The sequence below is a fragment of the Cetorhinus maximus genome, chromosome 7 (assembly GCF_964194155.1).
Source record: "Cetorhinus maximus chromosome 7, sCetMax3.hap1.1, whole genome shotgun sequence".
NCBI classification, from domain to species: Eukaryota; Metazoa; Chordata; class Chondrichthyes; order Lamniformes; family Cetorhinidae; genus Cetorhinus; species Cetorhinus maximus.
This window is the reverse complement of record NC_135885.1, coordinates 16,872,538-16,994,433: the sequence shown is the minus strand read 5'-3', so window position 1 is coordinate 16,994,433 and position 121,896 is coordinate 16,872,538. Positions and strand designations below refer to the sequence as shown.

At 44.0% G+C, this 121,896-nt stretch overlaps 1 protein-coding gene and 1 non-coding gene across 3 annotated transcripts; both read left to right on the top strand.

The window, feature by feature from the left end:
* The first annotated feature begins 3,922 nt into the window (after nt 1–3,922).
* On the top strand, nt 3,923–4,038 carry LOC144683130 (U5 spliceosomal RNA). The gene has a single exon (XR_013577179.1). It is a non-coding gene; the product is annotated as a U5 spliceosomal RNA (small nuclear RNA).
* Nucleotides 4,039–20,075: 16,037 nt separating this feature from the next.
* LOC144682617 (SH2 domain-containing protein 1A-like) lies at nt 20,076–82,209 on the top strand. 2 transcript variants are annotated; one of them, XM_078545116.1, is made up of 4 exons: nt 20,076–20,271; nt 26,437–26,497; nt 55,276–55,417; nt 81,847–82,209. In XM_078545116.1, the coding sequence occupies exons 1-4, from the start codon at nt 20,138–20,140 to the stop codon at nt 81,888–81,890; spliced, it is 381 nt and encodes a 126-aa protein (XP_078401242.1). In that variant the 5' UTR covers nt 20,076–20,137; the 3' UTR covers nt 81,891–82,209. The 2 variants fall into 2 exon arrangements, with proteins under 2 accessions (XP_078401242.1, XP_078401241.1); XM_078545115.1 differs by having other exon boundaries at nt 55,276–55,426.
* Nucleotides 82,210–121,896: the final 39,687 nt, after the last annotated feature.

Here is a 121,896-nt window from a genome sequence, read left to right as displayed (position 1 = left end):
TTTAGCCACCCCGCCTTAAAAATGTTCAAAGACTCTGCTTACACTTTTACAGGAAGAGAGTTCCAAAGACTCACGACCTTCAGAGAAAAAAAATTCACTTCATCTCCGTTTCAAATGGGTGACCCCTTATTTTTAAACCATCACCCCTGATTCTAGATTCTCCCACTAGAATTTATAATAAATGGTCTCTTTTGAATGACCTCAATAGAGCTATCATAAAAATACTTTTAAGGAGGCAATACCAGTATCATTATTAAACAGCAAGAGGGACAAACTGTAAATATGCATCAAAAGAAATTTCTTGCTTCAAACGAAGTGCTTCCTGAGAATGCAAAGACCCTAAAATATGCTCCACGCAATACATTTGAGAATGTGCTTGGTTGCTTTTTTCAAAAGTACTGCAGATTAAGTAAGAATCTTGGACCAGTAAAGTTTCCATAGCGGGATTAGCAAAAACATGCAAACTCCTCTATGGATCTTTCACATGTGTGGAATGCTCTAAGTAACATTATGGACGTTTGGGAATTACAGTGGTTGCTGCATTGGGTGTGAGAAGTGGAAAAAATATAAATCCATGAATACTACTTGGTTTCATTTTTCTTTTCCCATAAAGGGATCACTGTGATCCAAAACTTTAAGTTTGCGCTTTATCTTTGGTACAAACATTGCCTGGTATAGAATTGAGCTGTATCGTTTAGCAAGTTTCCAAATCTCGCTGATTTAGCTGATCCCAGCCAAGGTGGTTTTACTAGATGGGACAAATGCTTGGGATAAGAGTTTCAGCAGCAGATGGACTGAGGAAAAGGTGGAGACAGGCATTGGTTTGGATGTGGAGGTAGATGTGGTCTTTGTGAAGGAAAGAGGACCATAAAAATTAGTAAACTACCATTATCTAAACCAAAAGCAAAATACTACAGATGCTGGGCATTTGAAATAAAAAAAAGAAAATGCTGAAAATATTCAGTAGGTCTAGCAACATTTGTGGAGAGAGAAAAACAGAGTTGATGTGTCACATCTTGACCTTTCATCAGAAATGGAATAGAAACAGAAAATTCTGGAAATACTCAGCATGCCAACAGCATCCGTGGAGAGTGAAACAGAGTTTATGGGCAGAATTTTCCATGCCCACTGGTGGTGGGCGTGATAGGTGGCATGAATGGACAATATGGTGTGATCGGTTTCACGATGGTGGGAAGGCAGGTCGTGATTTGTTTCCCACCATCGGTCGTCGGGAACCTCATTGTAATACATCAGCATATCATTATCAGGCCATCCCACCAGACTCTTGCACCTCCATTGGATCGTCCATCCACGTCGGTGGGAAAGCACGCATAGAGGCGACGTACACTTGGCAACCTGCGCTTTGGGTGAACTGGAGGTGAGTGGACAGCAATGTTCTGCAGAGCTCACCAGGGTAAGCTGTTGCTTTGCAGGCTCTAGTGGCACTGGGGTGTCAGGTTTAAGTGCTGCCCTGCCTCGGTGGTGACTTTTGAGGGTGAGGGGGCAAGTGCCGCCCTGCCTCGAAGGCGGCTTGTGAGGGGGAGCCTTGCCGTTGAAGCAACTGGTGGCCGGGGGTGGGGGGTGGGGAGGGGGGGTGTGGCGTGGGGGGGTGTGGCGTGGAGGGCAATGGCAGCCCTGCCATTGAATATAACGCACAAGCATTCTGGGTGGGGGGGATAGGGTGGGCGAGGGAAGTGGCCACACATTTGAGAAAGCTGTAGAAAGTGACCATTCCTCTGCAACTGAGACAGTTCAGGCAGAGTCACATGGATATGATTGGGGTTGGGCTCCTATTTCCTCCCCACTCGAGCAATGCTAAGCCATCAAAGTGCTACCAAGTTCTCCAGAGCTCCCCCATGCCTTCCCCTCTTCCCCACCATGGTACAGACAGCACGTTAATGAGCACTTTAGTGGACTGCAGAGCAGTTGGACTGCACACGTTGTACAATCTCCTCACTAAAGCTGACCATGTGGCAGTCACTGCTGGAGGCGCTCACAGACCCTTGCAATCTCAGCATCCCAGTTTGGACCAGTCTCCCCCATGGTTCAAGCAAATATCCATGAGGCCACGGATGCCATTTTTGTGAGGGCACACAACTTTGTGTATTTTGCCCGGGACCAGGACGGCCAGGATGCAAGAGCGATTGGATTCGCCCAGATCTCGGATTTCCCGCAGGTGCAGGGTGTGATTGACTGCACTCATGTGCTGTTCAGATCTCCGTCGCATATACAGTGGACTACATCAGCTACAAGGGCTTCCATTTGCTGAATGTGCAGCTGGTGTGCAACCACCAGAAACACATCCTGCAGGTGAGCACCTACATCCTCAGTCGGCCACAGATCCCTGGAGTCTTCCAGGGCCCACAGAAGCTGCAGGGATGGCTCCTCGGGGACAGGCTGTGGTTGATGACACCTACGCGCCAGTCTCAGACTGCAGCAGAGCGAAGGTATGATGAAGCTCATGCAGCAGCTCACACCTTGGTGGAGCAGGCCATCGGAATGCTAAACATGAGGTTCCGGTGCCTGGACCGGTCTGGTGGAGCCCTGCAATACAGTCCATACAGGGTGTCAAGCATTGTCTCCGTCTGCTGTGCCCTTTACACCTGGCACGCCAACAGGGAGACAAGCTGGCTGAGGAGGAGATGGAGTTGCTGCACGTCTTCTCTGATGAGAAGGATGCCAATGGGGAGTGAGGCTGTGGAGGTACTCTGAGGCGACAATGATGGGGATGAGGCCCTCACACTGGCTAGATGAGGCAGGCACGCTCGGGAGGCCCTCATAGCTGCTAGATTTGTGGAGAGTGATGACGTGCAGTGAGGTGTCCCCGTAGATCCTTACATTGCATTTGTGAACGTTTGACTCCAGTCTGGCATATGTCAGTACCAATAACCTCGGTGAGAATGCTCCTGTCATGGAGACACGGTGGAGGCCCTAATAGTCAATCGATTGCAGAAGGATGATGAGGACATGCAGTGAGGACACTCCTTAAATCTTCACACAGGGTCTGAGAATGTCTGATTCCTGGCTGGTCGAGGGCAGTTCACTTGTGATTCATGATGAGGGCCATCTCAGAGACACAGCCATGAAACTTTAGAAGCATCTAATGCTGTGTCCGCCTTCAGCACCTCAGCCCTTCAGGAGCATGCACCACATCACTGGTTGCAGATGCTGGTGTGATGGGGGCCAGCCCCACCTTAAAGGGGAAACTCTGTGGTGCCTGCCTACTACATTCTGGCAGCAATGACAAGCACCACCGAGGTGCAGGTGTCAGTAATGTCTCCTGAGGGTGAGAGACATCAGTTTGGTCTGAATGCTGCACAGAGCACAGGGAAGAGGCCTTGGACTGAGACACCTGCCTTTTATTTTGTGCAGAAAGATTTCACATCTGAGTGACAAGAACACTGCTCATCAGAACAAGGAGCCATAGGCAGGGGGACATTCTTGGGAGTTTATTGACAATAGAGAACAGTATGTACAAGTGATTAACATCTGTGCCCAGGCTGTGCAACTAATTCTCTGGTTTTCATCCAGTGCGGAGAGGGGCCGGGAGAGAGGAGAACCTCCTTGTGAACCTGCTCCTGGGCATGGCCGAATTAGCTATTAACAGGCCCAGACAACGAGCGATCGAGGGGGTCGTCCAACCCGATTGTCTGCCCCTCTTCCGTGGCTACGTTCGCAGCCGGGTGTCCCTGGAGAGGGAGCACGCGGTGTCTGCCAGCACCATCGAGGCCCTCTGTGCTCAGTGAGCACCGCAGGGTCTGGGGTGCTTTATCAATCCCCTTAATCACATTTTGGTTTGACATTTGTAAATTTCCTGTAAGTTTTTTTTGTCTTTGGTTTCACAGTCTCCCTAATTTAGGGGCTGCGTTTATTTTGTCCCTGATTTTGTTAATTTAATTTATTTGGTTGACTCCAAGAGTTAATTCTCTGGTTTCTCTTCAGATCGTATAAACCTTTCGCCTTTTACTAAAGATTTCTGTGGAGAGGCGCATTCGGAGTTTGAATTAATTTTTTGTTGCCTTGCTCTGGTGGTAAAAAAATTCTCCTTAACTTCCCTAACCCTGCCGCTACATCTTGTTGCTCCCCGGACATCCACAGCGTAAGTGGAGGAAGCCTGCTGATTGTGTCTGTGATGACTTTGGCGGGCGTCCTCTGGAGGGCCAAGACTTGGAGGGCCCCGGCCTGCTTTCAGGGTCCTGCTGTGTGGCAGTGGCTCCCTCCTCGGTTTGTGGAGTTGGAGCTGCTGAGGTCACAGGAAGAGGGGAGTCGGATGGACTGAACACTCTCTGAGTCACCTGAATGGACGGGCCCGGAGTGTGCACCTCCTCCCTGTGGGTGCCCAGGGACCCCAGGCTGACTCCTTGAGGAGAAAGGGATAGCTGGAGTGAGATCGAGCTTCCCCACAACCCCCTCGCGTACACACTGTTGGAGGACAACTTTGGCGTCAGCGATGGAATTGAGCCCGCGCAACAGTGCAGGAGCGAAGTCCTGGACCCAGGTCTCCATGGAGGCCACCATCCTACCAGGGTTGATCTCAGGGCATTGGCATGTCGGTGCTATCGCCTCAGCCTGAAGGCAGACGGACTCCTCCATCATGTCTTGCAATCTGAGGAGTGCAGCGGACATCCCTTCCTGATGTTCCCAAGCTTGCCCTTGCAGCTCCAGCAACTGTGACATGACCGAGTCCAGAGGCTCGTCATCTGCCTCCAGCCTCCAGCAGTCCTCCAAGTGCTGAACACTTGGGAAGACCCTGTTGCCGTCTGCTGTGGATCAGAAAGTGCGATGTGCTCACCAGATTGTGATCCTGAGGCTACTCTAAAGCTAGGTCCCACCAAGGTGTGTGTCTTTGCGCTGCTGGAGGGTGTGGGTGAGCACTGTGAAGGGACTTCAGGGAGGGTGCCTCCAGGTTCCTCTTCAGAGGTTTCTTCGGGGCTTGATTGAAGGCCCTGGGCCATGTACTCTGTTGGCTGTTTGGCAGATGTGCCTGTGAAAGCAAGGGGTGATAATTAGTGCATGGCAGTAGCCTGTGAAAGAGAACACATCACTCACAGCATGGTCGCCTGAAGGATGTTGCACTGCTGGATCCTCACTTGGTAGAGCAGCACTGACCTCACCGTCAGCACAGGGCCAGTCCAGATCCCCACTGGCCAGCTGGATGGCTCTGTTTTCAAAGTCCATGAGGACCTTGATTTTGGGCATTCTGCCACCGGTCTGCGATCTTGTGTGCCAGCTTGTGCTGCATGGATAAAGATGGAGAAAGTGTAAGCAGGACATTTGCCAGGCCAGATGACAAGCATGCCTGGCCTGTGTGGGTGTTGAGTGGTGCTAGGGACAGGATGAAGACAATAATGTGAGTGTGAGAGTGAATGGTGATGTCCCTTGAACTGGCAGTGAGTGAGGGCCTTGTGAATGTGTGTTGGGTTTGTGAGTTGAGAGTGATGAAAAGGGTGACTTACACTGGCGGAACGGAGGAGATCATTCATCCTCTTGCAGCACTGGGTGGCTGTCCTCTTCTGAAAGGTGTTGGCGCTGACCACCACTGCTATCGCTTCCCAAGCTGCATTGGTCATATTGCTGCCCATCCTGCGGCCAGAGCGGGGGGTACAGGACAACTGGTAGGTCTCTCCGGCATCCAAAAGTCACTTGGGACCTGTCATTAAACCACGGGTTTGCAGTCATCTTCAGCGTCAGGCCCATGTCTTCTGTGCAGCAGTGGTGGTCTGGAAGCACTGAGATGTGTACTTGCGGCTTGACTTTAAACATGTCACCCGGCGTGATGCAGCGGCGGGGCAATGGTGGGCGGGTGAATGAGAGCCCGCCCGCCATTGGAAACAATGTGTTTCCCGGGAGTGCATAAATAATGAGGTGGTTTTGGGGTGATGTGGCGTGAAAACCTGCCATTGCGGCCAGCGGGTATTTTACCCACCCGCTACCACATTTAGTGCAAATTTGGGAAAATTCCACTCAATCTCTGGGATTTTCCAGTCCCAACTTTTGCTTTATCGCCAAAATTTCCGTCCCTCCTGTGACAGGTCCTGCCATGGGTGGGACCGGAAAATCCCAGTCGATGTTTCAGATACTGCCAGACCTGCTGAGTATTTCCAACATTTTCTGTTTTTTAGCAATTAACTGCATTCTGCTAATTGCCTGAAATAGCACTCAATATATAAGGAATCTGCCTTTGAAGCAGATAGGAAAACCATTAGTGAAGAATTAGCAATCAAAATCAATTAGCCAACAGAAGATGTCAATCAAATAATTTCTTTACACTGTCTTTAGTCATCATTCTTCACTCAGGTCAGTACATGCAGTTCTTGCGTAACTGAACAAATAATTAAAAATACACAACTTTGAAACATAATCACTAACCTGATCCACAAAATCAATTTCTTTTTAGTACTAACTGCAAGACAAATTTCCTGTATAGGCTTTTCCTCTGACAGGCATCAGCTGGGCTGAGTTGGTAAGACTCTTGTCTCCTGAGTCAAAAGGTTGTGGGTCCAAGGTCAACTCCAGAGACATGAGCACCAAGTCAGGGGAGTGCTATACTTCTGAATAAAACATTAAACCAAGGGCCCCATCTCTCCTTTCAGCTGGACATAAAAGATCCCATGGCCCTGTTTTGAAGGAGAGCAGGGGAGTACTCCATTGTATCCTGGCCAATTTTTATCTCTTAGTGAACATCAATTTGGCAGAAGAGGCACTGCAGCACTGCATAAACAGGATAAATTTTTATACCACTTTTCTATGGTGGTTGTGGAGGGAGGAAATATCGCCTCTGCATGTTGCATGTAACAAAATCATGAACCCAGTAGTAAAAAAAATCAGATGTAACACAAAGCAACAGAGTTCTTTTTACAATGCTTAATCATTGGCATACTTAGAAAGTAGAAATAATATACATTTACAAAGCTTCATCTGCATTCTCAGGACATCCCAAAGTCTTTCACAGCTAATTGAAATAAAAATAGGTTCTCACTATTCAAGTTAAAAAGAAAATCTCTAAATACCAGCACTAAGATAAACAAAAGGAAATGTTGGAAGCACACAGCGGGCCAGTCGGTATATAGAAGAGAAAGGGCAAGTTAATTTGCCAGGTGCGACCCTTTGCCTGATCAAGTTCAGAACAAGTTCCTTGTTCCTATGTTTCCTAAAATGCTGTTTACTCTTTGTGCAGCCTCTTCCACTAGAACAATGTTGCAGTTCTGATTGTCTCTGCGAAAATGCAATTCCATCATTGGAAATAAGAAGCATAATTGTAGTCATCCATTACAGGCAATATACCTCAAGGTAGAATGCTCTGCTGTTTTGAGTTGCTATGCCGTACGGTTTATTTGTATACCACATGGCTTTCAGGCAGTCACAATTTCACATTATGAAATATGTTTGCTAGTCTCGCTTCTGTTGTTATTTTATTTTATTTGTTGATTCACTATGTCCTTGAGCCCATTCTAACACTCAATGTAGAGCCATGGCTGATGATTTGTGACCTCAGTCCATCCACCTGCCTATTAGTTGTATCCCTGATTAACTTCAGTTAATAAAAATCTCTCAATCTCAGGATTTTAAAATAACAATGGTTCGAGCACCAGTTGCTACTAATGGAAAAGAGTTCAAAGCTCCTACCACCCTTTGAATGTAGAAGCGTTTCCTTACTTTACTCCAGAAAGGTCTGGCTCTAATTTTTAGACTATGCCTCCAGTCCTAAACTCCCCAACCAGCAGAATTTCTCTCTTTCTTTGTGTTACATCTGATATTTTTTACTACCGGGTTTATGATTTTGTTACACGTAGCACGCAGGGAAAATCTTTCTACCCTCCACATCCACCACAGAAAAATGACATAAACGTTTATGCAGTGCCCCTGTGCCTCTTCTGCTGAGGTTATGGCAGATGAGTCAGAGCATCCCAATGGAAATATATAAATGTAATGGAAGCTTCATTGTATAAATATTAGCTGTATCTACTCTAGGATCATTCTGCAAGTCAACGGTAAATCCAGGCTCCTTTTTTTATATTATCAACCATCTTGCTGAATAATCAAAACAAAATGTTGGAAAAACTCAGCAGGTCTGGTAGCCTCTGCGGAGAGAGAAACAGAATTAACGTTTTGAGTCCATATGACTCTTCAGGGATGAAGAAGAGTCATACGGATTTGAAACGCTAACTCTGTTTCTCTCTCCGCAGATACTGCCAGACCTGCTGAGTTTTTCCAACATTTTCTGTTTCTATTTCAGATTTTCAGCATCCACAATATTTTGCTTTCATTTTAGTGTCTTGTTAAGTACCTGTGCATTGCTCCCTTTACACTCATTATAAAGAACAGAAGTAAGTAGCTCAAATATTTCTCTATTCAGTTGCCTCTACTGTTTGTTGTAGGGTGCTGGCTACAGTTCGGTAGGTCTGACAAAGTCTTAGTAGTCATAACAAAAACAGAATTACCTGGAAAAACTCAGCAGGTCTGGCAGCATCGGCGGAGAAGAAAAGAGTTGATATTTCGAGTTCTCATGACCCTTCAGCAGAACTGAGTAAAGTTAGGAGAGGGGTGAAATATAAGCTCGTTTAAGTTTGGGGGGATGGGGGGGGCGATGGTGGGGTGGTTGTAGGGACAAGCAAGCAGTGATAGGAGCAGATAATCAAAAGATGTCACAGACAAAGGAACAAAGACGTGTAAAAGGTGGTGATATTATCGAAGAGAATGTGCTAATTAAGAATGGATGGCAGGACACTCAAGATACAGCTCTTTCCACCCCACCCCCCACTAGAGCTGTACCTTGAGTGTCCTGCCATCCATTCTTAATTAGCACATTCTCTTCGATAATATCACTACCTTTTACACGTCTTTGTTCCTTTTTCTGTGACATCATTTGATTATCTGCTCCTATCACTGCTTTCTTGTCCCTACAACGCCCCCCCACCCAACTTCACTCCACCCCCTCACCCCCCTCCACCTTAAACCAGCTTATATTTCACCCCTCTCCTAACTTTACTCAGTTCTGCTGAAGGGTCATGAGGACTCAAAATGTCAACTCTTTTCTTCTCCGCCGATGCTGCCAGACCTGCTGAGTTTTTCCAGGTAATTCTGTTTTTGTTTTGGATTTCCAGCATCCGCAGTAGTTTTTTGTTTTTATCTCTTAGTAGTCATATGTAGGTTAACTGTAAGTCCTTACTGACTCTTAGAACTATTTACAAATACGCAGTAAAGGTTGCAAGCTAGTTACTGTCTCCATGCTTGCTGGTACACAAGGCTCTGTCCAACACTAGACTGACCCTGGGTGTGGGTCATGTGCTGTCTTACATTACTGTGGGCAGTACTGTACTCAGTCCCACATTAACCCTATTATGTGCTAGACACTTATACTACATTACTCTTGCTCTCCATCTACCTTCTCTATTCCCTTAATATCTTGAAAACTCTGATCAAATCACCCTCAACCTTCTAAATTCCAGGGAATAAAATGATAGTTTATGTAAATATCCTTGTAATTTAACCCGTGAAGGAGGTTTTGAAACCCACTTGCCTACTTCAGCCAAACAATGTCATCATGTAGATGGGCATGTTGGAAGATTTAACTTCGGACATTAGAAAATGTAAATCTATGTTGGAACTCAGGTTCAAGGTGCTCCCATAGGAACAGAGCTAAAATAACTCCTGAATATTTGAAATATGTATTGCCACTATCCTATAGCAAGGACAATGAGCTATGCTTAGTGAGGCTACATGAGCAGTCCAGAGCCTGAATGGTGACAGAGGCAAGTTGGAAAAACTGTGTGCTTGATCTCAAATGCCTATTTCATTTTTGTGTCTAATATTTCAAGGCACCCAACGTGCTTTGGGGTGTCTCTCAAAGCTCTTCTAGCAATGTTTACTGGTTTAATTAAATGTTAAAGTCTAACCTCCTTCCCCACACCCCCCCCACCCCCCCCATGTCCCACCAACCACCCCCACCCCACCCCAGGGCACAATAGAAGTTATCAGCCAACCAAGTCTTTCTGGAGTTCATTCCTGTGCAAAGTGCAGTCTGATGTTATATTTGCCAAGGCAAGCATCTTCTTCACTTTTCTAGGGAAGGGAGACACCAACTGGAGAATGCACAGAACTTTTATCATCATAGATGCTTCCCAGGAGTCCAGAGCATTACTGGTGGAATCTATGTAGCTATCAGAACACGATATGTCAACCCGTAAGTGTATATCTATACAAAAATGTACCATTCCATGTAAATGTGCAGGTGGTTTCAGACCAGAGAAATACAGCTTTGATATTTTCATTATTGCATCTGCACTATTTGACTGAATTCTTGGAATACCTGGGCTATGCTTTGCAGCCATGTTGATGACCATCACCCCCTCTCCTACATTAGAAACCCTTACGCAGCCACAGAGTACAGATACATTATGGCCCATTCAACTATTTTTGTTTCTGTGGAGTGCATCTATCGGGACAATAAAGCACTGATTCCATTATTTAGATCTCACTCACCGATGGTCTCACATCTCATTTTTATTGGATGTAATCCTTTTGCTATTGCAACCTGGAACTTGAATGTTAAAGAGCTGCCCTTTTTTGCTGTTGTTGCTTATTTCAGTATTGCTCCCTCTACCTGTGGATGGGCAGGTATCACCATATGTGGGGTTTTTCTCTGCCTGCAAAAGCCCTTGTGGAGGCTACTTGCCAACCAGAAATTAGATGCTTTGTCTATGGCTACACAACTGGAGGGGTCCGCCTCAACATTGAAGAGGCCACAATCCTATATCTCACGGAGAGGTTACTGCAAAATGCTCGGGCAAAATCTGCATTTACAAACAGAAGTATATCTTCTCCTATAAAGTAAGGTTTTGACAAGCATTAAATGTCTTACAAGTATAATCACTCTTTAAAAACTGCTTTAAAATTTTAATGGACAACAGCTCCAATTGCACCAATTTTTGACTATATCAATATATCAAACATATGAACACGGAGCAGGAGTAGGTTATTCAGCCCCTCGTGCCTGTTCTGCCATTTAATAAGATCATGGCTGATCTGATAGTAACCTGAAATCTGCATCCCGCCTACACCTGATAACCTATCACCCCCTTGCTTACCAAGGATCTATCCACCTCTGCCTTAAAAATTTTCAAAGACTCTGCTCTCACTGCCTTTTCAGGAAGAGAGTTCCAAAGACTCACGACCCTCTGAGAGAAAAAAATTCGCCTCATCTCCGTTTTAAATGAGCGACGGCTTATTTTTAAACAGTGACCCCTAGTTCTAGATTCTCCCATGAGAGGAAACATCCTCTCCACATCCACCCTATCAAGTCCCCTCAGGATCAATCAATATTTCAATCAAGTTTCCTCTTACTCTTCTAAACTCCAGAGGACACAAGCATAATATATTCGACTCTGAACACTTCATGGATTGCCTCTTTTATCTTGAATGGAAACTCTGGCATAGAGTTTGCTAATTTTGCAGTAAAAATGTCTAACCAGAGTAGTTAGGTAGATTAAAGCAAAAAACTGCGGATGCTGGAAATCCAAAACAAAAACAAAAATACCTGGAAAAACTCAACAGGTCTGGCAGCATCTGCGGAGAGGAGCACAGTTAACGTTTCGAGTCCGAATGACCCTTCAACAGAACTAAGTAAAAATAGAAGAGAGGTGAAATATAAACTGGTTTAAGGGGGGTGGGACAAGTAGAGCTGGATAGAGGGCCAGTGATAGGTGGAGATAACCAAAAGATGTCACAGACAAAAGATGAAGAGGTGTTGAAGGTAGTGATATTATCTGAGGAATGTGCTAATTAAGGGTAGAAAGCAGGACAAGCAAGGTACAGATACCCTAGTGGGTATGGGGTGGGGTGAAGGAATCAAAAAAGGCTAAAAGGTAGAGATAACACAATGGATGGAACTACATTTAAAAATAATGGAAGTAGGTGGGAAAAGAAAAATCTATATAAATTATTGGACAAAAGATCGGAAAGGGGGTGGGGATGGAAGAGAGAGCTCATGATCTAAAATTGTTGAACTCAATATTCAGTCCAGAAGGCTGTAAAGTGCCTAGTCGGAAGATGAGGTGCTGTTCCTCCAGTTTGCGTTGAGCTTCACTGGAACAATGTAGCAAGCTAAGGACGGACATGTGGGCATGAGAGCAGGGTGGAGTGTTGAAATGGCAAGCGACAGGGAGGTCTGGGTAATGCTTGCGGACAGACCAAAGATGTTCTACAAAGCGGTCACCCAGTCTGCGTTTGGTCTCTCCAATGTAGAGGAAACCACATTGGGAGCAACGAATGCAGTAGACTAAATTGAGGAAAGTGCAAGTGAAATGCTGCTTCACTTGAAAGGAGTGTTTGGGCACTTGGACGGTGAGGAGAGGGGAAGTAAAGGGGCAGGTGTTGCACCTTCTGCGGTTGCATGGAAAGGTGCCGTGGGAGGGGGTTGAGGTGTACGGGTGATGGAGGAGTGGACCAGGGTGTCTCGGAGGGAACGATCCCTGCGGAATGCTGCCAGCGGGGGTGAAGGGAAGATGCGTTTGGTTGTGGCATCATGCTGCAGTAGGCGGAAATGGCGGAGGATGACCCTTTGAATGCGGAGGCTGGTGGGGTGATAAGTGAGGACAAGGGGGACCCTATCATGTTTCTGGGAGGGAGAAGAAGGTGTGAGGGCGGATGCGCGGGAGATGGGCCGGACACGGTTAAGGACTCTGTCAACCACCGTGGGTGGAAAACCTCTGTTAAGGAAGAAGGAGGACATGTCAGAGGAACTGTTTTTGAAAGTAGCATCATCAGAACAGATACGACGGAGGCAAAGGAACTGAGAGAATGGGATGGAGTCCTTACAGGAAGTGGGGTGTGAGGAGCTGTAGTCGAGGTAGCTGTGGGAGTCGGTAGGCTTGTAATGGATATTGGTGGACAGTCTATCACCAGAATTTGAGACAGAGAGGTCAAGGAAGAGAAGGGAAGTGTCAGAGATGGACCATGTGAAAATGATGGAGGGGTGGAAATTGGAAGCAAAATTAATAAATTTTTCCAGGTCCAGACGAGAGCATGAAGCAGCACCGAAGTAATCATCGATGTACCGGAGAAAGAATTGTGGGAGGGGGCCGGAGTAAGACTGGAACAAGGAATGTTCCATATACCCGAGGTTTTCCACCCACGGTGGTTGACAAGGCCCTCAACCATGTCCCACCCATCTCCCGCGCATCCGCCCTCACACCTTCTTCTCCCTCCCAGAAACATGATAGGGTCCCCCTTGTCCTCACTTATCACCCCACCAGCCTCTGCATTCAAAGGATCATTCTCCGCCATTTCCGCCTACTCCAGCATGATGCCACCACCAAACACATCTTCCCTTCACCCCCCCGGTGGCATTCCGCAGGGATTGTTCCCTCTGGGACACCCTGGTCCACTCCTCCATCACCCCCTACACCTCAACCCCCTCCCATGGCACCTTCCCATGCAACCGCAGAAGGTGCAACACCTGCCCCTTTACTTCCCCTCTCCTCACTGTCCAAGGGCCCAAACACTCCTTTCAAGTGAAGCAGCATTTCACTTGCACTTCCCTCAACTTAGTCTACTGCATTCGTTGCTCCCAATGCGGTTTCCTCTACATTGGAGAGACCAAACGCAGACTGGTGACTGCTTTGTAGAACACCTTCAGTCTGTCCGCAAGCATTACCCAGACCTCCCTGTCGCTTGCCATTTCAACACTCCACCCTGCTCTCATGCCCACATGTCCGACCTTGGCCTGCTGCATTGTTCCAGTGAAGCTCAACGCAAACTGGAGGAACAGCACCTCATCTTCCGACTAGGCACTTTACAGCCTTCTGGACTGAATATTGAGTTCAACAATTTTAGATCATGAACTCTCTCCTCCATCCCCACCCCCTTTCCGATTCCCCCCCCTTTTTTCCAATAATTTATATAGATTTTTCTTTTCCCACCTACTTCCATTATTTTTAAATGTATTTCCATCCATTGTGTTATCTCTACCTTTTAGCCTTTTTTGATTCCTTCACCCCCCACCCCACACCCACTAGGGCTATCTGTGCCTTGCTTGTCCTGCTTTCTACCCTTAATTAGCACATTCCTCAGATAATATCACTACCTTCAACACCTCTTCATCCTTTTGTCTGTGACATCTTTTGGTTACCTCCACCTATCGCTGGCCTTCTATCCAGCTCTACTTGTCCCACCCCCCCTTAAACCAGTTTATATTTCACCTCTCTTCTATTTTTACTTAGTTCTGTTGAAGGGTCATTCGGACTCGAAACATTAACTGTGCTCCTCTCCGCAGATGCTGCCAGACCTGCTGAGTTTTTCCAGGTATTTTTGTTTTTGTTTTAGTTAGGTAGATTGCTGCGTCGACAATGATCTACTCTCTTATCTTCTCAGAAATCCCAGATATTTTGTGATAAGTTCCATGGCTTTGTGCCACTTTAGACGATTGCGGCAGCCACGAATTGGTTATGCTGAGCACTAAGCTTAAATTGCTGATGCAGGTTCTCATCACTAAAACTCTGCGCCTGGAGACCTAAACTATAGAATTATCTTTAGAAAGCTAAACGAGTTCCTTTCATAGCACTCTATATCCTTGTATGTTATATTCTTCATCTTTTCTATGCTAATATAGCAGCTGTAGCATTAATTCATTAATTAGTGTTGGCACTTGTAATGTGTTGCCATTGATGTTTAATATTAAGAAGAGTTTAAGCCTGAAAGTTCCCTACTAGGCTCATTTTGGTATTCAGTACCATTACAGGAAAGCCAGCCTTTGCTTCTAAGGGCAGGGTTTTTTGCTCACTGTGCGGGCAGGTACGTGCCTGACACAGCCGAGCGTGAAATTGCGGACGATGACGTCGGGTGAGTGTCCCGATGTCATCGCGCACTTGTGCGATGTTTCGGTCGGTGGGCACGTGCGAGAATCGGCAGCGTGCCCGCCAACAATTCAGAGGCTTATTAAGGCCACTAATGTATTAATTAACTGCAATTTGTTGCTGCCTGTCCAACGTTACAGTTGGCGGGTGCACAAATCATCCAGGCGGCCTTTGCATTTTTCAGGAAACCTCATCCAAGGGCAGGATGAGGTTTCCGATATTAATTTAAAACAAAATAAACATTTTTGGACAGAGTTTTTATAATTTATATTTTCATGTGAGTGAATTTTTTTCTGCATTTTCAAAGCTTCATTTCATAATTTTAAATTCTTCAGCTCCCTGGGGCAGCTCTCTGCCATCAGGGAGCTTTGATTGTGCACCCCTCCCGTGTGCCCGTACAGACTTCAGCGCTCGCCCTCCTCCTGCTTCCCCCCCACCCCAGCAGTGCTGAGCCTTTCGGCGCGCCTTTCACACTGGCTAGCCGTTAATTGGTCAGCCAGCGTGAAATCGTGGTCGGGGGCCGGCCGCGGGTGGCGAGCCATTTCCCAGCCGCTCCTGGGTCCGCCCACCGCGCCCGCCCAACGACCTCAAAATCCTGTCCATAAGCTACTTTTACAAAGATGTTTCGAGCTCAAGGGCTCGATTAGCCATGTTAATTTCCACCTCCATCTATTACAGTAATTACAGCGCAATTATCTGTTATCGTCCTCTTGTGGCTGACAGCCTGTTCTCATTGGGGCAGGGCCATTTTGTATTGTACAGCTCGATTTTTGAGGTTGCATTAAATCTCGACGTTTTCGCCTAAATACTGTTGATATTGTGACCCAGTATTTGTATCAACTTGATGGTAAATACAGCCTATTGGTGTGGTGGCAATGTTGGAACGTTTTCATGCCTCTCATCAAAGGAAAGTGGTGAGTTTATGCAGCCCATACACACAAATATTGACCTCTACTTAGTCTATAGTATTACGGTCCAGTAACAGCGGAGACCGTGGTACCCACATACCAGACAACGAAGCAATGGTACTTAGGGAAGATTGAGAAAGTCGGTTCATTGGATCATTGGCGTCGGAACCTAATCTACACTTGATTCTAACTTTGTCCCCTTCCTGGTTAACAGTTTCACCTGGGAGAAGAGAATCATAAATAATCCTCACTGTGGATTCAGGGACACAGAAAGTGATAAAACTTTGCCAGACTCTGTTCAACAAAAGGTAAGCTTATTGTATCTGATGCTAGGGCAGATAGTAAATTATTGCCTTATGTCATGAAACAAGAGTTAGAGGATCAACGTTATTCGCTTTGATATGGCAGACTCTCTGCCTGCATTATGGATTCCAGGCCACCTTTTAGACCTGATAGGCTGATATCAAAATGCAGTCTGAGGACAGTCTTGAGGATTTGTATCAATATCTGATGGCCTTCTTTGAGGATAAGCTGTGGCTGAAAGGTGGGCTCGGTCATTATGGTCTACCTCTTGACGAGGATGAAGAGATGTCACCCTCACTGGAGAACATAGTGGTCCTATGTTGGCTACAACTCATTCATCCTAGCCTACCACATCTCGTGAAGCAGAGGTATGGGACTGAGCTCATATCATACACCCTGGCATCCACCAAGAGATCTCCCAAGCCTTGGATTCTCTGTTAGATGAGATTCATGCATCTACTGATGCCAAGGCTCTTTGCACTGCTATCTCCTCCTTCCAGAATTGCCCGACACTTTGGTCCTTGCCTAACATGAGATAGCCAGACCAGACAGAGAGAGAGAGAGAGATGGAGAGACCTCATAACTCCCTTCCTTCATGCACAGGACAGGTATCATGCCCATTACGTAAGCAGTTAGGTCGACCAGATAAACATTCCCTCTCCAAGTATAATTTTCTACTAGATCAAGAGCACCATTGAAGGCTAAAGTGTGTAAGATAATTGTTATCCTGGCTGACGATGATGTCATTGCAGACAGTGTTATTTAAATGAAGGGAATGGGGAGCCTGCTGATGTTTTGTTGGAATCAGCTGCACTCCATGTACGGATCTATCCGTCACCCTACTTAGACACCTTCTTTGAGCACCTTGCTATTCGGGTAACTATTGACTGTGGAGCCACTGACAACATGATCCGTGCTTCCACATCTATGAGACTCAGTGTCCCAGTCAAGAATACATCCCAATCTGCGCACCAGGATGATGTTTCATCACCATTACATGTTGTTGGTGAAACACTCTTCTCTCTGTCCGGGGGTCATCACAAGCTTGCCTTCGAAAGCCTGTCATGGAGAATCTAGATGTTGAGATACTTGCAGACAGTGCTTTCATAGAAACTAATGATGTGTCAATTCAACCAGCCAAATGCTTAGTGCTAGTAGTTGACTCCGCCACCTATGTTTATGGATCTCATGCTTCCTCCAGCACATGCAGGGTGAGATGAGACCATGTACTTCGTGCTCCCTCATGGTCAATGACAATCAGGACAGGGGGTTTTATTGAGATGATCCTACAGAATGATCTTGCAGACCTCACGACAATTTCAATTGACCCATACTCTCTTTCTTCAGGACTAAAGTGTACCAAGCCACCCAACATTTGGCCTCCACCATATATTTTGACCAACGTTGCTAACATCACTTGTGCATCTCTCCCGTGAACCACAAGTCCTAGCTCACAATGAGCATTTTTCTTGGATAAGACCTGCCTTCACTACCAGCAACCAAGGTTCTCAGCCTTCTTAGGGTGACATGACTCACCAAGCAATGCAAGCGCGACACCATCAGCTGGCTTGAGTCTGTTCTTGTGGACTCGAATCACACACTGCCTTAGCACTCACATTCTCTATTCCACACACTCCTTCAGGAGTATGATGACATCTTCGATCCAGCATTTCCAGGTTACAATAGCAAGGCTGGATTCTTCAAGATGAATGTCAACGTGGGGGCCTGTACAACCCCCACAACACACAGGTCGCCTTCCCCAGTATGCCAGACATAAACTGGTTGAATTGCAACAAACATTTGATGACCTTGAAGGCCTTGGAGTCTTTGCTCGACCTAAAGCTGTGGGGGGTCATTGTGGAGTACCCTAATCCATCATTTCTTGTGAAAAAGTCAAATGGGGTTTTGGACTTGTCACAGCGTTCGCCGATTTTGGGTGCTGCAGTAAGCTGCAACCTTCGCTTATGCCAGATATTGACTCAACTTTATGCAAGATTGTCCAGCGGAAACACATCATTGCAACAGATCTGACCAATGCCTTTTACCAGATTCCACTAGCGCGATCTTTAATGAGGTAGTGTGGAGTGGTCACACTCTACAAAGGCGGTGGTGTATACACGTGATCTGCCATGGGCATGCCTGCAAATTAAATTGTCCTTGAGAAATTGTCCTAGAGAGGAGCATAGTTGTCAAGCTTGTAGTCCTTTACTATGGTGGTAACAATCCTGAAGAACTTCTTCACAACTGGCAACATGTGCTACATGCTCTGTCAAGATGTGATGTCTGCCTGTCTGACTCTGAAGCACTCACATGCCCTAAATTACATCTATTCTGGGATGGATTTCATCCCAGGGCATATTGCAAGCTAGCCCACACCATGTGGCCACTCTCTACCAGCTCTGCACCAGGGAAGGTTTCTGGTAGGAGATCTTTCATCGGAGCCTACAAGGTGCTTTTGAGAGTCCTTCCTCAGCGTGCCTCATACACAACCCCCTTGGACGCTGATCTGTTGGGTGTCAGTCCAATGAAAGGATCAATTGGACAGATAGTCTCTGCACAAGCTTCCAAATGGCACAATCTGCCCTTTCATCTCCTGAAACCATTCCCCTTCCCTGTCCAGACAGTCAACTCTGGGTTATCACAGACTGTGCTGTTAAGACGCAGGGCAGTGCATCCACCCTGTATGTGACCCATGAAAACAGGCTCAAACTTGCTGCTTTTGTTTTAGTGCCAAACTGTGTAGTCGTCATGTCACCTGATTGCCTTGTGAAATTGAAACTCTGCCCATCGCAGCTTCTAGCAAGAATTTCAGCCCACATATTGTGCCGTCCAAACACCCCGGACAGCAAACCTTGGTGTGCAAGCCTCTGAGAAACCGAACAGGGGGGAAATTTCTGCCAGTCCCATATGGGGCAGCATTTTGCCCTGTCGGGCAGGCTTGGTGGGGGCGATCGAGGCCGGAAGGCGATTTCACACTGGCGGGCCAATTTTAAGGCTTGTGTACTCAGTGACCTTTTAAAAGAACCTCCAACTGGATTAACCAGTTGCAGACGCCACACTTTGTACAGGAATTGCGGTTCAGTGGATGTGTTATTTTAAAAAAAAATCTGGCTTGTGCCACTAGAGGTCCTCGCACTCTATCGCTGCCCACATTGGCTCGGTCTCAGCTCATCACCCCCTCAAGCAATAGGTGAATTCTTCAGGACAGAGATGCAGCAAACACAGAAAGGGTGCGACCCTGCATTATTTCCCAGGCATTTGTCGTTCACTTCTGGCCGAGGCACGCTGAAACCGGTCGGGGGCTCCCTACGCATAATAATAACTCCACTACAATAAAACGGCCAAACTATTTTAATCACATTTTTAATAATATTGCCAGACTTGAGGAGGTGGAGCAGAGGGGGTGGGGGGGAGTGTGGCTAATTCTAGCACAGGCAGGATGGACCGAATGGTTTCCTTCTTGTGCTGTAACTCTTTTGAGTCAAAACAATAAACTAAATTAACAATCACAAGGGAGAAATCAAGCACAGCCCCTAAGTCAGGTCAGCTGTAAAATCAAGGAAAAACTTTAAAGTAATCTTACAAACATCAAACTAAGATGTGATCTTGTGCTGTATCCATTCGCTGATTCTGTGACTTCATCATTGAATTCCATTATCCCAACTCGGCCACCTCAACAGGTCAGTTTCAGAACCCCAAACACTTTTTTTTAAAAGTTAGACGACAGTGCAGTAGGTGTAACAACCAAACAATTTGAAACATGTGCATTAAAACCAGGTGCAAATTTATCGACATCGATGTGTTTCCTGTCGAATAGTCTAGAGCAGCCGGATGTTTCAAATTGATTGTGAGAAGATTAAAAAAATAAAGTTATTTGGCCTCACACACAGAATAGGGAAGTGGCTGTACACGGTCTTGTTATCACTCAGGAAGTCAGGCGGGTTAGCAAAACACAACACACGCCAGAAGATTCAATTCTGCCATTCTCCCACTAACCTTCTGCATGCAGTGAAGCAAGGGCGAGAGAGCGAAAGGGGAGCACCCCTGCCACTCAGAGGCCCTTCAATAGAAATCATGAGGTTATCCTTCTATCACGGGAGGATCAGCCAGGCAGAGACCGAGTGTTTGTTGGCGTTGTCAGGCAAAGACGGCAGCTATTTGATCCGAGACAGCGAAACCATACCTGGGACCTATTGTCTGTGTGTGCTGTAAGTATGAAAACTGAGTAGCAAGTTGGTCGTTAAAGGTGGCGAGTTCAAGAATGGGCATAAATATTAATTGTCTCTCCAAATTCAACCGTGTTGACACAAGCGAGCCGGGAGGTTCAAAAGGACTGGGGTGGCGTTAACTCGGTCGTTTTGCATTGAGTTTTGACTCCCATGTATGAGAACGAAGTATCGAACAGATTGGGAAACGAGGCAGTGAAATATAGCTAGCCCGCTTGGAAGAAAAACGTTGCATTTATATAACGCCTTTCCCGACCCCCTAGATCGACCCCAAGCGCCTTGGAGCCAATGAAGTCTGGTCGGTGCAGTAATGCAAGAAACTGTTTCGATACTCTGTTTATTGTACTGGCGCTTCTGTGAGTAGTGGTCATCTGAGACCAGTCCTACCACATTGCGTGGATGAGCTGCCCTTGGAATCTACTTGTTTGCAAACAGTTACGGATCTGAGATTATGTGGATAGGCTGAATGAACCTGGTCGAGGTGTGCTCAGCACAATCAATTTCCAAAGTGTTATTGACTAAAGCGTACCATGTCACTCGCTCCCAACCTCATTAAATTAATCCCCTTGCATGCATCAAGTCTGTTAACCTATTAAAAACACGGCGGCGAACAGGAATCAGCATTAAGGGATCAGTTTCATTGTCCAAACTCGCAGCAGCTAATTTTAGGTGCTCGACTATAAAAGTTCAAGTGCAGCCCGCCTACTCCAGACGAAACAATTTGATTATTTCCTTCTCTGAGAGTGAATCGTTGCGTCTTTGTCTAATGTAATGCAAAAAATCAGCAGTGTTGGCTGTGTCAAAAGTACCTTTGTAAAATGCTTCCTTGCATCTACCCCGATAAATCAAAAATATATGGATATCATTTTGTGATCACTGGGTTATTCAGAAGTTACTCCAGGTTTGAGGTAGAGATTTGGATGGACTGTTAAACACTTAAATAGCGTATATTTTTCTATACCTTTCCGCAGGGAGAGTGTCCATTGAACCGTTACCGGATTTGTCAAATTATCTGTTTCTCTTGTTTAAAAAAAAAATACACCCAGAATCTTTCTTCCGTCCTGCCCAATTTTGATTTCCTTTTTCATTATTAATTTTACATTAGTTTACAAACCCCCTCGAGGGAAAGTTGGTAAAAACAAAATGTAAAACACAAATGTGACCCGGTCGAGCCAGCCTCCAGTTGGGTGGTGGGGGAAATAACGAAATGGACTTTTTAAAAAAAAAACAAAATCTATTTTAAAGTACAGTTAAGACGCGTGGATTATGCGAATGTGTTTTTTTGTTGTTGTTGGTCGAAATCGATTCCACACTTTCCCCCAGGGCAGAATAGAGGCAGGTTCAAAATAGAGCCCCTCCACACAAACCCCTCCAATAACCATTTAAATCGGCCCCATTTGGGTGTACACGAGTCAAAACATTTAATCCCTGCATCGATCATGCCTTCAAAAGGGGGAAAAAAAACACCGCTCGAGTATTCCGGGGCGAGTCAAGTCGTCCTGGTATACAGTATTTCCAGTGATATAATAATGTGCTACAATATACCGCGTCTCCAGGGAAGAGGGTGGGAAATTGGACCACGAGGTCGCTGAAGGCAAGCGGGGAAATTGCGTTAGCAAAAAGTAGCAATATTCTGCTTCCTCCGCCTTTGTGGGACCCTCCATGGCCACCGGGGGATAGAAGGTCCGGGGGAGGATTTGATAAGCATGGAAATGAGAAAACTGCCCTCTCTCACAGCCCAGCCCAGCCCGGCCCCGCACGGCGGGCGATCTTTCCGGGACCGTCAATACACAATTCCAAATATCTCCCAGCAAATGAAAACAACAATGCTTCAGACCGAGGTTGAAACTGAGGCGTAAAAAGGAAATTACCCAAACATTTATATATATATATATAAAGAAATAAACACAGTGGAGCTGCGAGGAATTCCACCAAATTCTTCACAGCAAACTGATCATTTTGCCCAGTGAAATTCTTCATGTGATCTGATCCAATCCTCATCTGTTTTTTAAAGCTTTGGTGTGAAATAGACACACGAAAATCCTTCATCTGAGAAGGTTTTTTTTTAAAAAAAAGAAAATTTGAAACAAGTCTCGATCTATATGTTCAAGTTGTGAACTTTAAGGAATTCACTCGGTTGCTTGGACTTATTTTTTTTTTAAAAACCGTGTCTACGGTAGTGGAAGCCGCCTTGAAATCCACAGCAAGTTGCTTCGATGAACGGGGTCTGAGCGGCGAGAGAACCTTTTTGCCTCCTCTCCTGCTCTCCTGCCTCCCAGTTTCATTAATCCACACCGTGGGGGCTGACCTTTTGAAAGCAGACAGTTCAGTTTTGCCCCGCGAGAAGATGGTTTATTATTAATGTTATTTTCATAACTTCGGAAGCGTGTAAAGTGTAAAGGTGACTGGGGAGGTGGGGAGAGGAGAGGAGGGGCGGCAGGAACCCGTTTGCAGAGGTGTCTTTCCAGCCTGTTGCTGTTGTCCTTTTTACTGTAAGGAGATTTTACACCAGTGTTCAAATCACCCCCGGGGCGAGGGAATGTGGGTCTGGAATCACCCGCTCCCCTCCCAGCCCCTTCTTTCGATCAGGGTTGTAATAATTGAATAGCCGCATTTAAAAACAACCCCGGCTCATTTACACCCAGTCTTCCTCACGGTTCCAAATCCACGGACGGCTCCACTTACCTGGATGCTGAATGATATTTTTAAAAAAATAATAATGCCTGGTCTCTGGAGCTCCCTGCGAGACCGAGAGGAACACGTTAGGAATAAACCCCGCAGATTTGTCTAAAAATATTACTTAATTTTAGTGGAAAATTTTACCCTTTGATGTTTATAGAACCTTGCACCAAACTCAGGTGGTATTTGAGGCGCTTTTTGATCTCGACCCATGAAGTGCTTTTTTTACAGACACACACACACATTCAGGATCTTCCTGTTAAACGGGAGTTAAGACACAAAACCCAAAACTGCTGCCCACAACTCTTCAGCGTGCACATCCAACCGAACCACATTAAAACACCAACTTTGAAACAGCAAGCGGAATTGGTGAGCAAGTTATTCACGATAATGCATTCAACATGTTTAATCCATCTTGGCTCGTGGTCTGCGCATTCCTCACCAAAGCTCCCTTTGTTGTCTTCATTTAAGGGGTTGAGTGAGACGGGCGATTGAGGTGGGGGCATTTTTAAAAATTCGTTGACGGGATGTGGGGAATCGCTGGCCAGGCCAGCATTTATTGCCCATCCCTAATGGCCCTTGTTCAGAGGGCGTTTTCAAGAGTCAACCACATTGGTCCTCTTTTATTAACGAAATATTTACACTTCACAGAATCACCCAGTGCAGAAGAGGCCCTTCGGCCCATCGAGTCTGCACGGACACGTGAGAAACACCTGACCTACCTAACTAATCCCATTTACCAGCACTTGGCCCATAGCCTTGAATGTTATGATGTGCCAAGTGCTCATCCAGGTACTTTTTAAAGGATGTGAGGCAACCCACTCCCACCCCCCTCCCAGGCAATACATTCCAGACCGTCACCGCCCTCTGGGTAAAAAAAGTGTTTCCTCACATCCCCCCTAAACTCCTGCCCCTCACCTTGAACCTACGCCCCCTTGTGACTGACCCTTCAACTAAGGGGAACAGCTGCTCCCTATACACCCTGTCCAATCCCCTCATAATCTTGTACACCTCGATCAGGTCGCCCCTCAGTCTTCTCTGCTCCAACGAAAACAACCCAAGTCTATCCAACCTCTCTTCATAACTTAAATGTTTCATCCCAGGCAACATCCTGGTGAATCTCCTCTGCACCCCCTCCAGTGCAATCACATCCTTCCTATAATGTGGCGTCCAGAACTGCACGCAGTACTCCAGCTGTGGCCTCACTAAAGACAGCGGATACAACCCCCCCTCCCCTCACCCCCCCCCCCAGATGTAATTCCTTCTGGGTGCCCAGCTCGTGAGTAAATATACCCAGGTGGCACAGAGGTCATGACCACGATGAACAGAGGCCCAGGTTAATTCGCTGAGGACACGGGTTCAAATTGCGCCATGGCAACTGGTGGAATGTCAACATTCAATCACAGTAATTAATTTTAAAATCAATTCATTAAAAAGAAAAGCAACCTACAACTGAAAGCGAGTCACAGTAATGGTGACTCTGTTCGATTGTTGTAAAAACCCATCTGGTTCACTCATGTTCTTAAGGGAAGGAAATCTGCCGCCCTTACCCGAGTCTGGCCTACACGTGACTCCAAACCCACAGCAATGTGGTTGACTCTTAACTGGCCTCATGGGCAACAAATGCTGGACGTGCCAGGGACATCCATATCCCATGAACTAATTTTTTAAAAAAAGGACCCAGAGATTCTTTGCCTCACCTGTTTGACTGGTCTGCTATTCCGAGCATGTTGTACAGGCGTGAGATTAACCAAAAGAGCAAATCTATTATTTTAAATTATTATTGGATAGCATGATGTCCTTTTTTGTAAAAAAAAAAGTTAGGACAAAAGTTAACAGGAATGTGCCACTGCTCTGTGATTTAGTTTGAGGTTTACACTGCCCATTCATAAATCAGTTTGGGCTATTCCCACCTCAGACAGAGTCAGTCCGATGGTTTGAATGTTTTACCTGTATTAATACTACTTTTTGAACAATTGTTTACAGCACCATTTGAAGATGAAGGTCAAAGGGCTGCTTGCTGAACCGTGGTTTACATTTAGTTGCCCTTTGTCAGTTTACCATTTTCCACAACTCGCTCACCAATTCTGCTTGCTGTTTCAAAATTGGTGTTTTAATGTGGTTCGGTTGGATGTGCACGCTCAGAGTTGTGGGCAGCGTTTCATTGTTTGGTCCTCAGTGCTACTCTGTGCATCTGCGGAACTGAGTAAAGAGCAAGTTGTTTAGAAATGAAAATGGAGACAAAGGCAAAACGAGGACCGAGCGAGGTGGAAACCACATCCATTTGCACTTTTTCAGATAGGGAGAGCTATTGCTCTTGCAGTCGTCACACAGGAACTGGTGCAAAGCAATTTCAACTTCAGTTCAACATAGCTGCTACTTGAGAAATTGAGAGCATGCCAGCCAAAAGAGGAATTTCCTACTAATAGCTTGCCGGAGCAAAAATGCTGGAAATACGAAACACTCTCACACATACTTGATGAGAATGGTGTAAAATGCACGACAGGTCCACATGGACAGCTGAAAGAGACTGACAGTGATTTCAGGTTGAAATTGGCCCAGATCTTCCAGTCTCTGGATTGTCAGAGACCGGACATACCCTCTAGATTGACGTTGGGAGGCCCTACACACTGACTCTGTGGGGATTGCTCAGGAAGTTTGAACTGCTTGTGTGCAATTCCCCTGCTTCCACTGGACCCTCCAGAAAAGTCTTGGACTCTGCGTCGGAGACTTTGGACATTCCCACTTACCTGAATAGTTAGCCAGGAAATGTGAGACAGAAAAATCCTAGTCTAATTCCTGACTAATACAGCTGACAGCCTCCCAGTCAATCACACCAACCTCCCCCCACCCTGATTTCCTCCCTCGATCCCCTATCTATCCTCGACCCAACCTGACTAGCCCCTGACCTGACAACCCCTCCCAATCTGACCCAACTATCCCACTCACCAACCCTACCCGGCTGCCACCCTACCCAGCTTCCATCCCAATCACCTATCATCCTACCCTCCTACCACCCTACCCAGCTGCCCTCCTATCCACTTACCCACTTACTTCACCCATCTGCCTACTTACACATTCACCCATTCAGTCATCCATTCACTCATTCGCTGAGAAGCTTGGCGATCTTTAAACACTTAACTGAATACGGCAGCTAGCACCATTAAAAGGGACCATGGTTTCTGCGCTGATTCTTTTTGCTACTCTCTGAGGATTCCTGCACCTAGGGAGTTCTTCTACATCATGCATTGGAAGTCAGAGCCTTTTCAATGTATCCAGGTAAGTGGGTAGTTTTCTGTCTAATCAACGGGGGTTCTGACCCTGATTGGAAGTTTTGGGCCAATAAATCTTGACTATATTGCCAAGGTTTTAAGACACATCGTGTCCCATTCTCCATTTTGAGTGGGTATTGGTTTTTAAACTGTTACTGGTTGGTTATTCAAAAACGTATTTTTTTTATATCTCCAGGAATCAAACATTTGTTCATACTTACCGGATTTTTGAAACTTCCGGAAATTGGTCAGTTAAGGTAAGGAATACAGCCCGTTTAATTAAACTATTGGCATGACACTTACACCCAGATCTGAGGGAGGTTGTCCATTCTACTGGCCCGACCTGTGGTAAAATAGGGAGATATTTACCCAGAAGGGCAGGTACCTCGGAATTAAATAACGGATGGAGAGAGTGGGCCGCTTGTGAGCTCCTAAGGTGAATGGGGAATGCCAGGAAACTATGACTTATGAAACTAATAATACTCTAAATCTCTTAAAAACCTCAACCAACTCAATAGCCCAGGCACATTATAGTGACAAGAAGTAACAAATTTCAAAAGAGGAACACAACATTAGGAACATAGAAACTAGGAACAGGAGTAGGCCATTTGGCCCTTCGAGCCTGCTCCGCCATTCATTATGATCATGGCTGATCATCCAACTCAATAGCTTGCTCCCGCTTTCTCCCCATACCCTTTGATCCCTTTCGCCCCAAGAGCTATATCTAACTCCTTCTTGAAAGCATACAATGTTTTGGTCTCAACTATTTTCTGTGGTAGCGAATGCCACAGGCTCACCACTCTCTGGGTGAAGAAATTTCTCCTTATCTCAGTCCTAAATGGTCTACCCCATATCCTCAGACTGTGACCCCTGGTTCTGGACTCCCCCACCATTGGGAACATCCTTCCTGCATCTACCCTGTCTAGTCCTGTTAGAATTTTATAGATTTCTATGAGATTCCCCCCTCATTCTTCTGAACTCCAGCGAATATAATCCTAATCGACTCAATCTCTCCTCATATGTCAGTCCTGCCATCCCAGGAATCAGTCTGGTAAACCTACGCTGCACTCCCTCTATAGCAAGTACATCTTTCCTCAGATAAGACCAAAACTGCACACAATAGTTGTGGTTTTACCAAGGCCCTGTAAAATTGCAGCAAGACATCCCTGTTCCTGTACTTGAATCGTCTGGCTATGAAGGCCAATGTACCATTTGCCTCCTTTACCGCCTGCTGCACCTGCATGCTTACCTTCAGCGACTGGTGTACAAGGACACCCAGGTCTTGTTGCACATTCCCCTCTCTCAATTTATAGCCATTCAGATAATAATCTGCCTTCCTGTTTTTGCTACCAAAATGGATAACCTCACATTTATCCACATTATACTGCATCTGCCATGCATTTGCCCACTCACTCAGCTTGTCCAAATCACACTGAAGCATCTCTGTGTCATCTGCAAATTTGGAGATATTACATTTAGTTCCCTCATTTAAATCATTAATATATATTGTGAATAGCTGGGGTCCCAGCACCGATCCCTGTGGTACCCCACTAGTCACTGCCTGCCATTCGGAAAAGGACCTGTTTATTCTTACTCTTTGTTTCTTGTCTGCCAACCAGTTTTCTATCCATCTCAATACACTACCCCCAATCCCATGCGCTTTAATTTTACACGCCAATCTCTTATGTGGGACTTTGTCGAAAGCCTTCTGAAAGTCCAAATAAACCACATCCACTGGCTCCCCCTCATCAACTCCACTAGTTACATCCTCAAAAAACTCCAGTAGATTTGTCAAGCATGATTTCTCTTTCATAAACCCATGCTGACTTTGTCCGATTCTGCCACTCTTTTCCACGTGCTCAGCTATTAAATCTTTTATAATGGACTCTAGAATTTTCCCCACTACCAATGTCAGGCTGACTGGTCTATAATTCTCTGTTTTCTCTCTGCCTCCTTTTTTTAAAAAAAAATTTTTTTTTAAGGGGCAAAAATGAAAACACCTTACAAAAAAAGGGTAAAGGTTGGTCTAGAGCAATGCAAGCTATTCAAATCTTGAAGTTACCAGTGGGATTAATTGATCCTGACATTTGGTTCAGAGTTTAAAGATGTTGTTAACATGATGCTCCTATTTGGTGCAATGTTACAATCGATTGAGCAAAGACACCAAGCATTCACTTTCATGCTCAGTTATTGTTTGCATCGTGGGCTTGTGGTACTCCACTTAACATAATCTGCACAGCCCATGAGCTATATATAACAACACAGAACAAGTACTCATTAGTACTGGTAGACTGTATTTAACATCAGTTTGACTCTATGTCCCCTTTTGCTTAATTTACAAATTATTGCTTTTTGCAAGCTTAGACTTTTGAGAGAATGGTTGTCCCAACAAGGTCAATGTACCGTGGTGGTTGTGAAAAACATATGAACATATGAATTAGGAGCAGGAGTAGGCCATTCAGCTCCTCGAGTCTGCTCCTCCATTCAATAAAATCAAGGCTGATCTGATGGTGGCCTCAACACTTACCCACCTACCCTCGAAACCCTATGACTCCCTTGTTAATCAAGAATCTATCTATGTCTGCCTTAAAAACATTCATTGATGCTGCATCTCCCACTCTTTGGGAAGAGAGTTCCACAGGCTCATGGCCCTCTGAGAGAAAAGTATTTCCTCACCTCTGTCTTAAATGGGAGACCCTTTATTCTTAAATTGTGTCCCCGAGTTCTGGTGTCTCCCACAAGGGGAAACATCCTTTCAGCATCCACTTTGTCAAGCCCCCTGAGGATCTTTGTTTCAATAAGATCACTTCTCATTTTCCTAAACTCTAATAGATACAGGCCCAAATTGTCCAACATTTCCTTATAAGAAACACCTTCATCCCAGGTGTAAGTTAAGTGAACCATCTCTGAACTGCTTCTAATGCAATTATGTCCTTTCTTAAATAAGGAGACCAAAACTGCACACTGTACTGTACATGTGGTCTCGCCAACGCCCTGTACAACTAACAAAACATCCCTACCTTTATATTCCATTCCCCCTGCAATAAACAACAACATTCCATTTGCCTTCCTAATCACATGCTGTACTGCACGTTAATTTATCATGATTCATGTACCAGGACACACAAATCCCTCTGTACCTCAGTTTTTTAAATTAAAAATATACTTAATTCATAAAATATCTGGAAGAACATTACAAAACATTTCAAAATCGCCATCACAAAAAGTACAATCAGCTTCAACTTTTACACATGGATCACGAGGTGTATCAATACAATCAATGAATATTACCATCATTTCAATATGGTCATTACAGACAATCAGACAATGGTATTGGAGTTATCAACATACATCATGTTACACTCTTGAGGTGCTTCAATACAATTATAATACAATTAGTATTCAATGCATACATTCATTTTCTGCAATTTCTCTTCATTTAAATAATATGCTGCTTTTCAATTCTTCTTGCCAAAGCGGACATGTTCATATTTTCCCACAATATACTCCATCTGGCAAATTTTTGCCCACTCTCTTAAATTTCTTTGCAGACCCCTTATGTTCTTTTCACACCTTACTTTCCTACCTATCTTTGTGTCATTAGCAAATTTAGCAACTATAATTTTGGTCCTTTCATCCAAATCATGGTTATAGGCTGTAAATAGTTGAAGCCCCAGCACGGATCCCTGTGGCACTCCACTCATCATACCTTGCCAATCTGAATATAATCCATTTATGCCTACGGTCTGTTTCCTGTTAGCTAACCAATCTTCTATCCATGCTAATATGTTACCCCCTACACCATGATCTCTTATTTTGTGTGGTAACCTTTGATGTGGCACCTTGTCAAACACCTTCCGGAAATCTAAGTACACCACATACAGGCCCCTCTTTATCCACGTTGCTTGCTACTTCTGCAAATAACTCTAATAAATTAGTCAAACATGTTTTCCCTTTCTCAAAACCATGTTGGCTCTACCTGATGCATTTTCTAACTGTCCAGTTATAACCTCCTTAGTAATAGATTCTAGCATTTTCCCTATTAACTGGCCTGTAGTTTCCTGCTTTATGTCTCCCTCCTTTCTTGAATAGAAAATACAAAATACATTCGCTGTTTTCTGATCTAATGGCACCTTTCCAGAATTTAGGGAATTTTGGAAAATCAAAACCAATGTATCTACTATCTCAGCAGCCACTTCTTTTAAGACCCTGGGATGAAGTCTTTCAGGAGCTGGGGATTTGTCAGCTTTTAGTTCTAATAATTTTCCCCGGTGATTGTAACTGTTTAAAGTTCCTCGCTCCCTTTCACCTGTTGACTTGCAATTATTTCTGGGATGTTTTATGTACCCTCCTACAAGAAGATATGCAAAATATCTGTTCAATTCATCCGCCATTTCCTTATTTTCCATTATTAATTCCCCCAACTCACTCTAGACCAGCGTTCGCTTGAGATACTGTTTTCTTTTTTAAATACCTGAAGAAACTCTTTCTATATATTTTTATATTTCTAGCTAGCTTTCTCTCGTGCTTTAATTTCTCCCTCCGTATTATTCTTTTAGTCATTCTTTGCTGTTTTTAATATTCTGTCCAATCTTCTGACCTGCCCCTAACCTTTACTGGATTGTATGCTTTTTCTTTCAATTTGATACTATTTAACTTCCTCAGTTAGCCATGGCTGGTGTGTCCTTCCCCTAAAGTCTTTCTTTCTCACTGAAATGTATCCTTGCTCAGTATTATGAAATATCTCCTTAAATGTCAGCCACTGCATCTCTATTGACCTATTCCCAGTTCACTTTAGCTAGCTCTATCTTCATACCCTGATAATTGCCTTTATTTAAGTTTAAAACAATAGTTTTAGACCCACTCTCTCTCCCTCAAATTGAATGTTAAAATTCAAACATGTTATAATCCTGCTACCTAGGGGCACCTTTATTATGAGGTCATTAATTAATCCTGTCATGTTCCACATTCCCAGATCTAGAATAGCCTGCTCTCTGGTTGGCTGCAGAACGTGCTGCTCTAAGAAACAATCCTGAAAACACTCTATGAACTCACCTTCCAGGCTACCCTTGCCAATCTGATTCATCCAATCTATATGTAGATTAAAATCACCCATGATTATCATTATACCTTTGTCACAAACTCCTATTATTTATTTCTGTATATCCTTTCCTACAGTGTGGTTACTGTTAGGGAGCCCACAAACTACTCCCACAAGTGACTTCCTACCTTTACTATTTCTTATCTTGATCCAAACTGATTCTACTTCTTGATCTTTAGAACTAAGGTCACCCTTCTCTAATGTACTAATGTCATCCTGAATCAACCGAGCTATCCCTGTACCTTTTCCTAGCTTCCTGTCCTTCTGAAATGTCATGTACCCTTGAATATTCAGGTCCAAGCCATTGTCAGCTTTTACTGTCTCCATAATCATGGCAGATGTCTCTTTCTTGGGGCTTTGTTTTGTGTACAGACACCAGACTGCACTTGCGGGTAGGTGGGGGGATTTTAATATTAGTTTACAGTTAAAACAAAAGTTGGCCACAAGTAACCTGTTGCAGGATGTTTATACTAGACTCTGAGGTTGACTGATATTAACAGGAAGAAAGCACTTTGTAGATCATTTCACCTCCCCTGCACCTTCCAAAGCAGTTCGTCGTTACTCGTACTTTTTAAGTGTAATTGTTGTTATGCAGGCCAAGGTCGCAGCCAACATGGCACAGCAAGATGCCACAGACACCAATGAAATAAATAGTCAGTTAATCTGTTCATCAGAAAAAAAACTTGGAATTTCATGTATGGACACCAAAACTAAAGCAGGATATTATTAACAGAAGGCATTAAGGGAAATGGGACAAAGGTTAAATATTTTAAATATAAAGGTTAAATATGGAGTTAGGTCCCAGATTAGTCATGATCTCTTTGAATGATGGAACATACTTGAGGGGCTAAATTCCTGTTCCTGTATTCCTATAATATACTCCAGTCCCTATCAGTCCTCTTGTGGTAAAATTTGAAAACAGCGCACGTGAACACTTTCCACATCCACCAATGAAAAATACTTGAATCTCGCAGGTATATAATACTCCAAATCCAAACTTCAGAACGACAGGCTTGTTACAGAGACAAAGCATGTTTTAAACAGAGAAAGACAGGCATTTCTTGCTGGCTTCTTCTGACATGGATACATAAGTTTACTTCTCAAAAGAGCAGTGGCCTTAAAGGGACAGGCCAATTTACAAACAGCGCCATTTAAGCGGCTAAATATCAGAACTGAACTTTGAATTACCTCAGAGCATCGCCATGGGAGATCAGCTAGTGTATATAAAATTCTAGCAGTACTGGTAGACTGTATTTAACATCAATTTGACTCTTATGTCCCCTTTTGCTTAATTTACAAGTTCCTGCTTTTTGAAAGCTTAGACTTTTGGGGGAAGGGTTGCCCCAACAAGTTGACATTGGTGGTTGTGGAAAGCTTATACTGTTTCCACAATTGCGGCAGATGTCTCTTCTGGGGGCTTTGTTTTGTGCACGGACACCCAACTGCACTCACCAGGGTCGGGCGTCATGGGGTGGGGGAGGGGGCAGCAGGGCAACTGTACTCAACATTTAACATCCTTCTGATGTCAGAAATTCTTCCCTTAATAACCTGGCCTCTGGCCAGGGACAGGAGCTGGAATTTACAAGCAACCACCAAACTATAGACGTTTTCTTCAACAGTGAGCCTTGAACTAACTGCAGGGCCTGCCTGTTTGAATTAATGAGTTGATGGCGACCTTTAAGAGATAGGGATGATTAAGCATAGCTCAAATTTAGGAGCTAAACATAGTAAGGTGCTGCAGATAACAGACATCTCCTCCACCCATGATTGTCACAACAGATCAGACCATGCCTTTTTATTTAGTAAATGATTTCAGTGGGGGAATAATTCATGTCTGGTCATATGAAAACCACAGTCAACCTCTCATGAAGTCAGACGGTCTTTAGAGATATTCAAATAGGGTCCAATCAATAGAATAACTTTGAGTTTGAGTTTTGAGTTGGAAATAAGTAAGATTTAAATTACCAGTGCTACCAGAAGCCTTAATACCAAAATAATTTCTAGTTCTGTCTCTTCTGTGGAGGTATTTGTTATTAAGTCTTTACATGTTTTTTTTATCAAAAGCAAATAAAATATCATAGGTCAGATTATTATCCCACTCCTGCTTTATCCCCACCCTGTTTTCCATTGGGTTTGGTGACCAGCGCAAGGAAACCACTCGATTCTGCAACGATTTGCTCTTCATCTGCTTTTAAATGGATATGACAGGATTCATAGATGAACAATAAAATATTCCATGAATGGATCTTGAAACACAAGGGATAACAATCTTTATTAAAAAAAAAAGAGTTTGGTAGCACTCTCAAGAAATGTGAATGCAGCTAAGTTGTAGTTGTTTTGTGTTATGGATGCCATAGTTCACAGGTACCAGAAAACTAACAGTTGGGATTCGGAGCATGATATGACAAAGTTGACAGTAGCCAACAGATTATTGGTTCACACACATAGCAGTCCAGTTAAATATAATGTACCAATCCCTGGCCTGTCAACCCTCCTAATGTTCATGATTAATTTTCGAACAACTTAAATCAACAACAGGGACTGAGTCAAATTCAACTTTTTTCAAAGGCCCAGAGCTCTTTTGTTGCTATCCTGCATTCTTTATTAAAAATAGAGAGTTGATGTACTGTTTAGATCACTGAGTTGCCTTGGGTAAGAAGTAGGATGCAGATGGCATTGCCTGTGGCTATGAAGGTGACCGTGGCCATAACGTTTATGCATCAATATCCTTCCAGGCTGGAACAGACAATATTTGCAAAAGCTTGCTGTCCCTTCTTGCACTTAGGCTCTATATTCCAAGACAGCAGAATACATTCCATTTTCTCTTGCCAGAGAGAAGCAGGCAGAGCAAGCACACAACTTTGCAAGGATTGCAGGCTTCTCCATGCTGCAGGGTGTCACTGACAGCATGCATTGTCATGTTGCGGGTGGTGCATGTCGACTCTGAGATGTACTGCAACTAAAAGAGATTCCACTGCCTCAACGTGTAGCTGGTATGTGGCCATATGCATAGCATTATGCAAGTTGGTGCCTGGTATCCTGGAATCAATCATGATGCTTTCATTCTGTGGTAGTCCATGGTGCCATCTGCATTTGAACAGCTATGGCAAGCCGTGACAGAGGCTGGCTACTGGATGGCAAGGGCTATTTGGTGACGACATGGCTGATGAGTCTTGTGTGTAACCCATGCACATGTAGGCGGTGTGCACACAAAAAAGCCATGCTACCAAACAAAATGTGATTGAACAGACTGTTGGGAGTCCTGAAGCAACCATTCTGCTGCCTGGGGGTGCCCTGCAGTACTCTGAAGAGCAGCTGCCAAGATTCATGGAGGTCTGCTGCATGTTGCACAACCTTAACATCATGAGGGCACTGCCCTTACACCAGCTATGCAGCAATATACTGCGGAGCAGGAGGAGGGGCAAGAAGAAGAGGAGGAAAAGGGGAGGTGGCAAAACTGATGCCCCTTTCTGGCCAGGCTACCTGTGAATGGTTCACCCCAAAGTAATACCAGTAAAGAGAACCCCAATTCCCCATTCACCAACAGTCCCATACTTTACCTTCCCTCTGTTAGTGGCCATTACAATCCTCATGGCCAAATGCAAAAATAAAAGCAATTACAAAATAAACATTCCATACTAAATTTATGAATCAAACCATGTCATATTGCAGATGAACATCAAATAATCAGGCTTGTGCATTCCCTTGGTGTTTGTCTTCTGTGTGCCTTTGCCTGTCCCAGTGCTCCTCTGAGGTGCTACCCAAATGGTTGCAGCAGGATTGGTGGAAGACTGCTGACTTTTGGTTGACCCTGCAGGCTGTCTTTGAACAGCACTGGGCTTGGGCGCCCTGGCTTTGGGCTGCACCATTATGACATGTGCAGTATTAGCCTGGGCTGGCTGGATGACCAGCAACAGCAACTGGCAGAGTGGCAGTGATGGGAGCAGGAATGCTGTCATCCTGATAGAGGACACCAAGTGTGTCCATGGAGCCACTGCCATTCCCCAGGATTGGTGCCCAAGCAATCCTAGTAATCGGTTGGAGCACAGGTTGCTGGACAGATGTGACATCCTGCAAGCCCATTTGAACATTGATATCTGCAGCCGTGATGGCAGCAGTCCGAACTTGTGTGGCAGCAAGCTGTCCTTGTATTGCAGAAGCCTGAGCTTTTCGTTACAGCAGCCAGACATTGGGTGGTTTCTGCTTGTGCTGCAATGGAAACTGAGACATTGACCATTGAACACTATATCATGCCTGGGTTGTGCTAATGGAATTGCCAACCACTCCCCTACTGGAAAAGACGGGTTCCAAGCCCTGTGCAAAGTCGGCGCCAGCCTTCTCCATGTTCCTTAACATTGCATGTGGCTTTCTGGCAGGCCTGCCAATGCACCAAGCATTTCAGTGGGCACATTTCTTCTGGATGCCACACCATCAAAGTGTTCATCTGAGTCCTCTGCAGCAGAACCCATGTTCAAAACCTTGCCCTCTTGGGAACAGACATCTCTGCTATCTTGGTGCTGTGGCCCGGTTGCAGGTCACTTGTACCCAGTGTCTCGCTTCTAAGTTATACTCTAAATTATGTGCAGTGCCAGGATCTGACCTGGTAGCTTCGAGTCTGAGAGCAAGTGATGGTGTTTCTTCTTCATCACTGTCTTCCTGTTCTTCCACCTCTTTCTCTTCCACCTGTGTGGCCAGGTGGCAGTTCTTGGGTATCAGAAAAGAGAAGGGCACAAGGGTAGGATTGTGATCTGGTGGAAAGTACACCACCTGCAACTTGTAAATCAGCAGAGAATGTGGGATGAGGGGGAAGTGGAATGGAGAGGAGGATTAGGTGTGAAAATGCTATCATCTTCTATTGTTTCAGCCCTGACTCTGAGCCACAGCCTCAGCAACAGCGGCTTCAATATTGGCTAGCACCATTCTCCTCCATGGGGTTAAGGACATGCAACTGCACTTGTCCCGGCTGGTTAGCACCTGCTGCCTTCAGTTGTGTGTCCCTTGTGCTGCAGCAGAGAGGGAAGTGCTTTAGTGAGTGTGGTGCATTTGGGTGAAGTGGCTGCCATGGTTGAATAGCTGACAGTGTGTGCAAGCTGAGAGATGTGCAAGCTGAGAGATGTGGGCATGAGGCTTGCAGCAGTGCTACTTGTGTAAGCATGGGGCAAAACTATGAATGTTGGGTCTGAGTCATGGTGGATCGATGATGGTGTTGGTAGGTGGGTGATGGGTGGATGTGGTGAATTGAGCAATGTGTGAGTCTAATGACGCAGTTGGTGGAATATAGGATTTGGAGACACATTCTCTGATCTTGACCACTCGCGTAAGATCATCGAATTTTTTAACCCCCTGCATCCAGGTTCTTATGGCTGAATCCCTGGCATTGACTACCGTACTACTTGGTCCTGCTGCCTTCGCATAATTGTCTGGAGGGCCTCCTGGGCCCTGTGGATAAATCACATCTCTCCTCCTATTCACTTCCTCCAAGATGCCCAGTGCATTATTTGAGAACCTTGGGCATGCTGTCTCCCCTCTTGCTCCATTGTTCACTCTTCTTCCTGTTGCGACGCCCTACCCAGCCGTCCAGCACCTGCTGCAGAATGCACCTCCCCTCTAGGAAGTGCAGGCCGGCATTACGTGGTTCAGGTTAACCTTAAGTGGTTCTAGCCTCACAGAAACTTGGACCCCTGCTGAGGTGTGCAGCCACTCAACAGTGCTGCCTGCACGCAGAGTCAGGCGAATCAGCAGTAAGCACAAGCTTGCTGTGCATCAGAAGGATTGAGCACAGGCTAATACCACATCATAATCTCTGCATCCATTTTCGGCTATTGAGTTTTTCCCCCTTTTATATCGTGTTAAAAAACATCTGGTTAAGTATTAAAAGCAAAAACAGAATTGCCTGGAAAAACTCAGCAGGTCTGGCAGCATCGGTGGAGAAGAAAAGAGTTGACGTTTCGAGTCCAACATGACCCTTCAACAGAACTGAAGTATAGTTAGGAGAGGGGTGAAATATAAGCTGGTTTAAGGTGGGGGGTGGGGAGAGAGAAGTTGAGGGTGGGGTGGTTGTGGGGACAAGCAAGCAGTGATAGGAGCAGATAATCAAAAGATGTCACAGACAAAAGGATCAAAGAGGTGTTGAAGGTGGTGATATTATCTAAGAAAAGTGCTAATTAAGAATGGATGGCAGGACACTCAAGGTACAGCTCTAGTGGGGGTGGGGTGGAAAGACTGACAGGGTATTGGTTGTAGATTAAAAAATAATGGAAATAGGTGGGAAAAGAAGAATCTATATAAATTATTGAAAAAAAAAACAAACAAAAGGGAGGGGGAAGAAACGGGGGTGGGGGTGGTGGGGAGGGGGAGTTTAAGATCTAAAGTTGTTGAATTCAATATTCAGCCCGGAAGGCTGTAAAGTGCCTAGTCAGAAGATGAGGTGCTGTTCCTCCAGTTTGCGTTGGGCTTCACTGGAACAATATAGCACGCCAAGGACAGACATGTGGGCAAGAGAGCAGGGTGGTGTGTTAAAATGGCAAGCGACAGGGAGGTTTGGGTCTTTCTTGTGGACAGACCGTGCAAAGCGGTTTTTATCTCTGTAAGTATCAAAAGCACTCACTTCCGTCTCCCTGCACTCACTGCAGGGAGATTGCAAGTGACACAGGGGGCGTCAAGAAAGTTTTCAGCAGAGGAAACAAGCTGAAAAACTGCACTCTCTTTGTCTTCCGTCTCTCAACCCCCATCAGCATAACTTCACATTACATACAGATACCTTGCATCGAATTCTAGAAATAAAAATAAATTAAAATTACCTTGACTACTCCCTATTGGATCAATACAATGATTTACTGTCATATTGTAATATTTAACCTTTGGTTTGTGTTATGACCAGGGGAGAAGGAGTGAGCTGGCTCCTCGCTATTCAACCTCTTCAGTTGGTCACAACAAAGGATTATGTTTCCTTTTCACGAGGATATGCCTTTTTCAAAGCAGAATGCATTTAACTAGTTATGCATTGAGCCAATCAAAGGAGGTTTTCTTGAGTTAAATAAAGAAGATTTATTAATTACTAAACCTGATGAAAAAAAAAATAAATACGTGACATCACACACGCACAGGGATCAGAAATGAGGGGAGTTAAAGTCCAATAAAAAAAGTTGAAAGAATATACAGTTAAATGTCCTTTGATTTTCCTTGAGATGTAGACTTTGAATGTTGTGGCCAATTTAGGTCAGCTGGTTCCTTGGATACAGTCAGATGTAGAAGATGCTACAATCATTGAGATTTCGTTTTGCTCTTAGTTTTCTGATAGTTGATTTCTTGAACTGGTGCCGCACACCTTTTCCCAAAAGTGAGAGACAGGGCGAGAGTGCAGTTTTTCAGCTTGTTTCCTCTGCTGAAAACTTTCTTGACCCTCCCTGTGTCACTTGCAATCTCCCTGCAGTGGCTGCAGGCTGATCTGTTATACTTCACCCATTGTGTATTTCTAAGGGGTTTTAGTGGGTCTATCTGTGGTGGCCATTGTTTTAATATCCAGTACTTTTCATTTTAATGTCTCTTTCTTAGACGGTGATGAGGTTTGATGGATCCGAAGGTTTGTTTGTTTTTCACCTTCACCTCGGAAGGTGGCCTTGCATTTTAAGTAGTTTGTTCCGTCTCATTTTAAATTGCAAAATTTCCAGTCAGTTGAAAGTTTCAAAACCATTTTTTCAAAATTAAAGAGGTATAGCCTCATGACATTTGCATAATTTGGTGAAAGCCATTAAATGCTTAATTACCACAGATCGATTGCAGAGAACCCAATGCAGTGAAACCTCATAAAGCCACACTGATTCATATCAAAAATACTAAGCATCAGAAATGTAAAAGCTTGTTTCTAGTGAGAAACAGATACAATCACACATTCATTTCTTGATCAGATTTGCATTTCTGTTGTATTTTTTGAAAAATAAATTTACAAACGTTTTAATAATAACCTTGCACTTTGTAAATTGAAGAAATGCTTCAGTAATACATATTGTTTCAATTAATTATCTGTACAACCCTAACTCCCCTTCAGCTGTGATCAACTTTTAACAAACAAAAACCTATTCTATTAAAGCTGAAAGGGCCTTTAAACAACAGGTTAAGGATTCTAGCATAAAAGCAAAAAACTGCAGATGCTGGAAATCCAAAACAAAAACAAAAATACCTGGAAAAACTCTGCAGGTCTGGCAGCATCTGCGGAGAGGAGCACAGTTAACGTTTCGAGTCCGAATGACCCTTCAACAGAACAGTTCTGTTGAAGGGTCATTTGGACTCGAAACGTTAACTGTGCTCCTCTGCGCAGATGCTGCCAGACCTGCAGAGTTTTTCCAGGTATTTTTGTTTTTGTTTTAGGTTAAGGATTCTGTTAAGCTGTGAACAGAAACGGATGTGGTAAGTGTTATTGATGTCCCTCATGGCTTCATTTCAAGGCCAAAGCATTCCAAATGGCATCATGTTAAATTCTTTCCATTGTGTTGCTCAAAGGGACTCCAAAACAAATTCAGTTCTTCAAAGAAATCATCTTATTTCAAAGAAATCCCCTCCTGTTTATATTACATAGTCTAGCTGATTCGCCCAGTGCTCAGCTCTTCAGGATTCTGTTCCCCTCTGAATCACAACTGTTCTCAAGACCACGCCTCCCAAATTGCAAGTAGATATCTCAAAAAAAATATTTTATGTCTTCCCAAATTCAACCTGCCAAAATGCGACAACAGGCATAACATTTTTCTTGGAAAAGGTTTCTAAATGTGGACGTGGTGTATATGGATTTTCAAAAGGCATTTGATACAGTGCCACACAACAGACTTGTGAGCAAAAATTCTAGGGGCAGGATCTTCCGGTCGGCGAGCGGGTGGAACTCCCGACGTCACCCCGCGACATTTCCATTTTCAGGTCGGCGGGGGCGCAGCAGAGTCAGCTGCATGCCCCACCAACCCGTCAACAGCCTGTTGAGGCCATTGAAAAAGTAATTAAGGTTGTTAATGGACCTGACCGTCCAACCTTGAGGTTGGCGGGCAGGTCGGGAGCCCTGGCGGGCTTCGGAAAAAGCATGAAACCTCATCCACGGGTGAGATGAGGTTTCATGAGGGTATTTAAATCTTTTAAGAAAGGCTTCAATAAAACTTATGGACACGTCCCAACTCATGTGATAGTGTCACATGAGGGGACGTGGCAGGGAAAATTTTTAAACATATTCAATAAAAGTTTTAAATCGGAGCTGATCTCCCTGAGGTAGCACTTTACTGAGCTCGCATTGTATTCAACTATAGGCATTTCCAGTACTTGAAGAACAAGTCACAGTGTACTATACCCGAACCACTTTATCATCCCTTACAAGATATGAAGAGGGACTGGTAGGGAGGGATTGGGAGGAAGTGTTTCTGCTGGTTGGGGGGTCTGGGACTTGGAGACATGGTCTAAAATGTAGAGCCAGACGTTTCGGGAATGAATTTAGGAAACGCTTCTACGCACAAAGGGTGGTAGAGGTTTGGAACTCTCTTCTGCAAACAGCAATTCGTACTAGATCCAGTATGAATTTTAATTGATATTAATAATTGATATTCATTTTTAATTGATATTAATAGATTTTTATGAATCAAAGATATTGAGGGATGTGGGGCAAAGGTTGGTATGTGGAGTTTGGTCGCAGATCAGCCTTGATCACATTGAATGTTGGAACAGGCTTGAAGGGCTAAATGGCCTACTCCTGTTCCTGTAGATTGTGATTTCATTCACCCACCTTTGCCCTATATACCCCCTGATAAGTTTGCATAACAAAAATCTGTCTGAAGCTGTTACTTTTTCTGAGTTTTTGCAAATCCTTAAAGTGCTATTGCCACCTTGCTGCTCAGTATGGGTACTGCCCCCTTCTTGGCAGCATTGAATCTGATCTCAAAGCTGCAACGTCAGGTAGAAGATGCAGCTAGGGAGAGCAGTAGGAACTGCACCAAGGTCACAAGATCACTCCTGTGAATTGAAGATAAGGGGAGGGTTTGGAGAAGGAGGTTGTCACTGTTCATTTGGATAACATGTGTGTCATTTTAAATGTGCCTGATAAAAGGGATGCCCATAGGCCCCATTTTAACTCTTGGCTGGTTTGAGGCAGTTGAGTAACTGTGTGAGTTAGAGAAGCAGTCTGTGCTCGCATGCAGCAACATTCAGGCATTGGCTGAAAAGTGGAAAGTAACATTTGCACCACACAAGTGCCAGACAATGAGCATCTTCAACAACAGAGAATCTAACCATCTGATGTTCAATGACATTATCATTGCTAAATCCCCCATTATCAACATCCTGGGGTTTTAATTAACCAAATCAACTCTAATTAACTAAAAACCTAACGGGATCCGCCACATAAATTCTATGGCTACAAGAACAGGCCAGAATTTGGAGATTCTACAGTGAGCAACTTTCCTCTCGCTGAAAATTAGATATTAATACACTTAGAAAAGTTGTAGAATCATTGAATAGGACGGCACAGGAGGAGAATAGTCAGCCTACCGAATCTGTGCCAATTCTTTGAAAGAGCAATCCATTTCATCCCACTTCCCCTCTGTTTTTCCATATACCTGCAACATTTTCTCCTTCAAGTATTTAACCAATTCCCTTTGAACATGTATCCACCGCCCTATCACGCAGTGCATTTCAAATCATAACCACTCGTCATGTAAAATGGTCTTTCCTCATGTTGCCCCTGGTTCTTTCACCAATCACCTTAAATCTGTTTTCTCTGGTTACCGACCCCTCAGACATTAGCAATAGTTTCTATTTATTTACTCTATCAAATCCCTTCATAATTTTAAACATCTGTATCAAATATTCTCTCAGCATTCTATGCTCGAGGGAGAACAACACTAGTTTCCCCAGTCTATCCATGTAACTATAATCTCGCATCCCTGGAACCATTTTAGTAAATCACTTCTGTACCCTCTCCCAAGTCTTCACATCCTTCCGGAAGTGTGATGTCCAGAATTGGACACGATGCTCAAACTGGAGATGAGCTAGTGCTTTATATAAGATTAGCATAACTTCCTGCTTTTTTTAACCCTTTGCGGGTAAAATTCAGATCTATTGTGACTATTATATGATGGTTTGAGCTCGAGTACAGCAAGGCCTGATCTCATCCAAGTTGCCATTCTTCATGTGCCGGACTAGAGTGCAAGGGTCTACTGACTAAGTAAGGAAATGCTAGGGGGTAGTTTTTACCCGACTTGCCTAGCAGAAACCATGGTGTGGAGAGCAGAGGATTGAGGACAGTATCTTACTAGCTGTGGGCTGGTGACTTTGGTGGTGGGTTGGGGGAACATTTTGAACATGGCACATTGGGTCAACCGCCCAACATGTTCGGTCACTGGGAAATCTTGCTGGAGGCTGGTGAGCAATGGAGGTGGCTGCCTGCCCGGTGATAGCGGATAGCCACTTAGTGGCAATTAACTGGCCGCTTGGAGTGGCTACTCGGAGCTTACCAGCAGTGGATGGGCCCCACCCCGAGGGCAAAGCTCAGCAGGCTCCTAGACGCAGCGTCACAAAGGCATGCTGGGAAGCCAGCAAAGCCTGCGTTCCTCATTTCCCCACCGTCCCCCCTGCCCCCCAGCCCAGAGCTGCATCTGTCATAAGTCTACAGCTGAGGCCACAGGGCATCCCGTGAGGACCTGGCAGCCGTGGCCACAAATACTTTTAAAGTTTTCCGACATCTTCACATATGCAGATCGGGTCATGATGATGTCATCAGGACCTGGCTGCAATTTCCATTAGGCAGAATGGAAGGACACAGTGACTCCCGTCACCATGGGGGACAAACTGGGTTGGAATAGGCCCATACTGGTATAATTTTTAACTTCATTTCCTTTGTGGGATTTGGGAGTTTTTCTCCTGACTCAGCAAGGGAAATTTAGGCACCCCCCCCCACCCCCCTCAACTAACATAGACTTTCCCTCACCCAACCCCTGCCATTCCTGTTCAGAAGATCCTCCCTGCAGTGGGCTTGGTAATGGGGCGGGGGGAGGGATGAAATAGTGGGGAGTCAGGTAAGAATGGCTCTCTGACGCATTCCCATCATTGGGAAGTTGCCCAGAGGTGGGCCGGGTTGCCAATTGTCTGCCAGCTGAATGGAGGCTGGCAGCCAACTTACATCATGATGGCTCCAATTAGTGGCGATTTGGAGGGCCCGTTGGCATTTTGCAGTGGCGGAGTGCTCCTCTCCCCTCCCCCCTCCCCCCACCATACTGCTTTGAGGAAAATAACTCCCCTAGTCTGGCTCTTGGCAAGTGCGGGCTCAGGATTTTCATTTGGTCCTGGCCTTAGGGTCCTGAAGCCCACGCAAAATTCCAGCCCTGAGTGTCAGCAGGTTTTTCTTAAGCATGGAGGACATCACGCCTAAAGCCAGCAGCGATCATTGCTAGATCAGGAAACCCGGCCGAATTTCACACCCGGCCCTGTCTTCCCTTGTCCAGGTGAAATGACCCACAGTGTCCTACACTGTTAACAACAACACCATGCAGGAGCTTAACATCTTTATCTAATAATCACGAGTGTTAGAGGTACTTGCACACAGCAATAGCCCTCACTTTCCAATGGTTGTTCTTACAGTTGTGGTATAAATTGAAAGATGGCCAGAGATCTTGCCTTCGTGAGCGAGAGTTGACATTAAATGATCTGCATGCCAGTGAAAGGGGGGTGGGGGTGGGGGTGGGGGTGGGGCGTTCACCATTCCTCCAGACAGAGCGCACATTCTGAGCAGCTGCTTCAGAGCATCAAGAGTCTTTGACCCAGATGGCTCAGCTATCACTCTTTTAAGGCACATAATAACAGAATTGCACCTGTTTTCCATCAGCTATGCACTTGTACTATGAAACAGATGACAGCTTTCATTACCATGCATGAGAAAGAGCTGATGTTTTCTCAAATAGTAACGCAGGTTTATACCCCAGGTGTGACATGGTGAGTAATGGGTCACTTGCAAAGATTTATTAATGTCACGGGGCTACTTTCATGCATATGATGTGGTGCTGGCCCTACCTAATGTGTTGTCCCTATTTATGCCACTGCAGACAATCATCCTTAACCCTTACTGCCAGCTGAGGTCAGGGAAGCCATATGCTGGGGGCATTTTGTTCTTATCCTTCTTGGTGCTCAATAGCTTTGTTATGTTTTTGTTTTATCAGTTGAGTTTAATTTTTAAGGCATGTAATCCAAGTGATTTATGTTTCATACAGAAAACTATGAGTCTGGCACCTGGCTTTTGCATTAGCATTAAAAAGACAATCCTCTCGCAGCAATTCAGTTCCATTGGTATCAGTAATCCCTGCACTCCACCCACTTTGTAACTATTCCAAATGTGGGAGAACTTTAAGGTTGTTGGCCAAAGAACCTGGGGCATCATTAGGAAAAGCGTTTATGTGCAGTGAGCTGTTATGATCTGGAATGCACTGCCCGAGAGGTTGGTGGAAGCAGTTCCAAGAATAACTTTCAAAAGGGGATTAGAGAAGTATTTGAAGTTGAAAAATTTGTGGGAATATGGGGAAAGAGTAGAAGGGAGGGAGTAAGTGGATAGTTCTTTCATACAGCCAGGACAATAGGTCGAGTGGTGTTCTTTTGTGATGCATCTTTCTATGATTCTAACAACCTGATCCCATCTTCACCTGACTTGTACATGAGCACAGTCTCCAAGCAGAGACAAGGTGATGTGTTAGCTGTGGTTCCGTTGGTAGCACCCTTTCCTCTGAGTTTGCAGGTTCAAATCCTGCTCCAGAGACTTGAGCTCAAAAACCTAGGCCGACACTTCAGTGCAGTACTGAGCGAGTGCTGCATTGTTGGAGGAGCCGTCTTTTTGATGAGGCATTAAATTGAAGTCCCCACTGCTTTCTAAGGCATATGCTAAAGATCCCATGGCACTATTTCCAAGAAGAACAGGGGAGTTCTCCCTGATGCCCTGACTAATATTTATCCTTCAGTCAATAGCACAAAAAACATGATCTGGTCATTATCACATTGCTGTTTGAATGAGTTTTCTGTGTGCAAATTGCTGCTGCATTTCCTTCATTGCAACAGCCACTACAAGTCAAAAGTACTTCATTAGCCCTTCAAAGCTTGTAAAGGACACAATACCAATGCAAGTGTTTCTTCCACAATTATAAACCTCTTCCCATTAACCCAGCTGCGTCCAGTTAATTCTTTCCAGAGCCTATAGGGATTCTAGCGCCTGGTTTGTCTGGCTCAGTAATGTGATGTTGTGCGTAAGGCTAATTAGCTGAGACTCTCTGGGGATCTTTTTTTGGTGGCAGCGGCGAGGATGGGCGGTGCAGATGGTGTGACTATTTCCAACAAGAGAAGGATGACCACATAAAAAAATGGCTAACTAAGAATCTAAGTCTTATTGGGCATTGTGAACAACATGGAATTTTAGTCCTGATTGTATTCATAATTAAGTTTCTGCATTTTGATATCTATGCCCAGGGAGCTGACAGCCACTTTAAATTTAATCTCCGTCAGGATTTTGCCCAAAACACAACCTGCTGCAGCAAGCTTTTTGTATTCAATTGAATAGTTAGGACATCCTTGCCGTGCAAAAACATTTCATTTGCAGAGTTTCCTTAGTGTTAGATGTTCTTCAGCTAAGAACTAATGGGACAATAGCTTCTTATACTTGCTGAATGGCCCATTCAGAGTGAAGAAGGTGACAATCTGGGCTGAATTTTATGTGGCCCAATAGAGTGGGCTGGGAGGCATGGGGAACCGAAAAATCAGGAGAGAGGGCAGGGAGAGTTCCGCCAGTGCTGGGGAAGGTAGAGGACAGATGACCCTCCCAGCCAGTGACTAATTGTCTCACTTAAGGGGGAGGCAGTGGTTTAGCGGTATTGTTACTAGACTAGTAATCCAGAGACCTAGGGTAATTCCCTGGAGATCTGGGTTCAAATCCCACCACAGCAGATGGTGAAATTTGAATTCAATAAAGAATCTGGAATTAAAAGTCTAATGACCATGAAATCATTGTTGGTTGTCATAAAAACCCATCTGGTTCACTAATGTCCTTTAGGGAAGGAAATCTGTCATCCTTACCTGGTCTGGCCTACGTGTGACTCCAAGCCCACAGCAATATGGTTGAATGCTCTCACTCCATTCTCATGGGCAATTGAAATGGATGAAATTGAAAAAAATGAGGTCCTCTTTCTGCTGCTGCTAGCAATATGTGGGGGAAACCAACTGGTGAACCCTCGCATTTCCCTCTGGGCCCCCTGCCTGCAGCAACAGCCCCTTGTCCTTACCAACAGCCACCTCCCCCTCCTCACTAGAGCCTGTCTGACTGGTCCTGATGATCCTGACCTCCCCACCTCCTTTACCTTATTCTGAGAGGGTATATATGCTGCTTTTCCTGACCACTGCTCCCAGTGGTACTGCTGAGACTAAGGGCTGCTTTCCCTTAAATTGGCCAGCAGCTGTTGGAGTTGGGACCTTGGGATCTTAAAGGGAGCAGCTCATTTGCCTCTAGATTACCATAGAATCCCTAAATGGTCGAGACAGGGGATGTCCCCTGCCTTCTGGGCTGTTGACAGGGCTACCGTTGCCCCGGCAAAATCAAGCATGTCGAATCGGTATTCAGCATTTATGAAATGGTTACTGCAGATTCTTTCTGCATGTTCTCTGCATGTGTAGGAAGGAAAATGAAATGCATGTGTTTACATATTGCTTTTCACCCAGGTTCTCCCAAAGCACTTTATAGTCAATGGAGTACTTTTGAAATGTGGTCATTGTTGAAATGCACAAAATTTGGCAGCCAATTTATACACAGCAATAAGATAAATAGCTAGATCATCTGTTTTTAGGTGTTGGCAAAGGGTTAAATGTTGGCCAGGACTCTGGGAGAACATCGCTGCTCTTCTTCAAGTAGTGCCTTGGAATATTCTGCGTCCACCTGAAAGAGCATTAAGGGGTCTTGGTTTAACATCTCATTTGAAAAATGGCACCTTCAGCAGTGCCGCACTCTCCCAGCACTGCATGGGAGTGTCAGCCTAGATTATGTGCTCAAGTCTCAGGAGTGAGACTTAAGTCCAGAATCCCCTGACTCAGTGTTACAACAGAACCAAGGCTGACACCGTAGCAACTTTATTTCCTTTGATTATCTTTGTTCCTGGGAAACTTGAAACAGTTCCCCAGTTCTTCTGGGACCATCAAAAGGGAAGCAGAAGATGTCATAAGCAATTAGACAATGAATCAATGTAAAGTCATTGCTAAGGAACTATATCTACAGTTCAGCTTTTTTGACAGGCTTCATGCAGGATTGAGACTTATTATTTTTCTCTAAAAAAGGAATGGATTTCCGCTACAGGTCTGTATTGGTGTGGGTTAGGCAAACTCCAGTTGAAGGGTGTTCCAATTTCTGAGGTTGGCTCACTCGCATAACATCAGGGGCAGATTTAACATTTCTTTTATTCAATCACGGGATGTGGGCGTCACTGGCTAGGCCAACATGTATTGCCCATCCCTAATTGCCCTTGAGAAGATGGTGGTGAGCTGCCTTCTTGAACCGCTGCAGTCCATGTCGTGTAGGTACACCTACAGTACTGTTGGGGAGGGAGCTCCAGGATTTTCACCCAGTGACAGTGAAGGAACGGCGATATATTTCCAAGTCAGGATGGTGAGTGGCTTGGAGGGGAACTTCCAGGTGGTGGTGTTCCCATGTGTCTGCTGCCCTTGTCCTTCTAGATGGTAGTGGTCGCAGGTTTGGAAGGTGATGTCTAAGGAGCCTTGGTGAGTTCCTGCAGTGCATCTGCTACCACTGTGTGCCAGTGGTGGAGGGAGTGAATGTTTGTGGATGGGGTGCCAATCAAGTGGGTTGCTTTGTCCTGGATGGTGTCCAGCTTCTTGAGTGTTGTTGGAATTGTACTAGTCCAGGCAAGTGGAGAATATTCTGTCACACTCCTGACTTGTGCCTTGCAGATGTTGGACAGACTTTGGGGAGTCAGGAGGTGAGGTACTCGCCGTAGAATTCCTAGCCCCTGTCCTGCGCTTGTACCCACAGTATTTATACGGCTAGTCCAGTTCACTTTCTGGTCAATGATAACCTCCAGGATGTTGGTACTTGGGGATTTAGCAATGGTAATGCCAGTGAATGTCAAGGGGCGATTGCTAGATTCTCTCTTGTTGGAAATGGTCATTGTCTGGAACTTATGTGGCGCGAATGTTACTTGCCATGTGTCAGCCCAAGCCTGGATATTGTCCAGATTTTGCTGCATTTGGGCATTGACTGCTTCCGTATCTGAGGAGTCACGAATGGTGTCGAACATTGTGTAATTATCAGCAAACATCCCCACTTCTGATCTTATGTTGGAAGGAAGGTCATTGATGAAACAGCTGAAGATGGTGGGCCTAGGATACTACCCTGAGGAACTCCTGCACTGATGTCCTGGAACTGAGATGATTGATAGCCATGTTCCTTTGTGTGAGGTATGACTCCAACCAGTGAAGAGTTTTATCCTGATTCCCATTGACTCCAGTTTTGTCAGGGCTTCGTGATGCCACACTCGGTCAAATTCTGCCTTGATGTCAAGGGCAATCACTCTCACCTCACCTCTGGAGTTCAGCTCTTTTGCCCATATTTGAACCAAGAGTGTCAGGAGGTGAGTGGCCCTTGGAGAACCCAAACTGAACGTTAGTGAGCAGGTTATCAGTAAGCAAGAATGGCTTGATAGCACTGTTGATGACTCCTTCCATTACTTTACTGATGATCGGGAGTAGGCTGATGGGGCGGTAATTGCCTGTGTTGGATTTTTCCTGCTGTTTGTGTGCAGGACATTACTGGGCAATTTTTCTCTGTTGGCTAGATGCCAATGTTATAGCTGTACTGGAACAGCTTGGCTAGGGGTGTGGCAAGTTCTGGAGCAGAAGTCTTCAGTACTATAGCCGGAATATTGTCAGGGCCCATAGCCTTTGCAGTATCCAGTGCCTTCAGCCATTTCTTGATATCAAATGGAGTGACCGAATTGGCTGTGATGCTGGGGTCACCCAGAGGAGGCCGAGATGGATCGCCCACTCGACACTTCTGGCTGAAGATTCTTGCAAATGCTTCAGCCTTATCTCTTGCACTAATGTGCTGGACTCCCCTATCATTGAAGATGGGGATATTTTTGGAGCCTCCTCCTCCAGTGAGCTGTTTAATTGTCCACCACCATTCATGACTGGATGTGGCAGGACTGCAGAGCTTAGATTTGATCTGTTGGCTGTGGAACCACTTGGCTCTGTCTATCACTAGCTGCTTGTGCTTTTTGGCATGCCAGTAGTCCTGTGTTGCAGCTTCACCATTGAGGTTGATACCTCAATTTTAGATGCGCCTGGTGCTGTTCCTGACATGCCCTCCTGCACCCTTCATTGAACCAGGGTTGATCCCTGGCTTGATGGTAATGGTAGAGTTGGGAATATGTCAGGCCATGATGTTACAGATTGTAGTTGAGTACAGTTCTGCTGTTGCTGTTGGCCCACAGTGCCTCATGATTGCCCAGTCTTGAGTTGCTAGATCTGTCCGAAATCTATCCCATTTAGCACAGTGGTAGTGGCACACAACTGAGTAAAGGGAACACACTATTGGCAGGAGCAGTACATTATGTAAAACTAACATTTAAACAGAAAAGAAGATTAAAGGTGACTGTGGTAGTATAAGGGTATATGTGGGACTGAGTACAGTACTGTTCATACAGCGATGTAAGAGAGTGACTGCCCCTGACATCAAGGCCGCATTTGACCAAGTGAGGCATCAAGGAGCCCCAGCAAACCTGGAGTCGATGGGAATCAGGGGGAAAACTCTCCAGTGGTTGGAGTCATACCTAGCAGAAAGAAAGATGGTTGTGGCTGTTGGAGGTCAGTCATCTCAGCTCCAGGATATCACTGCAGGAGTTCCTCTGGGTAGTGTCCTCGGCCCAACCATCTTCAGTTGCTTCATCAATGACCTTCCTTCCAATCATAAGGTCGGAATTGAGGACCTTGGGAACACCGCTATCTGGAAGTTCCCCTCCAAGCCACTCACCATCCTGACTTAGAAATATATCGCCGTTCCTTCACTGTCGCTGGGTCAAAATCCTGGAACTCCCTTCCTAACAGCACTGTGGGTGTACCTACCCCACATGGGCTGCAGTGATTCAAGAAGGAAACTCACCATCACCACCTCAAGGGAAACTAGGGATGGGGAATAACTGCTGGCCCAGCCAGTGAAGCCCACATCCTGTGAATGATTAAAGAAAAAAATAACATGACCTGTACCTAGGGGTCAGTCTAGTGTTGGACTGAGCCATGTGTACAAGCAAGCATGGAGACAGCTCCTAGTTTGAAGCCTTCACTGTGTAACTCTTTTAGAGTTAAAACAATTAACTAAATTAACAAAAGCAAGGGATAAATCAAGCACAGCCCCTAAGTCAGGTCAGCTGTAAAACCAAGGACAAAGTTTAAAGGAAACTTACAAACATCAAACCAAAATGTGATTAAAGGGGTCGATAAAATGCCCCAGTTCCCGCGGTGCCCACCGGGGCCTTCACTGTGTAACTCTTTTAGAGTCAACCAATTGCCTTCACTGTGTACATGTACATAGTTTTTATAGTTACTAAATACATACAGTTAACTTACTTAAGACTAATTAAGGTTTCGTTAAGACCGAAGAGTGGTATCCAGCACCCTACAACAACTGCTATCTTAGGGAAGAATAAAACCTGGGAAGGTTCAGAATTTCTTGCGGAGAGAACGGGCCAACAAAGAATTGAAATATTGCAGGTTTGATGTATTTATTGGCAGAATTTTGTTTGGCGGTGGTGGCTCTGATGGTGGGCCAGAAAGCCGAATGGAGGGCCACCAGCTCTTCAATCTCAGCAGCGCCACTGAGAGCGGTGGTCACTGCTGGAACTGTGTCCAGCCTGGAGAAGCAGCATGGATGCTGCCCTAGGACCTGGGGAAGTGGGGTAGGGGTTGCTGGGGCCAGTCAGGCAGGCCCCAGCGAGTGGGGCGGGTGGGGGGATGTGGGGGTTTGTGATGGGGGATGGGCATGAGGGAGAGGCATTTCTGCAGGTGTGGCCTTTGCCACTGAGGCCCCATTGTGGGCCACAGAGTGCCTGATCAGGAGGGCCCCTTCCACTGCAAGCCCAGAGGGAGGTTGCCATATTTCACTGGGTGGTCTCCTCATGTGGCAGAGGGCCCATAAGTGGCCCTAAATTGGTGACTTAAGGGCTTCAATTGGCCTCTGGGTGGGAGGGTCGTTCTCTGGGACTGATAACATTTTGGGGCATTGAGAAGGTGAAGGACACTCCTACACCCCCTTCTTCCTCGTCTTCCCTTCCAATCCTCTGGTGCCATCATCTTATAACTCATTCCCGAGGACCCCCACTAAATTCCGTCCCATCTGTGTCCTTTAAACCAGCCAATTCCACAGTCTGTTCCCTAACAACCCTTGAATATCCATTTAACGGTGTTTTTTTAGAGACAATAGTGCATGGGAATTGCTAGTATTTGATAAATAGTTACCCTCCTGGAAATAATGCCTGGAATGCCTGGAACATCACAAGATGCTTCACAGGAGCATTATCAAAAAGAAAAACTTAGACACTGGGCCACATAAGGAGATATTAGGATAAATATCCAAAAGCTTGGTCAAAGTGGTATGTTTTAAGGAGAAGAGAGAGTGGAGGTTGAGGGAGGTAATTCCAGAGTTTAAGGCATAAGAACTTGAAGGCATGCAACCTGGAGAGACAGTGGTGTCGTGGTACTGTCACTGGACGAGTAATCCAGGGAACAGCGGTAGCTAATGGAATTTAAATTCATTTCATTAAAAACAAAATCTGGAATTGAGAGCTGGTTTCATTCATGTGATGCCCATCCCTAATTGCCCTTGTTTAGAGGGCATTTACGAGTCAACCACATTGCTATTAGCCTGGAGTCACATGTAGGCCTGACCAGGTAAAGACAGCAGATTTCCTCCCCTAAAGGGCATAAGTGAATGACAGGGCTTTTTACAACCATCAGCAGTAGTTCCGTGGTCATCATCAGACTTTTAATTCCAGATTTTTATTGCATTCAAATTTCACCGTCTGCTGCGGTAGGATTTGAACCGTGGTGCCCAGGGCTTTACCCTAGGGCCTGTGGAATACTTGCCCAGTGACAATACCGCTACACCACCACCTGATGTAAAAGCCCATCTGGTTCACTAATGCCCTTTAGGGAAGGAAATCTGCCGTCCTTACCTGGGCTGGCCTACATGTGACTCCAGACCCACAGCAATGACTCTTATCTGCTTTCAAAGGGAAATTCAGAATGGGCAACAAATGCTGGCCTTGCCAGCGATGCCCACATCTCATGAGTGAATAATTAAAAAACAATGGTGGGGAAATGAAAATCGGGGACGTGTAAGAGGTACGAATTGGAGGAATGTAGGAATCTTGAAGGCTTGTAAGTGCACGGAAAGTCAGGTTCAGAGAAGCAGACATAAATGATGACATCTAGAGCAACTGGTTCCACAGGAGAGTTAAATTCCTTTTCAATAATACAGTCCCAGTAAAAATCTTTGCAATAGTTTTCCTGTTTTGAATTGAAAGGGAGTAAGTCATTAAAGTGGCTGGAATATCATCTGAAAGTAAATAGCAGATTGTGTTCTGGCACAATGCATTTATGTCACTTTCTGACTGGAAGGCATTGGTAAGTCACCCAATACAGTTTAGAGCACAGTCTTTTAAACATCGCAATATACTGGGCATTACTCATTTTTAATTGTACAATTAATATTACCTACATGGGATTCTCAGACTTATTGACATTGAATAAAGAATTTTTGGTTATGAATGTCACCAGCAAGTCTGGCATTTTTGGCCCATCACTAGTTATGCTTGAGAAGGTTGTGGTGGGTCTTCTTGAACCACTGCAGTACTGAAGATATTTTCACAGTGCGGTTAGATAGAGTGTTTCAGGATTTTGACTCAGATCATGAAGGAACAGTGACATGTGTCTAAGTTGGGATGGTGTGTGACTTGGAAGGGAACTTGGAGGCTATGATGTTCCCATGCACCTACTGCCTCTTGCCTTTTTAGGTGGTGGAAGTCGTAGACTTACCATGACTCCTTAAACAGCACCTTCCAAATCCTTGACTGCTACTATCTAGAAGGACAAGGGCAGAAGGACATGGGAACACCACCACCTGGAAGTTACCCTCCAAGCCACTCTCACCATTCTGACTTGGAAATATATCACTGTTCCTTCACTGTCGCTGGGTCTACGGAGCAGTTTGAGAGCTGCTGGACTCTGTTTAATTAACAGCCAACCTGGTGAGCTTGCAATTCTGACTGGCTTATACTGCAATATCCTTAACAAAACTGGAGTCAATCGGAATCAAGGAGAAAACTCTCCACTGGTTGGAGTCATACTTAGCACAAAGGAAGATGGTTGTGGTGTTTGGAGGTCAATCATTTCATCTCCAGGACATCACTGCAGGAGTTCCTCATGGTAGTGTCCTAGGCCCAACCATCTTCAGCTGCTTCATCAATGACCTTCCTTCCATCATAAGGTCAGAAGTGGGGATGTTCGCTGATGATTGCACAATGTTCAGGACCATTTGCAACTCCTCAGATACTGAAGCATTCCATGTCCAAATGCAGCAAGGTCTGGAAAATATGCAGGCTTGGTCTGACAAGTGGCAAGTAACATTCATGCCACACAAGTGCCAAGCAATGACCATCTCCAAAAAGAGGGAACCTAGCCATCGCCCCTTGACATTAAATGGCTTTACCATTGCTAAACCCGCACTATCAACTGGAGGTTACCATTGATAAGAAACTGAACTGGACTAGCCATATAAATACTATAACTACAAGAGCAGGTCAGAGGCTGAGAATCCTGTGATGAGTAACTCACCTCCTGACTCCCCAAAGCTTGTCCACCATCTACAAGGCACAAGTCAGGAGTGTGATGGACTCCACTTGCCTGGGCGAGTGCCGCTCCAACAACACTCAAGAAGCTTGACATCATCCAGGACAACACAGCCTGCTTGATTGGCACCACATCCACAAATATTCACTCCCTCCACCACCAAAACACAATGGCAGCAGTGTGTACCATCTACAAGATGCACTACGGGAACTTACCATAGCTCCTTAAACAGCACCTTCCAAATCCTTGACCACTATTATCTAGAAGGACAAGGGCAGCAGACACATGGGAACACCACCACCTGGAAGTTCCCCTCCAAGCCACTCACCATCCTGACTTGGAAGTATATCGGCGTTCCTTCACTGTTGCTGGGTCAAAATCCAGGAACTCCCTCCCTAACAGCACTGTGGATGTACCTATAGCGGTTCAAGAAGGTAGCTCACCACCATCTTCTCAAAGGCAATTAGGAATTGATAGGCACTGGAGGGTGCAGAGGAGATTTACCAGGATGCTGCCTCGGCTGGAGGGTCTGAGCTACGAGGAATGATTGGATAGGCTGGGGTAGTTTTCCTTGGAGTAGTGAAGGTTGAGAAGGGACCTGATAGAGGTGTATAAGATAATGAGGTGCATAGATAGAGTGGATAGGAAGGCACTTTTTCCATTAGTAGAGGTAAAAGGTAGAAGGCTAAGAGGGGAGTTGAGAAATTTTTTCACCCAGTGGGTGGTGGGAGTCAGAAACTCACTGCCTGAAAGGGTGTTTCAGTCAGAAACACTCAAAACATTTAGGAAGTATTTAGACAGTCACTTGCGTTGCCATAGCCTCCAGGGCTATGGGCCAAGCACTGGAAAATGGGATTAGTGCAGTCAGATCTTTGTTGACCAGCACGGACATGATGGGATGAATGGCCTCCTTCTGTGCTGTAAAAGTCTGAGACAATGAAAGCCGGGGTTGCAAGCAATGCCCACATCCCATGAATGAATAAACAGACTCGATAACCTAATTTATTTTAATTTTATTCTTTCACACAACAGACATCGAAAGGAGTTCTACCTCGATTTTTCAGCAGCATAGAAAAACTTATTTTAACTTATGAGGAACCAGGCCAAGGTACCGTTGCACCATTACTGCATCCAGTGGAATATAGAACATACAAAACCCGAAATCAGAATGAAGGTGAGAAAGGTAAAATGTGTATGTGTCAATATAATTTATTCTATTATCTAGAGGTAGGTACATTATTTGTTTTGATGAACCAGTGGCTTTCAGGTTTAAGAAGGTCGTGGAAAAACTAACATTTATTTGATATTTCTGTCATATTTCTGAAACTCTTTTGTTTTTGCATAGAAAGGGTCAAACATATTAATGACCTGAATTTTTAGACTATGCTCCCTAACTCTATCCTCCCTATGATTCCTCAACTAATGGAATTTTTTTATCTCTACCTGTTCCACTTAACATCTTAAATTTCGATTAAGAGGTTCAGGGGCAACCGATTGCGCCTCTGCAGCCCAAGAATAGTTAGTGTCAAACTCTGGATGTTTGAGCACAGGTTCTCAGCTTTGGGACAATGTTTTCCGGCAGCTGTTACTCGAAATCTTAGCTTCCTCATCAGATGAACATCCACCCTTAGTTTGACGGAAGGGCCTAGTCAAGATAGTTTGCAGTGTGCCAGCCACTTTGATGTTCTAGATTTCCAAGTTCAAGGCATGTGTATAGGCAGCTGCTTAGTCCAAGTCACCATCCAAGAGGCTTATAGGCAAAGATTTGTGCCCACTGTGAGGCTGATTCCACCTCCCTGAGATTACTGGAGGCAGGAACACTCCTTCCCTGCAGCCGCTTCTCCTTTTTACCGCAAATTCACCTCACAGTGTCGTCCTGGATGTTGCATATGGACCAGCAGAAGCCCTTCTGTCACATGCCTGGAAATTCTAAACCATGAAGGGGAATGGATTTGGACGCAGTTTACTATGCCATATTGGGGCTTTGTTGGTATAGCTGCTGAACCTGCGAAGGGGCAGTTATGCACCCAATGACTTGCAGTACTTATCATTCTCCAAAGTCTTCAGACTTTTAAAACCTAAGCTTTTTGCCATTGACCTGGAATCCTTGATTTATCTCCTTGTCTCTCCTACACTTTTTAAATCTTAATGGTGATGAGTCTAGCTACACCCGTGTTTATGCCCTGAGTCTATCTGGAGTTCGATGCTAAAATGGAAAAGAACTTCATTCTGATCACTGATATTTTACACTTTAATGAGCACAAGAATAAAATGTTCAAAAGGGAGCAAAAAAAACTAATGGCCATAAAAGAATGTCAGACTGTGTAATGGCATATTGCAATTTTCTTTTATTTGATATAAGCCTTTAGGACACAAATGAGGCTGTTATGCTCATGATGGATCTGTTGGAACACACTCACTGCCTTTACAACGTGCTCATTAATATAATTGTACAGTCTCTTTCTGTGACTTTTGACCACTGTAAGGGCAAAAGTGGGTGCAGGAACAGAGAGACCTGGGGATTCACATGTGCAAATCTTTGAAGATGGCAGGACAAGTTGTAAAGAAAGGATACAAGATCCTGGGCTTTATAAATAAAGGCGTATAGCTCAAAATCAAGGAAGTTATGATGAATGCTCATAAATTGCTGGTTAGCCTTCAGCTAGAGTGTTATGTCCAATTCTGGGCAGCACATTTCAGGAAAGATGTCAAGGCCTTCGAGACGGTGCAGAAGAGATTTACCAAAATGGTACTTGGGATGAGGGACTTCAGTCATGTAGGGAGACGGGGGAAGTTGGTATCGTTATTCTTGAAGTAGAGAAGATTAAGGGGAAATTTAATAGCAATGTTCAAAATTATGAGGTGTTTTGATAGAGTTGATGGGGATAAACGGTTTCCACTGGCAGGAGGGTCAGTAACCAGATATTTAAGTTAATTGACAAAGAATCTAGGGTGGAAATGAGGAAAAGTTTTATGACACAGTGAGTTCTTCTGATCTGGAATGCACTGCCTGCAGCAGTGGTGGAAGCAGATTTGATACCCTTCCGAATCTTAAAGACCTTTCAAGTCACCTCTCCACCCTCTCTAGAGAAAAGAATTTAAGCCTGTTAAATCTTTACCAGTAGATATAACTTCTCTTTGTGTTATGTAATTATCCTCTACTGGCTGCAGTTGCGTAAATCAAAAACATAAGTGCTGCTCCATCTCCAGCTCATTCTTAACACAGTGGTGTCACTATTAACTTTGTTTGTTTAAACTTGTACCTCGGTTAGGTACAAATACATTGTTAAGGTGAAGTGAATTGTTGTTAGTACATGCTGGGTGCAGGTGGGAATCAGGATTCAAGTTGGTGATTGGGTGGTTGTGGTCACACAGGGGCAGCACAAGCATTGCTTATAAAAGGCAAACTTCAGGAGCTATTTTAACCCTTCCCACCTGGTGGAAACTGGGCAGGTGTGTGGTTAAAATAATTTGTGGGACTCAGCCTGCTGAAGCTCCCCTTGCACCTAAGGGTGCAGTTTTACTTTGATTTGAAACAGCTCATGGGTATGCATCACTGCAAACGTAGCAGGGTACCTCGGCTGTTAGATCCCCAGTGGTTCAAGGAGGCGGCTCACCACCAACTCCTGAAGAGTTATTAGGGATGGGCAACAAATGCTGTCCTGGCCAGCAACGCTCACATCCCATGACCCAATAAAAAAAACCTGGCCGGACAGTATATTGGTGTGAGACCTCCCCAAAAGGCTAACTCGCAATACTGAAATGCAACTCTGGTCTGTTTAGAATCCTTATTTTAAGGATTCCCTGGACCCTCTGGGAACTTTTCACATCATGGCACAGAATCTTTCTAATGTTACAAGAGAACAATGTCTCTTCTTATAAATATCAAGGGATATGGGCATAGTGCAGGAAAATGGTGTTGAAGTAGAAGATCAACCATGATCTCATTGAATGGTGAAGCATGCTTGAAGGGCTGAATGGCCTACTCCTCCACTCATGTTCTTCGTAACATCAAAACTGAGGAGAAGGGGAACTTGGTGAAAGCAGACATGCACAGAGCTCTGTCACAGTACACCTCAGGGTCCGTTAAACTGAGGTTTGTGTGTAGTTTAACAGAGGTTTGACAGTTGCGTTTTGTAACCAGTTACTGGCATTAAACTGGCAGCTGTGGTATGCATGCATCTTAAACTGTGAAAAGAATGTGGCTCTCTGCTCCTTTACTGCAGTACAGAGGGATCTGGGTGTCCTTGTACGTGAATCTCAAAAAGTCAGCATGTAGGTACAGCAAATAATTGGGAAGGTCAACAGAATGTTGGCTGCTTTTTCAAGGGAAATGGAGTATAAAAGTAAGGAAGTCTTGTTACAACTGTACAGGGCATTGGTGAGACCACACAAGAGTACTGTGTGTAGTTTTGGTCCCCTTAGTTAAGGAAAGCCATACTTGCATTGGAAGCAGTTCAGAGGCTATTTTCTGGGGTGAGGTGTTTATCTTATGAGGAAAGGTTGAGCAAGTTGGATCAATACTCATTGGAGTTTAGAAGAATGAGAGGTGATCTTATTGAAACATATAAGATTCTGAGGGAGGTTTGACAGGGTAGATGCTGAGAGGATATTTTCCCTCATGGGAGAATCTAGAACTAGGGAACACGGTTTCAAAATAAGGGTCTCCCATTTAAGATGGAGATGAGGAGGAATTTCTTGTCTCACTCAGTCGTTAGTGTTCGGAAATCTCTTCCCCAGAGAGCAGTGAAGGCTGGGTCATTGAGTTTAACCATGGCTGAGTTAGACAGACTTTTGATGGACAAGGGAGCAGAGGATTAGGGGGCAGATGCTGGCAGGAAAGTGTAGGTAAACCCAAAGCAGATCAGCCATGATCTTGTTGAATGGCGGAGCAGGCTTGAGGGGCCAAATGGCCTCCTGCTATTCCTACTTCTTATGCTCTTATGTTCTTAAAAGGCAGTAGAGTCATCTAAGGTGTAGGTCAGGCGAATAGGTAAAATACATGCGAGCGAAAGAAACAAGGGTATGCTGAAAGGGTTAGATGAAGTAGAGAGGAGGTTTATGTGGAAGATAAATACTTGCATAGTTGGGCCTAATGGCCTATTGCTATGCTGTGAATTCTATATAATGTACTTGCTCCCAAGATATTGCTGTTGCCTAATATTCAAAGGCCGTCCCTCAATTAAAGGGATACTGTCTTCATGAAATTTTGCAAATAACGATTTGACGTGGAGAAGTAAAAGATTCAGAAGAGCTAAAGGTCATTGCTGTCGCAATAGTGTCTTAAGCAGGAGTGCATAGGTGGGTGAAAGCTATGATCCACATTTGAATATCTATTAAATGCTCACTCTGAGAGCTCTCATATGTAGGATGTGCACTTGACCGAGGTTTTGGAGGCCGGTAGGCGCCCATCAGGGCCAGGGAGAGAAATCATGGGCTCAGCTGCTTCTGTTTCCAGACCCACAGATCACATTACGTAACAATTTTAAATTATTGAATTTAAATAAGTTCGACAAGTCTGTTTGTTCTGAAATTTCAATTTCTTTGCACGCAAGGCCAATTTTATTAAAATTGAATATGCTATGTTAAACTATATATCTATATATAATATATACGGCAATGATTGAACAATCAGCTCATTAAAACACACCACACCATATTCATTTTCATGAACTGTCCAAAAGCCTTTCCGGAAATCATTTGAACAGCTAAATCTTTCACTTTATATCCTCGAACACAAAGCAGTGAATTTTTTTTGTTTATTCTTTCATGGGATGTAGGTGTCGCTGGCTAGGCCAGCATTTGTTGCCCATCCCTAATTGCCCTTGAGAAGGTGGTGGTGAGCTGCCTTCTTGAATTGCAGCAGTCCAGGTAGGTACACTCACAGTGCTGTTCGGGAGTTCCAGGATTTTGACCCAGTGACAGTGAAAGAATGGCAATATAGTTCCAAGTCAGGATGGTGAGTGACTGGGAGGTGAACTTGCAGGTGGTGGTGTTTCCATGCATCTGCTGACCTTGTTCTTCTAAATGGTAGACGTTGCGGATTTGGAAGGTGCCGTTAAAGGAGCTCTCATGGTTTACTGCAGTGCATCTTGTAGATGGTACACACTGCTGCCACTGCGTGCTGGTGGTGGAGGGAGTGAATGTTTATAATGGTGGATGGGGTGCCAGACTATCAGGCTGTTTTGTCCTGGATGGTGTCAAGCTTCTTGAGTGTTGTTGGAGCTACACTCATCCAGGCAAGCGAAGAGTATTCTGCCACACTTATGATTTGTGCTTTGTAGAGGGTGGACAGGCTTTGGGGAGTCACGGGGTAAGTCACTCACCACAGAATTCCCAGCTTCTGACCTGCTTTTGCAGCTAAAGTATTTATATAGCTGGTCCAGTTCAGTTTCTGGTCAATGGCAACTCCTGGGATGTTGATAGTGGGGGAATCCATCTGTCATTTGTAAGATTTAACCTTTGTAATTTGGAGTCAAGAACCATCCTCCCACACAAAGAGAGCCATGGACCATGGAATCTAAAAGGTGGATGGAATAGTACACAGGAGGCCATTTGACCCATCGAGGCTGGGCAGGCTCTTTCAAAGAGCAAACTAAAAGCAAAATACTGTGGATGCTGAAAATCTGCATTAAAAACAAAAAATGCTGGAAAAACTCAAGTCTGAAGAAGAGTCATATGGACTCAAAACGTTAACTCTGTTTCTCTCTCCACAGATGCTGCCAGACCTGCTGAGTTTTTCCAGCATTTTCTCTTTTTGAAATAGGAATCCAGTTATTCCCATTCTTTCCACAATATCCCTGTAAACCCTTTCTCCTTCCAAATACTAATCCAATTCCCTTTTGAAAGCTTTTTTTGAACCTGTTTTCATCACCTTATCCAGCATAGCATTCCAACCTCTCAGTGCAAAAGGGGAGCTTTTCCTTGTGAAGCCTCTGTTCTTTTGTCAATCACCTTAAATTTGTGTGTTCTGGTTCTTGACCCTTCAGCCATTGGACACAGCTTCTCTTTAGTTTCTCTCTCTAAACCCTTATGATTTTGAATATATTTATCAAATCTCCTCTTAGCCTTTTCTTCTCTAAAGAGCTTCTATAGCTGTAATCCCTCATCCCTGGAACCATTCTAGTACATCTCTACTATCGCTTCTCCAAAATCTTCACATCCTTCCTGAAGCGTAGTGCCCAGAATTGAATACACTGCTCCAGGTGGGGTGAACTGGTGTTTTATAGAGATTTGGAATAACGCCCTGACTTTTGCACTCTGTTCACTCTCACTAAACTGCCGACTACCTAGCTTCCTTTCTTGGTCCCTGCTCCCATGCTAGCTGAAGTGGTTTATTTAATTTGCTATTCTCAAGTACTGTCCCTTCCACATTCAAAGCCCCTCTCCTAAAGAAAACAACTCTCAGTCCCTTTGTCCTCGCAAACAACCACTCTATCACCAACATCCCTTTCCTCTGAACATGTTGTAGCCTCCAGTGTCCAACCTTCCTGCAAGTCTGTTTTTGAATCTTTGCAATCCGGATTCTATCACTGTCACAGCATTGAAACAGCACCCAGCCAAGTCGCTATGACATCCTCTGTCTCTGTGAATGTGGTGCATTATCTAGCCTTGATCTTCCTGCAGCTTTTGACCTGGTCCTACCTTTCCATCCTTTCTCTAATCCTTTTTGCTGTCATCCAGCTGAGATTCCCCTCATTTGGTCCAAGTCTTAACTGTTTGGTCCTAGCCAGAGATTCTCCAAAAATGGCTTCTCTACCCACCCCTGTTCATGCTAGCTGCCACATGTATGTTGATTGAGCTCACCCAGCTCTACCAAATCTCACTACACCTCCACTGCTTCTATATTGCCAGCCTCCTCAACAGAGATCCAGTCTTAAATGAGCTGTAATATCCTCCAGGCAGACGTGTTAAAACAGCTCCATTCTTTCTCGCTCCCTATTCACCGTCTCAAGCTGAACCAAATTGCAATGTGTCCTATTCAACCCTGAGCTGAGCTTTCCAACGCAAAGTGCCTAATTGATACCACATTGGATAAATTACACATTTATGAATGTTCTGACTGACTATACCACAGATTCGAAGGGAAATGCAGTGCACTTATATTCATTCAGCAATGGCCTGGGTTCCACTGCTTGGGTTCTATAAAACGGTCCCGTAGGACAAACCATCCCCATGTACAAAAGAACAGCAGCAATCACCCGAGGATCTAGTTATTGGCCTCCCTTTAAAAAAAAGAGTTGTTCTTATTTACTTTTTGGGAACTGTTCCAGTGAGGGCTTTCAAAGTTGTAGGTTTCGAATTAAAGTCCAGACGATCACAGTCAACGGTTACTAAGAAAGTTGGGTGTTCAGAATCACTTAAAATGCACTGTACAGTGTTGTCCAATTGATATAAAATAAAACCCCTATCGCCTCAAAATGTAATTGAAATTTCTTGGAATGCGCTGTACGAATGTAACAAGTTGCATTTTATCGGTCTAAATAGGTGACGAATTTGAGAGGGAAATAGGGAATCAAATATGATCCCTTTTATAAATTCCAGAATCTGCACGCTTGGATTCTTGGTGCGCACGAAACAGTTGAAGTCCAAAGGAACTAATCAAGTTTACAGACTTGCGCTAACATCTCGCCTCCCCGGTGTATCCAGCGCTTTAACACCTCCGCCCGCCGCGCGCATGTCCGTCCCCGCTCGCGCCAGCCCAACCAATCCTGTGCGGGCGTTGGCTTGATGGACAGAGCCGTGGACCAATGAAAAGCCGAAACCTCACGTCAATCAAGTACAGCTCCCCGCCCCCCTCTCCTCGCGCCCACTTCTCACTGGCAGAGGAATTAAGAGTTCGCTTTGGAACCATTGACGGACGATGCACAGCATCGACTTTTTATATGGAAAAGGAGCACTTGAGGCAGGGCTCCCCCTCCCTCCTCCCCCTCAAGCGCCCGGGCCCTGGTGTTTAGCATCTCGTCCACACCCTGATCTCCTGGGCCATGGTGCCCACAGAATCACATTCTGGGAAGGGTCAGTGCCTTCAGCATAGAAAGGAAAATAAATTATGAACAACAGGGCTATGTAATTTCCCCCACCTATTAAACCATCAGCACACTCAAATGTCAAGCTTATCACACCACCTATTGCCATTAATCTTCATATTATTACCTGATAACAGGAAGTTTGTGTTCATTATTGGCTTTTTGGGTCTTTTTCTCCTTTTTTTGATCTTTTAATTTCCATATTTTCGATTACATGTAGGTGAGCATGCAATCTCTATGTCAAGAGTATTTATATATTGGCCTGCTTACGGTTCTGCAATTGAAGTTGTTTTCAAATTATATGTTGATGGTGTATTTAAGCTCTCACAGTTTTAAACTGGGCAAACAACTAATAGGAGAAAAGGTTTTTGGTAAAATTGCAGATACGTCAAGTGGTGCTCATGGCTTTGGTGTGCTGTGACAGCTCAGTAAATGGGATGGAAGATAATCCATTTAAATCGATGATCATCTCTTGGCCTCACGGGCAGCTCCACGTATCTATCTCTTGGCCCCATTAGATGTTTTCCTCATCTTCAACAAAATCAACAACTCTTTGCTAGATTATGGTGGTGCAGGTGTTTCAGCTCAGTAATATTCTGCCCAAGTGTCCAGATCCTTGATTTGAGCATCCAAGGTTAATACCTACTCCAATTGCGGATGGCCTGAGATTGATTCTGGCCTCACTTAATGTTCACGATGTACTTTCCAATCGTCACCACTTGACAATGGTCAAGAATGGGATCATTGATTGATTTTTCTTCTCTCCCCTCCCTATACCAGGAGACCAAAGGTAGCATCTTCTCTTGGTGAAATCAGATACCTCAGCAATGGGAGCTGGGGGGGTGGGTTCTTCAAGTCTATATGGCTTTGTACCCCACAGTTGGAACAATTACCCACTCAGCCATGAGGAGATCGTGTAATTATTTTTAAAGATTAAGAGGGTGAAATTGGCCTTGTACAGTAATGAAAATTGGACAACTGCAAATCGACAGTCTGTTTCGGGAGACTGTAGAAAGAGCTACAGATTTGCCGTCACCCAAAATGCTTTAACATTCAAGACCCATTTCGCCCCCTTAATCTTTAAAGTGTAGCTGCATAAGGTTCAAAGGGGAATTAGATATGTAGTTGACGGAAAAAAATTGCAGGGCTGCAGTGAAAGGGCAGGGTAGCAGGAACAGCTGGATTACTCTTGTAGAGAGGCAGCACAGACTCGATGGGCTGAATGTCATCCTTCCATGCAACCATACCATGGATTCTATGATGCATGCTCTCCCCATTGTCTAGTGAATTTTGGGCATTCTGCACTGCAAGTGGGAAAAAACCCCTGGCTTTTTCTCTCATAGCTGATTGAAATAATAAACAACATTTTAAGGAACTGGTAATAATTTACACTGAAAATACTCCCCCCTATAGTTTCACTCCAATTAGAATGAAACACTCTAAATTATGATCATATGCTTTGTTTTCCTTTCAAATGAGTCATTCTGAATTTTTGACTCATTGTGAGATTATAAGCTTACTTATCAAAATTGTAAATATGGAACTGTGGAAATTAATCTGCGCTATGGGTGGCCCTTTGGATACAGTAAGCAAAGTAGGGGTTTTCTGGTGTAGGGTGTCTTAGGTCCGAGGTTATTTACTGGAAAATGGGTATATGCCATTGATTTCCCCAGTCAGCAAGGTCCTGATGTATGTTATACAACAGTGAAAGGAAGCAATAGACAAGGGCCAGGCACTTTCCCTGCCATTCCCTTACCCCCCCCGCCCCCCACACCCCAATTCGTTCTCCCCCTCCCTTCAATAAAAACAGGGAACATTAGCTACCAAAACATCCTAGGCTGGCCCCGTAGGTCGTGACAGCGGACCTGGAAGTGGACACGATGGGCCGAATGGCCTCCTTCTGTGCTGTAAACATCTAACATCTAACCCTTAGCAGCCTGGTGCACTTTTCATTGTAAATTGCGAGCATGATATAGGCCTACCAACCAATCCCAAACTGTGTCCCTCTCTCAGCAGCTGCCACAAGCTAAGGTCTGTGTGACTCTATCCTCTAATTTTTCCTTCCTCTTCCATAGGGAAGAACGAGAAAAGCTGGAAATGAGAAACAAGAATAGCAAATGCTTGCCAATATTTTTGGTGGAAACCAGTTGTGACCAGCTACATCCAAGGCATTAATCTGCCTTTTCACTTTGTGATGCTGTTTTTCCAGCATTGCCTGTATTTCAAACAGATTTGTGATTGAGATGGTAGTTGTCTGTTGAATTTTAATTGTGGCCTGGCACAGATGCACCTGATCATAGCAGGATCTGTAGCATTCTTTTTTGTGCCCGGTCTGTGATGTGTCATGACCAAGCATGACATTGGCATGGCAAGAATAAAAGCCTTCACAAAGCATAAATCACAGAGTGACTTTCAAAGACCTTTCAGAGGCCAAAAGGCACTGTTGTAAGCTGCACCTGCAACACTGGAGGGTAAATAGTTGCACTGCAGGCCTAAGAAATGATTCAGAGTTTCATTATTGTGAAATTATACTGCCACAGTAAAAGAACACAAAATTACCTTTCATCTAATTACTGCCTGATGGTAATGAGGATGCTTCACTGCAACTTTAGAAAAAAACACTTTGATGAGGTGATGAAGGATTTCCTGTCTGCCATTTGCTTTAGCACTTACATTCATGTAATTCCCAAAAGTAAATAAATTAAATGCTTGGTAAAATATTGCATGTTTTGATGTGAAAGATGCTAGTATTCAGGAATGAAAGGCATTTCCGCCTCTGTCACTCAAAAAAAATGTCAGCCCAAATACAATTCTTTCAGTAAAATTATTAACAGGAATGATTTTATCTCTTGATATCAAGGAGCCTTAGGTCAGTGAACCAAGGCCCATGGTTGAAGGCAGCTTAAAGCCACTTTTATGTTATCTCTAAAATGTATCTTGGCTGTACTGCACCAGCGAGGAAGAGGGACAACTTATGATGAGATATTTATATGATGAGAAATTAAGCCTCCTGGTGCAGGCTGTGACAGAGGACCTGGAAGTGGATGGAACTCCCACTCGCAGCAGGAATGGCTGGCCAGTCAATGTGTGATGCCAGCCAATAAAATATACTTAGGCACAGGGCTCGCCAATTATATGGAAGGGTGGGCAGGAAGTTGATGAACCCGCTATCAGTTGATGGGGTTGGAGGTCCAGGCACCATTTTCAAGTGGCACCCAGACATGAACTCAGTGCCTAGAGCAGCATTGGTCTGATAGCTGCTGATTGGCACCCCAGTAGCATCGTCTTACCCTTCCTCTCTGCCACTGACCCAGGGTTGGAGTTGGGGTCACAATCTGGTGAAAACATCACAGATGCACTAGAGCAGCTGATGAAGGCTGTGACAGCCGAGAGCCCTGACAGTCAGAGGACTGTTGGAGGCCAGGTCCATGCTGAGCCCCAGGCTGAAGACAGGCCCCTGGCAGCAGCCAGCAGAAACCTACTGAGGACACAGAGGCAAGTAGGGGAAAATCTGGCGGAGCTGCCAGAGGCTATGCGCAGCTTTGTGCAGAGAGTAGAGGAGTGCATCCAGTCCATGTGTTCTGCCATGTCTCAGGTGGGTGAGGTTGGCAACTGCCATGGAGAACTAGGCTCAGCAGTCCAGTCAGTGGCTACGAGATATGTGATCAAACCTGCTTACCCCCTTTCTGGCCTTGGGCTCTATACAGGGTTGGTCAGGCGAGGGGGCATGAGGTGCTTGGACCTCCCTGCAGGTGCCACTTCTCCTCTGGTCATCAGGGGGATGCCAATCCCAATGCCAGCCACTAAGGGGCTTTCTCTCAGGGTGTACTGAGGATGAGCAGCTGCTCCTCAACCCTTCTGCCAGTGACCCAGTAGCTACAGCCGAAGAGGATGCACTTGCATGCCGGGGCCCTCCAGGCCTCAGGCAACCAGAGGACGGCCATCAAGGTTATTCCAGGCAATGAGGCATTGCAGTCGGCAGCTTGCCTCCACCTCAGTTGAAAATATTGGAGTCGCACCACATCATAGTGACCATAAGCATAAAGGTGGCATGGGGGTTACAATGTTAGATTGCAGTATATGTTAGTGAATGATTTAAAAAGTCTTGTTCACTTTATTCATGTGTGGTGGGTAGTTTTGCTGGGGGGAACCTGTGTTACAATCCCCTGGTCTCGTGGTTTGTATTAATATTTTTGAGGTAGCTTTTGGTTTTGGGGAATTTTAAAGTGCAGATAAATTGGAACACTTGGTTGAGGAGCTGGTAAACAAACTTAAAGTAAATCAAATCAAACAGGCCTCAGGTCATTACAGTTCAAAGGATAGCCATGTTTATTTAATAAGATTAGAGTTGGAATGGTAAAACCCTAAACAATGGATGACCCATCTCTGAGCTCTTGGTAGAGGCAAGATGCCTATAGTCGTCCCATTAGAGAAATAAATGGTTCATGTGGATCACAGAATCAAAGGGTTGCTTTGAAGGTAAAAGATAATTAGTTTACTTTTCTGTTTGGAACATCTCAAGTATACCACGTTGATATGGAAATAGGTTGTGTGGGAAGTACTCTTTTGTTTTGGGTTTATCTCTGTTTCCTATCAGAAACAGGCAGTCAACTTTGCAGCTTGGAGAGAGCAGAGATAGAATCTGCAAAAGGCTGTAAAACAGCTGTGGGTACAGTAGCAGAGGGCTATTAGAAACCAAGGGAGTTTTCTGATGTGGAACCACTCTGCAAGAGTTCACTGAGGCCCAAGGTTGATCTGAGAAGTCTACAGTTGTGAGGTAGTGAAGAAGAATTGGAGAGTCGCTTAGCCGAAAGCTAGTGGAAGGGCCCCAAGAGATCGCTTGCCTTGCAGAATAACTGGAACACGAAGGCAAATCAAAATGAATTCCAGAGAGCTGTGGCATACCTTGCTTTGGTCCCAGAAGAAGCAAATGAACTCTCAAGATTTCAAAGTGTAGGGACTCTTGGGTGGAAATAAAAAGTAGAACAGGGTTTAAAACCAAAGCAGCTACAAAATATAGTGTTAATTTATTACTGCTTGTTTTGTCTAATTCTTGTACAGTAATTTTTTTTGTTTAAAATGTGAAATCTAGTGGCATAGTTCTTTCAGTTAATAACTGAGAGTTTGAATTTCTCTTTAAACATTAATGGTCTCTAAGCAGATTGTAACACCTGGTTAGCAAGGTAACTGTTTGCATGCTAAGTGGAAATCCTGTATTGGTGAAGTGTAAGTACTGACGATGCAGTGCTTGGGATGGCAAGGATGGAATGGTTTGTTTATGTTCATTAGTGATTTGATGTTAGGCGGATATGCAGAGGTCACATGGGTGTAAGACCTAGAGCCGATTGGTTTTCAAAGGCATTATTCTCGCTGGAACCTGTTCGGAGTGAGCGACTCACGGGCCTCCTTCATGTGTCCCTCCATGGCCCTACCATCTTATCCTGAGGCTAAAACAGGCAGGCCTTTCTGCTCTGATTCATCCTCGCCATGATCCTTGTCTGGTGAAGACTGTGGATCCTCTTGTGTCTGTGGCTGGTAAGTCCTGCCCCGTCTGTTGTGCGAGGACATGCAAGGTTTAGCAGACTACTATAATTCTCAACACCCTTTGAGGGCCATACTGGAGAGGTCTGCTGGAGCGGTCCAAGCAGTGGAACTTCATTGTCAGAAATCCGATGGCCTGTTCTGATGTAGCCCGTGTGGAAGCATTGTACTGCTCCTGGGGGTTGAGGTTTCTGACTGGTGCCATCAGCCAGGTTTTGAGTGGATAGCCCATTGCCCAGGATCCATCCCTGCAGGTGTGTAGGGGCCTCAAATAACTGTGGCATCTGAGAGCTCCAAAGAACATATGAATTATGAGAGCTCCCTAGGAACTGAGCACACACCAGGAGGATATGTTTCCGATGGTCACACATATATTGAGTGGAGCCCTTTCCTGTTTCTGATGTTTACAGACTAATTGCCACATCCGTGCAGTCAATTACCACCCCTTGTTGGCCTTCTGGCCATGGTTGTACTTGACCCAATGCCATTCTTCCTCTGCGCTGCTCTTCCTTTGTCTGAGGCTCCAGGAACATTGGGTGGACAAGACCCAATTTGGCATCAGAACGTAAACAGAGTACAGAAGCCAGGCATAGGTGCACCCTCTCTGTTGACCTGGCCCTCAACCAAAACCTTGTGCCTATGGACAAATGGCAGTGGGACTCAGGTGTTTCAACAGGCTAATGTATTTCTAGGCTCTCAGCCAAGCCTCATAATGGATGTCTGGGGTCTCAGCCAAGAATAAATAAAGTGAGAAAACACCTGAGCCCCAGAGAGGGCATTGCTTGATTGACAGCTGTGGCTCTCTGATCTATGCTGTCAATTTCACAATGTTTATTTGTACAAGATAAAGAGGTTTCAAGTGCTTGTAGTTTCAGCTATTGATACTTTAAAGGGTCTGGTTAATTGACACTTTTATTGGGCCTTAGTAAAAAGGAGTTTTTAAAAATAAAATGGAAATTTATCAACATTTTTTAAAGCTATTTTTACACATTTTATTGTCACCATAGATTTCATCACTTCTATACAGTGTGTAGTGGGTAAATGGTCGTGGAAGTGCCATATCTTGGCATAGGGGGCTATGAGGGAACATAGGGGTTGTTTGGGTGGCATAACATGGCATGGGAGCCTGGGGGGTCATTGGGGATGTTTTGGGGGCATAACTTGGCATGGGGGATTGGGGGACCATAGAGGGTGGTGCAGAGCATGAGGTGGCATAGATGGGGCATGGGGAGTGTATAAGGTGAAGAGGTTGACAGCATGTAAGGGGTGAGGGCTGGAGAGCCTTTCTGTTTTTATTTTAACTGGGACAAAGTCCCAAAGCACTGAGGTGGGCCTTTAAACGGCCCTCCTTTGCACCCGGCAGTCCCCGTGGCTGCCTCTGAATGTTTTCCCTGGTCACTGGCTTGACTGCAGCCCAGACCACCCCATCATCCTTGCCCCCAATGAAAACCCCGTCCGTATGGGCACTTTCTCCCGAGGTGGTCAGGCTGAGCCAGGAGTTTTCCTGACTCCCACTACCTGTCTCGAGGTTGAAAGTCTAATCCAATGTCCCAGACGCCCCCATCATCATCCCTGAGTATGCCCTGTCCCACTGTCAGGCCAGACCTGTCAGAGGCAAAGCGGTAGTACTGATGAAGTGCTCCAGAATTAGCCGCACCCTAGCCAAGCTGTTCCAGTACAGCTACAACGCTGGCATCCATCTAGTAATGTGGAAAATTGCCCAGGAATGACCTGTCCACAACCAGTAGGACAAATCCAACCCAGTCAATTTACGCCCCATCAATCTACTCTCGATCATCAGCAAAGTAATGGAAGGGGTCATCGACAGTGCTATCAAGTGGCACTTACTCAGCAATAACTTGCTCACTGACTTTCAGTTTGGGTTCCGCCAGGGCCACTCAGCTCCTGACCTCATTACAGCCTTGGTTCAAACATGGACAAAAGAGCTGAACTGCAGAGGTGAGGGGAGAGTGACTGCCCTTGATATTAAGGCAGCATTTGACTAAGTGTGGCATCAAGGAACCCTAGCAAAACTGGAGTCAATGGGAATTAGGGGAAAACTCTCCACTGGTTGGAGTCGTACCTAGCACAAAGGAAGCTGGTTATGGTTGTTGGAGATCTATTTTCTCAGTTCCTGGACATCACTGCAGGAGTTCCTCAGGTCCACCATCTTCAGCTGCTTTATCAATGAGAGAGCAACTAATGGTCCTCTGGGACTATGGCAACTTTCACTTTCTAGGCCCAGTCACTTTCAGCCGCTTCATCACTGACCTTTCCCCACATCATAAGGTCAGAAATGGGGATGTTCTTTGATGATTGCACACTGTTCAGTACCATTCACAACTCCTCAGATACTGAAGCAGTCCATGTCCATATGCAGCAAGACCTAGACAATATTCAGGCTTGGGCTGATAAATGGCAAGTAAAATTCATGCCACACAAGTGTCAGGCAATAACCACTTCCAACAAGAGAGAATCTACACATCTCCCCTTGATATCCAATGTATTATCATCACTGAAGTCCCCACTTATCAACATCCTGGAGGCTACCGTTGACCAGAAGCTGAACTGGACTAGCTGTATAAATGCTGTGGTTACAAGAGCAGGTCAGAGGTTGAGAATTCTGAGGTGAGTATCTCACCTCCTAACTCCCAAAGCCTGTCCACCATCTGCAAGGCACAAGTCAGGAGTGTGATGGAATACTCTCCACTTGCCCAGATGAGTGCAGCTCCAACAACAATTTTAAAAACTTGACACTATTCGGGACAAAGTAGCCCACTTGATTGACACCACATCCACCTCCTTAGACATTCACTCCCTGCCCCAGCAACTCACCAAGGCTCCTTCGACAGCAAAACCACAACCTCTCCCACTAGGAAGGGCAAGGGCAGCAGATGCACGGGAACACCCCCACCTGCAAATTCCCTTCCAAGGCACACACCATCCTGATTTGGAAATATATCGCTGCTCCTTCATGTCACTGGGTCAAAATCCCGGAGCTCCCTCCCCAACAACACTGTGGGTGTACCTACATCACATGGACTGCAGTGGTTCAAGAAGGCAGCTCACCGCCACCTTCTCAAGGGCAATTAGGGATGGGCAATAAATGCTGGCCTAGCCAACGATACCCACATCCCATGAAAGAATAAATTTTTAAAAATTATGGCCAACTCTTTTTTTTTAAAACCCCTCAGCTGTCCCTTGCTACTGCTATTCCATGGCTCTACATTATTTATCTTCTCATTTTCTTCTTCACGGCCTGTTGTGATGGTGCTTGCTCATGGTGGGGTACAATCCAGGAATGCAGAAGTGACGAATCTTCATGTGGGAGCCTTCATAGCATTAATTTTGCATTTATATATGCATATTAAATAATCATTCTAGGATTGTGGGCATCACTAGGAAGACCAGCATTTATTGACCATCCCTAGTTGTCCTTGGAAAATGGTGCTGAGATTTCTTCTTGAATCTCTGCAGGTCATATGATGAAGGTACTTGCACAGTGCTGCTAGACAGTGAGTCCAGGATTTTGACCCCAGTGACGATGTGTCCAAGTCAAGATGGTGTGTCATTTGGTGAGGAACTTGCTGGCGATGATGTTCCCATGCATTAACTGCCCTTAAACTTCTAGGTGGTCAGGTGGTGGCTTTGGGGGAGGTGCTGTTGAAAAAGCCTTAAAATGTGCTGTGGTACACCTTTAAGTGGGTGTGGTTATGTTATCTGCATACATCACTAGAGGAGGAAATGATGCAATGTATCATGTGATTCAGCCTTAGTCTCAAGTTTGTTTTGGGTAAGATCCCAACTCAGACGTATATATAAATTCTCTAGCTGTGTAATATTGCTACCAGCTACTCAAATCCTTAATAAATAAACATACATATTTTTGTGTTAACCAGTCCCTTACGTGTGGTTAGTGCCTTGGTGTTTATCTACTAAGTAAGCTCATGGAGAGGAAAAACACAACATGATGCCAGCAGTGAAAAATTTTTCATTTTCAAACACACCATACACAATGTGGTGCCAGTGCTGATGGAAGAAGCTGGTAAACAGAAAAAAATCTGAAGTTTAAGACTGCTCAATCAGTGCAAATGCGGAAATGACGGGCAAAATTGAGAGTTGATGAAAGATGAAAAAGTCTTCAGTGTCATTATTCATTTTGCCCCAAGGTGCTTCACCGGTTGGTATCAGTAATAGAAGTAGCGAGGGTGACCCAATGCAGGTTTTAAGGACAAATTTGAATGTGGGGGGAAATGTATGTAGTAAGGTGAAGGGGCTTGGGGATGGAGTTTCAGAGCATGGGAGCTGACAGCTGCATCAAATAGTAGAGCAGGGAGGACAAAACAGATGGCGTGTGGCCATAACCTTGCCCACCACTGTTAGTTCGTTCCTCAAGGTGATAACTGGATTTGCAGCAGTTCCATAAGGCCCTACATATATGGTTGATAACATCATGGTGGGTGTCATGAACCTAGTTCTGGTGCATGTTTACATCTAGAGCGACTCCAAGCATTAAATAATATGACCAGGATGTTTCCAAAGCATCAAGGTACAGTTAGATACTCTGGGTGGAATGAATGTTGGTATTGAGAGTGACGTTTTATGTATTTTTCCAGTTTTACAGAACTCTTAGAAGGAATAAAGTATCTGAGAAGTTGGTAAGATTTATTCAGCCGCTCCTTATTACATAACCATTTAATTATAGTCTGATCTGGAAAATTAGACAAAGATTAGCTTGATTAAAATTAAATTGGGGAAAATTTATAAAAACAGTAGTTGAAAAATACAAAGCTGATGCTTTTCCCCCTTCTGTGTGTTAAGAAGACACTTCCCTTTACTGTTTTGTTATAGTAGGTGAAAGTGCTACTGAATGGAAACTGTCCAAATATCCCAAGGTTTGAGGAACTTGCTGAAAGCGTCATTAGTATGCTGGATGTATGACTCTTGCTACTGAATCAGAAAGTTGTGGGTTAAAGGTCAATTGCAGAAATTGAGTACATAATCTACAAGGTGACATTTCACTTTAATACACTTCTGTACTGCTGCACTGTCGGAGGTGCCATCTTTCAGATGAGAGGTTAAATAAAGGTCCTGCCTGCCAGCTTATACAGCCTGTAAAACATCCCATGGCACTATTGGAAGAGCAGGGAGGGTTCTTTTTAATTCATTCTTGCAATATGAATACCACTAGGCAAGGCCATCATTTATTGCCCAAATGTAGTTGCCCTTGAGAAGGAGCTGCTGCACTCTGTGTGGTGAAGGCACCTCCACATTACTGTTAGGCTGGGAGTTCTGGGATTTTTGACCCAGTGACGATGAAGGAATGAGCAATCATGTCCAAGGCAGGATGGTGTGTGATTTGGAAATTGCAGATCTCCACAGAAAACAACAGAGAGCACATTTATGCCAATCGCGCACCACATTCACACCTTCAAAGAGTACTTGTTAGAAATAGGTTTTATTTTAATAGTGAATCGTAGGCTGTTCTGTTTGCGAAAGCATGCAGAAATGGAGAACATAGCAACAACAAACCTGTCATGTATGATCTCTCAAAAAAAATGATTTGGAAATTGGGCCACCCACAAATACAAAGTGTTTAGTTCCTTTGTGATCAGAAATGAAAGTGCAAAAGTTGCAAATTCAAATGGTAACCTTGACTACAGCCTTTAAACCCAGCTCGTATTCACCGTGTGCGTTGAAATATTCTTTTACTTTAAAGATCGTTAACAAGTAGAATTCACTGCAAACACATATATTCTCAGATGAATAATATTCCTAGGGTTGGTGAATCACCAAGAGAGGCCACAATGATTAAACACAATATGCAAAAAAAGAACTCCTCAAAAACAAAGGGACTTGAGGGACATGCTACCCTGCCTGATACTAGCAGTACCTTCCCTGGGGCTGGTGATACCCTCCCATAGGCTTCTAGTTTGCCTCAAAGGGTGCCATTATGCCACTGGAGGCTACTACTTTCCTTGCTGAAGCTGTTAGGATGACTTATTTTCTTTATTCTTTCAAGGGGCGTGGGCGTCACTGGCTGGGCGAGCAATTATTTTTCATCCCTAATTGCCCAATGAGAAGGTGGTGGTGAGCCGCCTGCTTGAACCGCTGCAGTCCGTGTCCCACAGTGTTGTTAGGAAGGGAATTCCAGGATTTTGATCCAGCGACAGTGGTCCTACTGCATTTGCTACTGCTGCAGTATGTTTTTTAGCATGGATCTTTGACTGTAGTATCCTTGCATATTTTATACACCACTGTTCTTGGATCCTTTATTGATTCATTTGTCATCATCTGTGGGCATCTGCAAAGTTTTTATGATCTGAATCTATAAATTATCATGAAATCATTGACCTTTGCGTCCCTGGGTGCTAAATTAGAAGTCTCTGGACTTACGAACATACAAACAAGGAGCAGGAGTAGGCCATTCAGCCCCTCGAGCCTCTTCCGCCATTTGATAAGATCATGGCTGATCTGATAGCAACCTGAACTCGCCTACCCCAATAACCTATCATCCCCTTGCTTACCAAGAATATATCCACCTCTGCCTTAAAAATATTCAAAGACTCTGCTTCGACCACCTTTTCAGGAAGAGATTTCCAAAGACTCACGACACTCCAAGTGAAAAAAATTTGCCTCATCTCTGTTTTAAATGGGTGACCCCTTATTTTTAAACAGTGACCCCTAGTTCTAGATTCTCCCACAAGAGGAAACATCCTATCCACATCTACCCTGTCAAGACTCCTCTGGATCTTATATGTTTCAATCAAGTCGCCTCTTAGACTTCTAAGTGCCAGCGGATACAAGTCTACTCTGTCCAACCTATCCTCAAAAGGCAACCCTCCCATTCCAGGTATTAGTCTGGTAAACCTTTTCTGAACTGCTTCCAATGCATTTATATCCTTAAATAAGGTGACCAATACTGTACACACTACTCCAAATGTGGTCTCACTAGTGCCTTGTACAACTGAAGCATAACCTGCTCTGAAGAAGGGTTATACAGACTTGAAACGCTAACTCTATTTCTCTCTCCACAGATGCTGCTAGACCTGCTGCGTTTTTCCTGCAATTTCTGTTTTTGTTTCAGATTTCCAGCATCCGCAGTATTTTCCTTTTAAATTATGCATGAAGCATAACTCCCCTAACTTTGAATTCAATTCCCCTTGTAATAAATGATAACATTCTATTAGCTTTCCTAATTACTTGCTGTACCTGCATACTAGCCTTTTGTGATTTATGGTACAGGATGTTCCAATGCTTGTTACATTGGTTCCTGCCTAGTAACAAGGGTGGGATGCTCTGGGAGTATTTTGAAAGGTCCCCAGATCAATTCATGGGTCAGTGAACATCTTTCTTGAAGCAGTCAGTTTGAGGCAGTCTGCCAGCCAACAAGTGTCACAAAGACCAAAGGGACAGAAACAGGTCCCAGTTAAGCTAAAGAAAGAGCTACGGGGAGCAGACTTTAAGTAAAGAGGGCTGTTGGGGCAAAGGTACCCCTTTAGAGTAGTGACATTCTGCTTAGCATGGCCATAAATCTGAAAGTGTGCTTGTAAAATAGAGTTTGAGTGTACTTGGGTATCCAGGGAGAAAGAATCTCAGAAGGCAAGATTGAAACCCTGTGAGCTGGGCCATTGTTAAAGCCATCTGAGGGGGAGTGACTTTTGGAGAGAATTCCAAGGCAGGGTCTTCAAAGGTAGAGATTGGAAATCCTTGTGAGAAAGACAAAGTTTCAGTGAGATTGGTTGACTCACACAGTGGGACTAACGTTGAGAAATCTATGAAATCCGTTTTGGTTGCATCAGTCATTTGCTCTGTGGTGCGGTGTGTCTGACCACAGTTTGTCCGTTAATTCACATGGACCCCGTACTTATCCTGAATGTTAGAGTATAAAATACATATTGTAAAATGTTTTATCTTTCTGAACTTGTACAGTAAAGTTTGTTACTGTTTGTTCAAAACCCAATGAATCTTGTGGCTCTATTCCAAAACCAAGTGTCTTGAATCTCAACCTTTATCTACTTTAAACAAAATGGTAGTGACCCTAGCCAGATCTCCCCCCGTTTCCCAGGGTCTGGCCAAGGATCGTAACAAAATCATCAACTTGTTAGACTTGTAAACTTCCTTCAAACTCATACCTCAGTGCACACAGCCTTTCTAAAGTGCAATGGTTGACTATTAACTCTCTATCTCCATGTTCGTTTAGTAGTGTAATGAAAATCTGGTTTCTTTCAATTTTCAGAAGTCCCCATTTCTTCATATCTCTTCCATTGGTCTGATAAAAAGCTGGCAGTAGATCAATAAATTTCTGTGAGCATCCTTTAGAAGCAAATTAATTTAATATTATGATAGACCATCTTTGTTAGTTTTCTTTTAATTCTTGCTCCTCACAGAAAGCAGTTTGATATCCAGCATGATAATTTGCAGCTCAGGTTATATTGCAATTTAATGTGCTTGGCACAAGATCGTCTTTGTTTTTTTCCATTTGTTTCTTTCTAAATGACAAATGTTTAACTCCCACAAAGAGGCAGTGTTTTGCAACACCTTCCAAGCCCGTGACCTCTACCACCAAGAAGGACAAGGGCAGCAGATGCATGGGAACGCCACCACCTGTAAGTTTTTCTCCAAGCCATACAGCATCCTGACTTGGAATTATATTGCCATTCCTTCACTGTTGCTGGATCAAAATCCTGGAATTTCCTTCCTAACATATATACCTACACCACATGGACTTCAGGGTTCAAGAATGTGGCTCACCATCATCTTCTCAAGGGAAATTAGGGATCGGCAATAAATGCTGGCCTAGCCAGTGTTGCCCACATCCCATGAACGAATAAACTTAAAAAAAAAAGGAATTTTGCTACAAATTGTGTTAGCAGTTGTAAAATTGCACTTACAGCACAGTAACAGGTCAACTGGTCTATGTCGGTGTTTATGCTCCACACAAGCCTGCTTCATCTAATCCTATTCCTGTCTCCTTCATATACTCACCTAGCTTCCCTTAAATCTATCTATGCTATTTGTCTGAACTACTCCATGTGGTAGCAAGTTCCACATTTTAACTGATCTCTGGGTAAAGAAGTTGGTCCTATTATTGAACTTATTAGTCACAAACTTATATTTATGACCTCTAGTTTTGGACTGTCCCACACCTCTACAGCTGCCCTATCAAACCACTTCACAATCTTAAAGACCTTTATCAGGTCACCCCTCAGAATTCTCTTTTCCAGAGAAAAGAGCCCCGGACTGTTCTCTAACCTGAGAGCTTCAGCCAATTCAGTCTACCCTCACAGCTATAACCTCTCGGTTCCAGTATCATGTTGATAAATCTTTGAAGAGAAAGACATGGGTAAACAATATACAGTATTGCGCTTGGTTGCTGAAATAGGTTTCACCTGAGGTGATGGCTAAAGGTTACATTGGAGGGGCTGAGTTAGTTTTATTTGTGCTCGTGTCTGTGTAAAGAGCAAACTTGAGCTGTCAGATAACAAAATATTTAGGAATAGAAAAAGACTATTTAGGCTTAACATGTTCATCTTTCTTTTATTATAATAATAGCAACAATTTATAGATATATATATTGCACCTTTAATGTAATAAATGTCAAAGGGACTTCACAGAGCATTATTATAAACAAAATATGACCCCGAGTCACATAAGGAAGTACTGGGTCAGATGAACAAAAACCTGCTCAAAGAGGTGGGCTTTAGAGAATGTCTTGAAGGAGGAAAGTGAGGTAGAGAGGCAGAAGCTATAAGGAGGGTAACCCAGAGCTAGGGCCTAGGCAACTGAAGGCACAGCCACCGATGATGGAGCAATTACAATTGGGGATGTTCAAGAGGCCAGATGTTCAAGAGGAGCGCAGATATCTCGGAGGGCTGGAGGAGATCACAGTGAGCGAGAAGCGTGTGGTTATGGAGTGATATGAAAACAAGGATCTGAATTTTAAAATCAAACAGTGCTTGACCTGGACCCAATGTCAGTCAGTGGGCAGAATGGTGGTAAGTGAATGGGGCTGGTGCGAGTTGAGACATGGGCAGCAGAGTTTTGGATAACTCATGTTCCCCCATCTGCTTGTGTTCCATCTCTCATCTCTCTCAATCTTTTCTCTCCCCATGCAGTTGACTCTTGAACTCATTTATGGCCTCAAACTTCAAATTCTTTCCCTGATGACTTATTCCTCAACTTTATTATTCTCTCTATCTAAAAATCCACTTGACATCCCATCTTCTGCTGGATTTCTCAATATTTTCCTTGGGCCTCATTTGCATTAGAAACATTTGCCCTATCGAGCAATTTGTCTTAGTCATAACCTCGTTTTTTTTTTTAAATTTGAAGTTTTGATATGTCAGAATTATTTTTCAGAGTGCAGTGACTGTTCTTTATGGGTCTAAGTTCCACAGTCAGAAGTGAAGTGAATGGCCAATTATTCTATTTTGGGTAGCATTGATTGTTGGCCAGGCCTTTAGGGGAGCTCCCTGCATGTAGAATGGTCTTCAAAATGCACCATCTGATGGCATGAGGCTCAAACCGATTGCTTCGTAACCTGGAAAGGAGAGCTCAACAATTGAGGCAAGACATCTTGAAAAGTTCAATTAGCTATGTCAGTTATAGCAATGCAATCCTGGTGAAATCCTGCTGATTTCATATCACAGCTTTATTCAGTCTGGATGTGGGGATTTTACTAGTTCCTATTGCATTTAAGTTCCGTGCACGAATAAGCTGATGTGTGGAGCTCCATCCTTTCAGAACACAAGTAAATCAGAATGCATTGGAGCCCATGCCAAACAGATACAGACTGATTGATCTGGGCTTTTCCATAAAAATCCTTCAATTCATTCTCAGAACAATTTCTCTTATCAACTTAACTGATTCATTTAGCACAAACTCTGCTCTCTTTATTACACTAACATTCAAACTCTGGTCTTCAAAAAAATAAATAAAATAAATTGAATTAAGCCTTGATTTAAGTTCATATATCAAGACACTTTGCTTTTTTGCTTGCCTTGTTTTTTATAATTGTCAGGTAACTTACAAATTTCATGTTTTTATCCAGAGAGTCAATTTGATTACATTTCATTTATATCTGTTAGGATGCCTACACTCCACACCAGTCAGTGTCAGTCAGATCAACTTAATTTGTCAATATTTTTCTATTATATTGATTTTCATTTGTTATTATGAATTACATCAGTATGAGAACTCCCAGCAGCTGAGAAAGCAGTGATCTGTGTGATTATTCCTCCTCCTAACCTCCCCCCGCCCTCTATTTTTCCCTTTGTGTTTTCTACTGTTTACCTCCTCAGGAAGGGATAACAATTCATTTTTTTTGGCAGTGAAACAGAAAATGCACAGCAGGCTAGACAAGCGGAGAAACAGGAAAATTGGCCAACATTTAAAAAAAAAAAATCATTATAAGGCCGGCATTCATTGAGCATGCCCAGTTGCCCTTGAGAAGGCGGTGGTGAGCTGCCTTCTTGAACCCCTGCAGTCCAGACTCTCCCATAGTGCTGTTAGGTCCGGAACATTTAAGAAGGAACAGTGATATATGTTCAAACCAGCATGGTGTGTGACTTGGGGGAAAGCTTGGACATGGCGATGTTCCCATGCAGCTGCTGCCCTTGTCCTTTGAGATGGCGGAGGTTTGGGAGGTGCTTGTGAAGTCCTTTGTTGCACCAGCAAAGGCATCTTTAAAAGGTGGCAGGACAAGGCACTGCTGGAGAAAAACTGTAGTGGGAAAGAACACTTGCCAACTAATCAGCATTCTCTTCTCATGCAGTAAAAATTGTTGTTCGCTTTACTTCGCAAACTGTCCTGATGAGTGCAAGATGAAATGCTTCGACAGCATGTCTATTTTCTTTCAGCAGTACTCAAGTTCTGTACTACCAAACAACTGTTAGAAAAGACACTTCACAAGGTTGAGCCTTGTGAATGATGTGCACACAAATAGACTTCCAATGGGATCTCAACAGGCATGTGAGTTTCCCCATACCATAATGCATTTCCTAACAATTTCCATTCTGAAAGTAACGCATTAACTCCATATTTAAATATACTGCGCACAGGAGATACATTTCCAGGCAAAGACGTTGAGGATAATTTCACCTTCACCACCTGGGTGCTAAACTGATGGATGGAATTGCTCACCCTTAAGAGAACCTGCCCGATTTCTATTTGCATTCTGTCCATTGCCCAGCATACAGACTGAAATAAAATAAAATGAGGATGTTATGGAAGCAATGAGACTAAAATATTTTGCCCAACTGATTATTATGTGACACATACACCTCAATGCTCCTTTAAGGCCTTCCCACCTTGTCTTAGCAACCACACTCCCTCTACAGATCATTGTGGTATCGTAAACACCGTAAACTCTTCTGATGAAGAGTCATTCGGACTCGAAACGTTAACTCTGTCTTCCTCTCCACAGATGCTGTCAGACCTGCTGAGCTTTCCCAGCTATTTTTGTTTTAATTTCAGATTTCCAGCATCCGCAGTATTTTGCTTTTATTGTAAACATAGCTGTAAACACACTATTTCAAGCAACATATTTAAATGAATGGGTTACAATTTTCAAAAGAAGTAGTGAAAAGAGAAGACCCCACCAGATCTTCAATGAGTTGTGATGTTCCATCAAATTGTAGAATCTTACAGCATAGAAAAAAGGCCATTTGGCCCATCGTGCTCTTTAAAGGAGCTTGCCAATTAGTTTTACCTTTGCTCTTTTCCCCATAGCCCTGCAAATATTTCCTTTTCACATATTTATTCAATTCCCCTTTGAAAATTACTATTGAATCTTTTTCCACCAGCCTTTCAGGCAGGGCAACCCAGATCTTAACAACTCTCTGCGTAAAAAAAAAAATCTCATCTTGCCTCTGATTATTTTGTCAATTAAATATCTTAAATCTGTGCCCTCTGGCTACCAACCTACCCGCCAGTGGAAGTACATTCTCCCTACCTACTCTATCAAAAACCATTTATATTTAATTCTTTAAATCGTTCTATTATACGATTCTAATCATTTCTTTTTCTGTAGATTTACAGGATCAGAAAGAGTACTTCCAAATTCTTGACCTATGACTGGAGCAAGAGTACAACAGAAGAGTCTCCAGCCACTGGATCATGAAAGGATTATCTTGGAATGAAATGCATTCTTCTGCTTAAATGTTTCTTTTGTGTATTAGTTTACTTTTTTAGACAGAAAATGTGAAAATCTACTTTGTGTCTAATTGGCCGATTTGATATTTTGGAATGAAAACAGAAAATGCTGGAAAAACTCAGCAGGTCTAGCAGCATCTATAGAGAGAGAAACAGAGTTAACTTTTTGAGTCCAATATGACTCTTAATGAGACCTGAAGAGAGGTAGAAATGTGATGGGTTTTGTGCTGTTGCAAAGTGAAGGGGGTTGGTGGGGGGTGGGGGGGAAGTGGGGGGTGGAGCAGGTGGAGCAAAACAGAAGGTCAGGGATAGGCTGGAGATCAAGAGAGATTAAATGACAAAGATGTCATGGACACAAGACAAAGGGAGTGGTAATGATAGTATTTAAGACTAAAGCAAGTGTTAATGACGACATAAAGGCCTGAAAGCAAGATAGCAGAATGCCTTAATAGCAGAACAAGGGTCAGTGCTTTCTGAAAGCAAAACATGAGAACAAGATACATACTGGTGCTTGGGGTTGACGGGGGGTGGGTGGGGGGAGAGGTGGGGGTGAGAAAAATCAAAATGGAGGAGAGAGTTCACGGCTCGATGTTGCTGAGCTCAATGTTGAGTTCAGAAGGCTGTAAAGTGCTTAATCGGAAGATGAGGTGCTGTTCCTCCAGTTTCTGTTGGGCTTCACTGGAACATTGCAGCAGGCCAAGGACAGGAATGTGAGCATGAGAGCAATATTTTGGATACCTTGCTCTTTCTAAGCTGTAGAATTTAACTTTCCAATTTTGAAATAATCTTATGTAATCTCATCATGCTTAATGTAATCATAGAATGTAGAGCACAGAAGGAGCCCATTGTGCCTGTGCCTGTGCCTGTTCTTTTAAAGAGCTCTCCAGTTATTATAAGAGGTCAGGCAGGCCCTGGCTAGATAATTCTTCATGTTTGATTCTTAAAATGAATCCAGATTGCACTTTGCACCCCCTAAAGTTTGAGACTCTGAATTAGGAATTTGTATCTTTGTAAGTTTGAATAAAGAGTTAAACTTTTATTACCTTGCATAAGCCTGAAGTGGCCTGGGAGGATGAATTGGGGTAGGGTTTTTTAAAATTCATTCATGGGATGTGGGCTTCGCTGGCTAGGCCAGCATTTATTGCCCATCCCCAGTTGCCCTTGAGAAGGTGGTGGTGAGCTTCCTTCTTGAACTGTTGCAGTCCATGTGGTGTAGGTACACCCACAGTGCTGATAGGGAAGGAGTGAATGTTTGTGGATGTGGTGCCAATCAAGTGGACTGCTTTGTCCTGGATGGTATCCAGCTGCTTGAGTGTTGTGGGAGCTGCATTCATCTAGGCAAGTGGGGAGTATTCCATCACGCTCTTGACTTGTGCCTTGTAGATGGTAGACAGGGTTTGGGGAGTCAGGAGGTGAGTTACTCGTCGCACAATTCCTAGCCTCTAGTGACTGTTGTGAGGTTGGGAAGGATTTAGCTGCAGGGTTCCTTTAAATGGGGATTCTCTCCAGAGACAAGCTACTTGACAGGTGACGTGCCTATTTCACAAGGCTGAAACCTACAAGAACAGATGGGTGAGGCAGGTCATGAGGCAGTCTTGGTTGCAGGTAGTCTGGGGAGTGGTTTGGAGTGCAGGGTTTGGGGTGTGCAAATGCTTAGATTGTGGCGGCGGAGGGTCCTAGAGGGAGGGTTTCATTTTGGACTGGGTGGTCCTTATCGCCAGGCAGGGGGAGCCCACTGGTGGTCGGGTGGGGAGCAGTTGATGGGTGGGGGATCCGGTAGTGGTCGGGTTAGGAAATGGTGCTGGGGGTGGATTGATGATGGTCGGTAGAAAAATACGGTGGTTGGGTGAAGGAGTTCATGGTCAAGAGGGGTGGGATGGGACCGATTGCATTAGTGTGGCTGTTGACTGTGAAGCTTGTCGAGGCTGGAGGAAACATCTCCTCCTGACCCACAAGCAGTGCTGTGAAGGCATTTAGCTCATTGATTCAGCACCTCTTGCCTTCTTTAAGTTGCCGGTTTTCCCGAAGCCCGGGAAACCCGGCTGCCCGTGATTGAAAATGGGAATGTCAAAATGAAGGGGGCAGCCTCATGATAATATTTAAATGACCAACTCATTTCCCGTGAACGGATTGGTTTCTTGCCCCTCCTCTCACCTCCGGTAAAACCAAACTAGGTGCGTCCAAGACAAGTTGGGTTCCTGTTTCAAACGTTTTGCATTTTAACCTCTGACACAAACCAAGCCCCTCCATTTTCAGGAGTTAAAATTCAACCTAAAGGCTCAGGAAGTCTGATGTACCACATCGTGATAATAGTTTGGAAAGTTGTCTCGTTCATCATTGTGAATGACCAAGCCATCCATGATGCTTCCATCAGGATGACCGACTCTTGTGAAATAAAATAGAGATGCTTTGTCTGCGGGACTGTGAAGAGGGAGGTGTTGGTGACCGATTGAGCGGGGGCGGCGGGTGGAGGGGGTGGGTGTTGTTAAAGGCACTTAAAAGTTACAACTTATCTTGTGAAGTCATTATCACCCGTCTGCTAGCTGGCTCTCCGATTTGCAGTCCCACTGAAATCATCCAACTGAGACTCTCAGACTCAGTCTTTCAGGCTGTCCTAGAAATACAGGACAAAAAGGACTCCCTTAAGGGACACAGGGCAAACAGTCAGAACAAGGGACAATCCCTTAAAATATGGGATGTGCATAGTTGCAAAGAAAACCATGGTACGCAAGAATGCACTCCAGAGCATCCTGCCATCCTGCTTTAGAAGTGGCAGGGACTGATAGTTTGTCAATTTAGGCTAATTTCCCAAAACTAATGCTAAGTTTTACATCATTTTGCTTCGAGCTGTTAGTTTAATGCATGGAGCCTGCTCAGGACGGTGAATTCTGTCTAGGAAGGCACATCCAGCAGCAAATAGGAATTTTCATAGTTAAGTGCAGACATGCATTTCAAATGTTGAATTTTATTTGTTAATTTTTTTGTATAACATTGTCGCATGGCTTTTCAGACTTGTTATGTGTATTTTATTTATCTGACTTTTTTGCAAGATTGAAGTGACTTTTAAAAGATGTAAATAACTTTTTAATAACACTTATCTGGCTTTGATATTTCAATATAAAAGTCTAACAAGATTGAAGTTGCTTGTGAAAGATTTTTAAATCTATGTGACTTTTTATTCACATTTGTCAGACTTACTGTATGTTTCAATGTAAAAGACTGTTCAGCAAGATCGAATTGAATTTGAAAAAAAAAATCTGATGTTCTAAAATTCTGCTTACATTCATATGGCATTGTTAGATGACTTCAAAGTAACTGAGATTGTCTTTCTCACCTTAAAGATTAAGCTTGCGAGAAACTTGCCTTTTCCACTCTAGGCACCATTTTGAATGGTTTCTGTTATATGACAGCCCATCATAGGGATCAACAAGGAGTCAGGTACATTCCTGATCAGGAAGCACCATTGGACAACTTTTCCCTGCTGGAAGGACTGACTGTCCATCCCGCAGACAAAGTTGTGCTGGAAATGGAGGATCCCAGTACAGATGTCGCTGCAGCCATGCCTGCTGGACCACCTGAGGAAGACTTGGTCACAGCTTCCAGGGTGGCTAGAGAGCAGCTGGTGGCTGATGCCTCTGGGCATTGAGAGTGACAAAATTCCTCTCCCTCCTCCCAAGAGATCAGATGAAAGAACAGAAAGTGAAACGAGTGATTTTTAGCAACAAAGGCGCATGCAAGACTTTTGAGGTAGTCATTGTTGAACAATATAAATTTCAGTGCATAGTGAAAGACTTTTAATATCACTTGTGCTAATTAGCTTTTTTTCTTTTTAAAAAGTTGTCATGTAAAAATGATTCACATTAATAAAATTACTTTAAATATTTTAAACCGATTACAGGCTAATGTATAAACAGTATGTGGTGGAAACACTGGTGTAGGGGTAATGTCACTGGACTAGTAATCCAGAGGCCCAGGCTAATGCTTTGGGGGCATGGGTTCAAATCCCACTATGTCAGCTGGTGAAATTTAATTGCAATTAAAAAAAACAAGTCTGGAATTGAAAGCTCGTCTAAGTAATGGTAACTATGAAACTATCATCAGTGGTTGTAAAAATCCATCTGGTTCACTCTTATCCCTTATGGGATGGAAATCCGCTGTCCTTACATGGTCTGGCCTACATGTGACTCCCGACCCACAGTAATGTGGTTGACTCTGAAATGGCCTAGTAAGCCAAGGGCAATTAGGGGTGGGCAACAAATGCTGGCCTTGCCAGTGATGCCCACTTCCCTAGAAAAATAAAAAATAAACAGTTGCTTGGTAGAACAGAACTTGGATGTTGCTGACATGTTGCTTTAGTTCTTCATTTTGCAGTCAACAGGACAAATGCAAGAATGCAAAATTACAAATGATCACATAATTTATAATACAGGAGAAAAGGGTGCTGATTGGTCTGCAGGTTGATTCTGATTGGCCAAGGAATTGTCATGGAGAAAGCAACGGGGAACTACAGGCTCCCCAAGCTCCTGGGTAATTCAAGAAAGGCACAAGGCTTTAACATATTTTTCAAAAATTCTTTAATGGGATGACCTAGGCTAGGCAAGCATTTATTGCCCATCCCTAATTGCCCCTGAGAAGGTGGTGAGTGCGCTAATAACTACACGAACAGCCAATTTAAGATAATCAGTTGAGTGCGTAACAGTGTTAGTTTACGCTTGCTAGAAGTGACACATGTTAATACGCAGGGACCTGCTCTCTGCAAACAAATAAAATATGTTCAAACCTTACACTTTTTTGAATTACCTGGGAGCTTGGGGAACCTATAGTTCCACGTTGTTTTCTCCCTAGCAGCACCTGGGCCAGTCGACTTGCCAACTAGTCAGCACCCTTTTCTCCTGCAGTATAAATTATTGTAATTGTTTGAAATTTGGCATCCTTGCATTTGTCCTGATGAGTGCAAGATGAGAAGCTTCAGCAACATGTCTCTCTTTTCAACAATATTCAACTGACGTATAAATACATCAACAGACTCAAGCAGAACACAAGCAGTAATTTATAAAACAAAAACAAAAATACCTGGAAAAACTCAGCAGGTCTGACAGCATCTGCGGAGAGGAACACAGTTAACGTTTCGAGTCCATATGACTCTTAGTCATACGGACTCGCATTTATAAAACAAAAACAAAAATACCTGGAAAAACTCAGCAAATCTGACAGCATCTGCGGAGAGGAACACAGTTAACGTTTCGAGTCCGTATGACTAAGAGTCATATAGACTCGAAACGTTAACTGTGTTCCTCTCCGCAGATGCTGTCAGACCTGCTGAGTTTTTATTTTTGTTTTGGATTTCCAGCATCCGCAGTTTTTTGCTTTTATCTCAGTAATTTATAAATATAACTTTCAATAATTAACACAACACTGCCTGACTCTCCTTTCATACTCATTAAGATTCTTCAGAAAATCCTGCTCTGTGAGCACTCTGTGGTATTATGAGTCATTTTACCGTAAAAAGACAGGTAATAACTTTGTGCTTCTTTGTTGGTTTGGGTAACACTTGTTTGGTGGTTTGGAAATTTCACACATCCACCTTGTGCGATGCAGATAAGAGACCTTTACAAGCACCAACGATGAGCCCTGTTTTCAAAAGCAACTCAAATATATGACTACCTGATGCCATCTAAATCTGAACACCTTATGCACCCACAGATAACATCTTTGCTTCATAACCTTTTAAATCTTGAATAGCAATTTAAATGAAAAAAATTCCTAGAACTCTACAAACCTTGGCAGATTGCTTTAGATCATTCAATTTCTTGCGGCATTGTTCTACGGTCTGTAGAATGGTGCTGTTAGCGGTCACAGCTTCTGCGGCATCCTTCTACATCAAGATATGAGCTTTCCTAGGCACCCTACACTTGTCAGTATGATATTTGTTCCTCTTATCTACCTTTTGCAATGCATCTTCTTTCCTGCAAGCAAGTAAATAAATGCTTTTCAAAAATACTGTTTTAGTTAGGTAATCTTTTCAAAGACAGTCCAATACACTTTCCCATTTGTTTTAAATTTAAATTTAAAGTTTTTAATAGTTTTCAACGGTTTACTAAATTATGCCAATGTTTTCAAAAGTTTGGGAATCCAGATTATTCACTAAAAATGACAACACATATGTGCTGTACAGGCTGGAGTTCTTGCTACAACACAGGTTAACCATGCAAATTACCCAGATATGTCAGAATTCTATCAGATCCCTACAAATTGACACATTTATCTCGATGTACACCCTATACACGAGAGGGAATGTTATCTTCTAGCAACAGGTGAAGACAACAACTTTTTGTGCCCACGCTACACAAATGATCGTTTCTAATAGCTACAATTGTGAATTCAAGCTGGTTTTAACTCGGTCCCATTTACATTTGGTTTAGACTTTGAGCATTGAAACATATAGAGCTAGAAATTTGTCTTGTACGGTGATATAAAACTGTTGATATTAGGCTGACTGCCTGTTAAACACGAGTCTTATTCAGTCCCATTGCAGCTTCTTCTTTAGATGGTTTTTCGACATGCTGATCTAGAAAGCAATCTTGTATACATTCCATGAACTCATCCTCCACACTTTTACTGACAATTTGGTTTGCCCAGTCCATTTGATTAAAGTCCCCCATGTCTACTGTATCCCTCTTGTCACACGTGTTTCTAATTTCCTGATTTATACTCTGCCTGACATCACAATACACATTAGGTGTCCTATAAACAACGTCCACCAATGCTTTCTGCCCTTTGCTTTTCCTTAGCCCCATCCAAACTGATTCTGCTTCTTGCTTTTCTGAGTTAAGGTCCTTTCCCTTTCTTGTCTTTATCCCATCCTTTATCAATCAGGGTTACCCCTCCTCATCTTCCATTCTGCCTAACTCTAAAAGTGAAGTATCCTGGAAAATTTAGTTACCAACCTTGGTCATTTTGCAACCATGTCTCCATACTAGTAATTAGAACATAGAAACATTTGAAATAGGAGCAGGAGTAGATCATTCAGTGCTTCGAGCCTGCTCCACCATTCAATATGATTCATGGCTGATCCTCTATCTCAATGCCATACTCTTGCACTCTCCCCATACCCTTTGATGCCTTTAGGGTCCAGAATCTATCTATTTCCTTCTTAAGTATATTTAGTGACTTGGCCTCCTGAGCCTTCTGTAGTGGAGAATTTCATAGATTCACCAACCTCTGAGAGGAGAAGTTTCTCCTCATCTCAGTCCTAAACGGCCTGCTCTGTACCCTGAGACTGTGACCCCTTGTTCTAGGCCCCCCAGCCAGAAGAAACATATTCCCTGCATCCAGTCTGTCCATCCCTGTCAGAATTTTATACATTTCAATGAGATCCCCTTTCATTCTTCTAAACTTCAGTGAATATAGGCCTGATCGGCCCAATCTCTCCTCATACGACAATCATGCCATCCCAGGGATCAGTCTGGTGAATCTTCACTGTACCCCCTCTATGGCAAGTATATCCTTTCTTAGGTAAGGAGGCTAAAACTGCACACAATACTCCAGGTGTGGTCTCACGAAGGTTCTGTCCAGCTGCAGGAAGACATCCTTTCTCTTGTACTCAAGTCCAATCGCAATGAAGGGCAACATACCATTTGTCGCCTTAATTACTTGCTGCATCTGCATGCTTGCATTCAGTGATTGGTTTACAAGGACACGCAGGTCCGTTTGTGCATCAACATTTCCCAATCTACCACCATTTAAATAATACTCTGCTATTCTGTTTTTCCTACCGATGTGGATAACTTCACACTTATCCACCTTATACTGCATCTGCCATGTATTTGCCCACTCACTCAACCTGTCTAAGTCACCTTGAAGCCTCTTAACAACCTCTTCATTGCTCACCAACCTGTTAATTTCGATCTGTGCTATTAATTCAGCTAATTCATTGCGAATGCTTTGTGCATTCAGATATAACGCCTTTCGCTTTGATTTTTTTCTAAATTTCCCTGACACCGCTTTGGCGACTAATGTCCTTTTACCTTCCTTACTCTCTCTGTCTCTTCCCGACCCACTCTGCTTATTTTTTTTTTGTATAATTTAATCAGGCATCGAGAAGGACATTAACAAAAAAGTGGGTAGGAAAATCCACAAACTGATTCAGATTAACGTTGTTTTGTTTGCTTCTGAACACAAAAATTGTTTACGAAAATGTGGAGGTTCTTGTGAACTCAGCGACATAGTGGATTAGATACTAGCCTTTGTAATCAGGGTTCAACTCCGGCCTTGACTGTTGACAGCCTCTCCTGGTTTCTGCAAAATGTTTAGACAATCTTATCTTAGTTCCTCATGTTCATGGACATACAGCCCTTTAATTGGCGTAATTAGGCTGGGAAGCGGGAAGCTATTTTATGACAGGTGCTGCTCTTTTGCGGCGTTGAAGTAGGGTGGAGACTTCTGTACTCTTCCGCATTTAAACATATTGGCCCGAATATTGATGGGTGCAGTCTGATCCCAGGGGTAGCTGGATCCCCAACTCCAAGAATCTTTGTATGGGATGGGGTCTGTTGTGGGGGGCGGGAGGGGGGTGGGGGTGGTGGGTGATGGAGCACTCATGCTCGTCCTGGCCAACAAGTAGTGCTGTAAAGGTACTCACCTTTTCCTTAAACCAGTCCTCACCTCCCTTCAGCTGCTGGGCTCTCCAAGGCCTGGAAAACCCAGACGGCCAGGATTAAACCCGCAAAGTAAGTTGTATTGGAGGCTGTCAGCCTCATTAGAATATTTAAATTAGTGGATCAGGCTAGCTCATCAACCCTTGTTTCACCTCCGTTAAAGCTGGAAGTGGACAGATTGGGATTGGGTTTCAGATTTTTAAAATTTTACCCTCCGACCTGACCCTGACCCACCCATTTGGGTGTTAAAATTCAACCCATTATATCTGACCTGACAGTGCCTGATGTTGATATTTAATACCCCTTGAAATGAAACGTGTTCACTAGATCTTGAGCTAAGATTCCTCACTTTATATAAACTGAGTGGCACATGGGATTTTGCAATAAATGATTTGGACGGACAGCTCCCCATCAGTTATGACAGCCTTCTCAACTTGTCCCGTTACCTTCAAAGATTTATGTATGCAGCCCACGTATCTCTCTTCCTGTGCCCTCTTTATTATGTGCTCCTTTATCAAATGCCTTTTGAAAGTCCATATACACAGCTTCAACCACACTCATGCTGACTTTCATTCATTAACCCATATTTTTTCCAAATGCCAAAGAATTGTCTCGGATTATTGTCTGTAAAAGTTTCTTAATTAATGATGTTAGTAATTCCCGGGTTGTATGTTGTACCCATCAACTCCGTACTCTTCCACAGAAATTTCCCCTTCTATTGTTTATGCTAGCACTCTTCTCCATCTCTCTTTACAGATCAATCTGGTACTTTTCTGACCTCCACTCCTCAATTTCTTGGCACTTTTCTCACCCTCCAACTCATCTTAAGCTGGCACTATTCTACCCCCACTAATCTTTTGCCACAGCCCAGTTCAAGTTAGTAAATTTCTTCCGCCTAATTCAAGCTTTTACTTTTCCTCCCACCCCCAATCCACCCCTGTTTCAGTCACTGCTGGTACACTCGCTCTCTTTCTCCGTCCTCCTACTCACTTCTTCCAGCCCATAGTGCTGCCCCAGCTTCTCCCCCATCCCCCAAAAGTACCACTTCCAGCTTCTGTCCCCTTTTTTGTCCCTCTGCTGATTCCTTCATTGCCGTCCATTTTTTGTCTCTCCATTTATTATATTCCGCCACTTCTTCACTATCTTTCTTTCCATTTTTCTCATTTCCCCATGTCTTCTTTGCCATCGACTTCTCTCTCCTCTTCACCGTCTACAGCTCTCTTCATTTTCACCTATTTGATCCTTTTTCTTTTACTGATATTCATTACCCACCACCACCCCCGCCGTTCCCTTCCCCCCATCTTGAGTGCTTCTCATCTCAGAAACTTGCTGCTAAAGGAAAAAATTTTGGCCACTGTAATCTACAGGCTGGACCTTTGGCTTTCATGACAGTTCAGTGTGAAGCAGTTGGGATCATTTGCATTAGCAGCTGGACTCACAAAAGAGCAGCTTTGAGTGGGAGATGAGCCATGGTCCAAGCTGACTTTTGTAAGCAAATGCTGAGATGCTGGCAAGTTACATGTATTGACTTAGGCTGGAATTTTCGCTCCTGGGTTGGGAACTTAGAGCCGGAACAATTCCCAGCTCTGCAAACTTGGGTGAGAGTGCCCCAGGACATTGGATTTTCTGTCTGGTTGGAGGAACAGGGTAGGGGAGCGGGGGGTGGGTCGGGGGGGAGCGGTGTTGGTGTTACGGGGAGGGTGATGGGTGAAAATGGGAGTCACAGCAGGCCACCCAGAACAAATGTGGAGGAGGCTGGGTGCACGGGTGGGCTGAGTGGAAGGCCTTCTCGGCACACTGGCACTGTGTGGAAGTTTTTAAAAAAAATGATAAAACATAAAACAGCCCCTCAGCCCTCATGCCACACACCACCTCACCCACCCACACACTCCCCTTGCTCTATCTATGCCAACCCATGCCATCTTATACCCATGCCAGTTCCCCATGGCCCCCTCATACCCTCCGTGATAACCTATGGCCCTCTACCCACACCCTCTTGGGACCCTCATACCCTCTATGCCAACCTATGCTAACCTACCCACAACCTCATGGCTCCTTATAGCCTCAATGCCAACTTAGTGCCAACTCATGCCAACCCACCCCCCCCACCCATCACCCTTTAAACTTCCACTGTCCATGCCAACTGATCCAGTATCCACCATGGGCAGACCTCAGGACCCATCCTGAGATAAAATAAATGCCTATTTACTTTATTTAAATAAAACACTCTCATTATAGGAACCCATTCACTACATTCACATTCCTTCAATACACATTTCCTAAAGAAACAAACATTTCAGTCAAGTGCTTAATCCCTTATAAAAACAAACCATGGAATTCGTAGCCCTACCTCAAAGAATTTATGGTCACTTGTAGCTGTCAATCAAACTCTGAAATTGCAAGCACGCCACCATGATAATGGAAGGTTGCGATATCAGTCATGCAGCACTAATCTATTAATGGTAACACTCAAGCTTAGGTCAACAGAGAGGATGAAATAGCAAGCAATGATTTTTTAAAAACACTTCACAGGTTTTTTTTAAAGACTTAAAGAGCTGGGGTTTTAAATGCCTTGGCAGCTTGAAAGTTACTTTTGAGAGTCACTTTTGACAGTTGCTTTTGACAGTTCCTTCTGACAGCTCTCTTAACAGTTCCAATGAGCTTATGCACTTTTCACACACCTTCATGTGCACTTTTAGCAATCCCATGGGGCACCTTACCACTCCCAAAGGACACCTGAGCCCCCGCTAAGGTGTCCTGGGACCATATCCAAAGGGGTACCTTATCTCTCCAAAAAAGTATCCCACTTCTCCAAAGGACTCTGCAAAGTTTAGACCTGCTACTACCAGGTCTTAGTCTGCACAAGTTGTGTTTCTCACTCCTGGCGAATGAAAATCAGACAAGACTGGAGGCAGCTGCTGTTTTATATGGGCAGTTGCCTCCATGAAATCCTGACCTGCCCCCATTCCCGGCCCCGCGAAAATGTTAGGTGCCATGTTTGGGGACAGGACTTCCAAATTTTGGCCTCATTCAGCACTTTTGCAATGAGAGGCTCTCCGTCATTGTGAAAATCCAGGCCGTAATGTCTCTGGGGAGAAGAGCAGGGGAGAAGAGCCAGCAGCATAAGATCCAATAGGATTTCTCTAATTTGAGAGTTCCAAATCAAACAAAAGAATATGTTGTTTCATGTGGAACACTTTATCACTAATTGTGAGTGAAATGAGAACTCTATTCAGGGTGAACCATTTTCAGTGGAGCAGTTTTTTTTTCCCTCTTCTGGCCGACATCTCATCTTGCACCCTTCATTCATTAAACCCATGCCAGACTCTTGTGCCAGTATCCTAACTCACACCCATTCATCCATCACTCTTGAGCTCCCAGGTCTGCACTATCTCCCTGATCCAGAATGCCTCCAAACAATATCCTGGGCTTTATTAATAGAGGTATAGAATACAAGAGCAAGGAGGTTATGCTGAGCTTATATAAGATGCTAGTTAGACCTCAGCTGGAGAATTGTGTACAGTTCTGGGTGCCACACTATAGGAAGGATGTGAACGCATTGGAGAGAGTGCAGGAGAGATTTACAAGAATGGTACCAGGGATGAGAAACTCCAGTTATGAAGATAGATTGGAGAGGTTGGGACTTTTCTCCTTGGAGAGGAGAAGGCTAAGAGGAGATTTGATAGAGGTGTTCAAAATCACGAGGGGGTTGGATAGAGTAGATAGGGAGAAACTGTTCCTGCTCATAAAAGGTTCAAGAACGTGAGGGCGCAGATTTAAAGTGATTTGCAAAAGAAGCAAATGTGATGTGAGGAAAAAACTTTTTCACACAGCGAGTGGTTCGGGTCTGGAATGCACTTGCTGAAAGTGTGGTGGAGGCAGGTTCAATCGAGGCATTCAAGAGAGCATTAGATGATTATTTGAATAGAAACAAGGAGCAAGGGTATGGGGAAAAGGCAGGAAAATGGCATTAAGTCATAATGCTCAGTTGGAGAGCTGGTGCAGACATGATGGACTGAATGGTCTCCTTCTGCTTCACAACAATTCTGTGATTTAACCATTTTAATTTGCTGGCTCAAAAGTTTCTTCATGGCCTCTCCGGGGGAAAGAATTCCACAGACTTATGGCCCCCTGAGAGAAAAAAAAAATTCTCCTCATCTCAGTCTTAAACTGTGCCCCCTGGTTATAGTTTCCCCCACAAGGGGGAACATCCTCTCAGCATCAACCCTGCCCTACCTGAAAGATCTGACATTGATTCAGTGTTCGATATAGTTCAAAGCAATCAGTACTCAATCTGACATCAAATGGTGTATCAGAATGAGTATTGATCATAGATCATTGAAGCACTCAACAAAAGCCATCACAGCTTGTTAAATTTGTGGAAGCCATCATTTGTGTTCGTAAGTGATCATTAGGCATTATAGGCATTAAGTGCGATCATTAGGCATCAAAGTGATCAGGATCAGGAGGATATCAGTGCAGCTGGGAGGCGTCAGCTGTGGCTCAGTTCATAGCACCCTCGCCTTTGAATCAGAGGGTTGGGGGTTCATGTCCCACTCCCGGAAACCAAGAACTGTGAATGTACTCAAAAGAGTTACAATCTGTGACTGTTGATAACTTGAAAGAGTTTCCTACATGTTATGATGGAAAAAATAAACAAATCTTATCAGTTATTTTCAAAATTTTTCCCAAGAACTTCCCTCACCTGTTCCATTTTAGATGGCACAAATCCCCTCAGGAACTTATATGTTTCAATAAGATCATCTCTCATTCTTTTAAATTCCAATGGATACAGTCCCAACCTGTTCAACCTTTGCTCATAACATAACTCCTTTATCCCAGGAATCAGCTGAGTGAGCCTTCTCTGAACTGCTTCTAATGAATTATATCCTTTCTTAAGGAAGGAGACTACTGACTTTTGGGCTACTGGTCCGGTACCAAAGACTATTTTTGGGTAATCTTGCACAAAAGATTGAAAGCACATAGGAAAGATCTCTATCCATATCATATTGTTAACCTCTGGGTTATGTCTGGGATGAAATATTGAAATACGATGAAATATTGGGTGCACTCCTGAATGTAAGACTTCTGGACCAAATATGGGAGTGACCAGGTCCACTGGATCTGAGAGAATATAGAAAGCAGGCACAAGATTTGTAACAATTTATCTCCCTTTTGTATAGAAGGTCCCTCATGACTGACTATGTCCCCAAACTAGGTATGACACCATGACTGGAGACCCTTCCAGACTAGAAGTCCATGTAAACCTGCTTGAGGGACCTTGCCGTTTATCAAATCACGTGCAGACCTGATGGAACCAGGTTCCCTAATCCAAGATCTACCCTACCCACCCTGGTAGCACCCCAAATCTGCAGCCCTATGCTTTCGTTCAGGTTCCTCTTTTCCTCATTAACTGGCATGTATTTGAATGCTTCTATGCACCTTTGAGTGGGTCCTTCACCGTCCTTCCTGCAGGATTTTATACTGACCATTTTCCTTCTTACTTGGTGCAGCTCATTGGCAGAACCCAGGGAGAATAGGCACATTGCAGAACCGCAAAGTCTTTTTTGTTCTTCAGCCACTCCCTCCTGCTGTTCCTTGTCCAGAATGAACACTATGTGTTGCTTTATTGAGACATCCATACCATGGTCTGTGAAGGTGTCAATCTCCCCCTCCAATGGAATTGTCACTCCATCCTCACAGCAGCACCTCACAAACGAACATATCAGGACGATGGGCAGGTAAAGGACAGCTGGTCCATCAAGCCTGCTTCACAATCATGATGACTAGAGCATCTTGACTAGACACTTTAAATCCTCCTCCCTACAGTAATCTCCTGGACGAGGCAAAAAGCCAGAGAAAAACCCAAGGGCAATAAAGGAAAAAAAAGCTCTGGAAATTTCCTCTTTGAATCCCCTTCATTTGTTTGAATGTAGTTCAGGATGAGTCATGTGAAACTTGTGAAACTGCTTACCCTCTACATGATGTGGCCTCTGCCTCGGTCAAGAACTAGTCCAACACCCTCTTGAAGACAGCAATCACATTTGCGAGTGTGAAGTTCAAGACAAAATGAAGCATTTTGGAAGACATGCACAGTCTGTTTCTAATTGTTTTTTTTAGATACACTTAGTAATTCCATTCATCAGGATAAATTGTTGCCATGATAGCTCCTGGCTAATGCCACACAGAATTTTTGGAAGGGTGCCAGGAATGTCAGGAAAAAACTGCTGTACTAAAATCCACAAACTGTGTTCTAGTAACACCAGAATAAATCATCAACTGGTGTCACCAACGTCGTACAAATAAGGTCCCTAAAGCTCTAAGGCCTCACAATTCCTGGGTCTGGAGAGGGCAGAAAGTGAAATTCCTGTAGCCCAGATTATAGGTGCAACCAGGCTCTGCCAGGATTTCACCCACTTCTTGGAACTCTTTAAATTCTAGTCAACTAGGCTGTATGTGGATCTCCCATTTGTCCTTCCCAATGTCAAGATGCTATATTGGGGGAGCCCCTATACTACTCCAGAAACTCTTCTCCTTCCGCCTTTGAAAGGCTGAGAGCTGACCATCCGAAAAGTCCTAAATCTTACCCAGACTTGGATAATCAATCCCAGAAGATATAGATCACTTTACCTGGAGGTGAAAGAATTCCTTGTGATGTCAAAGACTCCATAAAGTTTACGTTCCTTTCTGGGTCTTTGGATTTTCTGCTAGAATGGCCTGTGGGCCACTCGGCCTTAAAGGGAAGAATGAAGCTGATGTATCCCTTTTGGTGCTGGCATCTCACTCATGTGACAGTCTACAAATGGGGGCTTGAGTGAGAGGTGATTCCTCTTTACCATACTTCCATAAGGGATGCGGACCTCAAAGAGTTTCTGCTGCTCCTGCTGCTTGTAGCTACTCCTGTCCTGCTATGTCATGCTCGTCTGTCTTGTGCGACCCTCACACATCCTCTGTAGCTTGTCTGCAGCCATTCTGTGATGTCCATCATCCAACCATGCCAAGGTTGACCTCTTTTTCCGCTGCCCTCCACCTTGCCTTCTAGAAGAGATCTCTGTAGCTTTTTAGCTCTGAACAAATGGCCGAAATACTGGCATTTTCTTTTCTGGATCTCACTTTTTAGAGTTCTTTTTGCTCTTGCAATTTCAAGCACCTCTTCATTTGTCTTATAGTCTGTACAGAGAATTTTAAGCATCCGTCTTACCATCCATATTTCAAAGACGTCTATTTTCTTCCACAGATCTTGACTTATTGTCCAAGTTTCTGATGCGTTTGGGAAAGTGGGTAGAATGTAGAATTTAATGAGCTTTTCCCTTGTTACAAACTTGAGTTTTCTTGTTGATCACACATCCTTCATCTTCATGAAATTACTTCTGGCTATCTGTATCCTTCTTCTAACTTTGGCGTCACATCTACCATCTTCTATTGTCATTTGACCTAAATAGACAAGCTTATCTACTTACTCCAGTGTGACGCCATCCACTTCAATCTAGTTTCTTCTAATGTATTCCTTCTAGCTACCATTCTTTTTTGTCTTTTGGATGTTCGTTCTGAATCCATGTTCTAAACTTCTAGATTTTATTTGATCGATGGTATTATGTAGGGCCTCTCCTGGTTCTGCAAGTAGTGCCGTGTCATCAGCATACCACAAGTTTGTTATGCTCATACTTCCATAGAATTTCAGGGCTATTATAACTTGCCAATGAGCCTTTCAAGGGTGCATTTGACATTACATAAGGAAAATATGTGTACAGAGTAACTGGGACTGTCAACGTGATAAAAAAGAGAAAACCATTTCAGTGCTGCGGTCTTACTTGCAAACACTTGGTAGCTTAAATGGTGACTGGGATAATTTGTTTCCTTTTGCTTTTTCTACCTGTCTCACCCTGTAGGAATTGGTTCTTACTCTACTACAGGGAAAGGAGCTAGCTGTTTGGTGAGTACATGGTAAGTGGTTAAGGTCTTTTCTAATACTAAGGGTTAAAATAGTAAACAAATTGGCGATAAAGTTAATAAAATATATAAAAAGGAAAAATAAATAACTAAATAATATAATTAGATAACTAATTAAAACACATTAAGGATGGCAGGACAGGTGATGTGTCACGGCTGCAGCATGTGGGAGTTCCTGGATACCATTATGATCCAGGTCAAACACGTCTGCAGTATGTTTTTGTGGCACAAGGAACTTTGGCTCAGAGTCATTGATCTGGAGGCTGAGCTGCGGACTCTGCAATATATCAGCAAGGGGGAAAGTTACTTCGATGTTTTGTACCAGGAGGCAGTCACGTCACTTAGGATAGGGTCTTTTGATTTGGTCAGTGGTCAGGGACAGAAGGGTGTGACTGTGAGCGAGGCAGGTAATGGGACTCTGAATGCAGGAGTGCAGGAGTGTGTGCCTCTGCGATTGTCGAATAGGTTTGAGGTTCTCTCAGCTTATTTGGGTGAGAGCAGGGGCTGTAAGGTGGATGAGCAAACTGACCATGGCACCATATTACAGGAAATGATTCAAGTGGGGGGAGCATAAAGGAATGTAGTGGTAGCGGGGGACAGTATAGTGAGGTTGATTGGCACTGTTCTCTGCAGCGAAGAGCGAGAGTCCAGATGTGTTGCCTGCCTGATGCAGGGTTTGGGACATCTGCTCAGGGCTGGAGAGGGACTTGCAATGGGAAGGGGAGGGTCCAGTTGTCATGGTCCATGTAGGTAACTAGGAAAGGTAAACTAGGGACAGAGAGAAGCACCTAAGAAAGCACCAACAATCAAGACTAGATGTTACAAAGATAACATAGGGCTGAATTTTCCCCCCGATTGGGTGCACGCCACCATTTTACATGGGCAGGCCAATTAAGGCCCGCCCAGCGTGACACATGCCCGGAAGCGCTGTGCGCTCCCTGTGTGGGTGGGGGGGGGATTCCCTGAGTCGGGGCGTGCGAAAGAGCACAGAAATCTCCCTGAAGCACGGAGGTGCCTCAGGGAGATTAGTTTAAATTCTGGAATATTTAATAAAGGTGAAAAAATTTTTTAAGGACATGACCCCTTGTGTGAAACTGTCACATGAGCTGGGACATGTCCATTAATTTTGCCTAAATTTTTTATTTAATTAATAAATCCTTCATGAAACCTCATCCTGCCCATTGATGAGGTTTCATGAAAAATGCGAAGGCCGCCTGGGCTCTTCGCCTGCCCGCCAACCTTAAGGTTGGACAGGCAGCTTTCTTACAACTTTAATTACATTGTTAATGGCCTCAATAGGCCTTTAACAGTTTGACGGGCATGCAGCTGACGTCACCGTGCGTTATTTTACGCGTCGGTGAGCGGGCCCCGCTCCCGCTTGCCGATGGGAAAATTCTTCCCATAAAGACAAAACTAAAGGCTCTTTATCTGAATGCGCATTGCATTCATAACAAAGTAAATGAATTGATAGCGCACATTGAAGGAAATAAATATGATCTGATAGCCCTTACAGAGATGTGGCTGCAGGATGGCAAGGATTGGGTCCTGAATATTGAGGGGTATATGATATTCAAGAAGAATAAGAAGATAGGTAAAGGTGGAGGGGTCACACTGTTAATCAAGGATGGCATTGGTGCAATAGTTAGAGACGGCCTTGGTTCAGGAGATCAGGATGTAGAATTGGTTTGGGTGGAGATCAGGAATGGCAGGGGAAAGAAGTCACTCATGGGAGCAGTGTACAGGCCCTCTAACAGTCACCACAATGTAGGACAAAGCATACAGGAAGAAATATTATGATAAAGGGATGGCAATGATCATGGGTGACTTTAATCCACGTATAAACTGGGAAAATCAGATTGGCAGCAATAGCCTGGGTGAGGAGTTCATAGAATGCTTTTGAGATAGTTTCTTAGAGCAGTATGTTCTGGAACCAACTAGAGAACAGGTTAAATTAGATTTGTTATTGTGTAATGTGACAGGATTAATTAATGACCTCAGAGTAAAGGCACCCCTAGGTAGCAGCAATCACAATACGATTGAATTTTATGTCAGTTCGAAAGGGAGAAGAGTGGGTCAAATACTAGTATTTTAAACTTAAATAAGGGCAATTGTGCAGGCACGAAAACTGAGCTAGCTGAAGTGAACTGGGATACAAGGCTAGGGAATAGACCAATAGAGAAGCAGTGGCAGACATTTAAGGGGATTTTTCAGAATATTCAGAATAAGTATATTTCTATTATAAAGAAAAATTCTAAAGGGAGGACCACCATCCGTGTTTAACTAAAGAAGTTAGGGAAAGCATCAAACTGAAGGAAAAAGCGCAAAGTATGGCAAGTCAGATGATTGATCAGAGTATAAAGAACTGCAGAGAATGACTATAAGGTTAATCTGGAAAAATAAATTAGTGTATGAGAGGAAGCTAGCTAGAAATATAAAAATGGATAGCAAGAGTTTCTACAGGTATTTAAAAAGGAAAAGAGTAAGTAAAGTGAGTGTTGGTCCTCTTCACTATAGAGGATACAAAAAACATTCCAGTAATAGCTGTAAATCAGGAGGTGGAAAGGAGAGGAGAACTTGGTGGAATTACAATCACTAGGGAAGTGGTACTGAGCAAGTTGATGGAGCTGTGGGCTGACAAATCTCCAGGTCCTGATGGACTTCATCCTAGGGTCTTAAAAGAGGTGGCTAATGAGGTAGTAGATGCGTTGGTGTTAATTTTCCAAAATTTGCTAGATTCTGGAAAAGTTCCATCATTCTGGAAAGTAGCAAATATAACCCCTCTATTCAAGAAGGGAGCGAGGCAGAAAACAAGAAACTATAGGTCAATTAGCTTGATGTCTGTCATGGGGACGGTGTTAGAATCAATCATTAAAAAGGCTATAGCTGGGCACTTATGAAAACGCAAGATAATCGGGAAGAGTCAACATGGTTTTGTGAAAGGGAAGTCATGTTTAATCAATTTATTAGAGATTTTTGAAGGAGTAACATGTGCTGTGGATAAAGCAGAGCCTGTAGATGTACTGTACTTGGTTTTCCAAAAGGTTTGATAAAGTGCCACATCAAAGGTTATTGTGGAAAATAAAAGCTCATAGTGTATGGGGTAACATATTAGCATGGATAGAGGATTGGCTGGCTGGCTGAAAACAGAGAGTATGCATAAGTGTTTCTTTGTCTGATTGGCAAGATATGTTTAGTGGGGTCCCACAGGGGTCTGTGCTGGGCCTTAGCTTTTTACAATTTATATTAAATGAGGGGAGCGAAGATATGGTAGCTACATTTCCAGACCACACAAAGATAGGTAGAAAAGTATGTTGTGAAGAAGGCATAAGGAGTTTGGAGACAGATATAGATAGGTTGAGTGAGTGGCCATAAATCTGGCAGATGGAATATAATGCGGGAAAATGTGAAGTTGTTCACTTTGGCAGGAAGAATAAAAAAAGCAGAATATTACTTAAACAGAGAATGACTGCAGAATTCAGAGGTGCAGAGGGATCTAGGTGTTCTGGTGCATGAGTCACACAAAATCAGTTTGGTGGTACACTACATAATCAAGAAGGCTAATGGAATGCTATCCTTTATTACGAGAGGAATTGAACATAAAAGTAAGATGTTATGCTTCAGTTATACAGGGCATTCGTGAAGCTGCATCTCGAATGCCATGTGCAGTTTTGGTCTCCTTATTTAGGAAGAATGTAAATGTATAGGAAGTGGTACCTAGGAGGTTTACTAGGTTGATACCTGGAATGAGTGGGTTGTCTTATGAGGAAAGATTGGACAGACTGGGCTTGTTTCCACTGAAGTTTAGAAGAATGAGGGGTAACTTGATTGGAGAATACAAGATCCTGAACGGCCTTGACAAGGTGGATGTGGAAAGGATATTTCCTCTTGTGGGTGAGTCCAGCATTAGGGGGCACTGTTTTAAAATTAGGGATTGCATTTTTAGGACAGAGATAAGGAGAATGTTTTTCTCTTAGAGGGGTGTGCAACTTTGAAACTCTCTGCCTCAGAAGGCAGTGGAGGCAGGGTCATTGAATACTTTTAGATTCTTTTAGGCAAGGGAATCAAAATTTATCGGGTGTAGATGGGAATGTGGAATTCAAAACACAAACAGATCACCCATGATCTTATTGAATGGTGGAGCAGGCTCGAGGGGCCGAATGGCCTACTTTTGCTCCTATTTCGTATGTTTGTAATTGTCTTACATACCAAGCCCAAATGCACTTGTATTGTTTTGAAATAAAACGAAACATGAAACTCAAAACTATGAACTGCTTAGAAAGATAATGACACCTCCCCTCACAGTCTGCCATTCAATACAAGACAATTGGGTATATTTTGCAACAAAGCAAACAGCAATGTAAAGTGTACAAACACATTTATTACCAGCTAGACACGAATGACCACTAGATGGAGATGCTTTCTGCATATTAACACTATTCCTTTGTTATACGAGCACACTTAAGGCCTGAAATGCTTTAGCCACAATCAGAACAGTTGTATTATTCTTGTGTGCGTGTGAATTATGGTTTAAAGATTTTCTTTGCAGCAAATGATTCATAAGTTATTCAAGTCAAGAATGCAACTTTCAATTTGAAGTTTTCGCTTATACTCTTCCACCCACCCCACCTCCACCAAACCTACTGACCTAACCACTCAGGACCTGGATTACACAAATATTACAAAATTTGCTGCATGTTTCACTCCTTATCCTCTGGATCCCAAGCTTCAGGACAAGGAACGTTCTGAGTTCTCTGCTACTACTGACTTGGCAAATAATGTTGCATGAAACAGCAAACATCATGCCTTTCCATGCCCATCAGTCAAGTGTAATTAACACATAGTTAACCCTGCTTGCTCACTAATAACTGCAAAGTCACTAATGTCATCAGTTATAGTGGAATCTTCCAGTGGTTGTATCCCGTGTCAAAGTTTTCCTCCTCATTAGATAAACATTCTCTTGAAGGTATAAAGTTGCTAAGATTATGGCTTCAATGATTTAATGGGTGCTTCCTGCAGTATAATTACTGGATTTCATCAATTTTGACAACGTGTGGAAGAATAGATGTTTAAGTTAGGGATCATTTCAAAAAGAATTGTCTAGAAAAATAACAACTTGCATTTATAAAACACTCCTCATGTGTTGGAATATTTTAGAAGAGAGGGAAAAGGAGGATTTCCGGCTGGACTTGGGAAAGATCAAAGGAAACAGGGGCTGAAGGCATATTTAATAGATTAATGTAGAAGGGTCTGTTGAACTTACGAACATACAAATTAAGAGCAGGAGTAGGCCACTCGGCCCTTCGAGCCTGCTCTGCCATTCAATAAGATCATGGCTGATCTGATTGTAACCTCAACTCCACATTCCTGCCTATCCCCGATAACCTTTCACCTTGCTTATCAAGAATCTGGCCACCTCTGCCTTAAAAATATTTACGGGCTCTGCTCCCATTGCCTTTTGAGTTCCAAAGACTCACGAACCTCTCAGAGAAAAAAAATTCTCCTCATCTCTGTCTTAAATGGGCGACCTCTTATTTTTAAATATTCATGGAAGGGACAGTTATGGTTAGGTTGAAATTGTAGCGAGGGGCTAAATGGTCTATCCCTGTTCCTAAGTGATTTTGAGAAAGAATTCCAAATGACTGCTAAATGGACCGGCCTTAGGTGGTCACAGATGAGCGGTGGTCCAGTGACAGAGGGCAGGTTGAAGAAAGTAATTCATGTAATATTGGGAAAGACACTTGTGGGTTGTGAAAAGGACAAGGACCTTGACATTGACATGTGGCAGGACCGGAAGCAGATGGATCCCGGCAAAGACGGAAAACCTAGGCAGGCAGGACTCTGCAAGTAGGGACTTAGGGCAATCCTGAAAAATCAGGGAACTACTGAAAACAAGTTGTGGTGGAGGTGGTAGAAACGCTTGATGCATAATCTCCTTATTGTGTCCTTTTCTCTTGCATGTTGATTGTAAGTTATTGGAATGTTGATGATACTAAAAGGAAGAGGGAAGGCAGGAAGGAATCTGAAATGACATAGTGCCTTTCACAACTTCAGGATATGCCCAAAGTGATTCAGATGAAGAATTATTTTTGAAGAGTGATCGTATTGTTAGGCAGGTGAATGTAGCACTCAATGTATACACAGTAAGAACACACAAACAACAATGAGAGAATGACCAGATAATCCATATTTGTTGCAACTAGTAAAGGCATAAAAGCTGACTGGAGCCCAGCAGAACCCCCAGCTCTTGTTTCAATCATGCTGCGGGATCCTTTACATTCACTTGACCAGGTGGACAGGGCTTAAGTTTAATACTCTGTCTGCAGGTTCGCAATATAGCAGCCCCTCAGTAATACACCAAAGTGCTCAAGTCCTAGAATGGGGCTTTAGCCTACAATCATCCACCTCAGAGGTGAGAGTATTATGCACTGAAGCAAACTGACAAAGGCTGACTATGTTCAGGCTACATTCCTCCTTCTAGTATCTTAATGGAGGTATCATCCTGCTTCAAGTAAATGGGTTAAGACCGGCATTAAAATATCATATAGTTGACATTGAGCCCAGTAAGTCTTTAACATAAATCAGCTGTTTTTGATAGGGAGCTAGTATATACTGCAATCTTTTAATCTCAATAAACTATTGACAAGATGTTGTGGCGTGTTTGACAGAGTGTGGGCCATTATTTTTTACATTTGCAAACACACAATTAAAAGACAGATGGAGGCTTTAGAACTTCATGTGTTCAAATTGTGCACTAGATGATTAGTAATGAATATGATATAAAGGCACTTGTATCTGTTCATTCATTTAACAGAAGTATTAAACCGATTAACACAAAAAACGGACCCAATTTAAACCTTTACTTAAAAAAGGGGAATAAAAGAATGCATTTGTTCTACATATATTATACATATAATTTCAATCCATTTTAACACAAAATAGAAATTTTATGGAATTAATAAACTTCTATATGCCTATTTTTAATTGATACTTGGAAAAGGAATTTGAATGGGCATTTGAGAGAAATGAACTTGCAGGTTATGGGGATAGAGCAGGGGAATAGGACTGACTGGATTGCTCTACAGAGAGCCATCATGGACTCAATGGGTCAACTGGTCGCCTTCTGCACCATAATGACTCCATGAATCAATGACTATGAAAAGTGAATCCAGTTAAGGGGCCAAAAATTCACAGATCTGACATCCTGGCATAGGCACGGGAGAGTGCCAACTGAGAGCCTCTGCCACTTAGCTCATTGGACTTGGCAGTTCAATGGCAGGTGCCTACACCATTATGTCTGCATCTTGGGTACCCAACTGAGCAGGGAAGCTGAAAAACGTGGCGATTGAATGTTGCCCCCAGGGTGCCAGTGAACCTCTCTCTCAAAGTTAATGCTGCTTTGTTCCTCTTAGTGACCCTTTGGGCCTGACTACCAGATGGGGCCCAACTCCTGGCCTGACATCAACTAACATGCGTCATTGATCTGGGAGTACTATTCTTCTACCGGTTGGGCTTAGAGAAACAACCAGCTTGGAAATGCCTCTACTCCCATTTACGTAGGAAGGTAGGAGCAGGAGTAGGCCATTGGGCCAGACGAGCCTGCTCCACCTTTTAATTATATCATTTACCTCAATGCCAATTTCCCGCACTATCTCCACATCCCTTGATGTCATTAGTATCCAGAAATCTATCAATTTCTGTCTTGAACATACTCAGTGATTGAGCTTCCACAGCTCTCTGGGGTAGAGAATTCCAAAGGTTCACTTGATTGAGGTGTACAAAATTATGAGGGGAATAGATAGAGTGGACAGGATAAAATAGTTTCCCTTGGTGGAGAATTCTAGAACCAGGGGACATAGATTCAAGATAAGTGGCAGAAGGTGTAGGGGGGACATGAGGAAGAACTTTTTTACGCAGAGGGTAGAGGGTGTCTGGAATTCGCTGCCCAAGTTGGTGGCAGAGGCAGAAACTTTAAACTCTTTAAAAAAAGTACCTGGATCTGCACCTAAAGTGCTGTAAGCTGCAGGGCTATGGGCCAGGTGCAGAAAGGGCACCTGGGTGTCCTCGGGCTGGCATGGACAAGATGGGCCGAATGGCCTCCTTCTGTGCTGTAACTTTTCTATGGTTCTATGGTTAACCTCTGAGTGAAGAAATTCCTCCTCATCTCAGTTTTAAATGACCTGCCCCCTTATTCTGAGACTGTGTCCCCTAGTTCTAGACTCATCAGCCAGGGGAAACAACTTATTCACATCCACCCTGTCACACCCTGAAAGAATTTTGTAAGTTTCAGTGATATTACCTCTCATTATTCGAAACCCTAGAGAACACAGGCCCAGTTTCCTCTTCTCTTTAGCCCTTTAACCCCTTCTCTTTAGCTCCGAAGAAGAGTCACACGGGCTCGGAATGTTAACTCTGTTTTTCTCTCCACAGATGCTGTTAGATCTGCTGAGTTTTTCCAGCATTTTCTGTTTTTGTTCCAGTTTTCTTAATCTCTCCTCATAAGACAATCCTGCCTTCCCAGGGATTAGTCTGGTGAACCTCTCTTGCACTCCCACGATGGCAAGTATATCTGCCCACCTCCCACCCCTGTCATCCATCCCTAAGGTTCCTTCCGCCAGGTCTTTGCTGAACAGTTGATGTGCCTCAAACAATGCTCTCTGGGCAGTCAGCATAAAGATCAAGTCTTGGCATGTTATCATGGCACTCCACTGCCCCGTTTACAGCTGATTTTTGGCTCCTTTGTACCCACTGCCGTGAGATGTGTCACCCTGTATGGATGGAACAATTCTTTTTAAACTGAGCTCTCAGCATATCTCCGTTGCTGCACTCAGCTAGTCCTGAGTTGCACTGAACAATGTGCCTAGCCTCAGAAGAGCAGCTCCTGCTGCACCTGTGGCACCTCTCACATTTTCACAGTATCGCTGTTTATTCTTATGTCCTGAGAATGCCGAAGAGAAGCCAATTGCAACAAATTTGAGGGCAGTTTTGTACCGTGAACTCAGGTCCACAGGGAACTGATTTGCGATTGTCTCAATTCATTTCACTTAGGGCCCCTAACAGCTGTCAGAGCAAAAGGAGACTTATTTTGAACTCAGTTCCCAGAGGGAAAGGGACAGCACTCTAAAACACTTCATTGGCAAATCCCTATCACTCTGTAAGTGCACCATAAAAAATATTAATTTGTTTGTCTTTTCCCACGCACAATTTTGTTAACAGTGACCATTGCTACAAGAGTCATGGTCCAAAAGTAAAATATTGTCTGAGCAGATTGATAGGGTGAAAATTTCTTCTTCCCTCAATTATAATATCCCTTTTAAATATAATTTTGAAGCCAAGGCTTCATTAGTGGCTCAGGATAGTCCCTGTAGACTTATTTATGCCATTAGACCACATGCGGCACTGGGGAAGGACAAGGCACTTCAGGCAGTAGAAGGAGAGCTGGCGGAGCTTAACCCTTGAAGCACCAGTCAAGGTATTTATAGTGCCTGCTGCACTTGGGTAAGAGCTCCTTGCGTTACTCTCAGATCGTAAATGCTTTGCTTAAGATGTTATTTAGTGTTTCTAAGAAATATAAAAAGGCTCTTCTTTTCCAATGTACTTAGAAATAATGAACAGACAAAATTGTCGCACACTAATGGCGTCACTGCTCACAGCTACCAGAACAATTCTTATCCGATGGAGTTTCTAATCCAACTTGTTAAGTTTTCTGTGCTGGTTTATTTATAGTGAACGTGACTTGATATTCGGACGTTGTGTCCCTAGCATCTTCACAACAACTCACGTTAAGAGTTATATGGCTCTGAGATAAACTTACCTCACCAATAAAATAGTTCCTGGGGCCAATGTGAGGAAATGCACTGCAAGCTAATGCTAGGATTCACTTACTTCATTCTCACTTCAGCCATTCAATGGGATATTCTACAGACAAATAGAAACATCATTGAGGGACCTTGACTGGATTTTGGGTTTCTTAAAAGCTGTAATCCAATCCAGAACCCACAAATTCACATCTGTTACTTAGCATTAGGTTCAAACTTTGAATTTTGGTCAAATTGCATTTATATTTGAAATAGGTTTCATTGCTCCCTGGTGCCTAAGCAGAGAAAGGTATTGGGAGTGAGATGGGTGAAGGAGGTTGTAGGGAAGGAGGGAGAGGTTCAGCCCTTGTCTGCACAGATTTTCTATTTTCTCCATGACCACTAGTATTTTGAAATAAAGATAAATGCTTTTCTGATTTAAAAGCAGTTATAAATAATATATAAATACTGTGGTTAGAAGAGCAGGTCAGAGGCTAGGAATCCTGTGGCAGGTAACTCAGCTCCTCATTCCTCAAAGCCTGTCCACCATCTACAAGTCTCAAGTCAGGAGTGTGATGGAATACTCCCCACTTGCCTGCATGAGTGCAGCTCCCACAACACTCAAGAAGCTTGACACCATCCAGGACAAAGCAGCCCCGCTTGATTGGCACCCCATCCACAAACATTCACTCCCTCCACCACCGATGCACAGTAGCAGCAGTGTGTACCATCTACAAGGTGCACTGCAGGAACTCACTTAGAATCCTAGACAGCACCTTCCAAACCCAATACCGCTACCATCTAGAAGGGCAAGGGCAGCAGATACATGGGAACATCACCACCCAGAAATCCCCCTCCAAGCCACTCACCATCCTGACTTGGAAATATATCACTGTTCCTTCACTGTCGCTGGGTCAAAATCCTGGAACTCCCTCCCTAACAGCACAATGGATGTACCTACACCACATGGACTGCAGCAGTTCAAGAAGACAGCTCACCACCACCTTCTCAAGGGCAATTAGGTATGGGCAATAAATGCTGGCCTAGACAGTGATGCCCACATTCCATGAATGAATTAAAAAACATTATACTTAAGAACAACTGGTTAGTTTTGGGGAGCACTGCTTGGTAGGGTAGTAGATACAGAGTTACCCTCAAAAAGGAGTTGGATAAATACTTGAAGGAGAAACAATTGCAGGGCATGGAGGAAGCTGGGGAAGTGAGACTAACTTGCTCTTCAAAAATGCTGGCACACACACGATGGACCAAATGGCCTTCTTCTGTTCTGTATATTCTATGATTCAATGATATCATATGAAGACCAGATAAAAGTTGGCCCATAGAGTCTTTTAGAATTCATGGAAATTCTGTGTTTTAAACCCAAATTCTCTTCCTTACCACCATTCCCCTTAATGCCCTTACTACCTAAGTAAATATTTCTCTTTTCAACAGAACAATTGACTTTGCATCTTGGCGGGTCAGTATGTTTCAAATTTTCACAACCCTTTTTATGAAGATTGTTTTCTCAGTATTTGCTTTTAACCATCTTAGCTCAAGTCCTAAGGCCGTGGGGGTGAAATCCCTGCAAGTGTTTTCCCATTACTCTTCCGTAACTTTGGCAGAGGAGCTGTGGAAGCTGCTGAAAAATGGTGTAAATTCTGTTTGTACCATTTTCCTGAGACTTTCATGACTTTTCCACTGAAGGATGAGTGGGAGAAAGCCTTATGTCCACCAAAGCACTTTATGTTTTTTTTATTTGCTTACGGGATGTGGGCATTGCTGGCTAGGCCAGCATTTATTGCCCATACCTAGTTGCCCTTGAGAAGGTGGTGGTGAGCCACTTCCTTGAACCGTTGCAGTCCATGTGGTGTAGGTACATCCACAGTGCTGTTAGGGAGGGAGTTCCAGGATTTTGACCCAGTGACAGTGAAGGAATGTCGATATATTTCCAAGCCAGGATGGTGAGTGGCTCGAAGGTGATCTTCCAGCTGGTGGTGTTCCCTTCTATCTGCTGCCCTTGTCCTTCTAGATGGTAGCAGTTGTGGGTTTGGAAGGTGCTGTCTAAGCAGCCTTGGTGAATTCCGGCAGTGCATCTTGTAGATAGTACACACTGTTGCCATTGTGTGTTGGTGGTGGGTGGAGTGAATGTTTGTGGATGTGGTGTCAATCGAGTGGCCTGCTTTGTCCTGGATGGTGTCAAGCTCCTTGAGTGTTGTAGGAGCTGCACTCATTCAGGCAAGTGGGGAGTATGCCATCACACTCCTGACTTCTGCCTTGTTGATGGTGGACACATTTTGGGGAGTCAGCAGGTGAGTTACTTGCCACAGGATTCTTAGCCTCTGACCCGCTCTTGTAGCCACAGTATTTATATGGCTAGTCCAGTTCAGTTTCTGGTCAACGGTAACCCCCAGTATGTTGATAATGGGGAACTCAGCAATGGTAATGCCATTGAATGTCAAGGGGTGATGGTTAGATTCTCTCTTGTTGGAGATGGTCATTGCCTCACACTTGTGTGGCACGAATGCTACTTGCTACTTGTCAGCCCAAGCCAGGATATTGTCCAGGTCTTGCTGTACTTGGACATGGACTGCTTCAGTATCTGAGGAGTCACGAATGGCGTTGAACTTTGTGCAATCATCAGTGAACACCCCCCACTTTTGACCTTATGATGGAACGAAGGTCATTGATGAAGCAGCTGAAGATGGTTGGGCCTAGGAATCTGCCCTGAGGAACTCCTGCAGTGTTGTCCTGGAACTGAGGATGATTGACCTCCAACAATCACCACCATCTTCCTTTGTTCTCGGTCTGACTCCAACCAGTGGAGAGTTTTCCCCCTGAACCCCATTGACTCCAGTTTGAATTGCTTTGAAGTGCGGTGACTGTTCTTAAATAGGATTTACATAAGCTTACTCACAGGTCCCACAGTAAACATTATTCTTCCGGTGTGCCCAGCATTTTCTGCTTTTAATTCGGTATCTAGGGGAGACAGAGCAGGATTTTAACAAGATATCCAACTGCCTTATAATGAGTCTGTGGAAAATGGGAGGACAAACTGTGTTATGGACTTTATCTTTCTTTATTTAAATTAGATATGCTAATTCTTAGCTGCAAGTGTACCAATTTTCAACAATATGCATAATTGGAAGTTTTTAATTACAGTAACTTTGTTTCAGACAGCGTTTCCTTCCATTACCCTCGCAATTTATCATTAAAGTTCTCAATTTTTTCAATACAGGGTTGAATTTTTGTGCAGAATTTTCTAGTCTTACAACATTTTTGGCTCACGGTACCATTTACAGGACCATATTCTCTGCAGCAGCGTATTTTCCGGTTCAAACTTCTGGAAGGTTGCCAATTAAGAAGCTGCCGCTGGGATCGCCATTTGACTAGGGATGCTGGATGGCCTGAGGAGGAGGGAAGTCGATTTATCTCACCCAATTGCAAGGATGGCCAGCAGCCTTCACTGTGCCTGTAGTGAGAGTGCCACTGATGGGAATGGAGCAGAGGGGCTTTGGTGCGGCAGAGGGATGCAGTCAGCCTGATTGGAATGGCTGGCACTGCGTCCTCCCCAGCACTGATTGCAATCCCTTAAAGTTCCTCTCGTGATGGCAAGCCTCGATGAGCGGAAGACACAAGCTTTGGCCATAGGCCAGAAAACTCAAAATTTCCACATTGTTCCAACCTCCAGCTGTGCAGCCACCTCCTCTGAGTCCCTGAAGTGCTGGCACAGCTGGCTGGATTTTATGTACGGTGGTGGCCCTGCCCACTGGCTGGAAAGTCAGGGGCGAGCCCACCTCTACTGTCCTGGGAAGCCGCGACGCAATTCTGCATGGCTCAGGCAGTTAATTGCCCGAGATCGCGGTTTCCGCCTCCCAGGGACAGGATTTTCTGCCTCTAAGAAACAGGCTTGTCCAACACGCGGCCTCGAGCCACTATCTGTCCTGCCATGTCACTCTATCCGGCCCACCAAGCCTGGTGGTCAAAATGGTGGTTAGCGAAGTTGAAGATTCTGCGAGGTGCTGCTCCTCCAATCACAGGCCATTTCTCTCCTGGATTTGTTGTTGACAGGCTCACTAGTGAGCTTATCAGCAGCAAATGTAAGAGAGAAACAGTCTCTAATTGAAGGAGCAAGTTCCTTCAGCCTGAGACCTGTACACTGGCGAGCAGGCAGTGGTGAGTCTACTGGGGAGAGAGGGAGTTTTTAAGGGACGGGAGGGGGGAGAGAGAGAGAGAGTGACTATTGAATAGGGAGAGAGTTGGCTGAGCAGGGAGAGAGTGAATGTGGAGTGGGAGAAAGTGACTGCTGGTGGGGGGAGAGAGTGTGACTGCTGAACAGGGAGAGAGTAGCTGCTGAGCAGGAGAAAGTGATTGCTGGTGGGGGGAGAGAGTGAGTGAGACAGAGTGAGAGTGTGTGTGTGTGTGAGAGTGAGTGCGTGTGTGTGTGTGAGAGTGTGAGACCGAGTGTGGGTGTGTGTGTGAGACAGAGTGTGTGTGTGTGTGAGAGTGAGTGCGTGTGTGTGTGTGAGAGTGTGAGACAGAGTGTGAGAGTGTGAGACAGAGTGTGGGTGGGTGTGTGAGACAGTGTGTGAGTGTGTCTGTATGAGACAGAGTGAGTGTCCGGCTCACTCCCAGCCTCAGGGTTTGCACTCCCCCTCACCCCCACAATCAACACGGTGGGTGTGGTTGAGGGTGAGCGAGTGAACACCCTGAGACTGGGAGTGAGCTGGGCACACACAATCTGACACACTAACACTCTAATTGTCATCTTTATTAATTACTAATTTTTAAAAATTATCAATTCATTGCTCTGACATTGCTTTATTTTTTTGCTGAGCAAGATGTTTCTTCTCTTCATAACTCAATATTTTATTGTAATTCACGTTTAATGTCATGCCAAACCTTATCTTTCCTAAATTTGCTAATCGGCTCCCTGAGTGAAAAAATAATGGAAATGTGGCCCCTCACACAAATGAGGTTGGACAAGCCTGCTCCAAGAATCACAGAATCACACAGTGCAGAAGAGGCCCTTCGGCCCATCGAGTCTGCACCCGACATGTGAGAAACACTAAGCTGCCAGTCAATCAGATGGCCAGCAACTCTCCTGTCCTGTCCCATCCTGGGAGCGGTGGCCACTGCTGGGACTGCAGCCAGTTGGCTGGGGGTGTGGAGCTGCGCTGGCAGGGGAAGTGAAGGTCAGCACTGATCAGGGTGCGGGAGGGTTCAAGCAGGGGTGGCCCTATGGCCCTTTCCATTGGGTGGGGGTTGGGGGGGGGGAGGTAGCTCCATGTGGTATTGGGTGCCTGAAGAAGAAGGATCTCTCCCCACACCCACCGCCAGGTGGCCAGGGCAAAACACCAGCAGCGGTGGGAGGAGCCTCTTAAGTGGCTATTAACTGGCCGCTTAAGTGCCTCAATGGCCAAAGGGCAGTTGGGATGCCAGACAACTGGTAAAATACCAGCGGAGGTGGGTAGGTGATGTCGGCAAATCAGCCCAGTGTCTCTAAATCTGTTCTCCCTCCGCCTTTAAACCCGCCTCCGGACATCTGGTAAAATTTCCCTCTTTGTTTCCAGGACATGCTACTCCGGAGGTTCAGTGCCGACATCTACTGTAATATTTCTTTCAGATGCACCCATATGAAATAAAACAGTTCATGTGGGAAGTGGTCACTTGGTCTCTTGGATAATGTTGGAAATTGAACTAAAATACAGGGTAGAAGTGTTATGATGCATTCTGATTTAATCCTGTCTCTCAGGATTGAGCCCGCACTATACGGTACTCAGAATCAATGTGCAATGTGTATTTCTATGAAATTTCACACTCTCTTATCTTGGCAAAGTCCATTGAAAATAATTTGCCCACATCGCATCACACAATTTCAAGCCAGCTGGGTGCAATGTACTCAATATCTCCACTGAAAATTTGAGAGAAACTCTACTTTAGAGGGAGATGTTAAACTGCGTACCCTACCTAGTGTAACATTTTAATTTGCATATTTATTTTGCATGCTTTTAAAGCCCCAGTAAACTCCTTAAAATATGCATTATAAGATTTCATCTTCCTCTCCCCATTGACACATAACTTTATAGTGTTACTGAAGCCGGATGATAAATCTTGATTGCAGACTCTCAGATTATCTTCACTGTGACAATTTATTATTTAAAATCCTGTTATCTATGATTTGCGGATTGCAGCAGCCTTTCTTTGATCCGCATTACTGACAACTACACAATTTAAAGTAGCAGAGAGGAAGAATTTCAGAGAAAACTTAATTGAGGATAACATAAAAGGAATTTCCTCAGAATAATTGGTCCATTCTAAATATAATTCAGACCTTTGAGGTAACTGTCCCTCCACCCTCTGTTGTGGCATCAGGTTGGTTGTCTTTAGTTCATGAAAGCAATTACTTAACATTTGCATAAAAAAAAAATCAAGCGTATGAATAATTTATATATTTTCATGAGAAGAATGGCTATATGATATTGAAGCAGCGATGGAGCATTGTTAAAGTTGTTCCTTAACTTATGAGCGCCTAAGACATGTGTAGCAATGGTCCTTGAAATGCCAGCGTGGTTGACATATAGGAGAAATGAAATGGAAAAAATGACAGATATTGGAAATTTAAACTGAGAAATATTGGAAAAAGCAGCAGCGAGGTCAGCAACTGAGAGAGAAAGATAGGTTCCACCTTAAACATTAGCCTGTCACCAGAATGGGAAGGTTGAGACTTTCAGGAAATGTGCTTTGCAAATCACCAGAAGGGTAACTTCAAGCAGAGTGGGGGAAGCAGTTTATCTGAAGTGTGCTCTCAAAATGGGGTTCAGCTCAAAATGGCTTGGAAGCTTGTCCCACAGCTACCCCTGGTACCTACAGCTCACAGGTACTCCATGAATCAGGCCGGCAAACCAATTTACTGTCGTCCTGCCTTACCAGACCTGTGCAGCCTGCGCGACACCCTAAATAGGCTGCAATCCAATTTCTAGGCCTTTGACTTTAATCCTGCATTCTTTCAGATTCTTCCTTTTCATCCACTTATACAGTTGTCCTTTGACTGATGTTATGCTATCCACCTCATGAGCCATTTCTGATCAAAGTGTCCCACCTTTTAATAATTCTGTCGCAATGTTGAAAATACTGCCAACTTCCTCCTTTGTTCTTCTTGGCGATTATCCTGAGTTAATGTTCTCTTGTTGTACATTCACCAGTCAGTGCAAACAATCCTTCACCGTCTACTCTCTCCAAAACTTCCAAAATATTGTAAGCCTCGATGAGGACTCTGCTTTAGATGTTATAATTCCACTTTCAGAATTGATGCAGTCCGATATTATGTTATGGCTTTAGGAGTAGCCAGTGTAGAGCTGCTGAGAATTGGAAAGAAGTGCAGCACATTCTTCCTATGCAAAGATGCAGATAAGAAGATAACAGACAAAGAAACAGCAGAAAGTAAATGCATAGATAATTGCACAAGTGTTGGGAAGACCTTTCGGAATGGTTGGTTCTTGTTTTTTTGTGTATTCACTTGAAATAATTTTCTGATTACTGCAAATTCTGTCCAATTTCTATGCCGGTGATAGATTAGCTACAGGAATATCTTAGTCTTGGTTTAAACTGACCTGGTCTTATCTTTTAAGAACATAAGAAGTAGCAACAGGACTGGGCCATACAGCCCTCCAGTCTATTCCGCCACTCAATGAGATCATGCCTGATCTTCAGCCTCAATTCCACTTTCCCGCTTTCCCGCCCAATTCCCATAGCCCTTGGTTTCCCTTGAGTCCAAAAATCTATTTATCTCAGTCTTGCATATGTTCAATGACAGAGCATCCACAGCCTTCAAGAGCAGAGAATTCCAAAGATTCATAACCGTCTGAGGGAAGAAATTCCTCTCCATCTCCGTCCTAAATGATCGACCCCTTATTCTAAGATTATACCCCCTAGACTCTTTAGCCAGCGGAAACAGAATCTCTCCAATTGCCCTATCAAGCCCTCTCAGAACCTCATATGTTTCAGTGAGATCACCTCTCATTCTTCTCAATTGCAGAGAGTATAGACTCATTCAACTCAACCTCTCTTGTAGGAGTATTAAACAGTGTAACTTTAAACTGAAAAGGACAAGTGACTGCTGTATATGTTCTTTAACATTGAATATAACATGGGGCAGAAAACTGAGCTTGGCGGGTGGGCCCGCGCCCGACCTGGCTGAACATAAAATGATGCGCGATGACATCAGGCGAGCGTTCTGACATCACCGCGCAGTCCCGCAATATTTCGTTCGGCAGGCATTCGCCAGAGTTGGCAGCGCACCCGCCCAACAATTAAAAGGCCTACTAAAAAGGTAATTAAATTCAAATTTACACTGCCCGTCCAACCTTACGGCTGGCAGGCAGGCGAAAACACCAAGTGGCCTTTGCACTTTTCAGGAAACTTCATCCGTGGGCGGGATGGCGTTTCCTAAAGCAAATAAAAATAAAATATAAATTTTACACTTGAATTAAAAACATGCCTCTGCGGCGGCAGTCAGCTTCCTGACCTCCCTTGCCCCCGCTGAGCATCCCCGCCAAGGACAAAATTCTGCCCATGAATTAAGATTCCTAAACCTGAATGCAACTCTAAGTGTTGATTAAGCACAATTAATCCTGGTTCACATAGTGGTCCTGATTTTGTCGTCAGGGGTGCAAAAACAGTGCCAGCAGTTTATTACACTTGTTTGCTGATGTTTTGCGAGGTTTTGCACTGGAACTTGCTGTAATTAGAAAGCCATTTTTGCGCAGCCCCTCTCTACAGGGGTTTTTGGACCTGTGAAATGAGGCAAGCATCTTGTTAACCAATCAAATTGAAGAATTATTAAAGTGGCATTCAAAGTCCGAATCAGGAAATCTAAGTTAGAGTGTCTAATTCAAAAATCACCAACAATACGTTAAAATCTGAAGAAATGTGACTCCACATTTCCAAAAGTTAAAATCAGGGCCAGAGAGGCTGTTTGGCTAGAATTAGTACTTATCATGTCATTTAAAAAAAGTACTTGCACTGGAATGGACAAGCCTTTAGACATTTTTGGCAAAACTTAGTGGTTATCTATCACATTAAGACTGCATCTTCATGCCATTTCAAATGTTTCATATCTCTTGGCAAGACACTTCCGGAAAGCAGAACAACTTGGGAAACAGCTTCCTGATTTTTGTGTTTAACTGAACATGTGCTGGAAGTTGCTGTACGATTTACTGTTTAATAACAGTGAACGCTGATAGCCTCACTGTTTTCTTTAGCACAAAATATAGGTCAATTATATTTAACAGAGGCTAATCAAAATGATTAAATTTACTATAGTTTGAAAATATTGATGTGGCCGATGAGAATAAAATTAACTATGCTCATTGCAAGCCAACAAGTCTATAAAAGCACATCTTTGTGTCTTTAGTATTTGATTCTTTCCATTTTGCTGGAGGGCATTTTGTGCTCATTAATGTAAGGAATGTCAGTGCTGAGGACTAGAATGCTGTATCTATCTTCCGCATACAATGCCAACATCAAGCACTCCGAGGTCAGATTTAGAAGCAGCATAAAGCTTATTCTTTAGCACCCCAATGAGGTGCCTTAACCACCACCTCACAAGGACATAAGAAATAGCAGCAGGAGTAGGCCCTTGGAGCCTGATGTGTCGCTCAATAACATCACGGCTGATCTTCTGCCTGAACCCACCTTCACAACTCCACTTGCCTCTGAAGACAGCCCCCTTCAACATTACTTCAATTTTCCAAACTAGGTAATGTTATGGCTTTGATGAAGAAATTCAGGTCAATTTAAGGCAAATTAGTGCTGACTATGGACATCCAGCCTCACAAAAACATTGCTGGGATGACCCAACTAATTTCATTAAAGTATCTTACAGCCACTGAGACTTTTATCTTAAGAAGTGCTGGATTCTATCCATGTTGCCAAGGTGAAAGGGCAATAGTTGGATTGACCATGCCACTCAGCCTCTATCCTCCCAGCTTGAACTTTTCAAACTTCAGTGGGTGAAGTGACCAGCCATTTTTAACACCTGCTGCAGTAGCATAATCTTGTCACAAGTAGCAACCATGGGACATCTGTGTTTAGCTTCCACCTTCTTAACATCTGTGTTGATATGAATCTGCATTTCTTTCCAGTTTTGCCATTTTCTTCTAATATGCTTAGGCAGCTTCAACTTTCAGAAAGAGGCACGGTTAGACAGATTTCTACCATTATGTTCCTACACCTTGGAAAATATAAATTTAACGATCCATAAATGCAAGCTCTCCCATCTAATGTTGATCAGCCCAGCCTTAATTCCATGTCAGGTGCATGCCAAATTAAATGCGCAATAATACAGAGCAAACTTAAGCATTTAAGAAGAATGGTTATATCTGTTAAGAGTTTGGACCATCTTGAAACATTATTTTACTTGTTCACTTTCTATGCTTTAAATGGCAGTTTATCTGTCTCCTGTTGGTGATAAGAAACACTGCTGATAGCTCCTCCACCTGGCTAAGCTTGTTCTCACTCTGAGCAACTTCTGCTTCAACTCCATTTACTTTCTCCAAATAAAGGGTGTTGCTATGGGTACCTGCATGGGTCCCAGTTGTGTCTACCTTTTTGTGGGATATGTGGACCATTCATTATTCCAGTCCTACTCAGGCCCCCTCCCTCATCTCAATTTCGAGTTCATTGATGAATGTATTGGTGCTGCCTCCTGCTCCCGCCCTGAACTGGAAAGCTTTATTGACTTTGTTTCCAACTCCCACTCTTCCCTCACCTTCACCTGGTCCATCTCTTGACTCTTCACTTCCCTTCCTCAAATCTTCTGTTTCTATTTCTGGAGATAGGCTATCTATAATGCTCACTACAAACACTACAAACATGGACTCCCACAGCTGCTTCAACTACACTTCCTCACACTCTGCTTCCTCTAAGAACTCTATTCCATTCTCCCAGTTTCTCCAACTCCATTGTTCTGATGATACAATCTTCCACAACACTGCTTCTGACATGTCTTCTGTTTTCCTTAACTGATGATTCCTTTTGCAATGTGGTTGACAGGGCACTCCAATGTGTCCAATCCATTCCACGCACTCCTGCTCTCCCCCCTTTCCCTCTCTTTCAGAACCATGATTGGGTTCCCCTTGTCCTCACTTTCCACCCGACTAGACTCCTTATTGAACAGATCATCCTCCGCCATTTCTGCCAGACCCAGCATGACGCAACACCAAACACATCTTCCCGTGCCCCCCTCTTCCAGCATTCTGTAGGGACCCTTACCTCCGTGACCTAGTCCATTCTTCAGTCACCCCTAACATCTCTTCCCTATGGCACCTTTCTGTACCAGGAGGTGGAATACCTGTCCTTTCACCTCATTCCTTCTTACTCTCCAAGGCCCCGAACACTCCTTCCAAGTGAAACAGTGACTTACTTTTATATCATTCAATTTAGAATACAGCATTCGCTGCTCATGATGTGGTCTCCTCTACATTGGAGAAACCAGACGTAGACTGGGTGGCTGCTTTGTGGAACACCTCTGTTCAATCCACAAGCATGACCCCGAGCTTGTCATTTTAAGTTTCCACCTTGCTGCCATGCTGACCTTCCTGGTCCTTGGCCTGCTACAGTGCCAGTAAAGCTCAATGTAAGCTCGAGCAACAGCACCTTATCTTTCGACTTGGCACTCTGCAGCCTTCTGGACTCGAGTTCAACAACTTGAGATTATAGCCTCAGTCTCCATCTTGTTCTATGTGTTTTCTTCTTTGTTTCGGTTTAGCTGAGTCAATCTTGGTCTTGTCTTCTTCTTTATCCCCTCCTATTGCATTCGGATGTTTGTTATGTAGCAATTCACTTGGACACAACCTTTGTTTCTTTTCTATATCCAGTACCGCTCACTTTTTCTGTTGCATCATGATATCTTTTGTTATTTAATCTTCCCTGGCCTCCACCCTATGACAGAGCTTCTCCATTGTTCTTCCTGCCTCCTCCCCCATTTCCACTGGCTTAAAAATTCTTACGTTTCTATCTTTCTCCAGTTCTGATGCAAGGTCATTGATCTGAAATGTCCTCTCCACAGGTACTGCCTGACCTGATGAGCTTTTCCTGCATTTTCTGTTCTTACTTCAGATCTCTAGCATCTGTAGTATTTTGCTTTTGTAGATAACATGTGGTCTGCTGATGTGATAGCATAAGTCATCCGCAATGCTTGCACTGAACAGAAAGAGTGAGTGCTGTAAACTATAGAAAGAACTCATTGGTCAAGGAGGGCAGGGGGGAGTAGAAAGCAAATTGTCATTTTGGAAAAGAAACTGCCTTTGTTAAGGAGTGACCAGCTTTGGCCTAGCTCAGATATTGCTGGAACAATCTTGTGCGATTATGTATGCACACCAAGCCTCAAGCCAGGATTGGGTTTCCCTATAGGAGCTTATAAACAGGTGCTGGAAATAGTACAAAGCTGATTTCCAAGAAGATTGCAGCTCAACAGAAAGGAGAACATTAATTATTGCTGGGCAGAGAAGGAGATATGGTTGCAGGAAATGAGCAACTCTGCTCTACTATTGGATGTGGGTTGGGATCTGCTCTAAGAAGAAGGACGACAAAGGAGGGGTGGGCGCCTTTGGTTTCCCAGGGCATCATCCTCTTAGTAGAAATGAGCACCATGTTTGTCAGGATTTGGCTATCAGGGGCATATGACACTTAAAGGGTCATCTAAAACCAAGTCTCCAGTGATGCCCCTAAGCCTAGTGGCAGTGCTGTTGCTATAGAGGACTTCTAATCTCCAAGAGACTGCCTTGTTTCGTTATAACATGCTGGGGATTTGAATGGAGGAAGTTTTTGTGGAGGACTTCATTGCCCTCATTGCTGCTCAGGGATCTGTTTCCATATAGGTCATTGGACATTGTGAGGCAATGGCCATCAGTGGGATTGTCCCCTCAAGCAACCCGACAGTCATGAAAGTAAATATACTGGAGGGTAGGAACATAGGAACAAGGAGATGCTATTTAGCTCCCAAACCAGTTCCGCCATTCAATGCCTGGGATGATCTGCACCTAACTCCATATACCCACCTTTGTCCATATCTCTTAACATCTTTGGTTAACAAAAATGATCAATCCCAGTTTCAAAATTAACAATTAATCTAACATCAATTACTGTTTGCGGAAAAGAGTTCCAAATATTTTACTCCCTTTACATGTAGAAGTCTTTCCTAATTTCACTTCTGAAATGCCTGGCTTGAATTTTTAAAATTTTAAAATCATTTATAGGATCTGGGCATCGCTAGCTAGGCCAGCACTTAGTGACCATCCCTAATTGCCTTTGAGAAGGTGGTGGCGAGCTGTCTTCTTGAACTGCTGCAGCCCATGTGGTGTAGGAATACCCGCAGTGCTGTTAGGGAGGGAGTTCCAGGATTTTAACCCAGGATTTTGACCCAGGATTATGTCCCCTGGTCCTAGACTCCCCAATCAAAGGAAACAGTTTCTCTCTATCTAGCTTATCTATTCATCTTAATATTTTGAAAAATTAAGCCAAATGACC

What these genes read in the sequence shown, in the direction of transcription:
- LOC144682617 (XM_078545115.1), top strand. Translation starts at nt 20,138, where the DNA reads ATGAGGTTATCCTTCTATCACGGGAGGATCAGCCAGGCAGAGACCGAG. An exon ending in ACCTATTGTCTGTGTGTGCT is followed by an intron (nt 20,272 to 26,436) that starts GTAAGTATGAAA and finishes TTATATCTCCAG; the next exon opens with GAATCAAACATTTGTTCATA. An exon ending in TCAGAATGAAGGTGAGAAAG is followed by an intron (nt 55,427 to 81,846) that starts GTAAAATGTGTA and finishes CTTTTTCTGTAG; the next exon opens with ATTTACAGGATCAGAAAGAG.